Here is a 144179-nt window from a genome sequence, read left to right as displayed (position 1 = left end):
CATGGGGGACGCATGCGTTTTTTTTGTTGCGTTGTGCAACACATGCGTCTTTTTTGCCGCAAGCGTCGGACCAAGAAAACGCAACAAGTTGCATTTTTCTTGCGTCCGATTTTCGGCAAAAACCGACGCATGCGTCGCAAAACGCAGCGTTTTTGCATGCGTTTTGACGCGTTTTTGCGTGCGTTGTGCGTTGCGTCGCCGACGCAACGGCGCACAACGCTAGTGTGAACGTAGCCTAACTTTACGGCCAGCAGGGGGCACTGCTGTAGTGTAAACTAGTTTAGGAAATGTAAATAAGGGTCTGCAGCTCTTTTTAGAAAGGAGATGACACACAGGGTCGGCGCATTTAGTTTTCCAAAGAAAAGTTATTTTTTCACATATCCTCCAAGAGAACATTACCGCAGATTATATATAGTGTTAATTTGCAGTCTAAAAATAATTATTCATTCTAAATGGCTTTTGTACAGGCATTGTGAGCGAAAGAATCCCAGTGGAATGTATTCTCCCTTTACACTGCTGCATAGCAATTTTTATGGCATCTTTTCACAAGTGCATGTAATGGAGAACAATGCATCAGGGAAAACCTGTAGAAACAGCGACTACTGTATTTCTATGCTTCACTGAAATGCAATTTTCTGAACATTTCCTTGAACTGCTTAGTTAAGAATACAAAGTTCAGCCATGAGGCCAGGGTGTTTCACTCATATCTATTTTTTTTGTTACTTTTTTGTTGGCAGATTTTAACTTTAAATCAATAAGAAAATCTAAAATGCACTACAAGCGTATATTTTTTGTAGCGTTTTTCTTAACTTTTTAGTGTATTTTTAGATAATTATTTTTCAAAATGCCACTGTCACGGTTTGGCATTTTTACTATAGGTTTCTCTATAAAAATTAGAAAAACCTATAAATGCCTGGATAAAAGTTCTATAAAATGAGTGAAAATATTCCGTGAAATACCCATACAAATCTTGGCATGTTTTACTAGCAAAAAAAAATAAAATGGCACAAGAAATTGGCGGTTGTTTTCTGCTCTTGCGGTGGTCCTTCTGCCGCCGTTCTTCACACTATACAGTTAAGAAGAATGAGCAGGTCAGTTGTGTTAATCACTTCATGGTTTTTAAGTTTTCAACAATTTAAAGAAGTGACACAAGATGGAACATCTTTTGACATTGCTGTGCATTATGCTCATTTTATGGGGCGCTTTTGTAGCACTCTTTCAGGTAGAATCCGGGCGGAATCCATCTAAAAAAGATGGCGTGTGCATTTCTCCTTAGGCCTCATTCACATATCCGTGAAAACATGGTACTGGTGTGATCAGTGTTGTGCACCGGTGTATGGTCGGCGTGTCCTCGGTGTATGGTCAGCGTGTCCTCGGTGTATGGTCAGCGTGTCCTCGGTGTATGGTCAGCGTGTCCTCGGTGTATGGTCAGTGTGTCCTCGGTGTATGGTCAGTGTGTCCTCGGTGTATGGTCAGGGTGTCCTCGGTGTATGGTCAGCGTGTCCTCGGTGTATGGTCAGCGTGTCCTCGGTGTATGGTCAGCGTGTCCTCGGTGTATGGTCAGCGTGTCCTCGGTGTATGGTCAGCGTGTCCTCGGTGTATGGTCATCATGTCCTCGGTGTATGATCAGCGTGTCCTCGGTGTATGGTCGGCGTGTCCTCGGGGTATGGTCGGCGTGTCCTCGGTGTATGGTCGGCGTGTCCTCGGTGTATGGTCAGCGTGTCCTCGGTGTATGGTCGGCGTGTCCCCGGTGTATAGTCTGCGTGTCCTCGGTGTATGGTCAGCTTGTCCTCGGTGTATGGTCAGTGTGTCCTCGGTGTATGGTCAGTGTATGGTCAGCGTGTCCTTGGTGTATGGTCAGCGTGTCCTCGGTGTATGGTCTGCGTGTCCGGTGTGTCCTCCTTTTTTTGTAAGCATTTCTGGATTAAAAATAACACTTTTGATTAATTGGATTTGTGGGTGTGCGGAAAGGCGTGTTCATTCTAATGAATGAATCACCTAGCACTCCTTTCAGCCCCCTCATCAAGACTGGTGTGAAAAACGCTGGTCTTCATGAATCATGGACTTGGACTCTGATCTGCTCACCTATATGAGATGTGCTGCTACTAGATACAGCTGTGATTCAGCACTGGGACTGGATTAGTGCTGAAAACACTGTTTTAGGGCTTAAGGTACCTTCACACTAAACAACTTTCCAACGAGAACGACAACGATCCATGACGCTGCAGCGTCCTGGATAGCGATCTCGTTGAGTTTGACACGCAGCAGCGATCTGGATCCTGCTGTTATATCGCTGGTCGGAGCTAGAAGTCCAGAACTTTATTTGGTCGCTAGATCGGCGTGTATCATCATGTTTGACAGCAAAAGCAACGATGTCAGCAATGTTTTTACATGGAGCGTGAACGATAAGTGAGTCGCCGTTACGTCACTGGATCGCTCCTGCATCGTTCTGGAGCTGCTGTGTTTGACGTCTTTACAGCGACCTAACAGCGACGCTCGAGCGATCTAGTTTAGGTCGGATCGTTGTCTATATCGCTGGAGCGTCGCTTAGTGTAAAGGCCCCGTCTCACATAGCGAGATCGCTAGCGAGATCGCTGCTGAGTCACAAGTTTTGTGACGCAACAGCGACCTCAGTAGCGATCTCGCTATGTGTGACACGTACCAGCGATCAGGCCCCTGCTGCGAGATCGCTGGTCGTGTCAGAATGGCCTGGACCTTTTTTTGGTCGTTGAGGTCCCGCTGACATCGCTGAATCGGTGTGTGTGACACCGATCCAGCGATGTAATTGGAGCGCCCCCACACCGCCGCAGGGCCCAGGGGCACCCGGAGCCGGGCTTCTGGGTCTCAGTCCTGGGGTTGTCACGGTGGCTAGACCCGGTCCGTGGCCCTGTCTGTCAGTGGGGGGGGGATGTCCGGTGCAGTAAGTGGTGTAGATATGGGTGGTGCAGTTGTGGGGTGCAGGTCGCGGTAAATAACGAGGACACCAGGTTGCAGTCTCTTTACCTCTTTACTGGAGATCTCTGAGTCCTCAGTCCAGAATATGGTTCGCCAGGCTGCGCAAGTCCGGCCGGTCCAATGGCACCTCCAGAGTTCACTTCACAGGTGGAAATCGGTGCCTTCCTTCTTAGCGCTATGTGTTGTAGTCCTTCCCTGCTGTGCTTACGGAAAGTACCCCACAACTGTTGTGTCTGTTTCTTAAGTTCCCTCACAACTCGATTAAATGATGTTCTTCTAATCGTCCGTCCCTTCCTGATGTTACAGTTAGAACGGCACCCGTTTGTCGGGTAGGCCTGGAGTTCTTCCGGGACCCTAGAGACGCCCCTCTCCCGCAATTGCCTCCCAAGACTTCATAGGTGATATGTGTTAGACAGCCCGCCTTAAACTGACTGTCCTGCCGCTGTTTAGAGTATTGCTTGAAGCTGAATGTTATAATACTCCCTCGGCGTTCCGGCCACCGGTAGTGCGCCTCAGTAGGGTGTTGCTCCGGTCTTACAGCACGACCCCTACTGGAATTCTCCTATTGCTTGATCTCGTTTCTCACTCAGCACAATCTATCTCGCTTCTAGTCCTTTCTTGGGCCCCGCCGCTTCCCGGAGCTGGCGCGGACCCGTTACGTTCTTTCCAATGCCAAGCCTCTGTCAGGATCCCACCCCTGACAGAGACCCTACTGTCTCTTCCTCCACAACACCCTCTGCCACTAGGTGTTGCTTCGTCCAATCCAGTCAGCTTTCTGATCTAACTTCCTGCCTGACCCCCAGTTTACCCACTATGGTGGGGAGTGGCCTAATGAATAGAACCCTTAGCTCCCCCCGGAGGCCCTGCTGTGAAATGTATTGGTGTCTGTGATACCTGATCAGATGAACTCCTTCAGTGCCATCGGACGCACCGTAGCTCCCCATAGTGGCGGAGCCACAGTACTGCAACGACCAGGACTCTGGGGCGCTGCATCTTCACTGGTAACCAGGGTAAACATCGGGTTACTAAGCGCAAGGCCGCGCTTAGTAACCCGATGTTTACCCTGGTTACCAGCGTAAATGTAAAAAAAACCAAACACTACATACTCACCATCTGTTGCCCGTCAGGTCCCCCGGCGTCTGCTTCCTGCTCTGACTGAGCCGCCGTAAAGTGAGAGCACAGCAGTGACGTCACCGCTGCGCTCAGCTCTCACTGTACGGGTGCACTGTCAGAGCAGGAAGCGGACGGCAAGGGACCTGACGGGCAACAGATGGTGAGTATGTAGTGTTTGTTTTTTTTACATTTACGCTGGTAACCACGGTAAATATCGGGTTACTAAGCGCGGCCCTGCGCTTAGTAACCCGATGTTTACCCTGGTTACCCGGGTGCTGCAGGGGGACTTCGGCATCGTTGAAGACAGTTTCAACGATGCCGAAGTCGTTCCCCTGATCGTTGGTCGCTGGAGAGAGCTGTCTGTGTGACAGCTCCCCAGCGACCACACAGCGACCACACAGCGACGCTGCAGCGATCAGCATCGTTATCTGTATCGCTGCAGCGTCGCTGTGTGAGACGGGGCCTTAACGGTACCTTTATTCACACATTAGTATTTGGTCAGTATTTTCCATTAGTATTTGTGTGCCAAAATCAAGAGTGGACCTTACAGAGAAAAACTATACCTGAAATATTGACGCCTGTTCTGTGTTTTGGAGACTATCCTGTTTATGGCATATATACTGATGTGTGAATAAAGCCTTATGAAGCTATGAAATCATGTCCTGAATTCCTCCTATTTTCAGCAGTGTTCTGTTACTCTCGCTTTTTTTAAAATTTTTAATTACTCTTGATAAATCGGACCTATAATGTGATGTTTTTTTAATCTATTTTATAGATCTCAGTGATAATGAAACTGTACCAAAATTGCATCTGTTTATGTGAAATCTTACTGTTTTGGAACAGATTTTTTTTTTATAATTTTTTTTTTTATTCATCTATCCAACTATTGCGCAGGCCTTGTCTCATCAGTTCTAATTTACTATCATTTCTTGGAAAAGTCTACAAAAGACTACAGGGGGAAATTACACATATGTAGCCATGAAATGTGCTCCAAATCGCAGAATATTTTTAGGTTTTGTGTATTTAAGCTGTTTTTGTGCAGTTAAAAGCTAAAGAGACCATGATAATTTATTTGTGCGGAGTACAATTTATGAATATGACATCTTTACAACACTTGAATTTTAAAAATTTAAATTTTCTCTGCATTTGTTGAGAACATTTTAATTGTAACATTGGTCTGGGTGTGATCTGATGTTTTGTCGGATTGCACTTGGACCAATAATACGTCCGTCTGCATCTTCCCTTATGGGCAATTTATCCACCATATAAAAAGAGCCATAATACAATCAGAATCATCTAGGTGGTCTTACTTCTTACTATTGAGTGATTGGGAGAAGGTACTGTGGTCAGATGAGACAAAAATTGAGGTCTTTGCCCTTAACTCAACTCGCTGTGTTTGGAAGAAGAGAAATGCTGCCTATGACCCAAAGAACACCATCCCCACTGTCAAGCATAGAGGGGGAAACATGTTTTGGGGGTGATTCTCTGCTAAGGCACAGGACTACTTCACCGCATAAATGGGAGAATGGATGAGTGACAACCTCCTTCTTTCTGCCAGAACATTAAACATGGGTCGTGGCTGAGTCTTTCAGCAAGACAATGACCCAAAACATACAGCCAAGGCAAGAAAGGAGTGGCTCAAAAAGAAGCACATTACGATCATGGAGTGAAGCTCCGAGTTGCCAAGCGACAGCCTCAAAATCTTAATCATTTAGAGATGATTTGCAAAGAAGAGTGGACCAAAATTCCTCCTGACATGTTAGCAAACCTCATCATCAACTGCAAAAAAACATCTGCTGTGCTTGCCAACAAGGGTTTCACCACCAAGTATTAAGTCTTGTTTGCCAGAGGGATCAAATACTTATTTCTCACTGCAAAATGCAAATACATTTATATAAGTTATACAATGTGATTTTCTGGATTTTATTTTTGATATTCTACTGTATCTCTCAATGTTAAAATTAACCTACCCTTAAAATTATAGACTATTTGTATCTTTGTCAGTGGGAAAACTTACAAAATTAGCAAGGGATAAAATACTTATTTCCCCCACTGTATGTATATATATATGTGTATGTGTGCGTATGTATGTATATATATATATATATATATATATATATATATATATATATATATATATATATATATATATATTAAAATTGAACACAAGGCTAAATGTGTCTTTCTTACAATAGTAGTATCAAAAATAGAACATATCTCAAAACAAGCTATTTTTATCCAGCAATGTCCACAAAAAGAGAAAAACGTTTTGGCCATTTGCATGTGTTGAGTCCCTGAGAGATAAATGAACTTGAATTAATTGGTTTAGCCTAGTGCTCGGACAATAATGACTCTCTCTTATAGTCTACTAACACCACAGCCGGAGAGTCAATAAGTTGCTCAGGACTGCTCTCAATAATTACGGATATCCTAAATCCGCTTGTGCCATATTTGGTAAAAATCTGATCGGAGACTGAAAGGAAAGTTGGCCTTACAAAAAGTATGTTGAATGGGAAAAGATGATTTTGGAACAAGATCAATTTAGAGCAAAATATAGGAAAGCGTGGCTTCCTGCCAGCTTCCTCCTCTGTTTAAAATTCAGGGGAATTCCTGAAAACATTTCTTGCCTACAAATAGTTCCCAGTTTTCTTCTGAGTATAAACCAGGGAAACCAGAGTGATTAGCACTGATTCCAGCTGCTGGAAAAGTGTATAAGTAGTAATTGTGAAATATTAATTTGTACATGAACCAGTTTCCCATGGAGCGTAGAAATAGTCTATTAAAAAAAATATATAAAGTCTCTGGTATCCAAAAGTTTGTTGTATAGATAATTGTCATGGTAGGACTGTGGGATAGCAAGTGTTCTCCTAGTCTGACCCTAAGGCTAGGGGTCCCTAGCCATCCCTGTACCCAGGAGTACTCCTGATGGTGGACATGCCTGGGCCTTGTTTCCTACTATGCCCTGAAGCAACACTAGTCTGAAGTGTGTATGGGAAAATACAAAACAAGGGTCGAACTGAAATGCAGTCACACAGCACGCTCTCAGGGAAATACACAATGTGTAAAGCCCTAGAGGCAACAAAGTAATATAAAGACACCAAGGGAAGAGGAAAGGGTTAGCCAAACAACGCTCACAAACTTTGGTAATAATCAGTACACCAGAGTCTGTCCACCTCTCCTAGACCAGTATAGAGGAAATTATCCCTAGTTAATGCCATAAGCTAAACTATTTTCTAATATCAATATATAATATAATATATAATATGATAGTGCTAATAATATGTGATAATATGATATAATACCAGAGCTGTGAAAGACCACCTGCCTGGTGCCGGTTCCCAAGGCCACTTTTCCGACTTCTCTACACGACTATCGTCCAGTGGCATTAACATCGCATGCTATGCAGTTGTTAGAGAGAATAGTACTTACCTACTTGTGCCAGAGGGTGAGGGCCTACACTGACCCCATATAGATTGCGTACTAGCAGAGATTGGGGGTGGATGATGCTGTAGTGTCTCTGCTACATACAGTACATTCATTCTTGGACAATGATGGAACTGTGGTGCGTGCCCTGTTTTTTGACTTCTCAAGTGCTTTCAATACCTTACAGCCGCCCTTATTACGTAATAAGTTGACTGACATGGTGGTAGATAAGGGCATGCTGATCTGGATAAGCGACTACCTAACGGACAGGCCGCAGTTTGTAAGGATGGGGGAGGTGGTATCTGGCAGTGTACGGAGCAGTGTTGTAGTCCCCTCAGGGTACAGTGCTGTCGCCCTTCCTCTTCACATTTTATACAGCTGACTTTCAGTATAAATCAGATCTCTGTCACCTCCAAAAATTCTCAGCTGACTCAGTGATTGTAGGGGGCATTGTGGGGGGCCGGGGGGGAAGAGGAATATAGAAGGGTGGTTTCTGACTTTGTGGATTGTGGTGCCAGACTAACTGTCTAAACTAAATGTAAAGAAAACCAAGGAGCTGGTGGTGAGTTATAGAAGGAAAAATGAGGATTACTTACCGATCAATAGTGCTGGCAATGAGGTGGCGATGATTGAGAGCTACAAATATTTGGGGGTTCACCTTGACAGTAAACTCGATTGGAGGTGTCATACAGAGAAGGTTTACAAGAAGGGAATGAGCAGACTGTACTTTCTACGGAAGCTCAGGTCTTTCAATGTATGCAGTAAAATGCTGGAAATGTTTCACCAGTCCGTTGTGGCAAGCGCCATCTTTTTTGCTATCATTTGCTGGGGAAGTAGTGCGCGAGTAGCTGACTCTTTTGAGGAGGTATTGGAGGATAGAATTCAGAAGAAGTGTAGGGCTATAATGAACAATAATACACACCCACTATACGAGCTGTTCTTGAAGCAGAAGAGCACATTCAGCAGCCGCCTAATCCTACTAAGGCTTCTTTCACACTAGCGTCGGGCTCGGTCCGTCGCAGTGCGTCGGGCCGAGGTCCCCGACGCTAGCGTCTCCGCCGCACAACGGGGGCAGCGGATGCATTTTTCCAGCGCATCCGCTGCCCCATTGTGAGGTGCGGGGAAGTGCGTGGAGGTGGGGGCGGAGTTCCGGCCGCGCATGCGCGGTCGGAAAAAGCGGACCGTCGGGAGCAAAAAACGTTACATGTAACGTTTTTTGCTCCCGACGGTCCGCCACAACACGGCGCAACCGTCGTACGACGGTTGTGACGTGTGTCAATGCGTCGCAAATGCGTCGCTAATGTTAGTCAATGCAGAAAAACGCATCCTGCAAGCACTTTTGCAGGATGCCTTTTTTCGGCAAAACGACGCATTTGCGACGTATTGCAGTTAACGCTAGTGTGAAAGTAGCCTAAGGTGCAAGAAGGAGAAATTCAGGAAATCGTCTGTACCTACTGCTATGGGGATGTATAATAATTTCCTAAGGGTGAAAGACGACAATGACCTATGGCTGGTGCACTAATAGCAATGATCAGAGATTTAAGTATTGATCTGTGTCTAGGAGTTACTTTTATGTAATGCTGTTTGTAATGTTGCAATGTTTGGAATGCTGTTTGTAACACTGCTGTAATACCATAATTTCCCTCGGGATCAATAAAGTGTATCATATCGTATCGTATATACTTTAATTAAAAATTTTACCCTAAGTACACTGTTTTTCCCCCACTTCCTTTTTGATGATGCTTCGGTTGAGAATCCCAGTGGGATATGCAAACAAAGTGTCATCGGGAGGCAGAGGCTGAGGTCACTGCCATAGCCTCTGCCTCTTCCCTGAAACAGTGTCATCAGGGGGCAGAGGCTGAGGTCACTGCTACAGCCTCTGCCTCTTCCCTGAAACAAAGTGTCATCAGTGCCACTCATTTCAGGGGCTGGGCTAGTCCCTGCTGTGAGCAATGTGAGCAATGACAGCGCCTCCTCTCGCCGACTCAGATCAGCAGTAACAAGCCAGCAACAGAGTGCGTTGTAAGAATCCCCAGTGTGCCACAAAATGGCACCGGCGGCGCTTGTGCAGTAGCATCTATCAGCTATAGGTACTACTGTGCATGCGCTGCAAGCAGCGCCATATTGTTGGAGGAAAAAATAAATTTGTCTGCAGGAAAATGGTGCTGGCGGCACATGCACTGTAGCATCTATTGGCAAGTGATAGATGCTACTGCGCATGCGCCGCCTCCATTTTGCTGTTGTTATTTTTTTTTCATAGACCAGAATGTGATCTGCGCAAACGCAGTATTTAAAATAGGCAGGTGACTGAAGGGTCAGTGACCTGTCATAAGCTCATACAGCTGCATATGTAAGCAGAGCACCACATACAGTCCCGCCTACAGGCCACCTACAGCCCCACCCACAGGCCACCCACAGCCCCACCAACAAGCCTGAGAATCTCATTAACTGAAAACTGAAAATAAAGATTAAACAAGAACCACAAGACTGATTTCATCACCCAAGGTATCAGTAATCAGTATAACGGTGCCGACCTGACACTGACTGTAGGTTACTGAGCGCAATCCTGGTTCCCTTTAACCGTTCAATTTAATGAAAATAACCCATTAAAAATGGTACAGGAAAATTGCCAGTGATTTATAGGATAGTTTTCAAACGTCTGCAGTGTTATGTGAGATAGTAAGATATTGGCTTCTCTTTTGTCATAGTGGCGGTGTACATAGTTAGTTGTAGATTTTAGCCTTTTATCTGAATGTATAAAGGCAGAGAGTTTTCTTCCAACATTGCATCCGGTCAGACCTGGTACACAGCTCATCAGTTTTACAGATCTGTAATGTTGGAGACATTTATGCCATGTAATGTACAGAAACGCTACATTTTTTTTCTGCAGACAATAGCAATCTGCTTTAATTATTGCATTTTTGCTCCTTTTATTAAAGCATCGTTCTATTTTTAGTGTTTGGGTTTTTTTAAGTGCAGAAATGCTGGGATTTCCCTGACGAAGCTGCAGTTGCAGCGATACGCGTGGGGCTCTCGCCTCACCCCTTACCTTGTCTCTTGTCTCCTCTGGGCGCCTAGCCTGCCGCATTTCCCATTAGCTTGAGCTGCACCTCTCCATCTCCAGCATATGTATTCCTTTCTACCTCGCTCTTTTCTGTGGGTTTGTGTGCTCCTCATTTTTAGTTGGCTTATTATCCTTGTTCCTTATTGGACTAGGTCACTACAGGTATATTATATGCATATCCTTTTTTGGGGTTTATGTTTGTATCCATGGTTCACTGTGATATGAATATTGGGGCTCAGGTTCTCTAGGCATTGAGCATGCTGAGATAACACTACAATTCACCACATGGTTATGCTTATCATATGGGGTCACCATAAAGTCTATGCATGATTGCAGTGTAATGTGTGCTATCATACAGTCTCTCTTTTGTATCATTGTATTTGTTCAAGTTTATCACCATGATATTTGACTTATCAGGCCCATGAGCAAGAGATATTCTGTATTTGTATTCGCATAACCAATCGCATTTTCTATATTTATTTGTATTTGTATTTCATGCTTTGGTCATGCCTTACTATGTATGAGATTTATAGGGGTGATGGCCATTGGTCCTATATCTAGGCCTTTTTAAATGGTTTTATTCTATGTCTGTCTTTTCTGAGGAGTAATAAAAGTATTTTGATTTTTTTCATATTGTGTGTGCATACCATTATTAGTCTAGTCTTTTTTCTTTGTGTCATATCAAGTTTACTTTACTGACTAGGTCTTGCACCTTGTATCACCATTGACATAGGGGTGCACCCCTTCTATGCATATTTACGAAATGCTGGGATTTTGCACTTGAAAATGCAATAGTGTTTTTTTTTTTTTTTTACATACATTTTTCAAAGCTCCCCATAGAAGCCTATAGGAGAAAAAAACACACAAAAAAACACCGTTTTTAAACGTACAGTGGAAACGAGTTGTCATAAAATCACATTTACTTTGCTTGAACATATGTGGAAAAAAAAAAAAGCTTATTATACTATATTGGAAAATGCCTTATGAGCAGTCCAATTTCTTAAAACTTTCCCACTGACATTACTCAAATTAATGTCATTTTTTTTTAAATAACAAAACCTATCCACAGTGATATTAGGAAATTCACCCCAATAAACATGAGTAAATGTTATGGTGTAAAACATTAGTTTAGTTAGATGCCAAATAATAAACATAGCCATGTCGGACTAGCTCCTTTTACATGGTTACATGCCTCTATTGTCAGACATGTATATTTACATTTCCAAATGCTTTGTCCTAAGTACAGGCTAAAGAATTCGGACAGGAGGGAAGTGGGCAGGATGCTCAGCACAGGAAGTCAAGAAGGAAATTGGCACTTTAACAGTAGTCACAGCTAAGTATCTACTTGTGTAACCCACAGTAAATGTCAAATGCTCCAAAAACCCATTTTTATTTTTTTTTACTCGAATACAGTTTTAAAAGCAATGTCTGTCTCCCTCCGGCAGTCAACACAGCCATAAATATGGAACAGTATAAATAAGGTGAGAGATGACTCACATTGTTTCCAACTTCTATTCTGTCTCCGGTAGCCACTTCCTCCATACAGAAAAGTGGTTGCCAAGAACCAGGCTGAAATATTTGCAAACCCTAGCCGAAGGGATATAAGAGTATGAGGGGGGATCACAAAACTCCATTAACCCAGAGGGGGTGACCCCCTGCAAAGACAAAAGTTTAATTTACAAGGGCCGTCCGGTAGCACGGTAAGACCGCTGATGGGTAAACTTTTCTGAATGGATGGTCTTTTGAATGCCTGTTTAAACAGGCAGACCAAAGTAACTGATGTGCACTGACACTGAGCAATCTATACGAAATCACTCAGCGCACATAGGCCACTAGTTGTCGGTGAGTCCTGTTTACACAGGAAGATGGACCGCCAAGAACAACGATCTTTTATCAAGCACAAAAGATCATTTCCCCTGATGAACAAGCATTCTGAGTGTTCATCAGGTGATCAGCAGTCTGTTTACATTGCAGATAATCATGAAATGAGTATTTTTACACTCATTCATGATCATTTTGCAGTGTAAATGCCCCTAAACTTTCCTTATGTTCCCAGCTTGTCTTAAGGGCTATTCCAATCATTACACATACAAGGTGGGCCATGTATATGGATACACTTAAAATGGGAATGGTTGGTGATATCAACTTTCTGTTTGTGGCACATTAGTATATGGGAGGGGGAAAACTTTTCAAGATGGGTGGTGACCATGGCAGCCATTTTGGATCCACTTTATAAATGGCCCACCCTGTAGTAATATTAGCAAATACCTCCAATTAGAGATGTATAGTTCTTCTGATTTGCTATGTCATTTTTACCCCATGTGCAGGACATTACAGAAGCCAAGGTATCCATGGTTATGACCTCTGTCACTTTGTGAGTGTCCATAACCATATATATCTAAGCCATTGGTTTGCCCGACACATAGGGTAAATTACATAGCGAATCAGAAGAACTATGCTACATTTCTAATTGTAGGTATTTGCTAATATTATTATTTTATCTACTACATGTTGGGATAGGATGTGAGAGATAAGATTACCATTTTAACAATAAACAATTATGTAAAGTTCAATTTTGCAAAAACATGTGTTGTTGACGGACCTGTAAAAGATAGAATGGTTAGAAAAAGTCAATCTCCCAAATTAGGATCTCTTCCTTGATGCTTTACATAGAATATTCATTATTTCAAGACATTGTTACTATCTTTTTCTCCTTCGGTGGCATTGCAAGAGAAAGCAAAGATAACTGCAAAGCGTTTGCACCCAAACCAGCTGATCGCTAGTGGTGCCAGATTGTCAAAGGACCCGTTTCACAAGTAGCCATTGCCCCAGAGAACAGCTTTAATGCCTGTGATACTGTCTACATAATGGGTCCCTAAATAAAATTTTAAACCAGATGTGCCAATCGAGCAAACTCTAGAATAGGCTGGAAGTGCCGTGAGGACGAGCCAAAGTACTTGGAAAAATCCGTTACTGGAATAACAAAAGCATTGTTCCTTTCAAAATCCATGCGACCATTGGTAAAGTGGGCAGCCTCTATAACCTTCTGTTTTCCTTTATAATCATTTCACAAGGTGGTGTTTTTAACAAAAAAAAAGTGTAATGGAAAACGGAATTATTTTCTGGAAGAGACCCTCCTTCCCGGCATGAGGAACATGTAGGGTGAAGCAGCTGCAGGATGGGTCCATAATGTACACCTCGTTGCAATGTGATCTTAGACAAGTGATCCTTTGATCTAATTTTAATCACTTTTTAGTTTTCACATATGATTGTATACAATGTTTATTATAGCAAAACTTGTGGAATTCCGGACAATTAAACTTACATAACTCTTCAGGATGACGGAGTATGTTATGTATTAGTAAGAAAGCCGTGAGAAATGATGGAACCTGGAACGTAATAGGTTCTGATAACCTGAAAACCATTTCCTCTAGTAAACATTCTCCAGCGCTCATTCTCATCATCTCTCCGTACAGCAATTACACCAAGATGCATACAGCTGATGAAAGAGTCTCTTAAAGTAACTAAACATGTTGCTGATTGATGTCATAGTTATGTAGAAGGATCAGCCCTTTTGTTCAGTTTATAAAAACACAGAAAAAGCTAAATAAATGTGTACACAACACTAACATACCACCAAATGCCGGCCAGATGCATCGTGATTATTGACGAGATATGGGATAACTAGAGCAGCTCTGGACAGCGTTTATCCAATGAAATAATAGCCCTAAAATGTGTGTTGGGTTGAATTCACACACTGCAGTTTTGCATGCAGCATGTCTTAAGGTGAACGATATCGCTAGCGATCCGTGACGTTGCAGCGTCCTGGATAGCGATATCGTTTAGTTTGACACGCAGCAGCGATCAGGATCCTGCTGTGATATCGCTGGTCGTTGAACAAAGTTCAGAACTTTATTTGGTCGTCAGACCGGCGTGTATCGTCGTGTTTGACACCAAAAACAACGATACCAGCGATGTTTTACACTGGTAACCAGGGTAAACATCGGGTTACTAAGCGCAGGGCCGCGCTTAGTAACCCGATGTTTACCCGTGTAAAATGTAAAAAAAACAAACAGTACATACTCACCTTCACGTCCCCCGGCGTCCGCTTCCCACACTGACTGAGCGCCGTAAAGTGAAAGTACAGCACAGCGGTGACGTCACCGCTCTGCTGTTAGGGCCGGCGCTCAGTCAGTGCAGGAAGCGGACGCCGGGGACGCGAATGTAAGTATGTACTGTTTGGTTTTTTTACTTTTACAATGGTAACCAGGGTAAACATCGGGTTACTAAGCGCGGCCCTGCGCTTAGTAACCCGATGTTTACCCTGGTTACCCGGGGACCTCGGCATCGTTGGTCGCTGGAGAGCGGTTTGTGTGACAGCTCTCCAGCGATCAAACAGCGACGCTGCAGTGATCGGCATCGTTGTCGCTATCGCTGCAGCGTCGCTTAATGTGAAGGTACCTTTAGCCAAAGTGGCTGTTGCTTATCATACACTAGATTAGATACGTCTATTGCTCTCTATATCCTGCTGTGCATGTCGCCAGTTTTATTGACTGACTCATTTATTAACAAATGAGTTTTTTCTAGTAAATATGATAGTGTAGAAAAAATCTATCTTGTGTATGATTTATGCAGGGACTTTCTGTGGGTCTCCCAAGCCAAACTCAAAAGCCTTTTAAATGTTTATGAGGCTGAAGGGCTTGGGTCAGGAAACCCGCGGACAATCCATGCATTACGGTCTGTACTCGGAGCGAGTTTTATGGACAAATGCATGAGCCCTTTGGCTGCGTTAATGCACCGTGGCCGCAATATGTGAACATAGCCTTAGAGGGGTTGTCTGGGCTTTCTTTATAACTTGTGTGTGTACATAGGCTGCAGAATGCAGACAGTTCTCTTCTCCGCTTTCTGTTCTCCATGCTTAGTGTGGCACACAGACACACAATGCAAAGATTGAGTCAACTTCTCCCCTTTTTATCTGATTTCAGGCGTGATTTTCATATTGCCCACACCTGTTACTTGCCACATGTGAGTTTGAACGAGCATCACATGCTTGAAACAAAATTCTTTACCCACAATTTCGGAAAAGTGTCAACAATTTTGTCCGGACCATTTGTTTTTTGTGTGAAATGATGTCCAATTTACCTTTTATAACCTGTTCTCACATTCCCTAATAGCTCAGTATGTTATTTGGCTGATTCCCAAGTCAAAAGTCACTGACTCCAATTGAGGAGCAGCCATGAAGATGATTTTCCAAGAAAAGAGAAACTGGATCATCCAGCTCATTGATATCGGTCTCTTGGCCAAGAAAATTGCCAAACTGCATCATGTGAGTACCATGACAGTTGGAAGAATACGAAATGAAGTCCATCCATCTATTCAAAAGCCAAAAGGAGTCAACAAGTTGGCTCATCACAAGGTCTATCAGTTCTGGTGTGAAAAACATGGCAGTGGAGGTGGCTCGTATGCTTCATAATGGAGAGATCACAGACATCCATGGAAGCACCGTGTGACACATGTTACACAAGTCTGGAATGGCGGCCCAAAAAAAGGGGAAGAAGCGTCCGCTTCAATATCGTCCTAAGAAGAGTCATTTCGAGTTTGCAAAAAAGTACAAAAAAATGGACAATAGAAGATTGGAAATGGGTGATTTGGAGTGATGAGACTAAAGTCAGTAAACTAGGCTCTGATGTGTGCAAATGGGTCTGGAAGAAACAAGGGAAAAGGGGCTAATGGATCAAGAAATTGAAGGAACTGTCAAGTTCAGTGGGGGAAGCCTCATGATATGGGATGTTTCACAGTCAAAGGCGTTAGATACTTGACCAAGATTGATGGTGGTCTCAATGTTGATGTCATAATTCTGTTGTCGGGTGTCACGGGACAATGGGCTCCTTCCCTGTCCCTAATGTTAGGGGCGCCCTAGCTCGCTCTGTTCCCCGGATTATTTCTGATGGTGAAGATGCTGGGGCCACATACCTTGCCTTAACTCCTGAATCTGCCCTCAGTCTATACCCTTCCGCCACCGAGGGAAGAGGGGAGTAGTAGTGTACCGTAAGACACCAACCAGACTGACAAGGTAATACAAACAGCGATAAAGGAAATACCAATCATACAAATATGCTCACACAAATAACAGAGATAAACACCAGGGAGTGGAGGATGGGCTAAAATCAAAGTAGAAGGAAGGAAATTAGTACACAACCAAAACCTAGCAACAGTTTTAGATAAGTCCACCAAACGCCTTTTGAAACCGCAATAATAAACCACCATCTCCTAACCATGCAGCATGAAGCTAGCTCTGGCAGACTGCTTGCCAGGGCCCAGAATATATAGGAGAGGAGAGAGACCAACAGTGAACAGCTGAGAGCCTTAATGCAGGAAAGCTTCCAGGAGCGCTCAACTGAGCATATTAACCCCTGCACTGCTAAAAATAAACCTGCATTGTTTAACCCCTGGCCAAATTTTTTCAATCTGACCAATGCTTTGGAATGCTTCAACAAATCCCAGTGATTTGTGTTTATTTATTAAAAAACATCAGAAATTTGACAAAAATGTGCAATTTTCAAACTTTGAATGATTATCCCTTTAATCCAAATAGTCATACCACAGAAAAGCATTAATAAATAACATTTCCTACATGTCAGATTTACATCAGCATTCAGCACCATTTGTAAAATGTTATTTTATTTGGTTAGCCTTTTAGAAGGTTTAAAAATGTAGCAGTAATTTTTCATTTTTTTTCAAGGAAATTTACAATTTTTTTTTTTTTTAGGGACCTATCCAGGTTTGAAGTGACTTTCGGGGTCCTATATATTGGAAAACCTCCAAAGGTGATACATGTTAAAAACTGCACCCCCTTACATATTGTAAACTTCTGTCATGTTACTATAGCCATCAGACTCTAAAGCCGTTGGTTGTGAATTGCCATGGCAAACATCAGCACCACGCGATCATAATCTCAGGGTGCCGATGGGGATAAAGCGGAAGCCCCACACTCTTAACCATTTATATGATATAGTCACTATTGACAGCAGCATCTAAGGGGTTAAACAGATATGGACGGTGCCAACACTGATTGATCGTGGCTGATACAGCAACTTGTCAGCTATTGTGTACAGCCGACAGCTGCTGGATTGTCACCTGTATGTGGATGCTATTCACTTATATCTCAGGTCAATAAAAAGATGTATTGTGGTCATTAGGGGGTTAATATGAAGATGAAGTGCTTCGAAACAGTGCAGGAGTAGGAGAAGTCAGTTGAGCTGTGAGTATCCTAGAAGACGCGTTCCTTCGTACACTCGAATATTATAGGTATGAAAAGGACAACTGTTCCAGCAGGACAAAGACCAGAAGGAACTGTCGAGATTGGCGAAGAAATGGTTCAAAGACAATGAAGTAGAGGTGCTGGATTGGCCCCCGCAGTCTCCAGACCTCAAACTAATCAAACACTTGTGGGTAGAGTTGAAGAAAATGCTGTATACATACCCAAGTAAAATCGACCAATATGCACTAACTTTAGGAATGTGTAGAAGAGACCTGGGGTCAGATTCCAGTCAAGAAATGCTTGAATCTGATCGAGAGTATGCCCAACAGGATTCAGGCAGTGATGAAAGCCAAAGATGGATTTACAAAATACTAACAACATAATAAAAAATGTAAATTTAGATTTTTAGGAGCAAAACAGTGACAATGCAGTGACATGACAAGAATCTGCATAACTAATCATATACTCAGATAATTGTCTATAAAATGATGTCAGTCTCACGTCCTAAGCAGTAGTGGATGTGAGATATGAACCCTGAAAGTCAAAAGTTCAAAACATTGTTCCCCTTTTGCTCATCAGTGTATCATTACAGAAACCACTGATTTAAATATTCTATAAAGCCCGCCAAAGAAGTGTCAAAGTAATTAATATGAAACCATTACAAGCAATAAGAGTTTACAGCTTTCCCAAGTCGTAACACGTCTTTGGGAATATCCATACGTAGTCTTTTTTTTATCTTTTGTATAAATGTTTTACTTATTTATTCATACTTAACTGTTATTATCAGCAATTTTGTTGTGTTAATTATCCCACCATCTCATATTACAATGATGCTTCTTTGGTGGGTTTTTTAAACTATTGGTATATACACTCACTGGCCACTTTATTAGGTACACCATGCTAGTAACGGGTTGGACCCCTTTTGCCTTCAGAACTGCCTCAATTCTTCGTGGCATAGATTCAACAAGGTGCTGGAAGCATTCCTCAGAGATTTTGGTCCATATTGACATGATGGCATCACACAGTTGCCGCAGATTTGTCGGCTGCACATCCCTGATGCGAATCTCCCGTTCCACCACATCCCAAAGATTTCATGTTGTTTATGCCAAATTCTGACCCTACCATCCGAATGTCGCAGCAGAAATCGAGACTCATCAGACCAAGCAACGTTTTTCCAATCTTCTACTGTCCAATTTCGATGAGCTTGTGCAAATTGTAGCCTCAGTTTCCTGTTCTTAGCTGAAAGGAGTGGTACCCGGTGTGGTCTTCTGCTGCTGTAGCCCATCTGCCTCAAAGTTCGACGCACTGTGCGTTCAGAGATGCTCTTAGGCCTACCTTGGTTGTAACGGGTGGCGATTTGAGTCACTGTTGCCTTTCTATCAGCTCGAACCAGTCTGCCCATTCTCCTCTGACCTCTGGCATCAACAAGGCATTTCCGCCCACAGAACTGCCGCTCACTGGATTTTTTTTCTTTTTCGGACCATTCTCTGTAAACCCTAGAGATGGTTGTGCGTGAAAATCCCAGTAGATCAGCAGTTTCTGAAATACTCAGACCAGCCCTTCTGGCACCAACAACCATGCCACGTTCAAAGGCACTCAAATCACCTTTCTTCCCCATACTGATGCTCGGTTTGAACTGTAGGAGATTGTCTTGACCATGTCTACATGCCTAAATGCACTGAGTTGCCGCCATGTGATTGGCTGATTAGAAATTAAGTGTTAACAAGAAGTTGGACAGGTGTACCTAATAAAGTGGCCAGTGAGTGTAAATCAATAGTATCGTTAATGATCAGTCTCTGAGACCCCATGCACATTAGGTGGTCAGCAGGTCCTCATGAAACTCGCAGGTTTGGCCAACAATAATGATAGACCAATATCAGCATTAGGCCGGGGTCACACTTGCGAGTGCAATGCGAGAAATTCACGCATCAATACCCGGCACTGCCGCCGGCACTCGGGACTGGAGCGTTCAGCTGTATAGAAATACATGCAGCCGCACACTCTGGTCCCGACTGTCGGCGGCAGTGCCGGGTATTGATGCGAGAGACTCTCGCGTGTTTCTCGCATTGCATTCGCAAGTGTGACCCCGGCCTTAGAGCTACAGGGGTTCACCATGGTGAGTAGAGCATCACTAATTGCTTTACACCACTGACTGCCTGTCTAGAATTTTTATATAAAGGAAAGAAATCTGTCATAAGATTCATGCTGCCCAAACATGAATCTGACACCGGCTGCAGCCATGTGTGTTTTACTCCGAAATGCTCAAGGGTTTCAGGGAAAACTTGTGGTTTTCGTTGGTTTCTTTTTGCTCCAAATTCATCAGAACGGTGCATGCAATTCATGAATTTTGCGTAAAGTTGAAAATTGTCTTTTTTTGTGCCTTTATCTGTTTTTGCGATTTTTTTTTTTTTTTTTTAGTGCAAAAAAAATCACACATTTTGCAAAACACCTAAAATAAAAAATTACTTTTTAATTCATGTATGTAAAATCTTGTAGTAAAGTTGAACCAAATTTTGCTACTTTTTTTTTTTTTTTTTTTTAAAGTTGCATTTCATGAATCTAAAACATCTAGAAATAAACCACCTACACATAAAATTCAGAAAACTAAGAAACTAGACAACTGGGAAAAAAGGCTCAAATCGTTTGATGAATTTATTGCAAATCAAAAGGTTAGTAATTGAGAACTCTTCACACCAAAAAACTGGCTGAAATAGAATGATGAATCTGGCAGTATTTGTGTCAAGCCGGCTGGGAAAAATGCATCTAAAGGCAGGTTTCTCCTCACCCCACTCCCCTAGGCAGCATGGGTATCATGACAGCTTCCCTTTAACCTGGAAAACCCTTTTAGGACAATTCTCAATTTGCATTAATTTGATAATATATGAATAAGACTACTGAAGGGTTAATAAATAAATAAATAAATAAAAATGTAAGTAGAAACACCTTAGGGCCTACACTATTTTATGTAAAATACATGGAGTTTTTCTGAAAGAAACGATCTGTCCCCTTATTACACAATCTACAATGACAGCAGAGCAGCGTGCATTAATCATCATACCTTGCAGTCTGTGCACACTCCTTAAGGTATGTGCACACGTTGCGGATTTCTTGCAGAAATTTCCTGAAGAAAACCGGAAATTTTCTGCAAGAAATCCGCATTTTTTTTTTGCGTTTTTTTTCCGGTTTTTTCGCGTTTTTTTAGCATTCTGCAAGCGTAATTAGCTTGCAGAATGCTAAAGTTTTCCAAGCGATCTGTAGCATCGCTTGGAAAACTGACTGACAGGTTGGTCACACTTGTCAAACATAGTTGACAAGTGTGACCAACTTTTTACTATAGATGCAGCTTATGCAGCATCTATAGTAAAAGATAGAATGTTTAAAAATAATAAAAAAAATAAAAAAATGCTTATACTCACCCAGACATCTCACCGGCGTCCGTTCCGTATAGCTGGTGTGTGCGCACAGGACCTTCCGTGACGTCACGGTCACGTGAGCGGTCACGTGAGCGGTCACATGACCGCTCACGACCAATCACAGGACAGTGACGTCATCGGCAAGGTCCTCCACCGCACATCAGCTACAGGAACCGAAGCGACAGCGTGCAGTGGAGGCGGGAAGACATCGAGGGTGAGTATATGACTATTTTTTATTTTAATTCTTATTTTTTGACCACTTATATGGTGCCCAGTGCGTGGAGGAGAGTCTCCTCTCCTCCACCCTGGGTACCAACCGCACATAATCTGCTTACTTCCCGCATGGTGTGCACAGCCCCGTGCGGGAAGTAAGCAGATCAATGGACCCCTAGGTGTGCGGAATCCCCTGCAATTCCGCATTTTAATGAACATGTTGCTTTTTTTTCCGCGATGCGATTTTTTCGCGGAAAAAAAGGCTACATTTGCACAAAAAATGCGGAATACACTTAAAATAATAGGAGGCATATGTTAGCGTTTTTTTCGCGTTTTTATCACGTTTTTATAGCGAAAAAACGCGAAAAAAACGCAAAAAATACTTAACGTGTGCACATGGCCTATGTATTAAAGGGAACCTGTCACCCCCAAAATCGAAGATGAGGTAATCCCACCGGCATCAGGGGCTTATCTACAGCATTCTGGAATGCTGTAGATAAGCCCCCGATGTATCCTGAAAGATGAGAAAAAGAGGTTAGAGTATACTCACCTGGGGGGGCCGTCCTATCCAATGGGCGTCGCGGTCCAGTCCGAGGCCTCCCCTTCTTCATAGGATGACGTCCTCTTCTTGTCTTCACGCTGCGGCTTCGGTGCAGGCGTACTTTATCTGCCCTGTTGAGGGCAGAGCAAAGTACTGCAGTGCGCAGGTGCTCTATGACCCTTCCCTGTGCCTGCACCGGAGCCGCAGCGTGAAGACAAGACGAGGACATCATCGTAAGAAGATGGGAGGCCCCGGACCGGACCGCGACACCCATCGGATCGGACCGCAGCGGCAACGCCCCTGGGTGAGTATAATCTAACCTCTTTTTCTCATCTTTCAGGATACATCGGGGGCTTATCTACAGCATTACAGAATGCTGTAGATAAGCCCCTGATGCCGGTGGGCTTAGCTCACCTTCGATTTTGGGGGTGACAGGTTCCCTTTAAGACCTGGTTAAAGCTGCAGTGTTTGCACATATGGTTATCACTGACTCCATGATTGATTTAGGATAACCTATCATACACTGCTGTATAAAACACTAATAAAACAGAGAACTTACAATGCATAAAGCCTTCACTGCTTTTTTCTAATGTGTTTTAATATGTATTGAATAAAAATTATTTTTAATTGTATCTGGTTTGGATAGCTCTTTGTTTTCCCGTATGCACCTTATGTGTAGGTTTTTTTGTTGTCATATCTTGATTGAAGTGCCTTCTTTCGCTTGGGACTATTTTGATTTAATCATGTAAAGAACATGTCTACAACTGTGAACATTTATTTTTCCTAGCACCCATGACAGCACCAACGAGAGAGGGGATCCGCCCCACAAGGACAGGGAACCTTTAAGATAAAAAGGGCGGCTCCTCTCTCCGCATCAGTGGTTTCCTGTCCTTGTTGGGCGGAGTCTTTAACTGATGGCGGCAACGCTGAAGAGGAAGATGGAGTCCAGGCCCGGGCCGGTCGGCGGCAGCAGGGCACTGACTCTGCTTCTGCCGGTGTTTCTGGAGGTGCCACGGGGGGGCTCGGAGCGGGCAGGAGTCGGCGGCGCCAGCACTGCATGGTGGCCAGCAGCCCTGCATTCCGGCACGTGGTCAGAGCTCGGCCGGAAACAGGAAGTCGTGCTCTAATGACGCAGTCACGACCTTTGCACCTGGAGGACGCCGGGGGCGGTACCAGAAGCTGCAGGAGGTCCTGGCTGGTGGATCCCCTGTGAGTGTTTCCTCTTAAGGCAGAACCGCCGGCCAGGCAGGGGCACTGGTGCAAAATGGATGCACAGCAGCCCTCTCCACAGCGGCAGCAGCAGAGTCCGCAGCAGGAGCATGGAGGATCAACAAAGGAGCAGCTACGACATGCCCGGCGCCAGGATGGAAGTTCTGAAAGAACCAGTGGGGCAGGCAGAGCCAAGGATTCCAGGCGACACCGCTCCTCCAGGATGAAAGGTTCCAAGGTCCCTAAAAGAGACCCTTTGGACGATATCCGACCTCCTGTTCCAGTACCCTTTGACTGTTTGGTGGGGTGAGTGAGCTACGAGAATGCCATGTATTAATGCAGGCCCCTCTCTCTCGCTTTTTCTCTCTCCCCCTCCATTGCTTCCTCTTTTTTTCTGTATAGCTTTATGGTAGGCCCCTCCTAGAAAATGTACGGGGAATTCAAAGCATAGACAGTGTGCTTTATGTGGGCAGGATCTGGACAGTGCATGGCCCAAAAGATTATGCCAGCTGTGTATTAATGTCACGGTGTCTAATGAAGCCCCTGAATTTTCCGATACCCTGAGAACTCTCATTAGAGCTGAGGTAGAAAATTCACTAAACTCCAGATCCCGTTCAGGGGAGGCGTCAAGACAGGATAGAGTCGAGGTGTCTCCTTTACCATCGGTATCTTCAGACGGAGGTGGTCTACAGGATACTTCGGGTTCTTCCTTATCAGAAAGTGACTCAGGCTCAGGTTACTGCTTTCCCCTGGAAGAAGTAGACAAATTGGTCAAGGCGGTGAGATCCACGACGGGTCTAGTGGACCAGAGGCCTAAAAGAACCGTCCAGGATATTGTGTTTGGTACCCTGGATAAAAGGAAGGGTAAAAACTTTCCCATGAATGACCAGCTACAAGGTCTCATCACTAGGGAATGGGAAAAACCAGAGAGGAAAGTTTCCCTTCCATCTTCTTTTAAGGTATTTTTATATCCCTTTGTGGAAGAGGCATCTTTGTCCTGGGGAAAGGCTCCCAGATTGGATGTGGCCATATCTAAAGCTTCTAAGAATTCTTCTTTTCCCTTTGAGGACTCGGGGTTGTTAAAAGACCCTCTGAATAGGAAGGTGGATACCTTTCTCAAAGCTACATGGGAATCGTCAGCAGGTGCATTGAGACCGGCTGTCACAGCAACATGCACGGCAAGGTCTCTTATGTATGGCTGAGTACGTTGGAAGAACAGCTGGGTGAAAATTTGTCTGCCAACACCTCACTGTCCAAGATCAAGAGAGCAGCGGCTTTCCTGGCAGATGAGTCGGCGGACTCGGTTAGGCTGGCTGCAAGGTCAGTTGTGCTATCTAATGCAGGCCGTAGGGCGGTCTGGTTGAAGAGCTGCCCGACGATATTCAGGCAAAAGGGAGGTTATGCTCTCTTCCCTGTGAAGGACAATATTTGTTTGGCCCAGCTTTGGATGACCTTTTGGAAAAGGCGTCCGGCATGAAAAAGGGATTCCCTAAGCCTCCCTTCTCTTGCTTTAAACAGCCCTTTCAGAGGAAAAGGGTATGATAGAAGGAGAGGGTCCACGGATCAAAGGAGACGAGATGATGGTCATAAAAGATCGAAAGCGTTCCTGTTCGGTTCCTCCTCCCAAAGGGATTGGAAGCCCTTCCAAGGACTTTTTTTTTTCCCAGGTGGGAGGAAGGCTCTCTCACTTCTTCCAGCATGGGAAAAAATATTGTCCAGTCCCTGGATTCTCAACCTGGTGGGGACAGGGTTGAGGCTAGAATTCGCGAGATATCCCCCAAACAAGTTTACCATTATGGCCCCGCTGGCATCCATGTTAGAGCAAAAAGCTCTAAAGACGGAAGATCTATGCCTCTTAGGAAAGAATATCCTGCAGTTTGTACCAGAGGAGGAAGAAGGGGAAGGGTTCTATTCTCCGTTGTTACTAATAAAGAAACCGGACGGTTCTTACAGAACCATCTTCAACTTAAGAGGCCTTAACAAGTATTTAAAAATCCCAAAATTCAAAATGGAATCAATAAGGTCGGCGATTCATCTGCTCTTTCCGGATTGCTATATGGCCTTCCTGGACTTAAAGGAAGCGTATTATCACATGCCAACTCATGCAGCGTTCAGAAAATTCCTCAGGGTGGCGGTATTGGTGGAAGGCGTTGTAAAGAACCTCCAGTACAGGGCACTTCCATTTGACCTGGCAGTGGCTCCTCGAGTTTTTACTAAATTAATAGCGGAAGTTATGGCCCATCGGAGGGAGAGGAAAAGATTAGTCATTCCATACTTGGACAATTTCCTAATAGTAGGCCGTTCCTTTACTCACTGCCGCAGTCAAGTGGAGGATATAGTCGTCGTCATCTTGAGAAACTTAGGTTGGTGTTTTAAACCTGGAAAAATCAAGGTTGCGGCCACAGAGGATACAGGCCTTTTTAGGACTCTTGCTTGACTCCCACCAGCAGGAATGTCGGCTGGCGGAGCAGAAGAAAGAAAAGTTGTTCAATCTCATTTCCAGGGCAATAAAAAAATCCGGTAATGACTCTCAGGAGTGCGATGTCACTCCTGGGTTCCTTAACTTCATGTATCCCAGCAGTGAGGTGGGCCCAGATCCATTGAAGGGAATTACAGGGGTTCTCAAAAACCAGCGCGTGTTGCAGGGGCATCTAGACAGTATGCTAACTCAACCACAAAAAGTTGTGGATTCTCTACACTGATGGTTGTGGATGAAATCCCTTTGTGAGGGGGTCCCGTGGTTTCCCCACATCTCCAGGATAATCAGCACAGATGCCAGCCCCAGAGCGTGGGGGGCACATCTGGACAGCCACCTCGTTCAGGGAAAATGGTTACTGTTAGAGAAGGAAGCCTCCTTGAATATGTTAGAACTTCGGGCGGTCGAGAATTCATTACAGAGCCTTCTGCCGTTCCTGCAGGGCCGTCATGTAAGAATACTGTCGGACAACCAAGTCATGGTGGCATATTTAAATCATCAGGGGGGTACGTGGTCCCAGACTCTAATGCAGGTATCCAGACCTATCAATCTAGCAGAAAGCAACATCCTTTCACTATCGGCCCTCCATATCAAAGGGAGGGACAATGTAACAGCAGACTTTCTGAGCCGCAGGCCGCTTATACAAAGCGAATGGTCCCTCAAGACGGCAGTATTCAGACATCTGGTAGAGATGTGGGGAGAACCAGAGATCGATCTTTTCTCCACCAGACAAAACCCAAAGGTAGAGAAATTCTGCTCCTTGAATCCAAGAGAAAACCCCCATGCAGTTGATGCCTTCCGGATCAGATGGAAGTTTTCCCTGGCATATGCTTTTCCCCGGTCTGTCTCATACCATCGGTCCTCAGGAAGATCAGGCAAGACAGGGCGAGGGTAATGCTTGTAGCCCCCTTTTGGCCCAAGAGGCCCTGGTTCTTCTGGCAGAGGAGTATGTCAATCTCGGATCCCTGGATCCTTCCGGAGATCCCGGACTTTCTGGCTCAAGGGCCTGTACTTCATCCTCAGGTGACTGGGCTGCACTTAACAGCCTGGAACTTGAGAGGTCGGTGCTAGATGGTAAGGGATTCTTGGCTAGCCTGATTTCCACTTTGCTTGCTTGTAGGAAACCAGTCACTACAAGAATTTATGGTAGAACATGGAGAAGATTTTTGTCATCTACGGGGTGTTCTCCGGAAGGGAAAGTGCCTATGAAAGAGATTCTGGAATTCCTTCAGAAAGGGCGAGATCAGGGTCTGTCGCTAAGCATGCTAAAGGTTCAGGTATCAGTGTTGGGGGCACTTTATAATTACAATTTACCGGGCAATCGGTCGGTGGTTAGATTCATTAAGGCCTGCACTAGATCCAGACCAGCCCCGATAGCCAGGGTCCCTCCATGGGACTTGAACTTGGTCATAAATGCCTTGATTGAACCCCCATTTGAGCCTTTAGAAGATGCGTCCATAAAACTGATTACTTTTAAGACCATACTCCTAGTAGCCCCTTACATCAGCATGTAGAATTGGAGACATACAGGCCCTTTCAGCAGATCCTCCTGGTAATAAGTGATAGGCTGGATCAGGCTTCAGGACTACTCTATTTGCCCAAAATAGTATCGAGATTCCATAGATCACAAGAGATATCCTTACCTTCCTTTTGTCCTGACCCAAAAAATGACAGGGAAAAGAAATTTCATACCCTAGATGTCAGGAGGTGCTTCACTATTTGCAGGCAACAAAGTCTTGTAGGAACGATAGGGCTTTGTTTATCTCCTTCCAGGGTACTAGGAAGGGGATGAAAGTCTTGACGGGTTCCTTGTCCAGATGGACAAGGGAAGCGATCAAGTTGGCCTGTATATGTGTGGGAAGACCGGTCCCGGACGATCTGAGGGCCCACTCCACAAGGGCGATGGCAACTTCTTGGGCAGAAAGGGCCGATGTGTCTATCGAACAAATCTGTAAGGCGGCTACGTGGTCATCACCTTTCACTTTCTATAGTCACTATAGACAAGATCTTTCCGCTTCTTCTGATTTAACTATTGGGAAAAGGGTTCTACAAGCTGTGATCCCTCCCTGATAGAGTAATTCTCTGTAATTCTCTTTTTGGTGCTGTCATGGGTGCTAGGAAAACACGTATATTATGTGGTTTACGTTGACATTGTGGTATGTGAGGAGGTTGCTGGAAAGCAGTAAGTCTAAATTGTCTGGGTGTTACATTCTGCAAGGAGTGGTCGTGGTGGTCTGGGCCGAATGGAAAATAAAAGGGAAAGTGAATGATTACTACCCGCAAGAATGTCACTGGTGAGAACCTGCACAGTATACACATATAGGGTCTGCAGAGCACTAGTGTAGACCAGATATTAACGCTATAATGGTCACTGTATTGTGGTAATATATCAATTTTAGTACAGAGATTTTGCTTAGTGATCAGTATGGTGGTATTGGCACTACTATATATGCTGGTAGTATTTGGTTAAGGGTAGTATTAATTGGCTATTGTATTGCAGTATTGATGCTAACATTAGTCTTTGCACAAACATATTTGTTTGTCCAGCTGAGTATATAGTCAGCAAGCACTGCAGCTTGCCAAGTCCTAACTGTGTGTAATACGTAATGTGCACACTGTTAGGATTCAGCTCATCTTGTCGATTCCAGCGGTCGTCACATCACGCCATCTACCGTATATGATTTGCACTCTTGTGATCACGTGCCAACTATAGCTAAGCGGCTGAACCTCTAGTTGGCACATGAGCGCAAGTATGAAAATCAGATCAGGCACATTCTGGATTTTCTCTACATTGTTGTTTTGTAATGTTATTCAGAAAATAATGCATTACAACTTAGCTCCTACAAGTGAGGTAGAGCCAGATCAGTAATGTGGAACTATTTTCCCACACTGCTGCATTGATGCTTATTTTCCGCATACAAGAGATCCTGAATAATATTTTGAGATCTACGGTTCGGGATGATGGAAGCAAACTACTAAGACCTTGAAGTTCCTTGGAACATACAGTAATAAACCATCAGTGCCATTATCTCTTCATTGTGACATCACGGTGTCCATTATCTTTATGCAAGAATTATATTACCACTATGATGTCACTGTGGTCCTTTCCCTTTAGCCATGACATCACTAAGTTTATTATCCCTAATTTGTGAAATCACTGCTCTCAGTATCCCTTTCCTAATACTTCACATTATTTATTACCCTGTCCTATGACATCACTGTGCATATTATTCCTGTACGTATACATCACTTTGGTCATATACATGTGCTGTGACATCACAATTAGTTATCTCTGTTCTGTGACATCATAGTTTTTTTTACTTATGCAGTGAAATGAATGTGCTTATCATCCATGCACTGAGAGTTTATTATGTTTATTATCTTGTTATGCTTGTGCAGAGACATCACTGTTTGCATGTCCAGGACCATAGGTACTGTAGGTGCAGCGGTTGCAGTAGCACCCTGTCATTGGTGACTAAGTTGGGACATTTAGTACATAGGATATCAGTACTTTCAATGACAAATAGAGCTGATTTTACAATGGGACCTAGAAATTTGCACGTCTACTGTACAACAGAGTAGTGAGAAGATCTCTAGCGTTCCAAATAATCTGAAAAACGGCCCCAGATCATTTCTGGTTCACACCTGGTGTATTTGCAGCGCCCCAGAGTCCTGGTCGTTGCAGTAATGTCGCTCTTCCACCAGGGGTAGTGATATTACGTCTGATGGTACTAAAGGAGTTAATCTTTCCAGGTATCACAAGACACACACTACACTTCACACTCCAGTCCACCAGGGGGAGACTTGCTCCTATCTATTAGGGCACTCCTCACATTCGGGTAAAACTGGTGGGTTGGATAGAAAGTGAGTCAGAAGCTGACTGGGCTCGGCCTAACACCTGTTAGGCAGACAGGGGGAAAGGAGGAACATCTGAGCTGCAGACAGAGGGTCCCTGTCAGGGGTGGGATCCTGACAGAGGCCTAGCACGAGACAGAAAGCTACAGAGCTGCGCCTGCCCCACGTGTGGCAGTATCCTAAGAAAGGACACGAAGAGAAGTGTATTGTAGAGAGTGATAAACGAAGTCACAGCACAAGGAGATAATACCGGGAGGAGTTCTGCCCCAAGATCGGCAGCCTCCTTCTGAGGCGCGTAGCCGGTTGGCCGGAACACCGAGGTAGTAATAGACTCTACGCTTTACTTCAGAGACCGGCAGGACAGTCAATTTCAAGTTGGTTGCCCGACCTTAATACCTAAGAAGACAAGGTGGCAAATTGTGGGGGTCGGGGCGTCTCTAGGGTCCCTACAAACAAGCCCCAGGCTATCCCAGTCATACGGGTTGTCCTATCCATACTATCTGGGGGACAGAGAGGAAGAAATAACATCAAGACAAAGGTTGTGAGGACTATCCTGTGGTGCTCAGCAGGGAGGTACTACAACACACAGGCGCTAGTAGGAAGGCTACTGATTTCCACCTGGATAAGGGAACTCTGGATGTGCCTTCGGACCGGCCGGACTCAGCCTGCCCTGTGATCAGTGCTCTGGACTGTGGATGCTGAAGCCTTCAGTAAAGGTAAAGAGACTGCACCCTTTTTGTGTCCTCCTTATTCACTGTGCCTTACATCGTCCACCATCACCACTTACACATCTGGGAAGCCCTGGGGATATACTTCACCTGTGGGAAGGTATACCATCTAGCTGCCACTCCATCACCCCAGCGGACCCCTAACAGCGTCGGTCACCCTGACCGAATACCACAGATGGCGTCATGAACACTAGACAAACTACACCTTTAATTGGACGCCCCTCAAAAGGGCCACGGACCGGGTCAGGCCACCGTGACATCCCCTGAACCGAAGGACCCGGTACCAAGTACCCCATTGCCCTTAACGTGGGGGCGCTCCAAATCTTGGCGTCACGAACAGGATCTACTTAAGCCCGAGAATCGGGTCATGTGTGCCTAAGAACTGTGTCAGAACTGTATTGGAACTGTGATTTATTGCAAGGACTGTGTATTGCCATTTGCCGCTAAAACCGCCGCCATTACCGCGCCACGAGGAGCGCAGGAGAAGAAGGGCATGTCATGGGATGAGACTACCAAAGCGGCGCCAAAAGTGATGGCTGCCCCCTCCGACTACTGCTGCGAGAAGACGACGTGCCCCGAAGCGAAGGAGCTCCACCCCCAGAAAATGGAGGAGCAACGTGCATGTGCGGCCGCCGACCTCGAGGCAGTGAGGGCGACCAGCGAGTACCTGAACGACGACGAAGTGACCCAGGACTGTCTCAGTCAACCGGAGGTAAACCCAAACATGCCGCAGCTGGAGGATCCGACTCCTTGGATCCGCCGGTGGAGGAGCCGAGTTCCCCACTCCAGGACGTAGAGCCGATAGCAGCGAGGAAATGGAAGTTGGAACTATGCCGGAAGACCGCATTGGAAGAACCATCGTCCGAGCAGCAGCAGACTCCAGTGTCCTCATCAGCGGAGCGGATCGACATCGGTGGAACCACATCAGACGCAGGTACGGGAAACGCCGCTATCCCACCGACCGATCCTGCTCCGGTGATCGCTCCCCGCCCTGACTGTGACCAACCACCTGCTGCCGAACTAGTCGTGACAGCTCTCGGAATGATAGAAGGGATACTAACCCCGTTACCGACATCTATGGGCGAACCGTTAGACGTGAGCTCTGAGGGGGTGATCTTCAAATGGGATGCCCCAAAGACCAAACCGGACGGGTCAAAGCAGGAGGAGACCTACATTGCCGTGCTCACCTGGGAGCAGTATAAACAATGCTTAATTTCACACTGGAAACATCGAAAGGAGACAGAACAAAATGACCCACCTAAAGTACAGAAGCCTAAAACTAAACGCGGTAATAAGAACTTGGTGAAACAAGGAACCGTACTGGCCTTTCACCCGAAAAGGGGTTTGGGCTTTATACAGGAGCTGGGACTACCGACTGAAGTCTTTGTTACCAGCTATGACGTGGAGGTCCAATTCCGCGACGGTTATCGGAACCGAATCTTACGCAGAGGGGACCAGGTGACCTACACTCGCCATCGGAGTGAACAAGGTTGGTGCACTCGGAACGTTAAGCGATGTGAACCTACTGTAGCGCCACCTGCCGTCCTGACTAAGACTAACTCTCAACTGACAAATCCTAGCACTTCCACCACTGTGTGCATTATTGCCGCTACTGAACTTGCTACCAAAACTGACATTCGAACCAGACTCCTAGTGACTTGACCGCACCTGAGAGACGAACCAATGACATTGACACCGCATCAGACGAGAGCACGGAACCAAAGCTTCCCCGGTCAAGAAGTGTTCATTACCGACTGATGTCTTGCAACCTACTATGAGAATAAACCTCGGAAACCTGAAATTGTAAATAGTTAACTGTTCATTTCTTCTTTGCTGCTTTAAAACCCGTCTAGGGTTAACTCTTAAAGGGATCCCTTTGTTTACCCGGGATCCCTATTGTTTCCAGTTTTGCACAAAAGTTCATCACTGTTTTACCAAAGAAAATTGGAATCATGGACGGTGAATGATTCACAAACTGCTTCTGTACATAGTTTGCACCTTCTTAAAGGTGCTCTCTACTGGTTTTACATAGGAGGCTTTTACAGAGACTGCCTCTTAACCGAAACTGCTGTTAATTATGCTGTAAAATAACTGCTTTGCTTCATAGACCTGAAGAAAAACCCGTTGGTGCGGCAGAATTCCGGGTCAGGATTACACGTCTTTTTTGCCCACCCAAGACCAACTTTTTGGGGTTCGTAATAGGTCCCTCAGATCACGTCATGTTGCCTTTAAGTGAACTTGGAATTTTGTGATGTGACTATTTGCACTACCTCTGAAAAGACTTGAGTTTCCTCTTAAAGGGAATGTTTACCTATTGCGCTTGGATAATTTTGTTTTAAGAAGTTAGATAGTCATAATGTTCATACATAGTAATAGTATGTAGTTAGAAAACTAGTGATAAGAGATGTTTGAAAATGTTGAGAATAAAATGTTTAATGATGTACTTTGAATAAAATTGAGAACGGAAGGAAATTGGAAGAAAGATACGGTTTAGCCTGTAGTGGGGGTGAAGCCTGTTCTGCATTTCAATAAAGTGAACCCGTAGGGGTTAGTGAGTCCTCTAGAGAGCCATAGATAGATGGTTGATAGACTTTGCACTTAGAGAAGAATAACGGTTTTATGCCTGAGTAAAGAAATGTTAATTTATTGTTATAAGATAGCACTTATTAATTAATAGAGTACCTGTACGGGTAATTGTGTTTCATAGATAGATAATAACTGTTTCCCATTTGCCTTATGCACAATGTAAATATGTCTCTGTTTGCAACGTTCAAGTGTTCTCCCTCCCATAAAGGGAAGCATTGTTATATTTACTTGTTTACAGCATTCCAAAACCTTTGTATGTCTTTAATAACCTGTAATTGTTGTTTTCTTTTCCCAGTCCCTGAGTACTGGATTTAAGGGGTGGGGGGGATGTGCAGCACCCCAGAGTCCTGGTCGTTGCAGTAATGTCGCTCCTCCACCAGGGGGAGTGATATTACATCTGATGGTACTAAAGGAGTTCATCTTTCCAGGTATCACAAGACACACACTACACTTCACACTCCAGTCCACCAGGGGGAGCCTTGCTCCTATCTATTAGGGCACTCCTCACATTCGGGTAAAACTGGTGGGTTGGATAGAAAGTGAGTCAGAAGCTGACTGGGCTCGGCCCAGGCACCACCTGTCAGGCAGACAGGGGGAAAGGAGGAACATCTGAGCCGCAGACAGAGGGTCCCTGTCAGGGGTGGGATCCTGACAGAGGCCTAGCATGAGACAGAAAGCTACGGAGCTGCGCCTGCCCCACGTGCGGCAGTATCCTAAGAAAGGACACAAAGAGAAGTGTATTGTAGAGAGTGATAAACGAAGTCACAGCACAAGGAGATAATACCGGGAGGAGTTCTGCCCCAAGATCGGCAGCCTCCTTCTGAGGCGCGTAGCCGGTTGGCCGGAACACCGAGGGAGTAATAGACACTACGCTTTACTTCAGAGAGCGGCAGGACAGTCAATTCCAAGTTGGCTGCCCGACCTTAATACCTAAGAAGACACGGTGGCAAATTGTGGGGGTCGGGGCGTCTCTAGGGTCCCTACAAACAAGCCCCAGGCTATCCCAGTCATACGGGTCGTCCTATCCATACCATCTGGGGGACGGAGAGAAAGAACATCAGAAATATACACGACAGTTGTGAGGACTATCCCGTGGTGCTCAGCAGGGAGGTACTACAACACACAGGCGCTAGTAGGAAGGCTACTGATTTCCACCTGGATAAAGGAACTCTGGATGTGCCTTCGGACCGGCCGGACTCAGCCTGCCCTGTGATCAGTGAAGCCTTCAGTAAAGGTAAAGAGACTGCACCCTTTTTGTGTCCTCGTTATTCACTGCGCCTTACATCGTCCACCATCACCACTTACACATCTGGGAAGCCCTTGGGATATACTTCACCTGTGGGAAGGTATACCATCTAGCTGCCATAACATCACCCCAGCGGACCCCTAGCGGCATCGGTCACCCTGACCGAAAACCACAGGTGGCGTCACGAACACTAGACAAACTACACCTTTAATTGGACGCCCCTCAAAAGGGCCACGGACCGGGTCAGGCCACCGTGACATCCCCTGAACCGAAGGACCCGGTACCGAGTACCCCATTGCCCTTAACGTGAGGGCGCTCCATATTTATATTGGGGTTTGTACTGAAAATCTGCAACAAGCTAAAGTATAAGGCTAGGTTCCCATTGTGTTTGTGTGAGCGCTAACGGACAGCGTTGCACGGCGAAATTAACGCCGTGCAACGCGTCCGTTAGCGCTCCCATTGCCAGCAATGTTAAGGCGCATTGCTAGCGCGTGTCATTTTCGGCACGCGCTAGCGATGTGCCATTCTTTTGTAGCACGCCTCGGACACTGCTTGCAGTGTCCGCGGCGCGCCTGAGGTCCGTTCCCCGCTCTCGCAGATCGGGGATCTGCGCTAGAGGGGACGTTTAATGCGACCCCTAAAAAGACATTGCGTTAGCGCAATCCACTAGCGCTTAGCGCTAATCGGATTGCCCTAACGCAATCTGAACCTAGCATAAGGCATGCAACAATGTGTAGAAAAAATAAGCAGAAACGTGAGAGCACACTGACATTTTCCAGATTTTTGGTATTTTACCCATGGCAAAGCATGTGAGGCATTTAAAGTGTATTTCAGGACTATTGCAAGGCAGAAATTATACACCTACAAATGCAACTCTTCTTCTTATTTGGCCCGTTGTCCATGTAATAAAATTTATACTGGCCTGACTACTAGGGCATTAAAAATTCGAACAAGAGAACATGTTCGTGACATTGCTGCCGCCAAGGAGGAGAGGGATGTGGATCGGTTACGTACCTTGCCTAGACATTTTAAATTATTTCATCAATGTGATCCGACGGGCCTACAAGTAAGAGGTATAGACCGTATTGTGCTGGGTGCCAGGGGAGGGGAAGTTAGTCGGTCCCTAGCCCGTTTAGAGACTAAGTGGATCTGGACCCTGGGGTCTATGCATCCGAATGGACTTAATGAAGCCCTCAGCTTTGTCCCCTTCCTCTGATCAGTCCACATCATTTTTAATCATGCCTGTATGTTTTTATATTTATTTTATCGTATTTGTATTCTCTTTTCAGAGTCATGTGTTTACAATATAGATGCTCTCCTTGGGATGATTGCTGTGTCTTGGGACTTGCTATTGTTCCTGTTATATCCTACTTTGGAAGTGTTGTCTACCTCCCTGCCCCAACGGATGAAGATTCTAAAAGAATTTTTGAAGAATTTGTACTATTTCCTATTTATGTGATATTCATGTGTATGTTTATTATTATGCACTAGTACTATAGCTGTATATTTGTAATATGGCTTTAGTATTTGGTATATGCACGTATATATTTTATTGTTTATATTTGTGCCACCTGTTGTTATAAGTATAGTTATAGCATAATTTATTTTTGATATGTCTCACTTTTATATAATTCTAGTGAGTGCTATATGTTAGTATGTGCCAGCAGAGCCCCCTGGTTGCATATTTTGTAATTGGGCATCGTTCTTTTATTATGCAGATATGCGCACGCGCTGTCCTCATTGCGGTTCGAGTACACACGGGACGTATTTTTTATTTTCATCTTGCGCCCCGGTTTTGTGATTTTACTTATAATTTATGATTGATTATCACAATCCTATTTTCTTTTATTCCCTTTTGCAAAATAGCTCTATTGTTTGAATAATGATTGATGCACTTCTGCATTTTTTGCCTTATTAAGTATGCACTTATATTTATTTTTAATTATTGTGTCATTTTAATTTAGCACTTTTTTGTATTTGTTCACTGCATTATATACTTGTATATTCCTTATTATACTTCACTTTTTCTCATATTTAGCACCTAATATAAGCGCTATATTTCTAGCGCTATGTCCGCTTTGAGTGAATGATATCTATTTGTCAGCGTGCGCGCCAGTAGAGCCCTCCGGTACATACCTTGTGATTGGGCATTCTCTAGTATGCGGATGTGCGCACGCGCCGTCGCCGTTGTGGTTTGGGAGCGTTGCGGGGCGTGTCTTTCGACTCGGCGCTCCGGTCATGTGACCTGGCCTCCGCCCAATTCTGACGCTCTCCCAGACGTCTCCCTCCTCATCAGGCGAGGCGACGTGCGCCACTAATATCTGCAATATTAGCTTATGTATGTTTTTTTTGATTTTTTTACGGTTTGACCAGCACTACTTTTAGTATATGGGGCGTTATGTTTTGGATGATCCAGAGACACACCTCTTATTGTTTGATTGGCCACCAGTTATGTAGGACACAACCCATTCCTATGTTGTTGTATACTGATAGTCAAACTGAATGGGCGTATATCTAAACGTGATAGGCTATATGTGGCAATATAACTCTATGTTTGGTGTGTATGAAGATGGTATTTTTACATCCCCTAATGGATATAGTATCAAGTCCCGGCAGCATTCTGACCATAGGAAGAGAGCGTGTTAGGTTTTTTTTTTTTTGCTCATGTGTTATGTCTTTTGCGATTGGTTGTTTTAAAACTATATAGACTAGCTTGTACTGGTGTGATGCCACCCCCAGAAGAAGGCTGATTGCCGAAACGTGCGTAGGGGCAGGCGTTCAGCACCCACCAGAGGTAATTACTTGCACATTATTATCAGTAATCTGCTTTTAGAATTTTTTCTAGGTTTAGATATGTTTTGCAGCAATATTTATAGATTTACCATGTGCATCCCATTGGGCTATTCAGGCTTTTTGTAGTGCCTCTCTTTATAACATGGTGGGTTCTTGCGCCGTACTTTGGTTTCCCACTTTTTAATGCTTATCATGGTTTTTGTAATTTTGGTATTGTGTTTTTTGTGTTTTTTCTTTAATAATAACTGTTTTTTATATATATTTGGTTCTTGAGTACATTTTTTTATCGGATCCTTATGCAATTTTGTACTGAACTATTATTATGTCCATTAAATGGCTAAATAGGTTTAGGTACCACTTGGTTTAGTCAGATTGCCATTTGGCATGTGGATACCCCTATTTTCTTTGATTCAACTATTCTGTTAAATGCAACTCTTCTATATACACTCCTCATCATTAAAAATGCAACACCAAGAAGAAACAGTCACGGAGTTGTGGAAATCACAGGATGGAGTGACATGCTAATGATATGCAAATGATGAAAAAATGTTCAAAACATCTTGATTTACTATCAAGTATGAAATCCCCACACTTACACACCTTGGGTGCTAACGATGAGGTTATTAATGGTTGTCTGAGGAATGGTCTGTCATGGTAAAGTCACTTGGGCATGAGAATCATCAAGATCCGCTGTTGGCAGCTCCCTTTTGCAGACAAATGACATCCCAGATGTGGGCGTTAGGCTACTTTCACATTTTGGCATTTTGGGTTTTGGCGGCCAATCGTCTAAGAAAAACGTTCAAGGGAACATTTTTCCGTACGTCACATCCAGTGTTTCAGACTGTGCATGCCCCGCAGGAAATATCGCTCTAATGATCTTTCCTGCTGGGCAACGCAGACGGAAATGTGAAAGAAAACACTTCCGTCGGTATGTTGCTTCGTGACGGCCCCGTATCAACGGAAGTGTAAAAGAAGCCTAGTAGAGAAGTACGGAGATGCTGTAGGCCACGGTAGCCCATTTATGCAAGGCAAGCTGCTCACAGTAGTGCGAGCAACAGGTAGTCTGGTGTTGTGTCAAAAAATTGCTCCCCTTTGGAGAAATGGCTGTACCACTGGTTCCATAACCAAATCAAGGGAGCGCCGAACTGTTAATGTACCTGTAATGGAATCAACAATAGTCCTCCTATCCAGTATGCCACTCCACATCATAATCCCAGGAGTAGATCAGGTGTGACGTTCTCTCATGAAGGTCTCTTCTTGGTGTGCCAATTTCAATACTGAATCTATATCAATCTCCCCTCTCTATGTTTGGCTCCCTGTCAATCAGAACGGACAGCAGAAATATTGCTCCACCACATCAGTACCGATCCTGCTCTCCTCCATTCACTCCAGTGAAGACCCTGCCTGACAGCTAGAAGACCCATCTCCAGGCATGGCAGTGGTACTAATGGAAGACTAGAGGAGGGGAACGATAGAGTGAGACAATCACAACACTAAGAGAACAAATGAAAAAAGAAGGGCTGTGCACAAGTGAAACCAGTCAAAGTGGGTAAGACAGACAATGCATGCTTTGGCAAAATGGTGCTTAGCTGTTCTGACTTGGTCCTGTGAGGCTGTGCCCACGATCTGGAAGTAGCGGCACTTTGTACGTATCATATTTTCACTGCGTCCAAAATGCTGCTGCCTATTGAACGCAGGTAAAGCTTTTTGTCAGCACAGATGATCCATACAGCTGATGAACAAGTGAAAGCTCGCTTGTTGGGTGGTCTTTGGCATGCTTTACACGGGGATACTCGCAAAGGACAATTTTTACGTTCACTAATTATCCAGTCATCTTGCAGCTGAGGATAACATTGGGCTCCAACTAACATATCTGCATGCACAACCAGGGGCGTAACTACAACAGGTGCAGGGGTTGCAATCGCATCCGGGCCCTGGAGCCTAGGGGGCCCTAAAAGTCCCTTTGGCCTATAGAAAAAGACTATTGCTATTAAAGATTTAAAATATTTGGGGGCCCGTTGGAGCTTTCGCATCGGGGCCCATGAGATTCGAGCTACGCCATTGTGCACAACTCATCGTTCCTTCTGACAGATGGGCAATAACAGTAGATAATAAGGGAAAGAGAAAGGCAAGAATTTAGTGGGCAAAAGAACACAAGACTTGGATCACTGAGCAGTGGAGAAACATCGCCTGCTCCGGTGAATCTAGGTTTCTGCTGCATCATGCTGATGGGGGACAGGATTTGGAATAAGCTGTACGAATCAATGAACCTTACCTATCATTAGTTCAGGCTCGTGGAGATAGAGTAATAGCGTAGGGAACGTTTTCTTGGCACACGGTGTGATCTGATACCTGTGGACAGATGTTTGAATAGTGGGGGCTACCAAAGCAATGTGGCCGGCCAAGCCCCTACCTTCATGGAAGCCATTTACCTTATGGCAGGAGGAGACTTTCAGTAGGCCAATGACCTGTGCCACAAGGGGACATGTAGTCATGGGTTGGCTTCAGGAAACACCCTAAACATCTCGGGATGACATAGAACAGGCTGGTCAGAGCATGTCGGTGCATCCGACTAATGTGTGGCCACTATGAGAAGCTTTCCTCTGTGTATGGGACAATAGTCTTGCAGTACGATTTCAATACATATTGCAATCTGTGCCACAATGAGTTACTGGGGATCTGAAAGTCAATGGAAGTCCAATGTGCTAGAACATGGGGGTAATAGGAGGTATGAATAAATAGTACGAAAGTGGCCATCCATTGTATGTGTTGGAGGAAATTGTATAAGAACTGGTGCAGAAGAGAAGTGGTGCAGAGATGACGTGGTGCAGATGAGAAATGGTGGAGTGGAGAAGTGACGCAGAAGAAAAGTGACACAGAGGAGTAGTGGTGCAGAAAAGAAGTGGTGTAAGAAAACCTGCGCCAAAAAATGGTGTAGAAGAATAGTGATGCAGAAGAGAAGTGCTATAGAAAAGTGGAGCAAAAGAAAAGTGATACAAGGGAGAAGCAGAGCAGAAGAAAAGTGGTGCAGAAGAAAAAATGTGCAGAGAAGTGGGGCAGAAGAGAATGTTGCAGAAAACTGGTGCAAAATGAGAAGTGTCACAGAAGAAAAGTGATTCAAATGAGTGGTGCAGAAGCGAAGTGGTGCAGAGGGGAAGTAGTGGAAAATAAATGTGGTGTAGAGAAGAAAACTGGTGCAGAAGAGAAAGAGAAACGGTATAGAAGAAAACTGGTGCGGAATAGTACAGAGAAGAGTGGTGCAGAGGAGAAGTGGTGGAGAAGGGGAGGCAGAGGAGAAGTGATGGGGCTCGCCATAGTGAAATCCTTCTTTTTGTAAGGCAGACAGGAGAGCACAAAGCCTTGATAGGCTGCTCTGCGCTACCGCTGCGGTATTCCGCTGCCCTAGCTGTCCGCCAGACGTTACGCGCCCGTACACATTGAGGTGCCGTGTTCTTGCCGCGTCTGTTGCTGCATTTTCTTCAGCGCTGGAAGAGTTACTAAACCTTGCCCTGAATAAACCTTCGGAGCACAATAGACGCCTGTGTGTCCGTGACCGACAGCGCTGTCATCCAATGGAAGACCAGGTGTTGTGGTGTTCGTCCAATGGGAGCTTGGAGGCGGGACAGAAGTCTGAGCTGAGCGTTTCCCGGCCAGTGAGTCGTGTAGAGTGAGCTGGGGCTGCGCGGAGGGGACAGGAGCTGAGCAAGTCCGGACTGCGGCCGCGACCACGGGACCATATGGTCAGTAATAGACTGTGACCGGTAACAACTGTGACCCTACCCTCCGGGCCGCGCTCTGCTGTGCCTTTGTCAGTATGTTCTGTGGCTGCGGTACCGCTGTGTGACATGTGTACGACATAGGCAGCCGTGCATTGTGGCCGGCATCCTCCTGCCGGCAGTGCCGGTGCCGCCTCTACGTTGGGATGAGCTCGGTCCTGCTCTTCTGCCGCTGTACTCCGTTACTAAGGGCAGGTCCTGCCAATGTCCTGTTCACATGCTGCGCTCGGTGCCGGAGAGACTTTTTTTTTTTTTTTTACAAATGTTTATTGAATTTTTCATACTTTAAAGGAGTGAAGAAATCCAGCTGTACGAAACGCGTCTGCACTGTAATGAGACGGACGCGTTCGTTGTCGCTGCCTGAAACGTGTTGGAATTATTTACTATTGGATCTCAACTCCACACATATATGTGTGTGATATATATATTGTTCTTCAGTTGTCAATTGTTGTATGTCGCTCCTCACCTAGTGTCCCGCACGCCATTGTTCCCGTCCACGCATTTCCCCCATGTGTCCGTCGTGCCCTGCGTTTCCCCCATGTGTCCGTCGTGCCCACGCGTTTCCCCCATGTGTCCGTCGTGCCCACGCGTTTCCCCCATGTGTCAGTCATGCTCACGCGTTTCCCACATGTTTCCGTCATCGTGTCCACGCTTTTCCCCCATGTTTCTGTCATGCCCACGCTTTTCCATTGTGCCCACGCGTTTCCCCCGTGTTTCCGTCGTCGTGCCCACGCGTTTCCCCCGTGTTTCCGTCGTCGTGCCCACGCGTTTCCCCCGTGTTTCCGTCGTCGTGCCCACGCGTTTCCCCCGTGTTTCCGTCGTCGTGCCCACGCGTTTCCCCCGTGTTTCCGTCGTCGTGCCCACGCGTTTCCCCCGTGTTTCCGTCGTCGTGCCCACGCGTTTCCCCCGTGTTTCAGTCGTCGTGCCCACGCGTTTCCCCCGTGTTTCCGTCGTCGTGCCCACGCGTTTCCCACCCGTACACTTCGGGGTCCAGCATTGAGTTCTCTCCTGAGACGTATGTTCTTCTCGTTCAGAGCCGTCCTCATGTCCCCGTCCCCTACACTCTTCATCCTCCTGGTCGCCCGTTCTGTTCCCTCTTGGTCTCTGATGTGAATACTTTGGGGTGTCCGCCATGTCTTTGCTCTCCGGCATCACCGGTTGCACGGGGTGCTCACCCGGCAGGATGCTTTTTTCTGAGAACACCTGTCTCCCTGTGACATCCGCCACCTGTTCCTCTTGTGTCCCACCTCTCGCCTTCCTCCTCTTGTCAGCCACCTCTGGCCAGGGTTTCCAGGGCGGAGTGGAGTTTGGCAGGGAGGGCTCCTACGTGGCTGGAGACCTGGGGTGGGAGCATGAGATTCCTGTCTCCAGGAAACCGCAGTACCACATTCTCCCTCCACAAAATCCTCTCCTCCCCCGCCATACAAACGTCCGGGGAGCGATGCACGAGTCACTAAGCAATAATACGGACGCCGACAAACCGCGGAGTCTACATTTATTTCCTATACCCGGGAAACTTTCTTTCTATCGTTTGTTTATTTATTTATGTTTTGTACCAATATTCTCTTTCCAGGAGAGAGCTGATTATTGTCCTGTGCTGACTCTGTGGTTACATCTCTTTTGTGACTCTGTAGTCTGGTGAAAGACGCCGTATAATTCCGGTTTTCTACGTATGTGTCTCTCTCAGCAGTTTTTATCTGTGACATATTGATGTTAGACCGGGGGGCTGCGATGGTGTATTCTGGCAGGACCACAATAGCCGGCGTCCCTGTGCCATGCATGATTTGTCCTGGAGCAGCGCTGCATAGCGGACGACCATCTGCCCGCCACGTCCTTTATGTGTAGCGCTGGGTTTACACTTGACCCATTATTCACTGAGTTCATCGAGACCATTGCCTAAGCTGATCAGTCACACAGTTTTCCAGAAAAATCTTAATGGGGTCTTGAGTGACTTCTCCTATATCCTAAAACAAAAAAATAAATCTGATAGCCGGATGTCACATGACTCGCACAATTAATGCTGAGATGTCCGTCACGTTGACAAGAAAAATAGCATTTCATTCCTCTCCTTTTTTCCTCACAACCTGCAAAGACTGACGCAAATGTAATCGAGCCTTCAGATTTATTCATACTTCTACCTCAGTTAAGTTTAAAAAAAACAAAAAAACAAAACATGGTTTGTTGTTTAACACCTTCGCCGGGTCCAGTGATGTGACGGCTCTGGGCTGTTTGGTTGCAGCGGTGGCATCACATCGATAGCGCTGCAGTCAGTCACTAACCTCAGCAGCTGCTGATGTAGAGCTACTAAGTTAGGTGATGGGCTGCAGCTCTGACAACGTGCCATCATCACTGCGGCCAAACAAGAGCCTGGGGCAGTAGTAAAGACACATTGTTGGACCTGGGGAGGGTGAGTAAAACTTTTTTTTTTTTTAACACGTAATTGAGTCTTGGGCCGAAGTTTGGTGAACGGGGATAACTTCTTCAAATTGAAGTTTGTTATAGTTCAGAGTATAATATAGTGATAGAGCCAAGGGTTCTGTCTGGGAGGAATGTTTCCATGCTGTTAGTATCTGTTAGTATTGGACGTCATCTATAGCCTGATATTATGACCTCCCATGATTGTAAATGCAGCAAGTCTCCCGAATGGACAGAGCTCAGTGCATCTCCAGGTCATGTGGAGCTCTGATCCCCCTGCTCCATGTCCTCTAGTAAGGTGACAGCATGAATAGATGTATTTACCACTACACATGGCACGTTAGGAACAACTATTGGATTGTGGCAGTGCAGTAGCTGCTGCGCAGTGTTCTGCAGTTTCATCCTGTGAATGGTCCATTTGTGACAGAGATACGGAGGAATGTGAGGTTGCCGGGTCAGAGGATTAAAGTCTATCAAATGTGAAAGAATCTGTAGATTAAAGAGAATATTTGCCCCCCGCTGGCCAAGGCCTCTTTGAGAATTTTTTTTTTTACCTCCCGTTTTTGAACCGCAGAAGTGTGGAGGAGGCATCGTGGACATTGCTGAGATGAAGTTCCTATGGAAACACCTAATTTACCAGATTGATTCATTATTATCAAAACTGCGTTCCGTGCTGTTTGCTTTATCAAGTTGTGCTGTATGTCATTTCCAGTTTGCTACATGGGAGAAAGCTTGTAGTACAGATGGGGGCGATACTCATAGCTTAGCGTGTAGGTTGGGATGACATTGCACGCCCGTGTATTGATTTTCGCTAGCATGGATTACTCTTTGGGACAAGTTTATGCTCTGGAGAATCGGTGATTGTAATCGAACCCTTGTTTTCTATGCACAACGCATTTTACACTTGTTACTCAGCCTTTACTAAACTTACCTAAGCACTCATTCAGCCATCACTGATTTCTGGCAAGAAATAAGAAATGGCAAATCTTCTCCTACCCATTTACAATGTTAAAATATGCCCTGAGATAAACTTGTATGGGTACGTCGGATCGATTTAAAAAAAAAAAAAAAAAGTCATGTGTCCGTTATTTATTTATTTTTTTTAGACACCGATATGTGAACTGTTACATAGACCATATTGGGTACTTGTTATATTCGGGGAACAGGGTATGTGCAAGAAAAACTCCTGCAATGAGGTCTTAAAGGAAAAACAAAGAACATTTTTATCTTTTAGTTTCCTGATCAGTCAGTATCACATTTTGTAATCCTTCAGTAAGATTATATCTGAGATCTGCGTAGTCTGCAAATCTTTGATTATCAGAATGGCTAGTTTTATATGCGGGAGTGATAAGGTGTGGGAAATGTATAATATCTGGCATTGTCCAGCCGAATACAGGTTGTGTATCGTGGCTGTCGTAATACCTGAAAATACTGCGGAACTCAGTTGCTTTGCAATTCTTTGGTAAAATCTGTAGTGTATTTTTCACATGATTTTCCTTGCTGATTTGCATGCACTAGCTAAATCAATGAGATCTATATAAATTTAATCTACAAGTTGCATACTTCTGTGAACAGGTTGATCTGCGGTGCAGATTGCAGGATCTGCTGTCAATTTTGTGTGGAATGTAGCGTGGATTTTATATTAGCAATCCGAGGGAAGTCCTGAAGATTGGTCAGCTCACTTTTATAACCGCTTGGCGTCTTTGGAAACCTAAAGCGTTAAAAATGCTAAAAAGACTGAACAAATGCACGGGAAGTTGTTTTTACATAGAAATGCATATGCTCAACCTTTTGAGAGTTTAGCTCTCACTTTTTCAGGTGGGTTTCAGAACGAAAACTGCCTGAGAAGGGATAATCCCCAAACCATAGTGTGCTTTCAGTTTTCTGCACATATGGAATTACCCATACAGACCTTTTTCAGGCAGTTTTCAGAATGGAATGTGTCTGATAAAGACGTGTGTACATATGAATGCTATGTTCCACAATGAATATTTGGTGAGCTTTTGATGTTGCAAGATTTCTGCACCTATTATCTAATTTAGGTTATTTGCGTTTTTCATTGCTTTATTAAGTGCAATTTTTTAAATGCATTCTCATTAAATTTTTGATGCTGTGGTTTATGTCTCTTTTTGGTACGTATGTTTTTTTTTTTTTTTTAATTTTAAGCTTTGTTTTTTGATACTTCCTGGTATTTTGCTTTGGCAAAAGATTATTGATAGTCTTGTGCGGATTACATTTGCAGATTTTCCCACATCTAAAGCAATTCTATAGGGAACATCCGCACATAAAACTCAGCGTACCTGCAAGAGAAATTACCATGATGCAAGTATTAAAAAAAAATGCAACACAGGTCAATTTACGCAGTGTTAAAAAAAAAAAAAGGACAGTGGGCATGGGATTTCCTTAAATCCAATCCATTTTTCTGAAATTGTAAGATGCTGTGTTTTGTTTTTTGTTTTTTGCACAGAGAAAATATACCGAGTCACAAACGTATCAAAATCTCATTGTGGGAAGTTAGGGAAATCTATGGCAAATCTGCAACAATGCCCACAGCAAAATCCATATGTAACATGAATATGCTGCAGAGAAATCCGCCCCAAATAAACAATGTGTGAACTTCCTTTCTCTTCTTGTTTTACTTTTAGCTTGTAATATTTATTATTATTAATCTACGTATGTTAAATCTTATTCTTTGTATATTCTTCCTTTTCTTAGTGCTAATAAATGGTTTTTTTGTTGCCTGTCTGGCCAGGTACATGAGCTCAGTATAATATAGATTACTTGCATACTTAGCTCAGTTTCTCTCACATGTTTGTTTTTCTTAGTTTCTGCCCCATTTTTAGCAGTAGTTACAGGCTCTTCAGAGGCTAGCATCCAGGAGATGTTAATGTGTATGTGATTATAGGGAAAGCACACACAGATTCCTACATGCTGACGGATTTCCTGCAAAGTGGGATTTTTTTTGCTGATCTTTCCTTGTCTGTCCCTGGCCACTGAATATAGAGTTTCCGTTTCAGTGGCCTCGGCTGCAGAGGGCTCCCCGGCTTCCTGGTTACAGAAATAATAACCCTTTCATTGGTGTGTTATAAAAGAAATGACAAGTACTTTTGTGATCTGTCACAAAAATGCTGATGGAATATATTGCATTTATGGTTTACCAACCGACCATTCATTGCCTCTAGCACATAGAATTGCAGATCGCTCAGAATTGGTCAATTCACATTTCATCTGAGCCTTTATTTCAGCCAGGGCCGGACTGGCCATCTGGCAATTCTGGCAAATGCCAGAAGGGCCTGTCTGGTCATGGGCCACCTTGTCTGCTACATTGTTAACAGAATCGGTGTTCTCAAGATACCCATACTGTTAAGTGTTGTGATGGAGCACAAAGTTGCTGACTCCGACACTTACCCCAGCAGGCCACGGGTATCATTAGAAATATTGGCTTTGTAGAAAATATTCCTTTCCTCCATCCAGGGTAATATTAGTAATATATTCCATCTGGTTCATGGGGACGGGGACAGCATGGGCCTGTATGATTTCAAATGCCAGGACTGAATTTCAGCCCCAGTCCGAACCTGATTTCAGCTGTATGAATCTGGAAACTCTCCCACTCTATACTTTTGGCGGAGGCTGTGATATGTCCCATAAGTATCTTTCCCCCCCCCCATGGTTATTTGTATAGGAAAGTGGAACACTTACTGTTGGCTCAGTATTTTATGACTATTTTAGCCTTTTTGTAATACAAATCTATCCTCCCGGAACTGAACAGCTCTGGCCCCTTTAATGAGCCTGTGAATTTATACAGTAGCCAATCTGAGCAGCTAGAGCTGCAGGGGGGCGGGATAATGCAGCAACATGAACCAATGATGAGATGGGGGTGTGTCTCAGACTACCTGAAACTCCCTGTATGCACTGTAGCTCAGCTGTAGTAAGTGATCACAGCTCTGTCCAAATGGAAGGGAGCTAAACAGTAAGTACTAAAGAAAGTAAGTAGCAGGTAACTAGCTCCATAGGCACTGACTTACAGACCATTTTTGAGCTTCTGACTGGACACTGGCTTTTGTTTTAAATTTAAACCCAGTACCTCTTCCTATTTCCATTGATTTTGATTTTTTTTTCGTGTTCCAAAGTTATGTTCCCCAGTAATAAAGATTCAAATTTGCCCTTCAATCAACCGTGCATCTAGACCGGAACTTCTTTGTCTTTCTCCTCCATGATAGAAGCTCTGCAGTACAAGCCCAGTTGGTTCAAGGGAAAACTTGCATCTTTATTACCATGGGTATAACTTTGGAATGAAGAGGCACAGAAAAGGAGGACAAACTGTCCCAGGATCAGTGGAAGAGTGGCAACTGGAGGAAGTATTTATTTTACATAAAAAAAAAAGGAATCTCTCTTGGAAACCAAACCAAAATAGAGGAATTTTGCGCCGCTTCCATCCAGTGAATTTTTTTTTATTACAAATCTAAAAACAAGCGAACTAATCCATGTTTAGGTGAATTAAACACTGTCGTCCGTTTTGAATTCACCTCCACATGGATTTTCTCATTTTTATGAAGTTATAATAAAGTATTTTATTTTTTTTTATTGGGTGGAAGTGGCACAAAATTCTCCTATTTTTGTTTTGATTTGGCACCCATTGATGCAGGATTCCCACCTTCACATGGTTTGGACAAGCGTGGTGCGCTCTATACCTCGCTCTATCCTAGTAGAAATGCTTTCTATGGAAAATATAAGTTCATGATGCAACAAATAAAGAGCTTTTATATTTTATTATATGGACGTGAAGGGGTTAAAGAGAACATGTCACCAGGTCAAAAATGTGCAGTTTTTGCTTATTTTTCCTGCTTCTCCCCTGATTATTGCACTTTTTTTCATTTTTGAAATCTGCTATACAGTTCCAGAGATATGGGACTTAATATTTAGTGCTCATTTGTCTGGTCTTTACAGGAGGACATGGCTCACAGGATCCTCTGGGGCGGGTCTTTACACTACTCTGCATTGTTACCCTGCGAGCCACGCCCATAAAAGGCAATCAATCAAATTAGCAGTATATAAAAAGGCCCTTGTCTCTGGAACTATAAGGGTATGTGTCCACGTTCAGGATTGCGTCAGGATTTGGTCAGGATTTTTCATCAGTATTTGTAAGCCAAAACCAGGAGTGGGTGATAAATGCAGAAGTGGTCCATATGTTTCTATTATACTTTTCCTCTAATTGTTCCACTCCTGGTTTTGGCTTACAAATACTGATGAAAAATCCTGACCAAATCCTGATGCAATCCTGAACGTGGACACATACCCTAAGGGTGAGTGTCCACGGTAAGTAAACGCTGCGTGATTGACGCTGCAGCGTCAAACACGCAGCGTTCAGATGTTCCAGCATAGTGGAGGGGATTTTTTTAAATCCCGTGTCCACTATGCGTGGAAACCCGCACGCGGCGGGCCTGCGACTCCGGACATGCGCGTCTTTTCAGATCGCAGCATGTCCGTGCTACCTGCGGCGACGCTGCGTCGCCGCAGGTAATATCACAGGGCCCTATGGCGAGGGGTGCGATGATCCCGGATGTGTGCAGTACACATCCGGCATGATCGCGTCCCAGAAAGGGGGCGGGGCTTAGCGCCGAGCGGCGATACCGCCGGCCATCCTGAGCGTGGACACGCAGCCTATGGCGGATTTAAAAAAGAAAAAAAAAAAGTGGAATACTCCGGGGAACAGCGGGATTAAAATAAGAGCAGAAATTGGTCTCTTACGGTAATTTTGTGACTGATCCTTTTAAAGTGTTCTGTCATACAAGGTCGTTGCATGCAACAATTCTGTGTGATTGAGTCCTAAAGACTGAAACACTTTAGGTCTGTTTGCTTTCTGGTCACATTCACACATTCAGTATTTGGTCAGTATTTTACATCAGTATTTGTAAGGGTACTGTCACACAGTGCAATTTTGATCGCTACGACGGCACGATTCGTGACGTTCTAGCGATATCGTTACGATCTCGCAGTGTCTGACACGCAGCAGCGATCAGGGACCCTGCTGAGAATCGTACGTCGTAGCAGATCGTTTGAAACTTTCTTTCGTCGCTGGATCTCCCGCTGTCATCGCTGGATCGTTGTGTGTGACAGCGATCCAGCGATGCGTTCACTGGTAACCAGGGTAAACATCGGGTAACTAAGCTCAGGGCCGCGCTTAGTTACCCGATGTTTACCGTGGTTACCAGCGTAAAAGTTAAAAAAAACAAACCGTACATGCTCACCATCTGATGTCCGTCAGGTCCCTTGCCGTCCGCTTCCCGCTCTGACTGTCTGCCGGCCGGAAAGTGAGAGCAGATCACAGCGGTGATGTCACCGCTGCGCTCTGCTCTCACTGTACGGCCGGATCTCAGTCAGAGCAGGAAGCGGACGGCGAGGGACCTGACGGACATCAGATGGTGAGTATGTACGGTTTGTTTTTTTTTACTTTTACGCTGGTAACCACGGTAAACATCGGGTTACTAAGCGCGGCCCTGCGCTTAGTAACCCGATGTTTACCCTGGTTACCCGGGGACTTCGGCATCGCTCCAGCGCCGTGATTGCACAGTGTGACCGCAGTCTACGACGCTGGAGCAATAATCATACGATCGCTGCGACGTCACGAATCGTGCCGTCGTAGCGATCAAAATTGCACTGTGTGACAGTACCCTAAGCCAAAACCAGGAGTGGAACAAATAGAGGAAAAGTATAATAGAAACACGTCACCACTTCTGCATTTTTCACCCACTCCTGATTTTGGCTTCTAAATACTGAGGTTAAATACTGACCAAAGACTGATAGTGTGAACATGGCCTAATGACAGCTGATTAGGAGTTCTGTAGTCCAGTATTTCGTCTTCAGATATTTTCTTTGTTACAAGCACTTGCATCACTCTTCTCCCTCCTAATCTCCATGCTATTGATTGAACAGTCATGTTGTTGTAGTATAGCGAGAAAACAAATATTAGCACCTCTACCTGGAGGGACAGAAGGCAAACTTTACATCAACTCATTATACCGGTATTTCTAAGTTGCTGTGGAGAGAGACACAGAACAATCTGAAGCATGACATACATGAATGCACTTATCAGCCACTCAATAAATGGGAGGAGGGGGCATTGTTAGAAAATTCTTGCCGAATACAATGACATCAGACATGCGAGGAGCAGACAGAGGAAATGGAACCTCTCCCAATTCTCAGCTTACCAGCGCAGAGCACACAGCGTTTTATAGATGTCTTGGGAGGAGACTTTCCTGTATCTTTAAATGAAGGAGACATTATTATTACCGTAATTGTGCTCCTTTGCTGGCGCTGCACATTCTGCGGAGCAGCGAGGTGACACTTCTCCCTGTGGCTAATGACTTGCAGAGCGTTGGCTGCAGAGCTGCTCTGCATGGAGTTTTGTAGCCTCACATGATTCTCATCAGTGAGGAGGCCGCAGCTCCCAGGCTCTTACATCAGCATCCCTACTATTGTGTTGGGGGAGGCATCCCAGTGGGGGATGGAGCTGCAACATTTATTTTTTAAATTTTATTTATTGGGATGGAGCTGCAACATTTATTTTTTAAATTTATTTATTTGTGTGTTTTTAAACTAGTACAGTCAGAGATTCCTCTGCATTCACTTACCTTATCCTACTATTTTCCCAACACCCGTCTGCATTTCATCAGTATAAAATCTGTTTGGAAGTAATTACCGATTGACTCTGGTTACATAGTTATGGTTCATTGTGAAAATAACAACAAAATAAGACTTTGAATCTCTAAGCGCTTCTCATGCAGGACATGAGGCCCACTGTGGGGCCATAGAGAGTGTGTGCCGCTATATCGTACCTCTATAATGCCCTGTATTATGGAGATATGGCTCCACTGGGCGATACAACTGCTGTAGGAAAATGGAAACTGTATGTTGGGTGTGGAATGCTAGTCCTCACCATACAGCTACGGCATAATGTGCAAATGTGTGTTACAGCATACTTAGCACAAAAATCCAGGGGAAGAGAACAATTATGTGGGTAGAAAGGCAAAATGAGCAATTGTAAGTACACTGGGCTGTATAGTATGATGACTGCAATATATTAAGAGGACAAAAACTTTGATGGGAGAGGAGGAGTGCTGCTTTAACTCTCCCATACAGTGGAGTGCTCTCACAGCCCAGCGCTCCTGTGTGCGCTGTATGAGAAAGCCACCCACTGATATGTTGGCCGGTTGGCCAATCCAAAATTAGACTTGCGTGATTGACCTCTCCCCTGACCATCGGTTGGCTGGTGCCCCTATAAACATTAGACCATTGGCCGAACCTTTTGAAATTGGCAGGTTCAGCTGGCCTTTGTCTGTGTATGTGCATATGATGACTTTTAGACACTCATGAATCCATTGAAGAAAATGTCAGGGGTTTTTTTATTCCTGAGGTTTTTTTTTTTCATTTTATTCCGTGGCAGCTATTTTATTTATTTATTTATTTTTTCATACTTGCCTGTATAAAATAGTGAGCGGCTTACAAATGGAATCCACCTGCAGAAATGGGCAGGTCACTACTAGTGATGAGCAAACGTGTTGGGATAAGGTGTTATCTGAGTATGCTCAGGTGTTAAACGAGTGACTTCAGCATGCTCAAATAATATGTTGGAGTCCTCGCAGCTGCATGTCTCGTGGCTGTGTTGCGACTGTCAAACAGCCACGAGACATGCAGCTGCGGGACTCTAAGCACGCAGAAGACACTCGCTTAGCACTTGAGCATGCTCAGATACCATCTTATCCCAACACGTTCGCTCATCACTAGTCACGTCTTTTAACCGCTTGGGGTCTTTACAAACATGATGCCGGTAAAAGAAACTCAACAGTAAACATCGGAACAGCAAGTCGTTTTTACATTTCAATGCACTCACTGATTTTTTTTAATTTAGTGCTTTTTTTTTTATTTTTTAGGAAGGTTAAGGAGTATACCCACCTGAAAAATGTGTGTCCACATACCCTTATAGCGTATTTGGCATATTGGCGAACTTTTCAGAATAAGCGGTCGTGTGTGTGTGTGCCTGAGGAATAACTGTTTCCACCCACTATATGACTTGTATCCTAGAGGGCGCACACAAATTATAATAGCTGGCTCCTCACCAATGGTATAAAGTAGTGGACCACCATATGTGCGGCGTCTGATGACATCACACTAAATACATCCAGCACTAATATAAAGTAGAATGTCCGCCTTCTCACCCACCATCCACAGAACAAAATCCTTTTAGGGATCAGAAGCATCTCCTTCCAGGCAAGATTATGTGGTCCGTAAGATATTCAGGAAAAAAAAAGTAGAAATATGGAGGAAATTAGCTCTCAGGATAGGCAACTGATGGAATAGTTGAAAATTGTGGGAAAATAGACTTGCATATATCAGGAGGAACAACACACTTGACGACCGCTCGTAGTCTCTCAGTATATGCACCCAGGTCCAATCCACTTCAGATACAGTGTATTTATTGGATAATCCATATAATATAAAGCATACCAAGCTGTTGCTCCATATTTTCCCCCCTCCCTGATATATGTGAGTCTATTTTCTCACCATTTTCAATAAATATTGGTTTCTTAGATTTATTGGCTGTCTGTCCTGAGTGGTGTTTTCCCTCTATTATTTCCTGTATCTGCATTTATTTTACCATTTTTCCACTCTTTGCATCTTTAATATCTTCAAGTTGAGAGAGAGGCAGATTTTTCTGATTAAATTACAAAGTTTATTATATTTGCTTGTATAGTTGATCAAAGTTTGTTGAAACGATATTAGTGACCATTCAAGGAAAGCCCTTTTAGCTGTATTTGCAGTCGCCAGATGATTGTTAATGTGGATCTTTAGCACATTTAAGCAACATTTATAGGATCTGACCAGTTTTACTATCTTTGTCTGACTAAATTAGATTCAGAGCTGGTGTTTGATCTGGTGAAATGGGAGTATTTCTATCTTTCTAGACACCTTATAAAATTCTGTATCGCAGAACACCACACACTGCAGAAAAACACTAAACCCTTCCTTTTATTCTGGCTCAGCCTATTCTCCTCAGTAGTCACCATTTTTTTTAAATTTTATTTTATTCTTTACTTAAATGGGAATTGTACAGACAACAAATATGAATCAATAGTACATACAATGTAATAAACTTTGCAATATACCTTATCAGAGAAATATGCTTCCTTCCCCACTTATGAGCCCACCCTCTCCTCCCCTATCCCCCACCTCTTGCTCAACAAATATGGACTGCCAAAAAGGTGAGGTGTCCAATTACACCTTTAGTGAGAAAATGGCAGACAAAGGCAGATCAGGCTAAGCTTTTCAACAAGACTTTTACCTTACTCCAGAGCTTGATTCACATCTACACTGCTCAGTCCTGCAGTATAAAATCCTCCATACATCTTCTGTTTCTCTCGGTCTGCTACATAGGGAAATAAGAGCAGGATTCGATCTCTGTGCGCTTTGACACATCACAAAAGTTAGTCTCGACCCATTAACTCAGAGTCCATTGCAAAATAAGAGAGAGAGAGCTTGCAGAGGGGAAGCCTGGTGAAAATGCAAGAGCTAAGACGTATACCAGACAGTGTTATTCCTCATGTGAACACATAACATCTTATTCTGAAAAGTTGCTTGAAGGTAGACTTACCCTCTAACGAAGGTTTGGGGTGCTCAGTGTATAGGCTACGCTCCCGAAGAAAAAAACATGAGCTGCATTCCTTTCTTGCCACTTTTATAGATTTCCACATACCTTTTCTGGCAGCTGGTCCTTGGTGCTCAGCCTCTGGCAGCAGGTGGGTTAACTGACATCTCCTGGGGAGTACAAAGGTAGCCTACCTTTTTGTCTTTCTGCTGAATAACCACCTCTAGGAGGTTTGCTGCGGCCTTGAAAAATCTGAAGTATCAGTTGTCCTTTGATCAGTGTCCCCTTGTTAAGTGTATGCAGAGGATTGAAATGACTCAGATTTCCGCCCAGTTCTGGCCTTTGTTCTGCATTCCGCGGTTTTATATTCTTCTTTCCCTCTGGAATCTGCAGCAAACAGATTTCTATCCGCAGTGAAATACACTGATGTCGCCTCCCTGGTATATGTCTGTGGTATGCGTATGTATGTGGGGGCCTGACACAGAACGGCTCTGGCGTCTATGATAGTATAGTGTCAGGATGTAGGGCGGCTAAGATGCTTACAGAAAGGCCAGTGTGTATTAGTAAGGGCGCTTGCACATTTTGTTGTGGCACCCATTCATTGGTCCTGTTGGGGTTTACGCAAGAACACCCCAGAAAACAGGATTTGGCATATGTACCGGCAGAATGAACGTTTGCTCTGTCGTGCATCATCCTGGAGACGAACACTGCGTCTCCTTCCTCTTTATAAAAAGAGCGTTCACTCTTAGGCCAAATTATTATTTGGTGATTTTTGCATTCTGGCCTTTACAATATTCTATTGCAGTAACCACCCCACAAAAACAAACCGTTGTTTCCATATATTACAGCCTAAATGTATCATGGACCTGCAGCATTTATTCTAATATCAGCAGCATTGCCTTTAGCTGGTGATGGTGTGTCTGGTTTTCTGCTTTTCAGAATTGCTCCCACCAGTTCGTAAATTGGGGTCCTTGGTGCCCTCTAGATTGTCACGCTTTTGAGTACTGTAGCTTTTTGAAACCTGTGGATCTCACAATATCGATTTCTCTTAAAGGAGAACTGGCACATTAACCAGGCAATGTAATCCGACAGCAGCATTTTATGGAGCTGGAGAGGTTGAGCGGGTTTGTGGAACTAGATCAGAATACCTTGTATTAAAGTCATTTAAATGCTTTATTCTGTTGTTTGGAGGCAGACGGTTGGTTGTAATGATCGACTGACTGAAAGCCTTCATTGTGTATACAGAGATGGCTGTCAGTCACTAATTAGGGCAACCCTGTTGTCCCCTTAGCTCTGAAAGTTAATTACTGTAAATGCTGTACAAGTTATAGGAATTCTTTTCCCGCAAAGCTATGTATATATGAGTGCCGCTTCTGTGCTAGAGTGCTTACTATTTCCAAGCTCACAGGGTTCCTATACCTAGTTGTAATGTAGACACTCGTCCATGAACATGAAACCGAACGGGGTTTGTCTAGTTTACATATAAATAAACACATTTGTTTCTTCTATAAATATGTAGAACGTCCGAATATAGTTGTGGTTCCCTAACTTCACTAATGTTCTGGGTTCTCTATTGTTCTTTGGTCAAAGCAGCTCCACTGCTGGTCTGTGCTGGGTCTGTGCCGGCATGTCCTCAGTGGTGATCACAAAGGGGGCTGGCTGCCTGGCTAATTTCAGGAGGAAATGCAATCCTCATCCGCCATTCTATATATTTATATCTAAAAGACAAAACAGATTTTAGGATTGAACTTTTTAGGCCTGAGACCGTATGACATTGTAATTGGAGAATAGATATGGCTGGCGGTCAAATATGCGACTTGTCTCCAACAGGTAAAGATTGGATTTATTTTCTTTAAAAGAAAACATCAAGTGGCCATTAGGTTCGGTCTACACAGCAGCATTGACATTACCGTGTCTCATTGCAAATGACTTCTACAATGTTGCACTGCAAACTGCGACTTCCTGCTACACAAGATCGGAAATGTTTCCAAATGAGTTGGATTTTTTTGTTGCCAGACTCCTTTACCATAGACTTCAGTGCAAGTCCCATGTCACTTGCACCATGACTGTTTTGTTGCAGCAAAATCGGAGCTCAAAATTATCATGTGACAGCAAATCGTAGAGTTATATATATACAGTATATATATATATATTTCATTGCGCATATTTTGGAGAATTGCTGTCGTGCGACAAATGTCACTGTGTAGCCCCGGCCATAGAAAACTTCCTCATATAGCAGATTGGATAAGGTGTTATCTGAGCATGCTTGAATGCTAACTGGGTGTCTTTGGCACGCTCGAAAAATGTGTTTGAGTCCCCGTCTCACGGCTGTTCCACAGCAGCAACACATGTAGGGATTGTCTGTTTGTTGTGTTGCGGCTGTCAAACAGCCGAGAGAGATGCAACCGTGGGGACTCGAACATATTATTTGAGCACGCTGAAGTGACTCGATTAACACCCGAGCATGCTCAGATAACATCTTATCCCAGCATGTCCGCTCATCACTACTCAAGATCACTAAAATATATACCGCCACTTCAGAATTCACAGATCACAGCAGTTGACATTTGTTTATTTTTTATTGCAGTGAATCTATAAAATAAACAAAGCCCCCCCCCCAAAAAAAAAATATTTATATAAAAATTCATAGTAATTTAATTTGATGTTAAATAAAACTCCAGATTCAAACTATGTTTACGTCTAAAATAAATCTGCCTTGTGGGGTTTTACAGTACAAGTTATCACCTATCAGATCGGCACTGGATCCTGGAACCCCATCAGTTGCTAGAATATTGCCTTCCTCCTGGCCATAAAATAGAGGCGTGTAAAAACAAAATGGACAGGCAGGTAGTTTACGAGCCCTGCTTCTCCATGCTAGTGTATGACACGTATAAGGGTGGCCTATGTTCTTCACAATCTTTAGGTATCTACAAAGCCCTAGATGTGCAACCTGCTGCTGCTCCATTCAACCAGGGGACCACAGGGGGATACAAGTCCCCAATCTGGGGGTTGCAGCAGTGGGATAAACCTCTGTAGTTATCACCAACAATTACAGACTGATGGACAGAGTAACATGGAAGCTGGAATCTGATGGGTTGTAATGAGCAACTGCTTCTCATCTGCAGCAGTTTTGATATATATAGTATCTCCCATTTTCCAGCATTTACAATTCTCATTTCTAGCTCTGGGAAAATGTTTAATGATTACTTACGGTAATTTTCTTTTACCCTGTGTGTATGGGTTGTTCCTGATTCTACATGGTGACTCAGTCTGTGTGGTATGGATAGTCAGTGCTGGCGTGGATCCATACACCTGCTTCTCACCACACCCTACATTGCAGAAGAATGCGGACAGCGCTGGAATATGTTTACTGAACCACACGAGTTACTCTCGTTACCTGTTTAATTTGCATTTTGTACTACTTCACCATAGTGCTCATTCACAGCAGTCTAGCACATAAAGAAAAACAGCAAAATTGTAGTTTTGCATGGGGAATGTAACTCCATAATACTGCAGAGGCATATGCTATTTAGGTGCTGGTTGGGAATCTGTCGCAAGGATTTTGTCCACCTAATATGGGAGTAGCATGATGTAGGGACTGAGACCCTGATTCCAGCAATGTGTCTCTTACTAGGCTGCTGTATAATTCTGATAAAATCCCTGTTTTATCAGCAGGAGATTATCACTAGGGGACTAGTTAACCTGCTGGCATGTAATTCTCCATATTCATGATACAGGAAAGAAAAATATCTTGGTACCGTGTTTGCCAGTAGATAGAAAAATATTTAGAATTGAGTGTCCTCAGTGGTTGATACCTTTTAATGGCTAACTGAAAAGATGGTAACAAATTGCAAACTTTCGAGACTACACAGGTCTCTTCATCAGGCACGGACTAAGGGTACATTTCCACTGCCGAGAGACAAATCGGTCCGTAATCTGGACCGAAAAAAGGGATGTAGCGTATGCGATTGTCATGCGAGTGTCATGCGAGTGCAATGCGATTTTTAATCGCACCATCCGTTTTACATCCGTATGACATCCGTATTACTGTCCGATTTGTACGCACCGGTGTCCTTTGAAAAGCCGGCAAATCAGTGCTGTGTACAGTAAAATCACACTGACAGGTTAGAATAGAGTAGATATATACACATAGAATAGGTATATATACATATATATATGTCAGTGAGACACCTATATATGTATATTTATATTTAATGCAGCGCAAGATAGCATTAAAGCCGCTAATTCAATTACCGGCTTTTTCTTTCTCCTTCCCATACCCGACAGGATATGAGACATGGTTTACATACAGTAAACCATCTCATATCCCCCTTTTTTTTTGCATATTCCATACTACTAATTTTAGTAGTGTGTATGTGCAAAATTTCGGCGCTGTAGCTATTACATTTAAGGGTTAAATCGCGGAAAAAAATGGCGTGTGCTCCCACGCAATTTTCTCCGCCAGAGTAGTAAAGCCAGTGACTGAGGGCAGATATTAATAGCCAGGAGAGGGTCCATGGTTATTGGCCCCCCGTGGCTAAAAACATCTGCCCCCAGCCACCCCAGAAAAGGCACATCTGGAAGATGCGCCTATTCTGGCACTTGGCCTCTCTCTTCCCACTCCTGTGTAGCGGTGGGATATGGGGTAATGAAGGGTTAATGTCACCTTGCTATTGTAAGGTGACATTAAGCCAGATTAATAATGGAGAGGCGTCAATTATGACACCTATCCATTATTAATCCAATTGTATGAAATGGTTAAAAAAACACACACACATGATTAAAAAGTATTTTAATGAAATAAGCACACAGGTTGATTTAATATTTTATTGCTCTCTCAATCCATGTGATGACCCTCGCTTGGAAAAATAATAAACCAACAATATACATACCCTCTCTGATGAACTGTCACGTCCCACGATGTAAATCCATCTGAAGGGGTTAAAATATTTTACAAGCAGGAGCCCTGCTATAATGCAGCTGTGCTTGTAAGCCCCGGGGAATGAAGGAAATGTAGGTCAATGACCTATAGTTACCTTCAGTCGCGGTGATGCGCCCCCTGGTGGATGTCCTCATATGACCTGGAGCGTGGGAAAAAGTTCCCAGGCTGCAGTTCATGAGAACATCCAGCAGGGGCGCATCACCGCACTGAATGTAAATATAGATCACTCTGCTTTCCTTTCAGCACCCGGGGATTACAGACACGAGCGAGTGGTTTATCGCAGCTCCTGCTTGTAATATTAGTTAACCCCCTCAGATGGATTACCTCGTGGGACGTGACAGTTTATCGGAGGGTATGTATATTGTGTGTTTATTATTTTGCCAAGCAAGGGTGTTGCTGATGGATTGAGAGAGCAATAAATTATTAAAACAACCTGTTTGTTTCTTTCATTAAAATACTTTTTAATCATGTGTGGTTTTTTTAACCCTTTCATACAATTGGATTAATAATGGATAGGTGTCATAATTGATGCCTCTCCATTATTAATCTGGCTTAATGTCACCTTACAATAGCAAGGTGGCATTAACCCTTCATTACCCCATATCCCACCGCTACACGGGAGTGGGAAGAGAGTGGCCAAGTGCCAGAACAGGCGCATCTTCCAGATGTGCCTTTTCTGGGGTGGCTGGGGGCAGATGTTTTTAGCCACGGGGGGGCCAATAACCATGGACCCTCTCCTGGCTATTAATATCTGTCCTCAGTCACTGGCTTTACTACTCTGGCGGAGAAAATTGCGCGGGAGCCCACGCCAATTTTTTCCGCGATTTAACCCTTAAATTTAATAGCTACAGCGCCGAAATTTTGCACATACACACTACTAACATTAGTAGTGTGGAATATGCAAAAAAAAAAGGGGGATATGAGATGGTTTACTGTATGTAAACCATGTCTCATATCCTGTCGGGTATGGGAAGGAGAAAGAAAAAGCCGGTAATTGAATTAGCGGCTTTAATGCTATCTTGCGCTGCATTAAATATAAATATACATATATAGGTGTCTCACTGACATATATATATATATATGTATATATACCTATTCTATGTGTATATATCTACTCTATTCTAACCTGTCAGTGTGATTTTACTGTACACCGCGCTGAATTACCGGCTTTTCAAAGGACACCGGTGCGTAAAAATCGGACAGTACTCGCATGGTGCGAGTGCTGTGCGATTTTTTTCTCGCACCCATTGACTTGCATTGGCGAGTCTCGTCCGAGAATCGCAGCAATACGCAGCTTGCTGCGATTTTTTTCTCAGTCCGATTTCGGCTGAGAAAAAAATCGCAAATGAAAAGACACCTATTGAATAACATTGGTCCGAGTGCAATCCGATTTTTTTATCGGATTGCACTCGTCCGTTTTCCTCGCCAGTGGAAATGAGCCCTAAAGCAAATTCTGAAGAATCACATATTTATCCACAACACAGCACAGAACTGTCATTATGGGAGAGTGATAAACAGTTGTGTCCATAAATATTGGAAAGTTCCTAAATTAGGAGTGAATGTTTTGTTATCCTCTGATTGGGGTCTGATTCTGTTATGATGACCCCACATAGTCTGAAGTGCAAACTCCTTAATTGATGTAAAAAGACATAAATCCATGCGACACATTCATTCCTGCACTAAGTATGTCCTCTCCTGTCCTCTCCAACAGCTGCAGGAACCTTTCCTTGCAACCAGAAAAAAATGTAAAACCTGTCCATTTATAATGACCACGGACAAGATAAAGATCCCCAATTCACATCAGGACTACAAGGTCCCAGGTACCTTCAGCTGCATCACATCTAATTTGGTGTACTTAATTATTTATACTAAATGTCCAACTGGGGGTCTGTATGTTGGGGAGACAGGGCAAAAACTGAGAACAAGGATAAATTCTCACCGCCATACAATAAAAGAAAAAAGAATGGATCTACTTGTGGGCAAACATTTTTGTATGCCTGATCATAACACCATGGACTTGAAATTACTTGTATTGAAAGGTAGCTTTAAATCTCAGAGAGACTGGAGAATCTGGGAGTATAAACTTATGACGACCTTTGACACACTTAGTGCAGGAATGAATGTGTCGCATGGATTTATGTCTTTTTACATCAATTAAGTAATTTGCACTTCAGACCATGTGGGGTCATCATAACAGAACCAGACCCCAACCAGAGGATAACAAAACATTCACTCCTAATCTAGGAACTTTCCAATATTTATGGACACAACTGTTTATCACTTATCACTCTCCCATAATGACAGTTCTGTGCTGCGTTGTGTATAAATATGTGATTCTTCAGAATTTGCTTTAGTCCGTGCCTGATGAAGAGACCTGTGTAGTCTCGAAAGCTTGCAATTTGTTACCATCTTTTCAGTTAGCCATTAAAACGTATCAACCGCTGAGGACTCTCAGTTCTAAATATTTTTCCATATTCATGAGCTCTGTATAACTACTCATCACTGATTGGCAGCTTTCTGCCTATGCACAGTGTACACAGAAAGCTGCCAGTCAGTGGTGTGGGTGGGGTTATAAAGAGCTCAGCATTCAGAGAACTGCTAGATCTGCAGCGGAGAAAATGGATATTTTATCAAAACTGAAGCAAGCTTCAAAGTGAGTGATAAATCACTGGGATCAGGGTTCGTATTCGGTCACGTGGTAGTAAGTGAAAGCTGTGCTCCTGCTTGTACAATCACAGGAGCTGAATGACAGAGAGTCCGACACTGCAATGAAGAAAAGCACTCCTTTCTTTTCAAACATCCGTAAACTGCGCAAGTTTGATAATCAAACTCACCGCTATACAGAGATCTTACGTCTACATCAAGCTACAACGAGGAACGATGGAGCCAGTCCTCTAGCTGGCACCTTTCATATCTCACTCAGGTTCCTATTCTCATCTTTATGTGGCCAGAATGGATCATCGCTTCTTATTTTTCCAGCAGTTACTAAAGATGATCAAATCCGTCAAGACTCAAATTCCTCAGATTTTTTTTTTTCAGGGAAATTCAACTTTCAGCGAAATTGTCTGTGAATTGAATGTTCTGTATTCTGTTCTGTGGTCTCTCCAAACCCCAGAGAATTCTAAATCTAAGTTGTTAAAGGGGGAAGGGGAGAAAAGACGTGCTGAACCAGATGGTGAGGTGAGTATTATAATAATAATTAATAATTTTTTTCAATTTTTTTTACTTTTCTTAAAAAAAAATAAAATATATATATATATATATATATATATATATATATATATATATATATATATATATATATATATATATATATATATATATATATATATTATACAGTCATGGCCAAATGTATTCACACCCGTGCAATTCTGTAAGATAATACTCAGTTTCTTCCTGCAAACACAAATTCTTTGGTATTATTATCTTCATTTAATTTGTCTTAAATGAAAAAACACAAAAAGAATTGTTCTAAAGACAAATTGGATATAATTCCACACCAAACATAAAAAGAGGGGGTGGACAAAAGTGTTGCCACTATTTGAAAAATCATGTGATACTTCCCTAATTTGTGTAATTAACAGCACCTGTAACTTACCTGTGGCACCTAACAGGTGTTGGCAATAACTAAATCACACTTGCAGCCAGTTGACATGGATTAAAGTTGACTTAACCTCTGCCCTGTGTCCTTGTGTGTATCACATTGAGCATGGAGAAAAGAAAGAAGACCAAAGAACTGTCTGAGGACTTGAGAAACCAAATTGTGAGGAAGCATGAGCAATCTCAAGGCTACAAGTCCATCTCCAAAGACCTGAATGTTCCTGTGTCTACCGTGTGCAGTGTCATCAAGAAGTTTAAAGCCCATGGCACCGTGGCTAACCTCCCTAGATGTGGACAGAAAAGAAAAATTGACAAGAGATTTCAACGCAAGATTGTGCGGATGTTGGCTAAAGAACCTCGACTAACATCCAAACAAGTTCAAGCTGCCCTGCAGTCCAAGGGTACAACAGTGTCAACCCGTACTATCCGTCGGCATCTGCATGAAAAGAGACTGTATGGTAGGAGACCCAGGAAGACCACACTTCTTACCCCGAGACATAAAAAAGCCAGGCTGGAGTTTGACAAAACTTACCTGAAAAAGCCTAAAACGTTTTGGAAGAATGTTCTCTGGTCAGATGAGACAAAAGTAGAGCTTTTTGGGCAAAGGCATCAACATAGAGTTTACAGGAGAAAAAAGAGGCATTCAAAGAAAAGAACACGGTCCCTACAGTCAAACATGGCGGAGGTTCCCTGATGTTTTGGGGTTGCTTTGCTGCCTCTGGCACTGGACTGCTTGACCGTGTGCATGGCATTATGAAGTCTGAAGACTACCAACAAATTTTGCAGCATAATGTTGGGCCCAGTGTGAGAAAGCTGGGTCTCCCTCAGAGGTCATGGGTCTTCCAGCTGGACAATGACCCAAAACACACTTCAAAAAGCACTAGAAAATGGTTTGAGAGAAAGCACTGGAGACTTCTAAGGTGGCCAGCAATGAGTCCAGACCTGAATCCCATAGAACACCTGTGGAGAGATCTACAAATGGCAGTTTGGAGAAGGCACCCTTCAAATATCAGGGACCTGGAGCAGTTTGCCAAAGAAGAATGGTCTAAAATTCGAGCAGAGCATTGTAAGAAACTCATTGATGGTTACCGGAAGCGGTTGGTCGCAGTTATTTTGGCTCAAGGTTGTGCAACCAAGTATTAGGCTGAGGGTGCCAATACTTTTGTCTGGCCCATTTTTGGAGTTTTGTGTGAAATGATCAATGTTTTGCTTTTTGCTTCATTCTCTTTTGTGTTTTTTCATTTAAGACAAATTAAATGAAGATAATACCAAAGAATTTGTGTTTGCAATCATTTTCAGGAAGAAACTGAGTATTATCTGACAGAACTGCAGGGGTGTCAATACTTTTGGCCATGACTGTATATATGAGAAACAGCGAATTTCAAGCAAATCCATATTCTGGAGTTTGCAGATTTTTGTAAAATCAAAGAGAATTCAATTGAATAAATTCACTCTGCTGGTTACACATCACCCAGTGTTACACGGCGCACAAGTGTTTCGCGATGACTATGCCAGTGGTAACTGTAACATGGAGGACCAAAAAGAAAGTTCCCCATACTTATAGACAAGACTGCATATTTAGGTATATGGCAGAAAACATTAATACTTTATTTTTGCACAAAACCTACCAAATGGCTCCAAAATAATTGAACACATGTTAAATAAAGTGTCTTAAAAACAAGACTGGGGAAAAAGGAATCTTAATTGGGTAATATTCATGGAAACGTAATAATTTGTGTAATCAGAAGGTTTATAGCCTGTCCCACATTACTCATCCTGTAGCAGCCATATGGAAGCAGAACCCAAATCATTTGTCTGGATAATAATTAAATATTGGTATTTTCTTATACATACCGTAAATAAGACAGCACATCAAGTTATATGTATGTGACATAATTTATTTATTTTTTTATATATAACTTTGCATTCATCATAGGCTGAGGGGAAAAAAAACTGGAAAAACCCTTTAATCCACAAAGCTGAATGTACTGAACTAAAAATAATATTTTATGGATCCAAGACACTAAAGATACATGGTGCTGGCTGCCTGCAGCACCGTGGTTGTTGGCGCAGGAGAGCCGTGGATGTTGGTGTGGAGCGCCGTGGTGGTCTGCGCTGGCCGCCTGGAGCACCGTGGTGGTCTGCGCTGGCCGCCTGGAGCACCGTGGTGGTCTGCGCTGGCCGCCTGGAGCACCGTGGTGGTCTGCGCTGGCCGCCTGGAGCACCGTGGTAGTCTGCGCTGGCCGCCTGGAGTGCCGTGGTGGTCTGCGCTGGCCGCGTGGAGCGTCGTGGTGGTCTGCGCTGGCCGCCTGGAGCACCGTGGTGGTCAGCTCTGGCCGCCTGTATAACTATCAATATGTAAAATCTTGATATCTAAAAAGTGCTAGCAAAATATTGAAAAATAATGTCCTATTTACTCAAGTCAGTCTTACAGGTATGATAGATTAAAGCCTAGTCCTGTAATTCCATGCTAATAGCTGCCATTAGTCCTTCACAGTCTCTGACAAAGGGAAGGAAGTTCACAAACCAGTTTGATTTCCTGCAGTTTTTAATCTATCGTTTTACTACTGAGAATCTTTTGCATTCAGGCAAATGTTACTAAGGACATTCTGCAATCTTTCAGAAATGTCTGACGCTTATTTTTGACTTTATCTGTCTTATTTGGGTGTTCTATAGATGGGGTACACTTGGTCCTGGGTCATATTAACCTGTTAGCTCCCTAGGTGCAGTATCGGCACAATGGTCATTGGGATGAGTCTCTGTATCCAGACTGGTTATTGATGCAGATTGCCTCACAATAACCTTTGTGATGAGGAAACGCTGCTCTCTGCCGTGGTGAGCGGAGGTATGTTACTACACCCTGTGATTTTAGATTAGACAGGGTGCCTTACTTACACGTGCCAAAGCTGCATGTATCCAGTAAACAGTGCAGGCTTGGACCTGTACGAGAAAATGATATCATTGATAGACCTGGAGGAAACGATTGATCATTGCATGTATTTGTGTTGTAAGTCCAGATCAGCATCGTAGAGAACTTTCCTTTCTTCGACCTCTTTCTGAAGAACATATGACTATACTGACACCTTTTTATGGTTCTAGATTTACTAATCATTGGTGGAAATAGACGACAGATGAGAATACCCATTGGTTATTGTGGTGTAATATTACAATTAATGAACGACTTCAGGAAGCCGCCGAGTCTCGGCAGAATGGACTATTCATTGTGTCCTGCATTGCTGCGGTCTCGGGGGCTGAGCCGTATGTGCCCATTGTTTGGGATATGCTGGTAGAGTATAACATATCACCTCAGGGCAGCGCTCGCCCTCCATGTATCTGTGCCTGAACCTGTCATTTTGGGAGTATCTAATTTATTAGGTTTATGTTACAATGTAAGGAAAGGTCGGGTGATATTAAACAACGCACCTCGTCTTGTGAACCTGGGGGTGAGAGGTTAATCCTGATGGGGTTTTTGCTATTTTCTGGTGAAATTTGAGTAAAGGAAATGGCAAAGTGTTGCTTTGAAATGATCCAGTCTGTGTCCTCTGATTGGAGTTTAGTGTCAGGAGATCTGTCAATGAGGAACAAAAACTTATCCAAACTGAAAGGTGTGGAAGACGTCTAAGGCAATCCTTACCAGATACGACGTGCATTATATTCTTGATAGTCTAATAGAAAAAAAAATGACTAATTTAATGTGCATTTTGTTTTATAAATGTTATAATACTTTGTCAAACTGGACAATAGATGTCCGTCCATTGTTTAGCTAGGCTTATGCATGAGAAGTGACGAGCCTTCAATGTTATTTTTGCTTGGCTTGGTCTACAGGCCACTTGCCAGATTTGTTTGCAGCAAATCTAATACAGATCAGGAAACGATTCTACAGATCTACGTTTGGTTCTGACACATATATTTTATTATGGAATTTCCAAAAGAATTGTCCTGCTGCATATTTTATATACCGTATCACGAGTCTATTTTTTTTTTCATGCCGGAAATATCCACAACGTGTAGATGAGACTTGTTGATTCTGCTCTACTTTGCTGTTACTGTATTGGGATGTCCACTTGCCTCTGGATAGTCCACCCTGGAGATAATACCCAACGAATGCACATAGAACCCGATTCATCCAAGCTTTTACTCCTGTATTCTGGTGCAAAAAAATTAGAAATTTTGCATAATATTGGCGCAACTCAAGGCTGTGCTAAAATTTTGCGAAATTTGGTGTTCTTCCGCCATTTTCGCCCACCTCCAATAAAGTGGGCAAGACTGGGGCATGGCAACCACTTGTCTCCTGCTAAGTATAAATGCCACACGACTGTTTTGCAGCCGTGATCAAGTCTCACAAAACCATTTGCGTTTAGTTGCCCTTATGGAGCTGTGCATTGCTATACAATGTGACATTGCGTGACAGCACTTACTGTCCATTAATGGACGCCACCTCTAACATTAAATCCTGCCGGGACACTTACTCCGTCTGTTTTCTAATTGGAGTTTTCTTTGTTGGGTATCCCGACACAGTATCTGACCGTAGGGATGGCTAGAGATTGGAGAACTGGACCTGTGATGACTCTGCTTTTTTGTGTTCTTTGGTTAGGCTTTGCTCAGCAGGGCATGTGGAATAGCATGTATGGGCCATTTTACCTTCTTGAAGGCCTTGCTGCCATTTTCCTCACCCGTCTGTCACTTCCTTACAGCTTTCTAGCTTGTCATCTACAAAGAATGTGGACTGGGTGTTTGCTGTTGTGTTTTACGATCCACCCTCCACCTTTCATAGGTTATACTACCTAAGGTGTCTGATTATGCCTTACTTTATAGAAATGCTGCAATGGTTTGATTGATATGATTTCGTTCTCCAAACGAATGTGAGTAAAAAATGTATTTATTTATTTTACCAACGTACAAATCAAGGAAAGGCGATATTGTAATATTAGCTGCAGTCTGAGGTGGAAATGTATTATATCATCTTCCAGCACTACATGCAAACATTTTTTTGATTATTACCATTGCAGTTGATGAACATGTTAAAAAAATGGGTTAAATGGCAATTTCACTTGTAATATTACACTGCATGAGTGATCTGATAATAACTCGTAGCTACATTTCATATGTCTTATATGACAGGCCATATATGCTCTGCAGAGCCCCATCTTTAGTGGAGCGCCGCTGCGCATGCTCATATGTCTTATATGATCCACCATATATGCTCTGCAGAGCCCCGTCTTTAGTGGAGCGCCGCTGCGCATGCTCATATGTCTTATATGATCCACCATATATGCTCTGTAGAGCCCCATCTTTAGTGGAGCGCCGCTGCGCATGCTCATATGTCTTATATGACAGGCCATATATGCTCTGCAGAGCCCCGTCTTTAGTGGAGCGCCTCTGCACATGCTCATATGTCTTATATGATCCGCCGTATATGCTCTGCAGAGCCCTGTCTTTAGTGGAGCGCCGCTGCGCATGCTCATATGTCTTATATGACCCGCCATATATGCTCTGCAGAGCCCCGTCTTTAGTGGAGCGCCGCTGCGCATGCTCATATGTCTTATATGAACCGCCGTATATGCTCTGCAGAGCCCCGTCTTTAGTGGAGCGCCGCTGCGCATGCTCATATGTCTTATATGACCGCCGTATATGCTCTGCAGAGCCCCGTCTTTAGTGGAGCGCCGCTGCGCATGCTCATATGTCTTATATGACCCGCCATATATGCTCTGCAGAGCCCCGTCTTTAGTGGAGCGCCGCTGTGCATGCTCATATGTCTTATATGAACCACCATATATGCTCTGCTGAGCCCCACCTTTAGTGGAGCGCCGCTGCGCATGCTCAATCTCCGCTCCATTCATTGTTTTTGGGACTGCTATGCAAAGCTGTGCACTGTAGTCAGCCATTTCCGGCAGTCCCATTGACAATTAATGGATCAGAGGACTAGCATGCACAACTGTACTTTATTCAAGAGGGCCCTCTTCAGATTCTTTTTCTAAGACCCCGATCTTGAGCTTACTGGTGGTCCCAGTAGTCGGAACCCCAGTGATTAGCAACTTATCCCCTATTCCAAGGATAGTGGATAGCTAACATGTGATTTTGGGAATAACATGTTATGTCTGTTTCTAAATTCTATTTCTTAATTACTGTCTTCTTTCATCTAGACACATAATGTCTAATATTGCTTTTCATTGTGATTTCAGACTGAAGAAAGCAGCAGAGCGACGATTCCTCACAGGTTGGCAGACCTCCTCATGACCAGAAAAACATCACAGTGTTGGTGGGCTGCAACTCTCACCAGACAGAAATAGGTAAAAATGGACTTTCTTGTAGACTGGGGTTTATAGGTTGAGGTTCAAATTGGGGAAATCTTGGGGTAATTTTGCACTGGTTAGGGGTGTTCGGCTGTGTACCAGAATTTTCTATTTGCTTAGGGTCGGTGTGGATGGCGTCTAATTTTCATCTATGACTGTGCTTGTCATTTAATGCACAATTGCTGATGTTGCAGGTCCCTTGGATTCCGGGTTGAGGTGACGCTGTTGGAGATGAGGACTTCAGAAGAGCAAGCAGCCACCACAGTGTTGCAAAGACTGCTGCAGGAGCAGCTACGTTACGGGAATCCTAATGACAACCGTAACTTGCTGGCCTTGCATCATCAAGCTACAGGGAACGTGCCCCCCTATGGTGGCGGGCAGAGCGAAGGACTGAATCATCAAGACCCCCAGTTAATTCCACATGCTGCCCGCCAGGAGCCACAAGGGCAGGAGATCCAAGTGGAGAATATGATGGAGAAACAGATACCATTGAGAGGTCAGAACAGTGAAGAGCTTCCGACTTACGAAGAGGCTAAGGTTCAGTCTCAGTACTTCCGTGGACAACCTCATGCTAGTGTTGGAGCTGCTTTCTATGTCACTGGTGTGACCAATCAAAAAATGAGGACTGAGGGGCGCCCCACAGTTCAAAGAGTTAACACGGGGAAAGTTCATCAGGATGATGGCCTAAAGGACCTAAAGCAGGGCCATGTACGGTCCCTTAGTGAACGACTCATGCAGCTTTCACTGGCTACGAGCGGTGTAAAAGCCCATGCCCCTGTAACCAGTGCTCCTCTTTCCCCACAACCGGGAGATTTCTATAAAACCTCTGGATCAAATGAAGTATACAAGAATTTATCACTGGGTGGTGGACAAAAGATGGAACAAAGGGGGCCTCCTCCTGATTACCCCTTCAAAACTATTTCCACTCTACCAACTTTAGGAAAAGCTAAGGACATGGGGTATCACTATGGGGATCCTAGAGGCAGCCTACAGAACCGTTCAGATGGGCCGATGGTCCGCTACCAGCCTCCTCCAGAGTATGGCTCATCCAGGTAGGCTTCTTTTTCCTGTTACTTAGCTTGATGTAACTCATTTTATGTATATAACACCTATAACCATAATCCAAATACCAAGGCACGTCGCCAACAACGCATCGCCATGATAGGCACCAACCATATTAAACATAGATGCTAGGCAACATTAAAAAATCAAATACTTTTATTAAATTCATAAATAGTGTAAAAGTTAAATAAATCGTTAAGAAAGACACCCTGGAATCACGACAGATTAAGGCATAAATATACAGAGCAAGTAGTGGTAGTGGATGATCAAGAGATGAAAAAATACACAATAGTGATGAGAATGGCACAGAGCAGATACTCATTAAAAAGAGTAATAGAAAAAATAATACACACACGCCACCCACTAGTCTAAAAAATGCACAATAATATTGAAACAGAATATTACCAAATATAAGAAAACGCAAATAGTAAAGTAGTAGTCACACAGGTAACCAGAGACCCGAGACCTATGTTTCTTGGTACTCGTGCACACAGTCAGGGATTGGTTAGGAATATAGTCAGGTGTATGAGTTACCAATTATACCAAACGGGTGCAACGGGTAGCGCAGTAGTTAGTTGGAAAAGTTGGAAAAAAATAGTATTGTGACGGTGGAGTCTCCATAGTTAAATGGAGGCTGTCATTAGCAAAACTCCATTTTAATCAATCTGTATCATGCAAATTAGACCTGCTGGTGCACAATTGGGGTGGCCAAGGATGCATAGGCTCTCTGCCATTTGTGTATATCAATCATAGGTGGAGGAGCAGCGTTACAAGACAGTGAGAGGCACCAAGCGTGGTCCAGAGACGCCCATCAGACCTCTGTTGGCTCACGTTAGAATGCAGTGCTGGACAACTTCAAAACTTTTTTTTTTTCATTTTTAAAGGTGCGGTGTTGGGGATATAGCGGGCTTGTTAGAATTCCTAGATAGAGAACATTGTGGAAATGACATTTATACATAAAACAATGACAGGTTGCCTTCTTGGATAATTTATGATGTGATCACATTTGAGTGATTTTCAAACACATGATATTGACACCTTATGTAACATGGCCGCTCCGCAGGATAGAATAACGTTTTTGTCTCTTTTTGTATGTACAGTATATATACACTAGATGGTGGCCCGATTCTAACGCATCGGGTATTCTAGAATATGTATAGTAGTATATAGCACAGCCCACGTAGTTAATAACACAGCCCACGTAGTATATAACATAGCCCACGTAGTATATAGCACAGCCATGTAGTATATAGCACAGCCACGTAGTATATTGCACGGCCCACGCAGTATGTAGCACGGCCCACACAGTATATGACACGGCCCACATAGTATATAGCACGGCCCACGTTGTATATAGCACGGCCCACGTAGTATATAGCACGGCCCACGTAGTATATAGCACGGCCCACGTAGTCATGTATGTCATCTCCGGTCATTGCCGCAATGCATTCTTGGGACCGGAGCATCGCGAGGAGCGGGAAAGGTGCCGGAAGGTGAGAATATAATGATTTTTTATTTCCTTTTATTATTTTTAACATTAGATCTTTTTACTATTGATGCTGCATAGGCAGCATCAGTAGTAAAAAGTTGGTCACACAAAGTTAATAGCAGCGTTAACTGGCTGCGTTACACCGCGTTATGCCGCGGTGTAACGCAGTCCATTTAACGGACTGCTAAAATGCTATGTGGCCGCTGACTGTGACTAGAGGGGAGTAGGGAGGGGGCACTGACTGGAGGGGAGTAGGGAAGGGCGAATTCGCGGCCGGACTGTGCCGTCGCTGATTGGTCGCGGCCGGCCGCGTCCAATCTGCGACGCGGGATTTCAGTGACAGACAGACAGACGGAAGTGACCCTTAGACGATTTTGTAGATAGATATTATGGTGAGGTTGTAGAAAATACAGTACATAAGAATATTTGAACATTTTGGGTAGTGCCGTTCCTCCGTTATACCTTCTAGAAATGTACAAAAATGTGTTACCAGTTGTGGGCATCAATGTAAAAAGTAGTGGACAACTTCTTTTAAGGTAAAAATGTACACGTATAGCTTTTCCTTGGCGAGTTCAATCTGTGGACAATCTCGGGTGATGCTTCCAACAAAAGTCATCCATCATATGTACATCCCATCTACCCTGATACCGTCCCTCTATAACCTTCAGATCTTGGTGGAATCATTCACCTTGCTCATCACTGCATCAAAGTTTTAAGGAAGTTGGCAAGATGTTATGAAGAAAAAGCTCCTCGATGCCGATGTTGCAACTAAGTACTTTATAGCTCTCCCAGAGTTTCTGGGCAATTTTGGTGGAATTATTTGCTCATGTTTTTCCAAGAAAGTCCTTGACAAGGTCTTTGAATGATAACCAGGCATTCTTTTGGAGTTCTGACATCCTCCTGATGAAATGTTCATCTCTGATGAGCTGCGGAATCTTTGGCCCATCAAGATAAGCTGTAGAGGAAAAAACTGGTGTGATGGATAAAAAAAAAATAACCACAGTTTTGAAATCCGCATGCCAATTTTAGTCTAAATCAGCAGAAAATTCGAACTCAATAAAAATTATGTTCAAAATTGTTCCCCAGGGAGTTAAACATTTTGTATTGTGCTGTTCCACTGTTAAAACTTCTCGAAATAGATGTTACCAGTTGGGGTGCAGGGTCCGCACAGCAACACTGTCCAATCGGTGCCAACATTAGAGTTGAGCGAATTTGTTCGGATTTGGGGAATACGATCGGCAGCGAATATTGTTTTTGCATTATTCGTTGAACACAGCCGAAGAGTCAATGGGAGTAGAAATTACCGAATATGTTTGTAACCGACCATCAAACATAAATTCTGTACTAATAGGGTACCAATATGGCACGAATATGGCAAATTCAGATTCGGCGAGTCTAGTTAACACTGATAGGAACACACTCTTGACAAGAGGAATGATAACACTTAGTTGTCAGTTTTTTTTTCCATAAATTTTAAGAAGGAATAACAAAAAAGGAGCACAACACAGAATTCTAAGAGAAGATGCTTCAGAGTTGTTAATTCATGGGTAATGCAAGAATTTATTAGAACAGACTTGTCAGAAGAGATGACAGGTCCTTTTTAAGATGTAAGCATAGTTTGCATTTTAATGCTTGGTTTTGCAGAGGAAATTGTAGAACAATAAGGGGTGGAATTGTGTGGATTTTACCTGTGGGTTTGCGCAGGTGAAGTCAATGGCACATTATAGTAGTGGGTAAGTGGATGAGATCTTCGAAATCTACCCATATGCTGTGGAATTTTTCTTAATGAAAATCGATCTTTACATCCGCAGCTTATCGATATCTGTGAATCAACCTAAAAATCTGCATGTAACATACGGTCTTTGCTACAGAATATAGGTGATGCTCCTATTTAATTGACTCCAAATGTGAATCTTCAGTGATTCTTTATATGAATTTCAGGGGTAACGTCTCTCCTTGTGACATGACAATGTAAGGAGCCTTGTAAACAATGCAGTCCTCCTCTTGGGAAAATAAATATGAAAATTGCGTATTGGAAGGAGCAATCCTAAAACTCAATATTCACCCTTTAACGAGCCTTTCCACATGACTCGGTATAAAAGCTAAACCAGAATCTCGATTTGCAGACATTTACTGTATATGGACGTGATGTCAACAAAATAATTTTAGAAGAATATACACTATCGGCAATAACCTCAAGTGAATAACCTTGATTACCTTATTACAAAAGCACTGTTAAAGGAATGGGATATACAGTATTAGGCACCAAACCGTTCTTAAAGGCTCTTTTAGTTCTTGTTCCTGGCACTGCTGCAATAATCGTTTTTGAAATTTGTCCCTCATACCTCGAAATCGCCATGGGGGCAGGTCTTTCCCCCCTAATCCAGACGCCTCACAGCCATCACTCATGACCTCTGGGCGCCGCCTCCTTTTCCATCATTATCGTCCCCGGCGCCTGTGCTGTAAGTTCAAAGGGCAGCGCAACTGCGCATGCCCGAAAACAAAAAAACCCCAAAAAAAAACAGCGCAGGCGCCCGGGACGCTAATGAAGGAAGAGGAGGCGGCCCATGTGACCGGAGTATCCTGCAACTCACTGTTTATTCCTCTCCTGATGCACCCGTCAGGAGCTGCATCAGACCTTTCTCAATCAACATCTCCCCTGACCGCCAGCCTGGCGCTCCGTTAGCCTGTCTTCTCTGTATCTATTTACTTTGTCAGAATGCAGCATTAATGCAGCACAATGTGCTCTTTTTTAGTTACAAACGCCTGGGGGGGGGGGGGTGACAGGTTCCCTTTAAAGTCAATGGTTCGGAAAGGAAAGTGCATCTAGTGGGCTCGTCCACAGAAGGAGAGCCATTGATCTAACGTCAGGGTCGTGGGATCCCAATGCTACTGAATGTGTGAGGGTAGCGATGACTTATCCTCTGGTCTGGTCCCACCGAAGAGCTAGTTTAGTACAAAATGCTGAAAAGATAATGTTAGAAAGCTGTCGGATTACACAGTACATTGGATGACAGTGTAGCATCTGCTGCAGACAGGTCGGGGGTGCCTTTTCTGATCTCAGTCCTCTGCCAATATCAATATTGGGCATATGAACATCCGATCTGGATCATGGACGGATGGGGGAAGGTGGCCTGATCTGATCAATCACGTTTTCTTTGACATTGTGGATGGCCGTATGCATGTTCCCTACCAGTGAAAGAGGTGGCACCAGAATGCCCGGTATAAAAGAGCAGCCAATGGAGGCAATGTTCTGCTGGGAACCTCGGGTCCTGGCATCCATGTGGATGGTACATGGTTGGTGTATGGAAAAATGTTTGCATTTAAGTTCCCCCTTACGTTGTGTCCAGGTTCATTGCAGAGATGCTAGTCGGACGTGACACCGTATTGCCGTAGCCTATAATATAGTTTGTACAAGAGCTTAATCTCTTAATAAGTATGTGTCTGGGATCGTGTGGAAGAAGGAGGTAGTGAAATGAGGTAGGGAAACCAGTCCTGTGCATTCTTGATGGCTGATAAATTACACCTCTGAATAGAGAGTTATGAGGGATGTGACCTACATTCCTATTAGTGACACATGTATAGATCCACCTTCTGGATGTGGGCAGAAGCGATGTTACTGACTGGTCCTAACAGCTGCCGTCACCCAGAACATCACAGGCTTCCTGCCTTCAAGAGTTTATAATTTACTAGTCCTGCGAAGAACACAAGCGTCTCCATAAAGGTTTTTATTAAAAAGCTGGTGTGCCTCCTGTCAGAATCCTTGCCTCATCGCTCTCTGGCCGACTCCTCTGCATAGAAGATGGAATAGACCAAGGGATTTGATGCTGACAAATGAGTTGGTTCTTCTAGAGGATGAAGAAGGGCGAGACCACCAAATAAACTGGAGAAAGCTGTAAGATCTCTGTATACTTAAACGTCATTCCTGCTTGTCAGTTACTTTTTTCTATTGTAGTAGTTGGTTTGGGCTTTTATAGCATTGTTTTTGAGTCTATTCCTATGTTGTTGCTTTTTTTGTTTTTTGATTGTTGGCTTTCTATGAACACTATATTGGCTATGCCAGCGAAGTGAAATTAGACTGTGCCTTGATCTGTTTGTCTATTATATTTGCAATGTTATTTTATGCATTTTTTTATTTTATTGGTTTTAGTTTTTCTTCTTTCTTCTGCTATATCATCTTTGCCTTTTGCTCCCAATTGGACTTGGTTGACAAAAAGAGGCATGAAGGCCATAGAAAAGCTTACACTTTTATGTGATTTACGGTTTGCCCTAAAGAGTTGTGCATTGAAATATTGAGTGCACTTTGTCTACTGGGATACATTTAGATGCATAAACATCATTTTTGAATGGATGATATATAATACTTCAGGTATAAGGTATGAATAGGCTTTGATCAGCAATTTGAGTTTAATCTGAAAAAGGAGTTGTTTTGACAATGCCTTTTAACACACATATAAATTCTGCATAGCTGTGAATTGGAGAAAATATTGATTGCCACTACATATGCCATGCTCAGTAATTTTAGTTATAATTCTCGACCTATATGTCATGTCAGTTTTTGTTCCTCAGTGTGTGTATGTATGTATGTGTGTGTATGTATGTATGTATGTGTGTGTGTGTGTGTGTATATATATATATATATATATATATATATATATATATATATATATTAGTGCAGACCAAAAGTTTGGACACACTTTCTCATTTAAAGATTTTTCTGTATTTTCATGACTGAGAATTGTACATTCACACTGAAGGCATCAAAACTATGAATTAACATGTGGAATTATATACTTAACAAAAAAGTGTGAAACAACTGAAAATATGTCTTATATTCTAGGTTCTTCAAAGTAGCCACCTTTTGCTTTGATGACTGCTTTGCACACTCTTGGCATTCTCTTGATGAGCTTCAAGAGGTAGTCACCGGAAATGGTTTTCACTTCACAGGTGTGCCCTGTCAGGTTTAATAAGTGGGATTTCTTGCCTTATAAATGGGATTGGGACCATCAGTTGTGTTGTGCAGAAGTCTGGTGGATACACAGCTTATAGTCTTACTGAATAGACTGTTAGCTGCTTTTTTCTTGCCATAATACAAATTCTAAGTAAAGAAAAACGAGTGGCCATCATTACTTTAAGAAATGAAGGTCAGTCAGTCCGAAAAATTGGGAAAACTTTGAAAGTGTCCACAAGTGCAGTTGCAAAAACCATCAAGCGCTACAAAGAAACTGGCTCACATGAGGACCGCCCCAGGAAAGGAAGACCAAGAGTCACCTCTGCTTCTGAGGATAAGTTTATCCGAGTCACCAGCCTCAGAAATCGCAGGTTAACAGCAGCTCAGATTAGAGACCAGGTCAATGCCCCACAGAGTTCTAGCAGCAGACACATCTCTACAACAACTGTTAAAGGGAATCTGTCACCACGTTTTTGGAAGATGGGATAAAAATAGCGTTAAATAGGGGCAGAGGTGGGCGTTACATTAGTGTGTTTGTTATGCGTTTATTACCCACCTAAGTTGCCGAAATACCTTTGCAAAGTCTCCGTTTTCGCCTGTCAATCAGGCTGGTCTGGTCAAAAGGGCGTGTTGTCTTCCCCCAGATTTTGCGTAGTTTTCCGTTGGTGGTGTAGTGGTGTGCGCATGCCCAAGGTCCCGAATCCTCTGCCAGGGGATTTAAAAGAGCGCGCTGTTCGTTATTTCATTGGTGATCGGTGGGCGCGCCCATCTTCCTTTGGCCGCGCGTGCGCAGAAGCGGCGCTCTGCTGGCCGCGGCTTCAGGAAAATGGCTGCCGCGATATCAATCTGCGCACGCGCGGCATCCCGCGGCCATTTTCCTGAAGCCGCAGCCAGCAGAGCGCCGCTTCTGCGCACGCGCGGCCAAAGGAAGATGGCCGCGCCCACCGATCACCAATGAAATAACGAACAGCGCGCTCTTTTAAATCCCCTGGCAGAGGATTCGGGACCTTGGGCATGCGCACACCACTACGCCACCAACGGAAAACTACGCAAAATCTGGGGGAAGACAAGACGCCCTTTTGACCAGACCAGCCTGATTGACAGGCGAAAACGGAGACTTTGCAAAGGTATTTCGGCAACTTAGGTGGGTAATAAACGCATAACAAACACACTAATGTAACGCCCACCTCTGCCCCTATTTAACGCCATTTTTATCCCATCTTCCAAAAACGTGGTGACAGGTTCCCTTTAAGAGGAGACTTTGTGCAGCAAGCCTTCATGGTAAAATAGCTGCTAGGAAACCACTGCTAAGGACAGGTAGCAAGCAGAGAGACTTGTTTGGGCTAAAGAACACAAGGAATGGACATTAGACCAGTGGAAATCTGTGCTTTGGTCTGATGAGTCCAAATTTGAGATCTTTGGTTCCAACCACCGTGTCTTTGTGCGAAGCAGAAAAGGTGAATGGATGGACTCTACATGCCTTGTTCCCACCGTGAAGCATGGAGGAGGAGGTGTGATGGTGTGGGGGTGCTTTGCTGGTGACACTGTTGGGGATGTATTCAAAATTGAAGGCATACTGAACCAGCATGGCTACCACAGCATCTTGCAGCGGCATGCTATTCCATCCGATCTGCGTTTAGTTGGACCGTCATTTATTTTTCAACAGGACAATGACCCCAAACACACCTCCAGGCTGTGTAAGGGCTATTTGACCAAGAGGCAGAGTGATGGGGTGCTACGCCAGATGACCTGGCCTCCACAGTCACCAGACCTGAACCCAATCGAGATGGTTTGGGGTGAGCAGGACCGCAGAGTGAAGGCGAATGGGCCAACAAGTTCTAAGCATCTCTGGGAACTCCTTCAAGATTGTTGGAAGACCATTCCAGGTGACTACCTCTTGAAGCTCATCAAGAGAATGCCAAGAGTGTGCAAAGCAGTCATCAAAGCAAAAGGTGGCTACTTTGAAGAACCTAGAATATAAGACATATTTTCAGATGTTTCACACTTTTTTGTTAAGTATATAATTCCACATGTGTTAATTCATAGTTTTGATGCCTTCAGTGTGAATGTACAATTTTCATAGTCATGAAAATACAGAAAAATCTTTAAATGAGAAGGTGTGTCCAAACTCTTGGTCTGTACTGTGTGTGTGTATGTATGTATGTGTGTGTGTGTGTGTGTGTGTGTATATATAATGTATGTGTATACATAATATATATATTATCATTTTGAATTTTTTCTCATTCCTCAGGCAAAATCAGGATGTGCAGCAACATCTTCAGCAGAGGTCCCCACACTACCACAGTCCCACCTCTTCTCTTACATCCCTGGGATCTATGAGCCTCATACACTCCCCTCTACCATCCGGCATGTCACCATCTCAACAACAACTTCCCTCCCCGAGCCATGGGGAATTCTTCTCTGGGACACCACGGCCTCATCAAATATCCAGTCAATTTCACCATGGAGATATTTACCGCATGTCTCAGACATACCTTGGTCAGCAGCATCAGCAGCTTTCACAAATGGACCCTGCAAGACCTCCTCCGATATCCTCTCCTTATTCCCAGCTGCAGGGTGACCCGTTTGCCATTGTTTCCCGGGCACAGCAGATGGTTGCTGTTCTGTCTGAAGAGAACAGGTCTCTGCGCCAGGAGCTAGAAGGATGCTACGACAAAGTGGCAAGATTTCAAAAAGTAATTACATGGCATTGTATTTTTAGTTTTGTTGTTGTGATAACATCACAATATAAGGTCTGTTGTTTTCAGGGCTGTGGAGTCGGTAAGCCAAACCTCCGACTCCTCAATTTCCATGACACCGACTCCAACTCCACCAAAATGGGCTCTGATTCCACAGCTCTGCCAGGGCTGTGGAGTTGGTAAGCCAAAACTCCAACTTCAACTCCTCAATTTCCATGACACCGACTCCACCAAAATGGTCTAAGACTCCGACTCTGACTCCACAGCCCTGGTTGTTTTACCATCTTTTATTAACTTTTTTTTTTTCCTGTAAAAGAAAAAAAATTGCACTGCATTTTGTCGAGCATATGCTTTTCTATCGTTCTGAGTTTGAGGTCTCTTTTGGGAAGGGAGGAAACAGGTGCAGTGTGTCATTACGAAGGGAGTGTATAGTTGGCCATGCTCCTCATGACGTTGTCTTGGCACATTGTAGATGGAGATGGAAATCCAGCGAGTCTCTGAAGCGTATGAAAATCTTGTAAAATCTTCATCCAAGAGAGAGACTTTGGAGAAAGCTATGAGAACAAAACTAGAGGGCGAGATCCGAAGGATTCATGACTTTAACAGGGACCTCAGAGGTACATTATAACAGTGAGAAAATGTATTACTGCTCTGTCAGAGATGACTTTTCCTTATGCACAACACAATAATGCCTATGTTAAGGCACCAACATAATTGTTTGCTTTTTGGAATTTAGACCTAAGTTTTCCAGCAGATTTTCTATTATTTTCTATTGCTGTAAATTACCTTCGGTAAATCTCTTATTAGGATTGGACTTAATTCTAATGATTAATTCTTTATTCACGCTGTTTTGGTGTGTTTTCTGCTACATCCAAACATAAAAATAATAATTCTCAGCATTATACTTCTTTTTTTAAGGCTTGTTCACATGCTGGGTTTTTGACACATTTTTCCCCGCATGTTATTCAAGGGTAAAAAGAGCTGCACTTTTCAATACCAGCAAAGTGAATAATTGCCGATTTATTTCTTTATGGATTTACAACCATCAAAGGATTTACATGATTGGGAAAAAATGCAATTAAAAATGTTAAAGTGTGTATTTGATGCAATGTTTTTCCTGCCAACACGTCTGCTGCTGCTGGTTTCCAGGGATGTCTTTATCGTTGCACTGTATGCACAGCTGAGTATGCCGTACGTTGCGGTGAAGACCCCGAGTGGTTGACCTCTAGTCCCCCACACTGCCCACCGCCCCTGTATTCTGCTCTTGAACCACTCTGCCATTCGCAGGTCGGGTCTTATTACAGCTGACCAGTCGGCTCGGTTTTGACCTCTTTTGCCTCTCTGCCAGGCAGAATCAAGATGGTTTACACCCTGTGAATGTTTTCTTTAAAGGGAACCTGTCATGTTGAAAATGGTATCTGATTTTCAGAAAGGATGTTGTAAAATGGGCAGCGCTGATCAGAATGATATCTAGTTTGTTGCAAAAGTTTCAGTAAAATTAGGATTTTCTTTTTTTATATCACTGTTTGCATTCATGAGTCCAGTGGGTGGTCCTATTTAGTCATTACCTATCTTCCCTGTATACGTGCTTGCAGATATAGCTATCAATCTTAGGACCACCCACTGGACTCATCCAAACAAACACCAGGGATTACAATGAATAAAAGTCAAGTAATACTGAATCCTAACCAACACACTTCTGTATCATCCTGCTCAGCTTCTCCTTCTCTATGCCCTGCTGTCTACAGATCAGGCTGCATGTATGTGTCAGGTTTTCTTTAAGCCACAGTGCCTATATCTAGTTTCTATCAAGAATTCCAATTTAAGGCATCTAGAATTATTTTCGGAGGATACCGAACAAAATTTAGCAATTCCCATTTAATATCTTGCCACCCACCATGGTAGTTACAGAGAGCCCTTATAACCTAAAAAATAAAAAATGACTCGGTCTAAAATTGACCCATTTTGTGCTTTGTTTATCGTTCATTATATAAATTGACACAATCACATATATATAACCAAGCAAACACCGTATTCCATAATAAGTCTGATATATGATTTATAGAAAGCTTGTACTACTGTTTTACCTCTCACGCAGGATGATCTAGAGATCATGTGTACCCATGTAGGCAAAAATAGCCTTTTGATCCTATGCATTTCAAGCCATATCAAATGGCTCAAAATGTGTAGTATCATAGTTATTTTAACCTTACATGTTGTTTTTTTATCATCATATTGGATTTTAATCTTATGAAGTAAAGAATTCCGATTGTTTTATCTTTGAAGACCAGATCTGAAACTTCCTTTTCTTGCAGTCATCTGTACCCATACTTGTGCCGTGGGAATGCTGATATCTGAATGATTTGCTTTTCGGAAGTGAGGTTATTAGGAGGATTTGTTCACATGACTATTTAGTTTAGGCATTCTCTCTCTTCAAATTGTTTGGGTGTTTCTTGTATTAAAGGCCCTGACAGTCGTCATTATACTGTGACTCCTGCAAAAATAAGGAGTCATTTCCTTTTAATCTGCACATCCTATTCATCGAGTCTTATAAAGCACAATGGCCGTCCAAAGCATGCAGCATAATAAGCTGCAGATAATGGATGTGAAAGGTCCATTCTCTACAAATCATTTACGAGACGAGCCACTATTCATAAAGGTGCGTGGTGCTGGATGCCCCAATAAAGTCTTACCCGTGTATGGCACATTGTCTACTTATTCATGTGTATATGCCCTGTCAGGGGTGAGTTCATGATTTTCCTATCTGCTTTGGTTCTTTAGTAGTAGCATATAAATATATGATTTTTTTTTTTTACTCTTTCCTTTTTTAAGAACGAATGGAAACTGCAAATAAGCAACTGGCAGCAAAGGAGATTGAAGGATCGGAGGACAACAGAAAGACCATAGCGCAACTACTAGGACAAAGTAAGTTCTCTGCTGTGATCACTTGGTCTCAATACTTTAATTTGTGTAAGTAAAACAAACTGAATTATGGTGGTTTTCCACTACTAGGACAACTCCTTCTTAAACTAAATTTTGGGCCCCGATAAAATAATAAAGCCTATACTCACCTCCCGTGCCTGCATCGTTCCCGCAATGGTGGCACTCGCTCTCCCGGCGCTGTGATGCGGTGTTGTGACACGTGACACCAGTGTCCAATTGGTGCTGGCGTCACTGTCTTCCTTCTACACACTGAACATAAAGAGGAAGTCCAGGATCAGCTGCAGCTGCCCCCTCATTTCTCGGATGCTGCAGAGAAAAGCTGTCTCTGCTTGCAGCATCGGAGACCCCTTAGTTCAGTGTATTCGGGAGCACACCGCACTTGGCAAGCAGGAAGCTGGGAGGCGTTCTTTAAGATTGATCTTGGGGAAAAAAAAACATTTTAGAAGAATCTCTTTAAAGGGAACCCGTCACCCCCAAAATCAAAGGTGAGCTAAGCCCACCAGCATCAGGGGCTTATCTACAGCATTCTGTAATGCTGTAGATAAGCCCCCCAATGTATCCTAAGAGATGAGAAGAAGAGGTTAGATTATACTCACCCAGGGGCGGTGCCGGTCCGGTCCGATGGGTGTCGCTGTCCAGTCTGGCGCCTCCTATCTTCATCAGATGACGTCCTCTTCTTGTCTTCACGCTCCAGCGCAGGCGTACTTGTCTGCCCTGTTGAGTGCAGAGCAAAGTACTGCAGTGCGCAGGCTCAGGGCCTCTCTGACCTTTCCTGGCGCCTGCACACTGCAGTACTTTGCTCTGCCCTCAACAGGGCAGACAAAGTACGCCTGCGCCGGAGCCGCAGCGTGAAGACAAGATAAGGATGTCATCGTAAGAAGATGGGAGGCCCTGGACCGGACCGCGACACCCATCGTACCGGGACCGCCCCTGGGTGAGCATAATCTAACCTCTTTTTCTCATCTTTTAGGATACTTTGGGGGCTTATCTACAGCATTACAGAATGCTGTAGATAAGCCCCTGATGCTGGTGGGCTTGGCTCACCTTTGATTTTGGGGGTGACAGGTTCCCTTTAATTAGAGACATGATCAAAAAGTGAATGGCTACTTTTTCAGTGCAATGTTGCATACATTGCAGCCCTTGGCCTGCAGGGCTGTGTATGTAATACATGAATGATCCTAATCAGCCAGAGAGAGATTCTCCACTAGTTAATTACTCTGGGGATACGTGCTCTTTGGTAGTCATCAGATCTACACAGGCACCAAGTAGTTGCTTGGTACAAACAGGTAGATTTATTATAGTCCATAAATCTCCAACACAAAAGGAAAACAAACAGCCTTTTCTCCAACAATAAGGTAAGCCAAAAATTAAACAAGCAGTCCAGTGTTAGTCAGCCTCTGGCAGAGAATGACCAGCATACAAAAAGGATTTTCCACCTCCACACACAGACAACACAGAGTTATTAAATAGTCCCACCAAAACCAGGAGTGGGGAGTGGAATTATGGAAGCAGCCAGTCCCACCCAGCTCTTCTGGTCGCTCCTAAAACCCAGAACCAAAAATCTGGTCCCTTTTTTTTTTTTTTTTTAAGAAAAAACTAAAACAAAACTTTGCAGCAAAATATTGCTGCTGGAGCCTTGTTTTCTAATGATTTACATTACCAAGGCTAGGCATCTCGCTGACTCATACCTTCCATCCAGGACTTTTCTTGCTGCTTTCCTACATAACTCATTGCTCTGTTTTATAAAGGGGTACCTATTTTCATGACATCTGAATACGCTTAATAGGGAGTGAGAACATGCAACCAGTAGTGAAGTGTAACTCCCAGTTCTGTCTATCTCTCATTACCTATATACTTGAAGTTGGCGAGTAATTATTAAGGCCACAGTCAAATAAAGACCGCATTTTAGTGGGCATATTATGGCTACAACACCCAGACTTCCTCTAATTTAACTCAGGCAAAGGGAATTTATATAGGGTCATATGGGTATCTATGGCCTGTTTTAGGCTCAGGATGTGAAAATGCAGTAGTTGTTGGTGTCCAGATGAGGGAAAAAAAAAAAAAAAAAACTACAGTTTTTGAATGAGTTTTAGGAATTTACTATATATGGGAAAAATGTCTGCATGTGTATGCTTTTTCACTATGGGACATCATTGATCAAGGCCGAGTCAGTATGATTGATTTTAAAGAGCTCCTTACATTTTATGTCATGGAAAAGACATTTTGGGAAAAGCCCTATGGCAGATCCTCCACCAACCACACTCGCACACGTGCTTTTATGATCTTGTGTCCCCAAGTGATGTGAAGAAGGAAGTAAAAAGAAAGCTGCTATAGTGTTGAGCAATTGATACTGAAAATTGATTCCTTCCTTTTTAAACAATACAAATGAAATGAAAAGTGTAGCTAATTATTAGTAGCTGGGCGTGGGGAGGCAACTCCATCCCAGTAAATGAAATGAGTGAAGATTTGGGTTATATGTCATTGTCTTCAATAATTTGTGGAAACAAAGGCTTTTAAAACTCCTTGTATTGATGTCTGAATCTGCGGTTTGATTTTGTATTTTTCTACTTTGCTTCATCTGGATCCTCTGGTGTTTTGATCTTTGAGGCTTTCATCTCCATTTTCCCACCCTTTTGAAGGAGGGGTGATATTATGTGGTTCCTTGTATGTAGCCAAGCTTTAGAAAAATTACAAGAATTTTGAGCTACAGTAAAGCAGACAATCTTGTTCAGTAGCACTACTAATTGTTTGTGCAAATTAAAGGTGTTTACATATTTTCTGTGGGAGTTAACCAGCCAGACCATACTTTCTGTGGGAGTTGTCTCATTTTTCTTTTACAATGAAATTTCTGTGTCACCTTTTTTTTTTTTAATACCTAGTATATTTGGTCGCCTTTTGAGTACTGGGTAATGGAGAGATGTTTATTGTAGATTAGTTTTCTAGCATTGCTGGACAGATAGCCTATGGGTATCATCAACTCGCGCTTCAAAGACCTGAACCGTGTATGAAAAAAAGGACATCCGGCCACTGACCATTTAGAAGAAAACTTTCAGAATGCTTTAAATTAACTCAATAAGTGAAACTCAAAAGTTCTGATCTTCTGCCTTTCTTTTTTGGCACTTTTCAAGTTCACTACTGGTCTATGTACTTCATTTTCCATCCAGACAGACATGTGCTTGCTGCAGCCAATCACTGGCTGTAACACTGATGCGTTGATCACAACTGTAGGCAGTGATTGGCTACAGTAGTCACGTGTTCAAACTCATCAGAAACTGATTGGTAAACCCAGGAAGTGTCAGAATGGGAGCAATTGGAGATCCTTAAGTTGTTACTTATTTTGTAGCATACTAAGACATTTAGTTTTTTTTTCAGTGGCCCAACAACCCCTTTTAATATATTTTGAACAGTACAACATTAATGTACAGTATATTAAAGTATATTACCATTGTGTTCTTTGAGCTAAAAATCACCTAATCAATGTAGACAAGAATACATGTTAAGTTTACACATTTTGTTGGCCTTCCATGACGATTTGGTGTAAATTATGTAAAAATAAAGTACCTGGGCCCTAGTCTGCTTGTATGAAATGGCTCATAGTCAGGGATGGACCGGTACGTAGCCCCGAGTCACAGCACATGTGGAGAATGATGACTTATCAACCAGGCAACAACATTTTAATTTGACCTGCCTAAACAGTCTTGTTACTCTTCTTTCTAACCCTTCCGCTCTTCACTAGATCAGTAGTAGTTGGCCAATTGTAGAAATAGAAGAACATCATACAGAGACATGTTGCAAGAACAAAATCTGGACCTAGACATTAGATGGCTATTGGCCGAACTATCAATTTGGCTGAGTCGTCCTGCGTTCTCTATAAGAGAGCCACTAACCAGAAAAATCTGGCAGCGTCTTCTCTCCCCATCAAATAAAATGATTTGGCGATTGAATTCCAGCTGCCCAATTCTTATGTCTACCCACATAATCTGTCGGGAGGACACCATTAAGAGATTAGCTATCTATAGTTTTCATATGCACATGGCTGCAAAAAATAGTTTTTACATTTTTTTGGGTTGGTTGTCTCATGAAGACGATCTCCTTTATTATATCCCGTATTAGATCCCATGAACATCAGAGAGGGGTCCCCATTTTTTGGGGACCTGGCCTATCCATACATTATACGGTGTATAAACAGGCATTCGTTGGAACAAACCGCCATATAATGCTACATTTTCCCTTCAATGTGGTATACAGAGGAATAGTTCGAGAAGCTGGACTCGTGAAGATCAGTCGGCTATCCTTTATTACATTATTGCATAAATGTAATTTTTAATTTAGCATGGTCCTTTACATTTATATTGGTAGGCAGAGAATAGTCTATCCTAGGTTTCTTAGGCCTGTTCTCGTAAGCCGGTAAAGACAGCAATTAGTTGTGTCAGTGTTACACTTTCAGTAGATGCAGAAAGATGAAAGCGTCTTCAAGAGCTCATTACAAGTGGCAGGCTTTGCTTTAGTCTTGTTCACGTGTAAACCTTTGCCCTGATTCACCTTCCTCCCACGGCCTTGGTTTAGGAATGCAGCTTTACAGGTCGGCCGGTGACTGGGTGGTAATGGCTGCAGGGACTGTCATTAGTTACTGTTACTAGTCTCATGCAGTGTAGCAATGTCTATAATTTCACCATTCCTGTTCTGTCATAGTGGAAAATATACCACCATTTAATTCCTTCCTCTATGACTTTCTCTCGTCTGATCATCTACATTCTTGCACTTATTTGTTGGAATTGATATTTGTTCCTTTTCCATTAAACTGGGACTTTCCAAATTATTACTTTCCCTTGTAAATTCCTCTAGATCACTTACATGACTTCATTTTTTTGACTTCATCATTTGTCCTTTTGTAACGCATAAATCATTCTCTAAATTTGGCATCTGCGGTGAAATAACTACCAAAAGTTCTAAAAGAAATGTCACAAAAATAATTTTTGTCATTTGATTGTACATTGATAATTATGACGTTATTCCATCTATGTAAGATTTCATATAGATTTGATCTACTTATTTGATGTGGTCTCCTTTTTAAGGACGGAAACTTGGCTCAGCAGAGAAAGCACTGACATTTGTCGCTGGCCAGCAAAAAAATTTTACTTTTATATCAAAATAAAACTTGCCCAAAATGCTCATAGTTAATAATCAGATAATTCTAGATTTCAATATCACACCATTGCTGCTGGTAACTGGGGGGACATATCATACTTGTGCATTTTGCAACTTTCTTGCTTCATGACACTTTTCAAAATCTAAATGGAAGATAAAGCTTCTTCTGCTTGTAGCGGGTTTATGACTTTGCCGATGAACGCTTCACTTAAAGGGGTTGTACCACCTATCCCGCCTCACGGCTTTCTGCTTACAAAGGAAAGGGGCAGACACTTTTGATTGACAGTTTGGACAAGTTGCTTTAACTGTGTGTGCTATTTAGGAGCTCAGAAGCCAATCTGACCGGCTTCAGAGCAGCACTTACAAGCTCTATTTGGAATAGCTAGTTTGTGCAGCATTCATTGCCTAGGAGTCCGGCCACTGCGGATTGCAGAGATGGCTGGTAACTTGGTCAGCAGGCAATACACTAAAGCATCACATATTCCTCTGTTTTTGTGAACGGGGAGGATTTCTAGCAAGAAGTAATTTGCAAAGTTGCTTATTTTTATAAGCACTTTGTAATTTTAAACATTTTATAATGATGAGACCACCACTTTAAAATAAAAATTCTCCAGAATAGGGTACATCAGGTACAATAAAAAATGAAACATGTAGTAACAATATATTAAAGATAAAATAAAGTGACATATCCGCATCCCAGTGGATACTTGTGCATACTTATGCATCATTATAGGGCATAGAACGAGACCTTTTCTTCCTCCTAAATTAGCTTTTATGCTTTTATCTAACGATGGTGTAAACAAAAAAAAGGCAATATAATCATGTTTGCTTCACAAGCTCAATAAATGATTTGTCAAAAAAATGTAAAATAATTTTTCGTTTCTGTTCGAATCATATTCTTGCTAGTAGAAGAGTCCTTTCTCAGTATCGCCCAAATTTTTCCTTGGATGATTCGTGCATCATGATGGCATTTTCTTGGTGAAACTACACCCACTTTTTGCCCGGTTAACAACTTTTGTTTCTGTCATTGATTTATGCCCTAGAGAGTTGTGCTGAAATACACCCATCACTCCAGCAACGCCCAGATGTTTGTTGTGCGTGGCTGGGAATAGAGGGATGTGGGTGATGTTGTTTATAATTACGTTTTAACTGAATGAGTCAAAGGATTGGCACCAGCAACGAGGGAGCGACTGCGGGAACAATGACGGCCATTTAAAGATTGCCATGCTCTCGCAGAATAAAATGAGTATTATGTATTCGAGGTCGGAGATCTGTCACTGGGGATATTGAACAACTTCTTCTTTCTGACGGGAAAGAGGAGCATTATGTTCAGATAACATGAGAAGAGGCTGTCGTCTGATATATTATTCAATAATGAGCAAAAATATGATAAATTTCGCAACTCTGATTCTTCTACCTGGTTACTCCATAAAGTGTCACGTAAGTGCAAGACAAAATCACTTTCCGAAATTTAACAATTTTGTTCATAGTGTTTTAGCAAATTTTCATAAATATATGACAAATGTTACTTTTATCGCAATGCTTAAAACTGAAACATGCGTTCCTCAGTCTGCAGATATCATTTACTTTTGTATCTATTGTACAATTTGGAGAAGACTCTTACCATTATTTTCTTTTTTTTATTGCAGATAAAGACCTGCAAAGAGAAAAAGAGAAGCTGGAAATGGAGTTATCCTCCTTGCGGTCCATGACTGAGGACCAAAGGAGGCATATTGAGATCCGAGACCAAGCCCTAAACAATGCCCAAGCCAAGGTGGTGAAGCTGGAGGAAGAAGTAAGTTTTAAAATGCTATGGTGTTCAATCAAAAATATCCAAGATTATATTCTTATGATAACTTAGTCTTTCCAGTGCAGTGCCTCATACATCAGGTGCAGGTGTTTGGTGCGGGCTCAGGAGCCGAGCCTGCTTCACACATGGCAAGTGCTAGCTGTGTTATACAGTTTGCACCTGCGTATAACTGCAGCGATCAAAGCTCAGTATGTTTGCTGCCGTTTTAACCATTTAGATGCCCATAGCTCGCTCTTGCCCACCCACACACAATGCAGTCATAGCGGCCTACACACAAGTACATTGATTAATATTCATCGCACAATTAACACTTTTTAAAAAAAAAACACCAAACAACGATGATGGAATTGCTGAATAAAAAAATTCTATTTATCAGTACAATGGATAGTGAATTGAATAATGTTGTTTAAAACAACAACTCTTCCTGCAAAAAAACAGGCCCTAGTATGCCTAACTTGACTTAAAAATATAGTTTTTGGAAGAAGGGTAGAAAGAAATAAAATGGAAAGAAAAAAAATATCTTGGGTGTGAAGGGTAACAAAGTGTGTGCCAACCTTAAAATAAATAATTTTCACCCTCCATGATCCATTTCAGGTCTCTGCTTCCTGGTCCCATCTGCAGCATACAGGAAACTGCTGCAAATTCCTGCTTAGCTAACCAGTATTTTAGGTAGTTCCCATTTCGACCAGTGATTTGCTGATCTGGCATTTCTGACCATTTCCTGTGTGTTGAGAATGGAATCAAGAAGCGGAGACTGTTGGATATAGACGAGTCCCAGACCGTGGTCTGCAGGGGATAAAGTGAAGTGAGTTTTATTTGGCCAATCAATCATATGAAGCTGATCAGCAGGCATCTTTAATTTATAACACACGCGATCCGTTAAATCTTAGTCTGAGGTGCAACCATTGCAGTCTAGTTTTCCAAACAAGTCCGTGTTAAGGGAAACTTGTTAGTGTTTTTTTGAGCAAAAATATGATGTGACCTTTACATAAGCAATTGATAATATACTACTTAATTTGTTAAGTGAGACCACACTATTTTCTCAAACGATGAGAAAAGTTGTCAAAGCTGAGAAACGGGGTTTTGGCCACCTTTTAATCACCTTCATAAAGATTTTAAATGTTGGTTACTGATTAATAAAAACCCTGCTTCTCTTCACTCCACACATTCCACCAGAGTTTTACCACTCGTGCTTCCGTAAGTGGCTCAATATTCCCCAGACTGTCAGCTCCCGGCTCATAATGATGCACAGATTGCCAGCTTTGACTTTTACTGCTGCATTTACCCACTTCATTAAAAAGCTAGACTAGAAATGCCTTCTACTCTGCTGGGAGTCTGGGAAGTGTCTTGAGAAAGGAATTTTTAGTAAATGAAGATGTATTTTTTTCAGAAAAAATTCTTGTTTTACGGTCTGGAACTCATCAGACTCTTTGTAACATTCCAAAAGGAGAGGAACGTTGTTGATCAGGCTGCAAGACCGGTGGGACAACACACACTGCTGCCTGCCATCAGCATCTACATGAAGCAAATGCCTAATAATTTTTCAATAGAATTAAAATTGAAAAATCGAATAAAAAGTATAAATTCAGACTATGTGACAGTAATACTTTAGTCCATATTGGTAACCCATATGGGCTACATAATAAGTAAGGAACAGTTTCGCATCATGTCGTAATTTTGAGCGATTTAGGATATTGCACACAGTAATAAATATCGTAGCTGTAAATTAATAATCAATTGGACAAATTAGGCCAGCGTTTTTGTTGATGATACAAAGCAATGTAAGCAACCCTGAATAGCTTTAGTGCAGAGCCTGGCATTTCTAGTGTGTATATGGCACCCCCGCTAGTGGAATTATGCAGAAGGTGAGTGGGTTTTAGTATCAAAGATCCTACAAAGGAGTCACGATACAGATCATGCACATCAATATATCATTAAGTGTTAGGGCGAAAAGTCGTAGTTCAGTGGCATGTTCTTGGCCATCTCCTGTGTTTTTCTCAAGTGTGATGACAATTATGACTGTGTGATGGACCGGCATCTCCAGCCAACCTTATACCATAAGAGGTATCCTAAGCCACAAGTATAAACAGAGGGGATTCCTCTCATAGTTCTGTCAAGTGCATACTAAAAGAGACTTTGCTTGGCAAGGGTTTGGGATATACTGGATGCTTTACATACTAGAACTGGACCATAAAAGGCAGGAGAACATAATGTGGGCACATCGCTGCCTATGTCCTTCATGACTCTGTACATTCTCCTCTTTCCTTGGCTCAGGAGTCCGGACTTATATGTATACTGTATTCCATGGCAAAGCCCAACACTGATTATCACAGAGCAAAGCAGAATATAACTTACATGCTCTTTGCTGTGTAAATGCTGATTCTCAACCTAGTAAAATTAGAAGGGGTCTTGTGAAGGAGTTTAAGCCCAGTATGTGAGGTGGGATTCATGGAAATGAACTGGGAATAGTTCTTTATCCTTCAAATTACATGCTTCTCTCTTTGTAAGAGTGATTAAACTCTGAAAAGTGTCTATTAGGATTTTTGTTACGTCATGGGCATAAAGTGGTTAAGGAAAATTCTCATCTCTTTGCAATGTGACCAAACTGGTATAGTGCTGCTCAGACTCCCATACGAGCAGGTAAGGACAGGTCTCCTAAGTGGTATTCTCACTCGCCTGTTTTGCCAGTTATAGGATGTGGAATATCAAGTCATCCAAAGACCTTTCCAACAAGCGGGATTAGACTCCACTTCCTTTAGAAGACAGATATATGCTGACAACATAGATTGTGGCTAGATACAGTTTACTGTCTTCAATTTATACATTAAATTAAGATTGGGTGAACTTGCTGATATCATTGGGATCAGCTGACTGTGTATGCGTTTCAGGGCTTCCAAAAGCCCCCGATACACAAGAGAAAGCTGAATATTGGTTAAGCCGATTGCTTTGTTTTATTTATTATTGCTTACATAGTGCTGTCATACCCCACAGCGCTTTACAGACATTATCATCACTGTCCTAATTGGGCCTCACAATCTAAACTCACTATCATTATGTCTTTGGAGTGTGGGAGGAGACCGGAGAGCAAATGTTGTCACTGAGCCACCATACCTAACCAACAAGTATCATTCCTGACTCCTACATACACAGGAGCAATGTAGGCAGGTTCGGACGATGATGGTTTAATGTGCTTGTGGCCTTTACTCTTTCCTAACAGATGATATTGAAATTACAATAATGTTTAAATTAAAACAAGAACTTTTGCCTCTCTTCTCATTGAAAACCCACAAAAACTTGCCCAGTCAGCGTTTGTGTAATAGGAAGACAGACGTGAGAGCTTTTGACCCAACAAATGTTTGCCTGACCACTTAGGACACCTTTACTCATAGCGTTATGTCCAGATTTGGAGACAAGTAACTTTGTCTACATTTTGAGTCTCCTGTTTTTTGTTCCAATCCTGTCCTTCATTATGGGTGCTCCGACAACTATCACTGGGTCAGAACTTACCCAACACTAGAGAATAATCTGTTTATTTCCTTTGGAAAAAGTAACTTTTTAAATTTATGAATTGATATAAAAGGGCAAAGACCTTTTTACGTAAGTGTTAACTGGAAAATAATGGGGTATATAGAAATTGTACCTTCAGGTAGTTAAGGGTGAAGAAATCACTGGCTGACGGCCATTTATGTAGACACCTGAACTTCACAAAGGGACTTTTGTTAAAGCCACACTTCTCATCTCATTTCTAGTTGAAGAAGAAGCAGGTTTATGTTGACAAAGTAGAAAAGATGCAGCAGGCCTTGGCTCAGCTCCAGGCTGCCTGTGAGAAGCGAGAACAACTGGAACATCGACTGCGCACCAGGCTGGAAAGAGAACTGGAGTCTCTACGAATGCAGCAGGTACCACTATTGGCGTTGTCATTCTTTAGAAGGACGTAGATCTGGGTATTTATTCTGACGGACTATAGGCTGAACTGGATGGACAAATGTCTTTTTTTCGGCCTTGCTAACTACGTTACCATGTTATTTTTCTTAAGTTTTCTTATCCAGGTCTTTTTTTTTTTTTTTAAAAACCGTACATAAATTAAAATGGAAATGGTTCAGTTAATACAAATTGTTGTCATTGCAGACATTTACCAGTGGGGTTGTGGTATTTCGTGTCCTGCTTTTCCCTGGTTCAACAGGAACAATTTTGCATTTGATTACTGCTCTACATCTTTTCATTATGCTGCTTCTTATTATTTCTATATTTCTATTGTGAACACCACTTATTTACAGGTTATAGTTCACTTTTAACCTATTCACTTGCCTTTTTTTTTTCTAAATGCACCTCAAAAATTAAATAAATTATATAACTCTATATACATAAAGCTGAGTGTATGTATGTGTGTGTGTGTGTGTGTGTGTGTGTGTGTATATGTATCAAGCCACGCCCACTCCACATGGCCACACTCATAGTCCCCGCCTCCTCTGCTGGTGAGGAGACAGTAGCAATATGAGAGGTATCTCCTCCCGGACCCTGGTGAACTGGCAAAGCCCTTTGCGGCTTCCCAGACACTGGGGTCACAAAAATCACCAGTGTCATTTGTTATATTGCGGCGTTGACATACTCCTTTCTCCCTGCATCTTCTCTCATTGTTCCCCCAGTGGGGGGTTCATCTCAATAAAGCTCCTCCTTCCTCCCAGTTCTCTTTGGTTTGGGGGAACCCCAGTGGGCTTCCCCAGTCTCAGTATAGCAGGGCCATCTGACCGCTCACCTCCTCAGCCGACATTCACGGTGTGGTCCTCCGGCATTCTTTTTCCTCCCTGGCGGCAGGCGCAGGCTCAGCATTGATATCAGTTATACTCGATCCCGGGTCCTGGCAGTCAGAAGGAGTCCTGGAGCCTCTCTGCCGCCGGAGAGTGAGACACCACTGGAACAGACAGTTGTGCAGTGTGAGGGGGAAAATGAGAGGCGTGAGGGGGAAAATGAGAGGCGTGAGGGGGAAAATGAGAGGCGTGAGGGGGAAAATGAGAGGCGTGAGGGGGAAAATGAGAGGCGTGAGGGGGAAAATGAGAGGCGTGAGGGGGAAAATGAGAGGCGTGAGGGGGGAAATCAGAGGCATGAGATGGAAAATGAGAGGCAAGAAAGGCGTGATGGGAAATGGCCCCGCAGTCAGGAGGAGTCCTGGAGCCTCACCACCACCACAGAGAGAGACACAGCGGGAACAGTAGAGCGGGGCTGTGAAGGGAGAGAGCGGGGCTGCGGAGCGAAAGTAGGGCTGCTGAGGGAGAGAGCGGGACGGTCAGTGGAGACAGGGGCTGCGGAGGGAGAGAGTGGGACAGTGGATGGAGAGCGGGGCTGCTGAGGGAGAGAGCGGGACGGTCAGTGGAGACAGGGGCATGCGGAGGGAGAGAGTGGGACAGTGGATGGAGAGCGGGGCTGCTGAGGGAGAATGCGGGACAGCAGGTGGAGAGCCGGGTTTCGGAGGGAGAGAGCGGGACGGCGAGTGGAGAGCGGGGCTGCGGAGGGCGAAAGCGGGATGGCAGTTAGTTACTATGCCTGGGCAACGTGTGTGTGTGAGTGTGTGTGTATAATATAAATATATATAATACAGCTCTGGCAAAAATTAAGAGACCACTGCTAAATTTTCAGTTTTGTCTGATTTTTCCTCTTTATAGGTACAGTACAGACCAAAAGTTTGAACACACCTTCTCATTTAAAGATTTTTCTGTATTTTCATGACTATGAAAATTGTACATTCACACTGAAGGCATCAAAACTATGAATTAACACATGTGGAATTATATACTTAACAAAAAAGTGTGAAACATCTGAAAATATGTCTTATATTCTAGGTTCTTCAAAGTAGCCACCTTTTGCTTTGATGACTGCTTTACACACTCTTGGCATTCTCTTAATGAGCTTCAAGAGGTAGCCACCGGGAATGGTCTTCCAACAATCTTGAAGGAGTTCCCAGAGATGCTTAGCACTTGTTGACCCTTTTGCCTTCACTCTGTGGTCCAGCTCACCCCAAACCATCTCGATTGGGTTCAGGTCTGGTGACTGTGGAGGCTAGGTCATCTGGCGTAGCACCCCATCACTCTCCTTCTTGGTCAAATAGCCCTTACACATCCTGGAGGTGTGTTTGGGGTCATTGTCTTGTTGAAAAATAAATGATGGTCCAACTAAACGCAAACCAGATGGAATAGCATGCCGCTGCAAGATGCTGTGGTAGCCATGCTGGTTCAGTATGCCTTCAATTTTGAAAAAATCCCCAACAGTGTCACCAGCAAAGCACCCCCACACCATCACACCTCCTCCTCCATGCTTCACAGTGGGAACCAGGCATGTTGAGTCAATCCGTTCACGTTTTCTGTGTCGCACAAATACATGGTGGTTGGAGCCAAAGATCTCAAATTTGGGCTCATCAGACCAAAGCACAGATTTCCACTGGTCTAATGTCCATTCCTTGTGTTCTTTAGCCCAAACAAGTCTCTTCTGCTGGTTGCCTGTCCTTAGCAGTGGTTTCCTAGCAGCTATTTTACCATGAAGGCCTGCTGCACAAAGTCTCCTCTTAACAGTTGTTGTAGAGATGTATCTGCTGCTAGAACTCTGTGGGGCATTGACCTGGTCTCTAATCTGAGCTGCTGTTAACCTGCGATTTCTGAGGCTGGTGACTCGGATAAACTTATCCTCAGAAGCAGAGGTGACTCTTGGTCTTCCTTTCCTGGGGCGGTTCTCATGTGAGCTAGTTTCTTTGTAGCGCTTGATGGTTTTTCCACTGCACTTGGGGACACTTTCAAAGTTTTCTCAATTTTTTTGGACTGACTGACCTTCATTTCTTAAAGTAATAATTGCCACTCGTTTTTCTTTACTTAGCTGCTTTTTTCTTGCCATAATACAAATTCTAACAGTCTATTCAGTAGAACTATCAGCTGTGTATCCACCAGACTTCTGCACATCACAACTGATGGTCCCAACACCATTTATAAGGCATGAAATCCCACTTATTAAACCTGACAGGGCACACCTGTGAATTGAAAACCATTCCCGGTGAATGGCTGTGTAAGGGCTATTTGACCAAGAGGCAGAGTGATGGGGTGCTACGCCAGATGACCTGGCCTCCACAGTCACCAGACCTGAACCCAATCGAGATGGTTTGGGGTGAGCAGGACCGCAGAGTGAAGGCGAATGGGCCAACAAGTTCTAAGCATCTCTGGGAACTCCTTCAAGATTGTTGGAAGACCATTCCAGGTGACTACCTCTTGAAGTTCATCAAGAGAATGCCAAGAGTGTGCAAAGCAGTCATCAAAGCAAAAGGTGGCTACTTTGAAGAACTTAGAATATAAGACATATTCAGTTGTTTCACACTTTTTTAAGTATATAATTCCACATGTGTTAATTCATAGTTTTGATGCCTTCAGTGTGAATGTACAATTTTTATAGTCATGAAAATACAGAAACATTTTTTAAATGAGGTGTGTCCAAACTTTTGGTCTGTACTGTATATTTTTCAGTAAAGTGTAAATTGTTCTTTTTTTCTATAAACTACTGACAACATGTCTCCGAAGTTCCAAGCAATAAATTTTGTATTTATTTTCTGAAAATGAAAAATGGTCAAAAGACCTCACATAATGCAGAAAACGTTTAGAAACAACAATACTAATATTTTAATTCGGGAAGAGTTCAGAATTCAATATTTTGTGGAATAGCCATGATTTTTAATCACAGCTTTCATGCGTCTTGGCATGCTTTCCACCAGTCTTTGACACTGCTTTTGGGTGACCTTATGCCAGTCCTGGTACAAAAATTTAAGCAGTTCTTCTTTGTTTGATGGCTTGTAACTAGCCATCTTTCTCTTGATTACATTCCAGAGGTTTTCAATGGGGTTCAGGTCTGGAGATTGGGCTGGCCATGTCAGAATTTGATGTGGTGGTCCTTCATCCACATCTTGATTGATCTAGCTGTGTGGCATGGCACATTGTCCTGCTGGAAAAAACAGTCCTCAGAGTTGGGGAACTTTTCCTGAGCAGAAGGAATCAACTGTTTTTCCAGGTTAACCTTGTATGCGCCTTGATTCATAGGTCCATCGCAAAGATTAAGCTGCCCAATTCCAGCCTTGTCCACATTGCCAAAAGTACCAATACCTGGTTTAAAAACACCAGTATCACTGTGCTTGATTGGCCAGCAAACTCGCCTGACCTTAACCCCATAGAATCTATGGGGTATTGTCAAGAGGAAGATGAGACAACAGACGCAACAATGCAGATTAGCTGAAGGCTGCTATTAATGCAACCTGGGCTTCCATAACACCTCAGTAGTGCCACAGGCTGATTGCCTCCATGCCACATCGTATTGATGCAGTAACTGATGCAAAAGGTGCCCCGACCAAGCATTGAGTGCATTTACTGAACATAAATTTCAGTAGGCCAACATTTCGGATTTTAACCCTTTTCCTATATATCGGGCGTACATTTACGCCGATGTCGGACTCCCATCCTTTGATGTGGGCTCAGGCAGTGAGCCTACATCTTTCCAGGGACATGTTAGCTGTTTTGAACAGCTGACATGTGCCCACAATAGCCGCCGGTGGAGTCACGTTCCTGTGAGGCCTGCAGACAATCGGCGGTCTCTAATGGGCTGCATCGCTCAGACATCCCTCAGGATCAAACTCTGATGTCCAATGGAAGTGTGAGAACTGCAGCACGTTAGCGGCCTCTGATTGTCTGCAGCCTTCACATAACAATGTCAAGCGAGTATCTGGAAACCCGGCAATGACATTGCTGGAGTGGCACCGGTGCAGCAGGGGAGTATCTCACTGGCGTTATTTTTTTAAATTTTACATTGGGGAGAATTGCCTATAAGAAAGGGTGTCTGAGTAGTGGATAATTGCTCTGGTTTAAAGTCACATGTAAAAGGCTGATGATAATGAGATAACGGTCTAGCTTTCAGAGTTTTTGACGCCATAATACCAAAACTATTATACCAAAACTAAAAAAAAAAAGGCTATTCGTATCCGTTACCCAACCACACTTCCCAAGTACTGTACAAGTATGGTGCATTGAAAAGAACCGTAAATATCCTTATTTTTTGATGGGCTTGAAGTAACTCAGTGGTGCAGGGTGTCTGGATTATGTTTGGTACAAGTTTAGTAAAACTATGTGATGATAGCGGTGTTACCCGTTTTCTGAATGCTGCTGTTTAGCTTTTAAATTGTTTGTGTTTTTTCAGCTTTTCTGAATGTTCCCCTTTGTATTTGTTATTATCATAATCCACGCGCACATTAAATATACATTGGCCTTCATATAGCAGACCGACAGACGCCCCAGAAATAGCCGGTATAAATTTAGTTCTTTCTTTGGCTGGAGCAAAGTGCTGCGTGTGCACATTACTACTAAATTATTTGCACAGTCAGGTCATTGCAAACCCCCAGCCTTCCAAGAGTCCTGCAAAAACTAGCAAGGGTGAACTATGGTCAGCAGCTCCTGCAGAGAGCCAGCACAACAATCGTCTTGTGTATTGTGTCCAGATGGAAAACCTAATCCTGCTCCTCTCACGCTGCTCCTTCAAGGACTGGACTTGTCCGCGGAGTTCCCAGTGTCTTGTATGCTAACATGTGGAGAGTCTCTTCTCTCTATCAATGCTTCATTGTTCTGGTGTCCCGAACATTATACCATTATGTCCACTCAATGCTGCTTTATATTTTAGTGTGTGCATCCTATGTAACATCAAAAAGTTACTTTAGCCAAACTGGGAGCCCACCTTGTGGTCATTTAAACGAGTTGACCATTTTGCAAAGTTGGCCTAAACTTGTGTGTACTGGCATGGTAGACCCTTACCTACTCCCAGATTTCTTACTGCAGCACCCATTCCATGCCTTCCATTGCATCAGCGGGCAAGGAAAAGACACTCTTGGATCCATGTGATTTATTCAATCTTTTCATCTTTTTCTGTGCTGGAACTAAATGTTCAGCTCGTGTGCAGATAAAGGCAGCATAATGGTGCTTTATCTGTACGTGTGCCGAACGTTTTCAGCGCAGACATAAAAAAGGATGCAGCTGGGGTAGTGGTTCACGTGGGTGAATTGTGGAAGTCATGAGTATCTACTGTTACACATCGGCGTTATGGGTAAAACGGTGGCTACAAGAAAGGCTGCAACTCTAAGAAATGAGAAGAAATTGGGTCTGACATGAAGATTTTCATCCCCCTTTAAGGTATTCCATTATTTTTAGAATACAAAGGGTAAAATCTGGAATTGGCAAGAAGTTTAATTTGTTCAGTCAGGTCAGAAATTCTAAGGGTGTTATGTCTAGGGATGTGCTAGTCCCTCCGGGTGTGCTCTCTCAAACTGTGTCAGGCTGCTGTTGAATAGTGCATTTATGACATATTTTTAACCTAACTGAATAAAGTTGTGGATTAATTGAACCTCTTCTTCGGTGCTGAATTTTATTTATTTTTACTTTTACTCACTTATATAGCGCCATTACTTCCGCAGCGCTTTACAGACATTATCATCGCTGTCACCATTGGGACTCACAATCTACATTCCCTATCAATATGTCTTTAGCGTGTTGGAGGAAACCACACAGTAAACATTTTAATATGAGATATTTGGCTTTGGTTGAAGCATAATTTTTGTAACTTTATGTAATACTAGATGGTGGCCCGATTCTAACGCATCGGGTATTCTAGAATATGTATGTATATAGCAGCCACATAGTATATAGCACAGGCCACGTAGTATATAGGAGGCATGTAGTATATAGCAGACAAATAGTACGTGGCCTGTGCTATATACTATGTGGCTGCTATATACATACATACATACATACATACATATTCTAGAATACCCGATGCGTTAATACAGGCCACGCAGTACATAACACAGCCCATGTACTATATAGCACAGCCCACGCAGTATATAGTAGCCACGCAGTATATAACACAGGCGACGTAGTATATAACACAGGCCACGTAGTATATAGCACAGCCCATGCAGTATATAGCACAGCCCCCGCAGTATATCACACAGCCCACGCAGTATATCACATTGCCCATGTAGTATATCGCACAGCCCCCTGCCCATGTAGTATATCACACAGCCCCGCAGTATATCACACAGCCCCGCAGTATATCACACAGCCCCGCAGTATATCACACAGCCCCGCAGTATATCACACAGCCCCGCAGTATATCACACAGCCCCGCAGTATATCACACAGCCCCGCAGTATATCACACAGCCCACGCAGTATATCACACTGCCCATGTAGTATATAACACTGCCCATGTATTATATAGCACAGCCCTCGCAGTATATCACACTGCCCATGTAGTATATAGCAGAGCCCCCGCAGTATATCACACAGCCCACGCAGTATATCACACTGCCCATGTAGTATATCGCACAGCCCCCGCAGTATATCACACAGCCCCCGCAGTATATCACACAGCCCCCGCAGTATATCACACAGCCCATGTAGTATATAACACAGCCCACATAGTATATAACACTGCCCCCGCAGTATATCACACAGCCCACGCAGTATATCACACTGCCCATGTAATATATAGCACAGCCCCCGCAGTATATCACACAGCCCACGCAGTATTTAGCAGTGTGGGCACCATATCCCTGTTAAAAAAAATAAAATAATAATAATTAAAATAAAAAATAGTTCTATACTCCACTGATCCACTGAAGCGCCGCCGAGCCACGCGCGGCTGCCGCCATCTTCCGTTCCCAGGATGCATTGCGAAATTACCCAGAAGACTTAGAGGTCTCGCGAGACCGCTGTCTTCTGGGTAATTTTGCAATGCATCTCTGGGAACGGAAGATGGTGGCAGCCGCGTGCGGCTCGGCGGACTACGGAGGGTGAGAATAGCAGGTTTTTTTTTTAATTATTATTTTTAACATTACATTTTTTACTATTGATGCCGCATAGGCAGCATCAATAGTAAAAAATTGGGGACACACACACACACACACACACACACACGCACACGCACGCACACGCACGCACACACACGCACGCACGCACACACACACACACACACACACACACACACACACACACACACGGAGTGCGTTACCCGCGGCATAACGCGGTCTGTTACCGCTGCCATTAACCCTGTCTGACTGGAGGGGACTCGGGAGTATGGAGCGGGCGCCGGGCACTGACTGCGGGGAGTAAGGAGCGGCCATTTTGCCACCGGACTGTGCCCGTCGCTGGTTGGTCGTGGCTGTTGTTGTTCCATGACAGACTGACGGAAGTGACCCTTAGACAATTATATAGTAGATTGATGCCTCTATGGCTGAAGATGCTGCACAACTATGGAAGCTATAGTGTCCTGTTATCTATATTAAGTCAAACTTACACAAGTTAATATTTGTTACAGCGCCAAGGAAATACTCAGTCTACCAGTGTTTCTGAGTATAATGCTGCCACCCTAATGGAGCTTCTCCGAGAGAAAGAAGAGAGGGTGCTGGCTCTGGAAGCAGACATGACCAAGTGGGAGCAGAAGTACTTGGAGGAGAGCGTAATGAGACAATTCGCACTGGATGCTGCTGCTACTGTGGCTGCTCAGAGGTGACTGATATTTTGTGGACATATTGTTAATTATTATTCCCCCCCGCTTTTTTAAATGGAACCTGACATGTCAGTAAATTCTATTTACTTGCAAGTATAGGGGTAATATGCAGGCAAATAGCGTTCAAATCTTGCCTGCCTGCCTTACTTGGGAGTTCAGCTACAGAGAAAAAATGAACCTAGCACCTGGGGGTTCAAAGTGCTCACTATGCATCTAGATAAGCTCCTCGGGGGTCTAGTATCCAAAATGGGGTCACTTGTGGGGGAGCTCCAATGTTTAGGCACACAGGGGCTCTCCAAATGCGACATGGTGTCCGCTAAAGATTGGAGCCAGTTTTTCATTGAATAAGTCAAATGGCGCTCCTTCCCCTCCAAGCCCTGTTGTGCGCTCAAACAGTGGTTCCCCCCCCCCCCCCACATATGGGGTATTGGCGTACTCAGGACAAATTATACAATAACTCCTGGGTCCAGTTTCTCTTTTTACCCTTGGGAGAATAAAAAAAATTGTTGCTAAAAGATCATTTTTGTGACTAAAAAGTTAAATGTTCATTTTTTCATTCCATGTTGCTTCTGCTGCTGTAAAGCACCTGAAGGGTTAATAAACTTCTTGAATGTGGTTTTGAGCACCTTGAGGGGTGCAGTTTTTAGAATGGTGTCACTTTTGGGTATTTTCAGCCATATAGACCCCTCAAACTGACTTAAAATGTGAGGTGGTGCCTAAAAAAAATGGTTTTGTAAATTTCGTTGTTAAAATGAGAAATCACTGGTCAAATTTTAACCCTTATAACTTCCTAGCAAAAAAAATTTTGTTTCCAAAATTGTGCTGATGTAAAGTAGACATGTGGGTAATGTTATTAACTATTTTGTGTCACATAACTCTCTCGTTTAACAGAATAAAAATTCAAAATTTGAAAATTGTGAAATTTTCAAAATTTTAGCCAAATTTCCATTATTTTCACAAATAAACGCAAAAATTATTGACCTAAATTTACCACTAACATGAAGCCCAATATGTCACAAAAAAATCTCAGAACCGCTAGGATCCGTTGAAGCATTCCCGAGTTATTACCTCATAAAGGGACACTGGTCAGAATTGCAAAAAACGGTCAGGTCATTAAGGTCAAAATAGGCTGGGTCATGAAGGGGTTAATGTTTTTATCCAGGACTATTTAGTTTTTTACTACAGACCTAAGAACTTAGAAGCAGGTGGTTGCTTACTACCTGCCTTTCTTGCCTGGTGCCGAACTCTGCTAGCATGGAGCAGTCACATACTGCTCATACCAGCGATTAAGCGGCTTTCACTGATGTCACATCTCAGGAGTAGCGGCTTATCTTCGGTTCTGCTCTGTTGATGGGATGTGACTACTGAGATAATGCTTGATTGACAGCTAGCACTCTGCTGCCTAACTGTGGGAAGTGGACTGTCAATCAGCATGACGTCTACAGTCACGCCCTGTCGACATAGCAGCTTGGAAAAGGAAGAGCTACTGTGTTGACATGGAGCAGCTGAATCGCTGTCAGGAGCGGATGGTGACTACTCTGAGCTAGGGCCGGGTAGAACAGACAGGTAGATGCTTCTGATAGCAGTTATCGGTCTGTCAGTTTTTAGACCCATTGTAAAAAAAATAAAAATAAAATAGACTTGGGCAACCCCTTTAAGTTAATCATCTCACTTCCTTAATAGTGATAAGTGAATATACTCGGATCACATCTGAGTATTTTGGGCGTGCTCAGATAATATATTTGGGTCCTTGTGGATGCATGTTTTGCGGCGGTAGACAGTCGCACCACATGCGGGATTGCCAAACAAACAGACAATCCCCTCCTGTTGCCGGCTTTCTACTGCCGCAAAACATGCAGCCGCAGGGACTCTAATACATTATCTGAGCACGCCCCAATATACTCGGATAACACATGAGCATGCTCCAATAACACGTTATCCGAGCGTGCTCGCTCATCACTATTCCTTAACCTTTTTGTGTAACCTTAGCCATACTTTTTTCTGCTGGTGTACATTCAGATGTAATGAAGAACTCAATGTGGAAGCTGAAAACTTTTAATATACGGTAGTTGAATTGGAAACGTTAGATTGGTTATATCTTCATAAATTGAGTATTAACTAGAGATGGGCACAACTGAACACATTGCGCAATGCTGCATTTTCCTTCTTTGGGTAACATTTTACCCTGCACTTTTCACTATAAAGAAGCTTGTTATTGTCATGGTGTAGGTTACTTAATGGTCAGCCTGCAGATCCAAGTATGCGCTGATGTAGTGAAAAATTGCTTAGACCCTATAGATGGCTCTTTGGTGTGCTGTGCATTCTGCCCTTATCTTATCTGCTGGTGTGCTCTTCTCAGGACTCAGTGTTGGAATTCACTAGTTATTTCAGGGACATGGCTGTTTGAAGAGCTGAAAGTTGTAAAACTGCATATCTGGGTTCTGAGCCAGCTAGTGTAAGCAAATGACTTAACTGTATGCGCTCCTGCCGAACTTTCTGCAAGATATTTGCACAATGTTCATGAATACTAGTCAATTCTATATAGTGACTGTCACTAGTTGTCGCCCATCCCAACCTTTTTGTAGGGGGAAAACTTTGAAACTTCTTCACACCTTACAAAACTGCCTCATTGAGTTCACTCTCTGCAATAAATATCCAACTTCTGTAAGTGTCATCGAGCAGGGGTGAGGGTCACCAGAATTTTACTTTCACGGCATAAGCTGTATGAAGACAGGAATTATGTTGGGAATCACTAGGTTACATAAGAAGCATTCTGTGTTTTTTGGCAAGCTATATTGTATTCTGTTCATACAGTTTTTACGCAAAGATTTTGTAGTGGAAACTTGGAGGTGACTCATTGCTTTACATACAGTCACGGTTTTTACAATTCTCAAATTATTTTTTTTTCCCAAAACCCTTCCGTAATTGGCATGTCTCTTAATGGGGTGAATTCTCCCCAAACTGTTCTTGAAACCAGTCGTAATTTAAACTGCAAATCCGCAGGAAAAAAAAAACAGGCATGACCGGATGTTTTGAGCAAATAAGTCAGATTTTTTTTATTGATATTTATTTTGTGTGAAAATCTCATTACCGTTCTGCTGTAAAACCTACAGCTTTAAGGGCTAGACCTGCTCTCATCTCTTCCTCATTGACAAGTGAGTTTTGCAGGTGACGTCACACCTATTGATACCTGCCGAAACCCAAGTTCCTTGATATCATCTGCCCTTGTACTTCTCAATGCAGAAGTGAGCAGGCAGGACTAGTCCTTTTAACCCTTGCCTAGCTTCCATGGAAAGTCAGAGTAACTGTAAATTCTATGTCATAATTGATAAATATGGCCTCAGAATGTGGGTTTGTGACCACAAAATGGTGGTTTAGAAGTTAAGAAAAAAAATCTGACACACAACATTCCCAACACTGTCATTGAACAAGAGCAATGTTAAAATCAGAATATTGGAAAACTAACTTAAAGTCAATTGGACAGTAAAATGCAGCGCTGTATTTTCTGGGTGATGGCTAGAAATCCTGCTCAACCTTGGTCCACATTACCACACTTTTTTGAGTTATGTTCTCCATAGCTTTTCCCTTCTAGTGCTCTACAATGAATATTCATGCTGATTTATTGTGTCTTGGAAGCAAAAGAAATTACAATTATTCCGATTTTCTTTTTGTTAAATATGTGATAACCTTGTGATCTTAAACAACTTATCTTCTTAAGTATAGGAGTATGACTTCTTAAAAAAAAAATAGTCTTTCATTAGAGTGCTTTTTGGTTCCTTTCACCCCCCCATAGCCTGATGGATTATTTTATCCATGTACGATGTTGGGTAAGGCATTTCTACACTTACACTTAGGGCTTGCTCATGCCGCGAGAATAGGATCGATTATGATCATGACACTCTGATCAGAGTTTGATCAAAGTGTTGGTTTACTATGATAAGATTCTCTCGCATGAGAAAATCGTATGACGGGTGCAGAGAACATGGGGAACTTAATTTCTCCATTTTTTTCCATTTCATGACATCTGCGTGCAGTCCAATGTTTTACATGCACCCAGAGTCTTGTATGGGTACGTGTGATCAGATTTGTGGAGCCACACACATCATGCTGCCATTGTTTTTTTCTCATGCTGAATTGGAAAAAGTTGGAGAATTTCACTGCCCCATAGTATGATTGGTCCGAGTGTGATCCAACAAATCATTAGATAGCACTCGTTCGAGTTATTCACTCGTGCGAGAGCCCTTTAAAGTATAACTGCATTTTCACATTTCAGAAGTTTTGGTTACTGAGCTTTCCACTGCTAAAACTAAGGAGCAGCATCAATCCACCGAGCACTGTTCTGACTAAGGACATTTTCTTGAGCCTCTCTTCAGTGTCTGCGGAGAACATTGCTCGACTTTTCCCGCAATTTTTTTTAGCGATCCTCCGTTTGCAGCTCAGCAGCTAAACCTCCACCGTTCACAGCTTCTGACATGTCTCTGATATGTTAAAAGTTTTGTGGAAGTGTAGTTACACATTAAGTGTCATAAGTGCTACGAAATGCCTTTGTATTGACCATGACTTACTTTGCTTGTGTCCTAACTTCTATGCCATTTACATATCTTATTCCAGGGACACCAGTTCAATAAGCCATTCTCCCAGTGCAAGCTTTGATATCACCCTGGAGGCCCGTATCCAGAAGGAAGAAGAAGAGATACTTTTAGCCAATAGAAGATGTGTAGATATGGAAGGAAGGTGAGATCTAAGGTGTCATGAATACCTTTTTGGTTTCATAATGCTCATGAAACATTGGATTTTTTGAGACCACTAGATGACTGGTGTAGCTGATGTTTTCTTAACATTCCAATTTTCTTCCAAAAATAAATCTATGATGAACCTGCCTATTCCGAGCAAATGGGTCACATACTGTCAATGTAGACTAGTGCATAACATCTCCTTTCTTCTGATTATTGGGAGATTTCTAAAATAAGACGAGTTTTGCCATGAGGCTTAGTAACCGGCAAACAGAAGCAGGTACACCAGTGGAACATCTCATTGTCAGTTTCCCTAGAGAATTCACAATTTTATCTTTGTTTGGCGGACAGTGGACTGACAAGACTGCAGAAGTTATGATGTTGCGGTGAATCCGCCATGCAACATTTCTAAGTAGCAGGTGTCATACCTACTAGAATTAAGATATTCACAGTTCAGTTGAGATTTAACAAGATTTAATTGATCTAAGTTTCAATGTAAAGATGTCTCTCTTTTATCTGTGCCAGGATAAAGACTCTGCATGCTCAGATAATTGAGAAGGACGCTATGATTAAGGTGCTTCAACAACGTTCTCGAAAAGATCCCAACAAGACAGATCAACCATCTTCCATGCGCCCATCAAAGTCCCTAATGTCTATCTCCAATGCAAGCTCTGGACTACTCTCTCACTCTTCTACACTCAGCAGCACGCCCATCCTGGAGGAAAAGCGAGAGGACAAAAGCTGGAAAGGCAGTTTGGGTATGATCCAATACTATATACATTATCAATAAATGTAAATCCATATGTACAGCTGAACTTTCTCCACGTTGTGCCAATGCTTTGTGTATTTCATGCTGTTATCCATCTCACTCTAATCTATGAATGGCATAGTTAGTAATCCTGCCCACACATTTATTCCGGTGATTTTTGAGTATTTTTTTAAAGAAAGATATTTAGTGGTTCGTCTCTATAAAAATAAATATTGACTTAATTTTTTTAGGTCTAGAATTTATTTATTTTTTTTAGGTATAGGCAAAACTATTATTCATAATAGAAAAAGCAAAGGGTGTATAATATATAATGTTGAGTTACTTCTTAAATATATGGTATTTATTCTTTTGTAGGTGTTCTGCTAGGGACAGAATATCGAGCGGAGTCCATCTCATCCACTCCTTCTCCTGTACTTCCATCCACACCACAACTTTCTGGACATTCAAAGACTGGTAGCAGAGATTGCTTCACGCAGACAGATCGAAATAATGAGCAAAGCAAAGCCCCTTCAGCGAGTGCATCTCCAGGCCCGGGGAGGCTGGCCACTCCTAGCCCAATGTACAACTCTGAGAAAACAGGTTGGTTGTCAATCCAGCAATGACCGATGTCTACAGACTATGCAATTTGTCTTTTTTAAATTGTCACGTCTTCGGCTTCTTTCATCCAGTAATCTAAATTCCTCCATACCTCAGATAGTTTCAGTACCATGTTAATAGCAGACCAGTTTTGAATTATTTGGCCTTCATAACGTAGAACTTTTTAACCCCTTTCTGCCATCGGACGGGATAGTACGTCCAATGTCAGATCCCCTGCTTTGATGCGGGCTCCGACGATGAGCCTGCATCAAAGCCGTGATATGTCAGCTGTTTTGTACAGCTGACATGTGCCCGCAATAGCGGCGGGTGGAATTGTGATCCACCCGCCACTATTAACTAGTTAAATGCCACTGTCAAACGACGACAGCAGCATTTAATAAGTGCTTTCGGCTGGAAATGCATGTAACGGTGGCCTCTGTCACGTGATCGGGGGTCATCGATGCATTGGCATAACAACCAGAGGTCTGGGGTCCCTGTGGTCGGCGCTCATAGGAATGCTGTAATTCAGCTACATAGGAGCGATCTGAGCGTCGCTCCTATGTAGCAGAGCCAATCGAGTTGTGCCAGCTTCTAGTCTTCCATGGAGGCCATTGAAGCATGGCAAAAGTTAAAAAAAAAAAGTTTTAAAAAATATGAAAAAAAAAAAATATGAAAGTTCAAATCACCCCCCTTTCGCCCCATTCAAAATGAATCAATAAAAAAACAAGCTTACACATATTTGGTATCGCCACATTCAGAATCACCTGATCTATCAAAAATAGAAAAATAATTAACCTGATCGCTAAATGCCATAGCGAGAAAAAAAATTCCAAACTCCAGAATTGTTTTTTTTGGTCTCCGCGACATTGCATTAAGGCTACTTTCACACTAGCGTCGGACGACGCACGACGAATTGCGACGTACCGACGCTAGCAGTGAATGCGCCGCACAACGGGGGCAGCGGATGCTGTTTTTCAACGCATCCTCTGCCCCATTGTGAGGTGCGGGGAGGCGGGGGCAGAGTTCCGGACGCGCATGCGCGGTCGGAAAAGACGGGAACGACGCACCAAAAAACGTTACAAGCAACGTTTTTTGGTGGCGAAGGTACGACGCAACCGTCGCACGACAGTTGCGACGTGTGGCAATGAGTCGCACTGCGTCGCTAATCAATTCGCGCGCTGAGCGCCGGCCCTAAAGTGAAAGTGAAAGCACAGCGGTGACGTCACCGCTGTGCTGTTAGGGCCGGAGCTCAGTCAGTGTCAGGAAGCGGACGCCGGGGGACGCGCAGGTGAGTATGTACTGTTTGTTTTTTTTTACTTTTACGCTGGTAACCAGGGTAAACATCGGGTTACTAAGCGCGGCCCTGCGCTTAGTAACCCGATGTTTACCCTGGTTACCCGGGGACCTCGGCATCGTTGGTCGCTGGAGAGCGGTCTGTGTGACAGCTCTCCAGCGATCAAACAGCGACGCTGCAGCGATCGGCATCGTTGTCGCTATCGCTGCAGCGTCGCTTCGTGTGAAGGTACCTTTAGACTTGTTTGGTGTCTATGAACTTTTAATGACCTGGAGAATCTTAAAGGCAGCTCAGTTTTAGCATTTACTGAATCTAGCAAAAAAGCCAAACTAAAAACAAGTGTGGGATTGCACTTTTTTTTTGCAATTTCACTGCACATGGAATTTTTTTCCCGTTTTCTAGTACAAGACTTGGTAAAAACAAATCGTGTGGTTCAAAAGTACAACTCGTCCCGCAAAAAATAAGCCCTCACATGGCCACATTGATGGAAAAATAAAAAAGTTATGGCTCTGGGAAGGAGGGGAGTGAAAAACTAAAACGCAAAACCGAAAAAAGCTCCTGTGGTTAAGGGGTTAATTCTACTATCAACATTAATTGTGTTTTTCTTCCCTACAGATTCAGTTTTTCAGTCCAACACCTTGGATCGAAAAAATCCTATTCCGTCCCTGAGCCAAGATCTTACAGATGGGGAATTGGTGGAATATCTGATCTAATGAGAAATTTCTATCTTTTTTTTTTTACTTGAACTATTATGGTATTTATAGGAAGATCTACTTCAAAGATATTTATACCCAATTTTTTTTTTCTTTTTTCCAGTCAAGCTGACTTTTTATATTTGTAAATTACATTAATGCCTTTTGTACAGAACTAAACTAAAGAGACCGAAGTGTTGAAAGTAATCTATAATTCTTGGCATGGAAAGCCTATGACCAATTTCTCTTTGTAGCTTAAAGCAAATGGCCTATCTGCTGGCAGAAGACTTGGCACCTGGTCTTTTTGGATGGCATTGGGGGATACTTAGACGATCATTTGAATGGGGAAAGAATTGAACGTTCTTCTGGCAGCTGTATACCTTTATGTTGCCGACCCAGTTTTCAGAGCATGGAAACGTACTAGTTCTTACATTATGTAACTGATGGTGAAAAAAACAAAAACCAACCTAAGATATAATATATATATATATATATATATATATATATATATATATATATATATATATATATATATTATATTTCTCAGAGGTCTAGTTTGTTAAAATATAAAAGAATTGCTTTTATACTAATGAGCATGATGGTGAGAAAGTGACGACCCCAGCTGAGCACCCCCATGTGAGCATGATGGCGAGCACCCCCATGTGAGCATGATGGCGAACCCTCCCCGTAAGCACGATGGTGAACACCCACATGGGAGCATGATGGCAAACCCTCCATGGGAGCATGACCATTTCTAACCCTGAATTGTGAACTGCATCAAACATTCCATTGTTCTAATTACACTGTGTAATTCATGCATAATTATTTACAGATTTTTATAATCTACAATGCCTGAACATATATGCACAGAAAATGAGTCAAATAAATGCCTAGCAGTTTATTGAAGAATATGTATGTTAAGGATGCATGTAGAAAGATATTGCATGTTCTCAAAAGCAAATAGGACTCAAGTAGTAGGGACACGAGGGAATACACTTTGTTTCCAATAGCAATGGCTTCTCTTGCAAGCTTTTACTTGCCCTGACTGATTTGCCATAGACTGGATCATTGTTGTTTTGCCCTCTGACCCTGTGAAGGTGATTGCATAGCACATTGCTTTATATTGGAATGCTATTTGCTGACATGTGAGTTAAACATATAGGAAGGTCACGTTGATTTGAGTCTAGAAGTTGGGATTACCCCATTGTTTGCACAAATGAATCCCAGCATTTCTCATTGGCAAACTTTAAAATTATCTCACTGGTTTATATAACATGGCCCCAGGTGCCAGCACCCATTTGTCAAGTGTTAGACATCCCAGCTCCTAGACCCCAACCTAGACATGGAATTTAGAATTTAGGATACCGTTACACTAAACGATTTACCAACGATCACGACCAGCGATACGACCTGGCCGTGATCGTTGGTAAGTCGCTGTGTGGTCGCTGGGGAGCTGTGACACAGACAGCTCTCCAGCGACCAACGATGCCAAAGTCCCCGGGTAAGCAGGGTAAACATCGGGTTACTAAGCGCAGGGCCGCGCTTAGTAACCCGATGTTTACCCTGGTTACCATCGTAAATGTAAAAAAAAAAAAACACTACATACTCACATTCCGGTGTCCGTCAGGTCCCTAGCCGTCTGCTTCCCGCACTGACTGAGTGCCGGCCGTAAAGTAAAAGCAGGGCACAGCGGTGACGTCACTGCTGTGCCCTGCTTTCCGGCCGGCACTCACAGTCAGTGCGGGAAGCAGACGGCCAGGGACCTGACGGACACCGGAATGTAAGTATGTAGTGTTTTTTTTTTTTTTTTACATTTACGATGGTAACCATCGATGTTTACCCTGGTTACAAGCGAACGCATCGCTGGATCGGTGTCACACACACCGATCCAGCGATGACAGCGGGAGATCCAGCGCCGAAATAAAGTTCCAAACGATCTGCTACGACGTACGATTCTCAGCGGGGTCCCTGATTGCTGCTGCGTGTCAGACACAGCGATATCGTATGGATATCGCTGGAATGTCATGGATCGTGCCGTCGTAGCGACAAAAGTGCCACTGTGAGACGGTACCCTCAGTCTATGTGTCTGAACATTTCTTGGACCTGCTTTAAAAGTCCTGCACAGTTACAGTGCTTAAAAAATCCAGAAGTGGGACATTACAAAATGCAATCATGACGGGGACAATTTTCAATAACCTCTTGATAAGTTTTGTTAGTAGCTATCTATTTCCTGATCCATGGATTCATTATGATCCTAGCGTTGTCACCACATGCAGCAATCCATGTTGGTCACCTTTAGGTCACCAGAAATTAACATAGAAATTGAATTATGGCATCACTGCGAAAAATAGGTGTTCGTACTGAATTACAAAGGAGTATCCACAAACTGCTAGACCACAGATCATTTTCATAGGGCCTAAATGATAGGTTAGTGAAGGGTGTATGGCAAAATTTTGCATACTCTAGAGCTACACTAATAATGGGTGCTACTTTACGTTTCCCTGTATGGTTTCACACACATGAATAACCACAGTTCTCAAAGGTGCAAATATTTGTTTTTTTAATGAAAGCTTATAATGTTCTCCATGGTTGCCCTCTTCTGTATCCACCTCCTCTTTGTGGCACTTTTTCTTTGTGGCACTTTTTTTGTGGCACTTTTTCTTTGTGGCACCTCCTCTTTGCGGCATCTCTTCTCCGTGGCACTTTTCCTTTGTGACAACCTTCTTTGCGTTGTCATTTATTGACCCTGGTTTAGGCTACAAAATATACTGTTACGTTTGTTTAGGTTACAAATAACTGTCAAGACTTTCTTTTTACCATTCATTGTGGAAATGCAAACTTTTTTTTGTTAAATTACCAATATTTTTTTTGTTAACCATATCTTAGGCTACGTTCACATTTGCGGTCAGCGCCGCAGCGTCGGGCGCCGCAGCGGCGCCGCATGCGTCATGCGCCCCTATACTTAACATGGGGGCGCATGGACATGCGTTGTGCTGCGTTTTGCGCCGCATGGCCGCAAGCGTTGGACGCAAGAAACGCTTCAAGTTGCATTTTTTTTGCGTCCAACTTGCGGGCAAAAACGACGCATGCGGCGCAAAACGCAGCGTTTTAGCGTGCGTTTTGCCGCGTTTTTGTTTGCGTTGTGCGCTGCGGCGCCGACGCTGCGGCGCACAACGCAAATGTGAACGTAGCCTTATTCAGTCAGATTCACAAATCACCTTTTTAAAATATTTTTCTCCCATGTAGTTGGAATTTCAGCTGATCAGCGACATGCTTTCTATACATATTTTAAATATGTAGACTGAGATTTCTTCTCATAAATGAAGGCGATTATTAGAGAATTATAAAATTAATTAAATTCAGACAGTATTCAGAAGTAGAAGCCTGAAGCATCGTTGCTTAGCAGATACGGTTAGGTAACTGAGGATTTTCATTTAGTTACTTTTGCTGCAGGCAAATATCAGTTTAACGGGATGGAAAACAATGTACATATGCTGAAGATGTAAATACTTTTTGACCTGCTGAATGTTTTGTGGGTTATTATGCTTAGTATGAAAACTTTTTATTTTTTCCTGAGCACGTTGTTCCGTTAATGACTTTGTACTGCCAGATAGGAGCATTTAATCTGATTTGTATTTTTTTGTTATTTTATTTCTTAGTTTTCTTTTTTTCTAGGTATAGTTTCATTAAATTCAACTTTTGTATTTCCTACCTTTGACTGTTGGAGGTATCCAGTGAGTATTGCAGAGCAATATGTTGCTGGGCATTGTGGTAGCTGAAAGGTTATTTAATGACTTTTATATTAAATACATAATTTTCTTTTTTTTTTCTTTACCAAGTAGAACTTGGGTATTAATATTTAAGAAACATTTACTCAGTTTTATTATTTTTTTAATATATGTTTAGTCACTTTTATTCAGTCTGAATTTTATGCTTCTTTATTTGAACGCCTCTACAGTCAATGGGTATGCTATACCGAATGCCCGTCAATACGATCTCCTACTTGTTTTTAGCACTCCTCAGTAGGACATATTTCAGTTTGAGAGGTTTTTTTTTAAATTCCCTTTTTACTTTTTCTTTTTTTTTTTTTTTTTTAAAGACCCGAGCATCTTTCCTGTCTTTTCACCATCTTATTGTTTGCGTCTTCCGCTGTTATTGTGAGGCAGAGTAATGTGAAAACGAGAGAAGTATAGCTGCTGCTCTTGCCAAGACTGGCTTAAGCAGGAAAATGTAGTAGCGGTGCCAATACATTTTTATCCTGTTGTTCTGGCTGCTAGTCCCCCTCCTGTCCTCGCTGCCAGCACCGTGTGTTAAAATGAGAACAGAAAGGGGTTGGAAGCAGGAACTGCCGGCTTCCTGGATACTAATACCATAAGACCTAATTGTATGCGTCTGTGGCAGGATTACGGGCCCATACATTTGGTCTGAAATATACAAATATTCCTCAGTTCCTCCCTACAAGATTTAATTTGCACCCAGTATGTTTAAGCATGAAGTATTCTTGTGGCTCAGAATTAACATTTTAGTTTTCTATTGGTTAAATAACCCATTTGATATTTTATGAATGATTTGCATCAGGGGCGGTCACAAAAAACGGGCTCTGTGCCAGAACAATATATGGGTCCAATAGTTCATCCTGATGCAGAATCCCACCCGCTTCAGAGGTGTATGTAACCCCCTTACATCTCGAGCCCCTGTGCGGCTGCACAGGTTGCACCAGTTCTATGTCCGCATCTTATTTGCATGTGAAGAGAAATCCTCCCAAGGGAGGCCATTGTTTCTGGTGGTAAACACTTCATATGTGTTTGAGTTTGGCTGGCAGCTGTTTCCCCTCCTTCCTTCTATATACAGCAGACCATGCATGTTTTCAATGGATAGAGAGAAGTCTCTAGTCTAGCAGTCAGTTCTGTTGGCAGCAACCTCCTGTGAGGATAGGGCGTAGAAAGTCAATATGTCCGATTCAACACCCCCTCCCCCCGCCGCATTCATCTGTCAAGGTAGAATTGGAAGGTCATCAATATACACCTAAGATAGACCTGCTAAAATAAGTGGTTTCGGCTGAGTTTGATCCTATGTTTAGACCTGAAGTGTCTTTCCTCATTAAAGGGGTTACACAGGACTAAACTATTGATGACTAGTGATGAGCGAACGTGCTACGATAAGGTGTTATCCAAGAATGCTCGCGTTTTAACTGACTGACTTCAGCGTGCTCTAATAATATGTCTGAGGCCCTGCAGCAGCATGTCTCGCGGCTATTCGCTAGTCGCAACATATGCAGGGATTGTCTAACAAACAGGCAATCCCTGCATGTGTTGCAGCTGTCGACATATTTTTCGAGCACACCGAAGACACTAGGTTAGCACCCGAGCGTGCTCAGAAAACACTATACCCGAGCACGTTCACACATCACTATTGATGACTTATCTGTAGGTGAATGGGAGACCAGAGTATTCGGCAGTGGCGGGCGTTCAGGTGGGAGATAAACTGCAGTACCCAACTGCACCCTTCACTAAACAATGTACTGGGCTGTTGTGTTCCCACCCTGCACATTGCTTACATCCGATCACTGCTAAAACAGATTTCAGCTGATCGAGGTGGAGCTGGATGTCGGACCCCCATTGATCTCATTGATCACCAATTGTTTAATCCCAGATTATGTGGTTCTCCAGTTAGGATGTACATACCATAGCGGCAGCTCATATTGATTCTATGGGGCCTTTTGAGTGAGGTCCTAATAAGGACCTGTGCAGGACTTCCCTTTCCAAAAGAAGCGCTATTAGCAAACCTGGGCATAGGAAATGGCTTTTGTCTTTACTATGGAATTTCTTATGTGTTCACAACTGTTCTCCACCTAAATTTATTTAAAACATATCTGCTTAATATTGCAGATTGTAATGTGAAAACGCGTGCCTTTACTGCTGCCAAGCAGGTTTTTTTTTTTCCACTTCTGTTACATTAGTGCCAAGACAAAATTGGCTGTGGTCACCCTTTGCAGATTTACTTAGTCATTACTAGGATCAGCTCCAAAGAAAACCAAATAAGTGTCCACAGAGAATCCATAAAGATATGGCCCGATCTTAGGATGGGAAATCTACGTGAGGACTTGGGAATACTTCAACCATCATTTAGAATTAGGCTATCCAGGACAGATTTTCTCTTGGGTTATATTCACACACAACATATTTGTTGTAGAAATTTCTGGGGGTAAAAATTTTCCCTTGGGAGATTTGAATTAACCCTTACAGGCATATTACACAAATGGCACTAGAACCGCAGGTTGGAGGGGAGATACAACTTTTGTGTATGATTGCACTGGAAATAATGCCGTATAGATCACACTTTCAGGATTTTATACAACATACCCACGTTTGAAATAAAAACTATATAGCATAGCAGGTATATGACAAATTAGGAAGTATTCTACAAGTTGGAAATAGTATGGCGGCTTTCACCTGGCCATAATATGGGCACGTTTTAGTATTCACGTTATGGTGACAATACCTGTAGCTGCCATGGTTCTGTGTGGTTGTGAAAAAATGGCCAAAGTAGGTGCAAAATGCACATAAAACGATGTTTCATCAGTAAATATTAGTAGTTGGTTGTCCATGAAGAATGATTCCAGAGCAGATACTAAGCTGGACTAGCGGTCCTATGAGAGAAAACACCAAAACTCTTCTTTCTTTTGAATAGGGGTTCAAAATATGAGATAGAAAATATATCTCCATAAAGCACTTGCATTAGTCACTTGGATTTAGTGCATTTTCCTTGGAATCACAGTACTTAGTTGTGGTGTATTCTTGGTCATGTTCTTGTTGGATGCACGTCTTCACGTCCTAAATAAGGCTCTAATGTTTTACATTTTCTTTAAAAATTTAAAATGTATTGTTATCTTAATGCTGAGAGATTTTACACGGATGTCAAACAATTGTGTGTCTGTGATTCTGTACTTGATTACCAATCTGACGATCAACCGGGAATAAAACAAATCTGTAATAATGTGCGTGAGGAAGCGAGGGTAGGGCAAAGCAATGTACTCTTGTCATTTGTGAATGACCATTGTTGAGGGATTTGCTGGGCAAAAGTTTTTTTTTTTTTTTCTTTTCTTTGTACAGTTTTTACAATGTTTTGTAACAAAAGAATTATTTTTGCACTACTCTGTTGCTATGCTCTTAAACTGGAAAATAAACAAAATCCATCAGATGCCTAAATATTCTTATTTGTATGGTTTGCCACCTGTTTATTTCATTGTAGCTGGGAGCCATCTAGAACGCTGTTGTCTGGAGATGTTTGATGCTTGTCAGTCGAAGCTGGGCTCCCTCAGTTATTCAATTTATGTGCCTCTAAAATACACACATTCTGTACCCCCACAGAATGTTTTACATCTGTTAGCCAGCATAAGCACATGTGGGGGTTGCCTAGTGGCTAGGGAATCCCCACATGTACTTATGCTGACTAACAGATGTAAAACATTCTGCTGCGGCAAGAAAAACTAAATATCCGAGCACTAAAAAATACTCGGAGGTCACCCGAGCATGCTCAAGAAATCTCGAGTAACGAGTATATATTCGCTCATCACTAGTGGTAACGTGTAACTCACTTATCCTTAGGAGTCCCAATGCTGGTGCCCACATTGATCTAAAGAACATTGTTCTGGACTGTCTCATGGTAACACAAGACCCACTTAAATAAAAAAAACACAACAACTTTAGTTATGGAATATAATGGCCGTGACATTTTATTTTGGGTTACCTTTCATAAATTAATCAATTCATATAATAATAAATAATAAAACCATCAACTGAATTGAAATATGACCAAGACATCCAATTCACCCGAAAAACCGGGTGATTTTCCCACAAATTAAACTACACGACATAAGAAAATAAGGAGGGAGGGCGGGATCTTCTTTCTTCCTGACAGGAATGAGTCTGACCCTTAGAAACAGCTGTTATTTTATATACAAATTCTTTCCCACATTTTTTCATCTCTGCCAATCAGAATCAAGGGAAAAAAGGCGGCAAGCCATCTAGAAAAAAAACAGTTTGAACCTGCTCATGCATAGCACAGCTTACTCAGGACCTCAATTAACCCTTTCAGAAAAACTTTGTAAAATCACTGCACCCACATAGACTAAATTGGCTTTATGTTAAACCATAGGGGTCTGTGTTCTCATGAGACCCCCCTTATATTTTGCAAGGTGAGGTCTTCCATTCGAAGATAGCAAACATCCTGTATGTACCTCGCCACTTTTATCTATGGGACTGCCAGAAATAGTCAAATTTACTAATTACTATTTGATGAGTTGAGGCTTGTTCAGATGAACACATTAAACGTCCGCAGACTGTCTGTATGCAAAACTGATAACGAACGGACAGCAGAATGAATGATCAATGCAAGTCAATGTGGTAGTTCACTTGAAAGTTTTTGCACACAGACCAATGGTTTGCATGTAAGTTTAGCAGCATGCACTACTTAGACCTGTATTAAGGATCAGACTTGCCAGTTATACAGTTGAAACCAGAAGTTTACATGCACTATATAAAAAGACACATCTGAATGACTTTTTCAATGTGTGAAATGAAATCAGAATAAACCTTTCACATTTTAGGTCAATTAGGATTACCTTAATTACTAATATTTGCCAAATGCCAGAATAATGAGAGAATGTTTAAACCATTTTTATTAATTATTGTAAAGTCAAAAGTTTACATACATTTCATCAGTATTTGGTACCATTGTTCTTAAACTGAATTAATTGGGTCAAAATTTGCGATATCCTTCCACAAGCTTCTCACAATAGATGGTTGGAATTTGGGCCCATTCCTCCTGACAAAACTGGTGTAACTGATCCAGATTTGTAGGTCGCCTTGCTCGCACTGGCCTTTTCAGCTTTGCCCATAAATTTTTAATAGGATTGAGATCAGGGCTTTGTGATGGCCACTCAAACATTAACTTTGTTGTCCTTAAGCCACTTTGTTACCATTTTGGCAGTATGCTTCGGGTCATTGTCAATTTGGAAAACCGATTTCAGCCAAAACTTTAACTTCCTGGCTGATGTCTTGAGATGTTGCTTTATTATTGTCACAAAATCTTCTTTTCTCATGATGCCATCTATTTTGTGAAGTTCAACAGTGCCTCCTGCAGCAAAACGATCCCACAACATGATGCTGCCACCCCCTTGTTTCACAGCTGGGATGGTGTTCTCAGGCTTCCAAGCTTCTCCCTTTTTCCTCCAAACGTAACAATGGTCATTATACCCAAAAAGTTCAATTTTAGTTTCATCAGAGCACAAAACTCTAAAAATTAAAGTCTTTGTACCTGTGTGTATTTTCCAACATTAATCTTTTTTTAAGTTTCTTTTGGAGTAATGACTTCTTCCTGGCAGAGTGGCCATTCAGCCCATGTTGATACAGTACTCGTTTCACTGAGGATATTGACACAATCTTTCCAGTTTTCGCCATCATCTTCACAAGGTCTTTTGCGTTTGTCCTTGGGTTGATATGCACATGTCGGACCAAAGCACATTCATCTCTGGGACACAGAACCCGTCTCCTTCCTGAGCGGTAGGATGGCTGGACATTTCCATCTTGTTTGTACTTGCATATAATTGTTTGTACAAATGAATGAGGCACATTCAGTTATGTTGAAATTGTACCTAAGGATGAATCAGACTTGTTCAAGTCCACAATTCTCTTCCTGATATCTTGGCTGATTTCTTTAGACTTTCCCATGATGCTACACAAAGAAGCAGTGTGTTTCAGGTGTGCATTAAAATACATCCATCAGTGTGTCTCTAACTCGGATGTTGCCAAAAAACAGAAGCTTCCAAACACATGACATCATCATATGGGCAGTCCAGAATTGTTTAAAGGCAAAGTAATCTTAGTGAAGTAAGCTTCTGGTTTCAACTGTTTGTCAGTGAGTGTTTAGAAGACATATCACACATGGATTACCAGCCGTATGTTGTGTGTTTATCATGCTTACAATTGTAAAGATAGGAAACTGTATTTGTTGTTTATTAAATTGTTCCTTTTTTAAAAAAAAGTGATGCCGTATGGATGTATAAAATGGACATATGGATTTTATACAGTCGTAAAAAAAAAAAAAAATCGATAGAAGATGTTGGCATTAATACTGGTAATGATTGCAGAGTAGGTGAGTTTCTTAAAGAAAAACTAACAGTGAGAGCCAGAATTCTTGCTGGTTGGTTGGTGATCAAATACTGCTAATTAATTATGTAAAAATCATACAATGTTATTTTCTGGATTTTTTTTAAGATTCTATCTCTCACAGTTGAAGTGTACCTATGGTAAAAAATTACAGACCTCTCCATTCTTTGTAGATGGGAAAACTTGCAAAATCTGCAGTGAATCAAATAGTTATTTCCCCACTGTAGGTATCCAGCAGCACCTTTAAAGTATTTTATTTTTCTGTATACTACAGTGCTATTACTGCAGAGGAAGAACAGGTGAGAGATTTAGCATATGCAGTACAGGAAAGTGAGATCTCCAGGCTCTAGCTGTTCTGTGTACTGCAGCTCACCGCTAACAGAATCAACGTCCTGCCTCACCTCTTTTCAGCAGTCACTGCTTCTCTGTTACTAGTGACTGACTGAACTTTACAAAAGGCATCGGAGAGCAAATGACCAAGGAGGAAGATCATAAGTAGCTGGCACTTTGTCATTTTCACAGGAGTTAGGCCGGGTTCACATTTGCGTCTGCGTGCGCAGCTTACGATCCTCATGCGTACATATCTTTAACATTATGTATGCAGTGACATGTGTTCGCTTGCGGATGCGGATGCATGTGTCGTTTCGCGGTGTGGTCCAGCGAATGCAACATGTTGCATTTTTTGATGCGTCAAATTTTTCGCAATTATCCGCACACGGATTGTGTAAAAAACCACATTGCTATCTATGGGAACGCATTGGTACGCAAGGACATGCGTTCGATACGCATGCGCACTTTAGACTGCTCATGTCCAGCAAATGATGTCCCCGCCCCCACCATGCGCATAAAAAAAGCAAATGCATGCCAAAACGCATTTAAACGCATGCACATGGTTTGCGTCATGCGCGAGATGCTTTTGCATGCATTTTGGCATGCGTTTGCTCATGCAGACGCTTTAGTGGATTCTAAATGTAACAGATTTTTATGATTAGTGATTACCATGACTGGATGAACTGCCCCTTCCAGAAAATGACGTTACTCTTCAAAAGCCCACTTAATTGCCAAGAGTTCCCTGTTACCGATGTCAGTTTTTCTCAGCAGATGATAGTTTCTTAGTAAAGTATGCACACGAATGCCATTTACTAGGAGATTTTCCCTGCGATAATACAGCCCCGACCCCTCCTTCGGACGCATCCACTTCTACAATAAGTGGCTGAGTGATGTCAGACTGTGTAAGAATTGGCGCAGTTGAAAACCATCTTTTCAAGGTATCAAAAGCCTTCCAGACTGGACCATTTAGATAAATGGTCATACCTGACAGAGGTTTGGCCTCTACCAAAACAAAAATTTGTTGATGAATTTTTGGTAGTAATTCATGAAACCCAAAAACTTTTGTAAGGTTTTTAGGTCCTCAGGATGATCCCATGCCAGTACCGCCTGGACTTTTGCTGGATCCATGCGAAAACTGGTGAATGATAAAAAAAATAACCCAGAAAAGGGATCTCCTGAACCAAGAACATACATTTCTCTATTTTGGTAAACATATAACCCCAGCCCATTCTCCTACACATAGGGTGGGCAACACTCCGTCACATATGTAAACATACTGACAATTTGTCCATTAAACCAAATTAAATCAAGAAGTGTCATTAATTTTTTTCATTAAAAAATCAACCTTTATTTGCACATTTTAAAAGTACACACAACAATAAAAACTAAAATAGTACCTCCAACCAATAACTACTACTTAAAGGTCAGCTGAGCCGTATGCATAAATGTCAAACAAAAAGGAATTGGGACCAAATAATGTTTTACTGCCCCTACAGTCATTTCATGATACTTGTTGACAATATTGGTGATATTCACGTAATATAAATATTGTTCATGAATTATTAAAAAAATGATCCATATTCCTAAAAATTGCTACTTGAAATAAGCTGTTTATCGTAAGGAGCAGACAAAAAACATTGGGAATGCAATGTATGCAGAGCAAATGTATACCGATTATAACAAAATCATGCTACTATGTGGCAACTCCAATGCACTACTTCCAAAGACCTTTGATGTACCGCAATCACGCCGATCACAGACTGTGTTGAACGGCTTGCTAGGGAAAAATAACCCCAATCAATCCACTACTACATTTCACTGTGCACTGAATCCTCACTGGTCATGGAAATGCTAAAAAGGCTTGCCAAGATAAAAAAATCCCAATCAATACATATTACCTTGATACATGCACGGCTTCCCAAGTAAAGTGCCAAGTGACACCCTGAACCTCCTACTGTCCAAGTAGGAGGTTCAGCATATCACTTGGCACTTTACACTTGGGAAGCCATGCATATATCAAGGTAATGAGGATGCAGTGCACCGGGAAATGACCTTTAAGAAGTAATAGTCATTGGTTGGAGGTACTATTTTAGTTTTTATTGTTGTGTGTACTTTTAAAATGTGCAAATAAAGGTTGATTTTTTAATGAAAAAAATTGACACTTCTTGATTTAATTTGGTTTAATGGCCAAATGGTTAGTATGTTTACATTTCTCTATTTTGACAAATAATTTATGGTCTCTGAGTATCTGAAGGACCTGCCTGACATGTACCTGATCTGACTCAAGGTCAGGTGAATAAGGCTACTTTCATACTAGCGTTAACTGCAATCCGTCACAATGCGTCGTTTTGCAGAAAAAACGCATCCTGCAAAAGTGCTTGCAGGATGCGTTTTTTCTCCATTGACTAACATTAGCGACGCATTGCGACGGATTGCCACACGTCGCAACCGTCGTGAGACGGTTGCGCCGTGTTGTGGCGGTCCGCCGGGAGCAAAAAACGTTACATGTAACGTTTTTTGCTCCCGACGGTCCGCTTTTTCCGACCGCGCATGCGCGGCTGGAACTCCGCCCCCACCTCCCCGCACTTCCCCGCACCTCACAATGGGGCAGCGGATGCGCTGGAAAAATGGATCCGCTGCCCCCGTTGTGCGGCGGAGACAACGCTAGCGTCGGTGACCTCGGCCCGACGCACTGCGACGGGCCGAGCCCGACGCTAGTGTGAAAGTAGCCTTAGTTTCTAAGTCATAAAGGTAGATCACTGACTAAAAATGTCATTAACAAAGTGTTGAAAGTCAGCGGGAGCTTTAGTCAACCCAAATTGCATCACAGGGTTTTCCTAGTGTGTCTCAGGTGTATTGAAGGCTGTCTTATAAGCCCCCCCTGAGATTATTAAAGCACCCCTGAGATCCAGTTCAGAAATTCATTTGGCTCCCACAATCTGATTAAAGAGGTTCAGGATGAGAGGCAGAGGATATGGATTCCGGACCGTGATCCCATTGAGTTCAGGAAAGTCTAGGTAAGGATGTAAGCACTCATCTTTGTTGAGTGGCCAATACTGCACAGCTGAGCTCATCCAGGCAGGGAGGCTTCAGAGACTCCAACTACTTTCCACTCTCTTGCTAGGCTGGGGGAAACACTTTCCCACCATCCTGACAGGCTGTGGGTAACCCTTTTAACTCTCCCTGACCGGCGGTAGGACACACATTTCCACCATCCTTACAGGCTGTGGATAAAACTTCCACATCTCTTCATACCTTAGGAGTAGTGATGAGTGAGTGTGCTCGTTACTCAAGTTTTCCGAGCATGCTCGGGTGTTTGAGTATCATGGGTGTGTTCGTAGATTATGTTTGAGTCCCCGCAGCTGCATGATTTGCGGCTGCTAGACAGCCTGAATACATGTGGGGATTCAATCAGGCAATCCCTGCATGTGTTCAGGTTGTCTAACAGCAGCAAATCATGCAGCTGTGGGGACACAAACATAATCTACGAGCACGCCCAAGATACTCTGAGAGCATGCTCGGAAAACTCGAGTAACGAGCACATTCACTCATCTCTACTCAGGAGCAGTGCTAATCATGCGGCAGCTACCACCGGCTATGTCACAGTCCATCGTGAGACTGAACAGCTACATGTGATGACCTGCTTCATGATCCCTGTGCCTGTTCCCATTGCCCTTTGCACTGATGCTTGCTTCTTTTAGGGGATCCTCAGCAACATTACCCCTCAGTGTGACATGGCTGAGTTCTCCTGTACCACAAATTACATTATCATTATGCATGACATTGATATCCAAGCTATTGACAGCTGAATCATGAAATACCAGATCTGGGAGGGTTGTCAGGGATGTATTGAGTGACCAACCTTCCCAGATCAGTTCCCAATAAAACATTTGTGAAGAGGTTTTCTGACATCCACGCTTCCCTTAACCCACTCCCAGCACCTGAATCCAGTTAATCCCTGGCCATCGGTAAGGGTCAGCGGACAACCCCAAACCCAGTGAGACAGTCAGGGTCTTCCCAGGGATGAGTTCTTCAGGGAACACAAACTCAGGGTGGATGAGAGTTTGTTGTGCACCATTGTCCTTGAGCCCCACAGTGACTGTGTTTCCCACAGTAACCGGTTAAAAGTTTTCAGGTGCCCTTCCTTCCTCCCCACCCACAAAAAGAACAGCTGGCCAATGGGCCTCGGGTGTAGGGTTCCTCTTCTGCCTCTCCGCGCAAGGGGAACCGATGTAGCCAGTTTGGCTGCAGGCATAGCACTGGCGGGAGGTGCTGGAAAATAGTGTGAGACCCCCTGAGGACTGGCTGGCAGGGGCAGTGGATGCCAGCTTTACCCCTTTTCCAGCTGGCGACAGATAATTTCTGCTCCTCGGGTATATGGTTGGCCTCATAGGTATCGGCAATCTGTGCAGCCATGGCAGCCTCCATTGACTCCCGATTCATCCTTGCACCTCTATAGGGCAAAGATGAAGAAACTGGTCCTTCAACATCAGGTTCTTCAGTTTCTCGAAGGTGGTGACTGATAGTCAATGAACACATTGGTCAACATTGGTTCTGAGCCCATCCACCACATCACTGTAGCTGTCATGAGATCCACATTGGAGAGCCTGGAACTTTTACTGTTACACCTCAGGAATCGGCTGGTATTTTCTTATCTGGGCCTGGTTTAAGGCCTTAATCTCTGTCTTGATCTTGAGGGAGAAAGGCGAACACCTCCAGAGCCTGCATAGCCCTGCGGTTAAATATTGGAATCACGGGTCAGCATGGCCAAGTTACTGTCCTTGTGAACAGGTAAGTAAGTTGAAGATGAAACGATCTCTAAAAGGCCTAAAGTTAAACATGACACATTTCCTATGTATTGTAGGAAAGGAAAAAATATTTTCATCTTTTACATTTTAAAAATTGCAGAAAGGAAAATTAGCCAATGCAAAAGTTTGGGCACCCCTTGGAGATGTGTGTGCTCAGATACCTTTGACCAAGGTTTCAGACCTTAATTAGCCTGTTAGAGTTAAGGCTTGTTCACCATCATTGGAAAGACAATGTGATGCAAATTTACCAGCTTTATAAAAACCAGCCTACTCCGAACTTGTCCCAAAAAACAGCAGCCATGGGTTCTTCTAAGCCGCTGCCTAGCATTCTGAAAATAAGAATGGTGGAGGCCCACAAAGCAGGAGAAGGTTATAAGAAGATAGCCAAGCATTTTCAAGTTGTCTTTTCTTCAGTTCACTGCTTGTAGGATGGTTAGACAGGCAAATTATAACCCCCCGCTTGATGGCAAAAGACCTTCAGAAAGATTTAGCAGACTCTGGATTTGTGGTACATTGTTCTACTGTTCAGAGACACCTGCTCAAATATGACCTTCGTGGAAGAGTCATCAGAAGAAACACTCTCCTGCGTCTTCACCATAAATTCAGCGTCTGAAGTATGCAAAAGACCATCTAAACAATACCTGATGCATTTTGGAATCAAGTCCTGTGGACCAATGAGGATAAAATATAACTCTTTGGCCACAATCTTCAAAGTTATCTGTGGAGAACAAAAGGGCACAGTATTTCAGGAAGAGAACATCTCATCAACTGTTAAGAATGGCGGTGGATTAATCACGGTTTGGGGTTGTGTTGCAGCCAATAGCATGGGTAACATTTCATGGGTAGAGGGAGGAATGAATTCAATGAAATTTCAACAAATTCTTGATGCAAACATAACACCATCTGTAAAAAGGCTGAAGTTGAAAAGAGGATGGCTTCTACAATTTGATAATGATCCTGAACACCCTTCAAAATCCACAATAGACTACCTCAAAAGGTGCAAGATAAAGGTTTTACAATGGTCCTCACAGTCCCCTGATTTGAAAATCATTCAAAATCTGTGGCTAGATTTCAAAATAGCAGTGTATGCAAGATGACCCAGGAATCTCATAGAACTGGAAGAATTTTCCAAGGAAGAATGGCTGAAAATTCCTCAAACAAGAATTGAAAGACTCTTGGCTGGCTACAAAAGCGTTTACAAGCTGTGATACTTTGAAAAGGGGGTGCTACTATTTACTAACCTTGTGGGGAGCCCAAACTTTTGAAATCAGTCCATTTTCATTTTTATAATTTTTAAAATGTAAAAGATGAAAATATATTTTTTTCCTAAAATGCAAAGCTAATGTGTCACCTTTAACTTTAGCCATTTTAGAGATCATTTTATCTTCAACTTGCTTAACGGTTCACAATAACAGTAATTTTGACCAGGGCTGTCCAAACTTTTACATGCTGATGTAGCTGTATACCCTCTTTATGCATGTGTAGCTGTATACTGGCTGTATATGTAGTTGTATACTTGCCCTATGCATAATTTTAATATTACAGTTTGCATCTCTGCGAGAAAAATGTTGTAATAACAATAGGACAAGTATGATATTTCACACTTATTTAAAAGCCATTTCTATAGCTGTTCCTTCCAAATCAATTGGACAGTCTGCCATTTTCTTGTTTGATTGTAAGATAAAGAGTTAAAAATTGTTTCTGAGTATAGATATTTCCAGCTGTTATGCTTCAAGAAAGTGTAGTTTAGTTTGGAGCACGTGATCTCTAAACTCCTCCACATTTGCTTTAAATAAACCCAGGGCTAGAAAACAAGACAAACTGCTCCTCATTAACTCCTTCCTGTGGTATCAAAGACACGAAACAATCATTTTAATTTTTAGTGAGTTACATGTAAGAATCTGGAATCTGGGAAAGATCAGCACTTCAGCCTGAAGGGCCACATTATGGAAGATATAGTGCATGGAAAAAAGAAGGCTAAGAGGAGACTTAGTAGCTGTCTACAAATATCTGAAGGGATGTCAGTGTAGAGGGATCATCCTTATTCTCATTTGCACATGGAAACACGAGAAGCAATGGAATGAAAGGGAGGAGACACAGATTAGATGTTAGAAAAAAACTTTTTGACCGTGAGGGTGATCAATGAGTGGAACAGGTGGTGAGTAGTGATGAGCAAACGTGCTCAGATAAGTCATACCTGTTTGTTAGTCAATCCCTGCATGAATAGCGACTGTTGAACAGCCGCAAAACATGAGGGGACTCAAACATATTTTACGAGCACACTGAAGACATTCGGTTAGCACACGGCATGCTTGGATAACACCTTATCCAAGCATGTTCGCTGATCACTAGTGGTGAGTTCTCCTTCAGTGGAAGTCTTCAATCTGTCCAAGATGATTTGGTGAATGATGATGACCCTGGAGGTCCCTTCCAACGCTAACATTCTATGATTCTATGTCCACTGACATCTTTTTGGGTCCCCATACACATTAATTTAATCTGCTGAATTTGTCAATTTTAACAGGGTTGGCCATCCGTCTGATATTTATGGAGGCTTCCCAACTCTTCCCTGACTTAGGATGGAGTGGAGACTGGGATTGTACAGTTGAAATTAACGTGTCCAATCTTTATATCCTCAGCCATAAGCCACTACTAGTCCTGTCTGATAGTAGCTTACCCCTTTCTACCCCATTGAACACACATTATGTTCAGCCAAGCCAAGAGCTCTTGCGTATAACAGCGTTGGAATAGATAGTCGTTAGGGCTCATGCAGACATCTGTGGATCTCGGTCCGATCTCGGACTGCAATGCGTGGACTGTCCGCGGATCTCCCGATCCAAGTGTGAAGGCTTCTTGTATTTCTATGAGGCTGTCACACATGGGTCGGGACAGCTGCGGACAGTCTCTGCATTAGCAGTACATGCAGGAACCTATTTCCACGGATGTCTGCATGAACCCGTAGCCTAAGATATACATTTTGTTTCCTAGCGATTGGAGCCTACTCTAGTGAGGTGTAAGTGTATAGTCTTTGCCTCCAACAGTTGGCTTTAGTTAATCAGTAAAAACACCTGTGCCAACCTAGGAGCCAATAACCATCCGACTATACAAGTGATAAATACTTTATAACCCAAGAGGTATCAAAGTAGTCATTTTTGTGATCTGTTCTAAGTGAAAACGCAGAATTTCAAATCCGGCTACAGATCTGCAGATAATTCAACATCTTTCTGCATAATAAATCATGCCATATGCTCTGCTGTCTACTGAAATAAAAATACCTCCTGAACATCATTTATTTTAGAATTCCGTTTTTGTTTTTTTTTCACCAAAGCCGTTCTGTTTAATATGTCGCCTGAACAAATAGGATTTGTTCTTTAGATAAGCTGCTCATAAATGTCATTCCCTTAAAAAGACACCATCACAAATATAACATCAACATTTTTATTAGTAGAATTTAGTGTCCTCATACCTAAAAAGTGGGGTTTACATAGCTGTAGCATACGGTGAGACGTTTGTGATGAATATTATGTTCTCTAGATTCTAAACTGCAGAAGAGAACTAGTCCATGGAAGTTTAGTGCAGGTCTACTGAAAACTAAGCGCATCGTAGCAGTCCTTTCTTTGACATTAACTTGTGAGGAAAACAGGAGTGTAGGGCTTGTTCACACACTGCGTTTATCTTGCATGTTTTAGCTGCAAAAAATGCAGCATTTTATTGTGCCAGCAAAGTGAATGAGATTTCTGAAAACTTTCACTGCAGATATGAAGTGTCAACTCTTTCAGCAATTTACAGTTTTTCATCAATTCAAATGAATGGTATAAAATGTGGCAAAAACAAACGTACTTTATGCAGCATTTCTCCTGCCAAGAGACTCATTTTTGGTGGAGAAATTTCTGGTGAAAATACTTAATGTGTGCACATTCCCTAAAGGGTAGAATGGAAGCAAGATAGAAAACTTTAGAGTTTATACTGTTACATCACTGCCATTTATCATCCATCTATGTTATGACATCATGGGACTTTTCTTGTGCAGTAACAACACATTACAATTCCATTAACCAGGGATATACAGGTCACGTTCACACGTGAAAACCCAATTACTGTACATTGTACTGCACTGTTTCACCTGATGTGTGATGTAACCCAACGGTGTCCATACCCTGGAGTTACTGAGTGTTCCCTCAGCCTCGAGCGATATCCCACAACCGTTAGGCCTCGTTCAGACATCAGTGATTTTTTTTAATGTAAAAAAAGATCTAATTTCAAAGTTATCATTAGTGTTTTGGATCCGAGTTTCATCAGTGTCTGGTCAATGTGTCAGTATTTACCATCAGTGCAGGGTCTCGTGGAAAATAAAACCAATATGTAATCACCTCTCGCAGTGGCGTCTGTGCAGTCCTTGATGGTGCTCCTGTTCTGGGTGGGTGACGTAGCATTGTTGCATCATGGGACCGCTCTGCCACCAATGATTGTCTGCAGCTCATCAATATTTCATCAGGGCACATCTGCTCTGATGAAGTAGGAAAGGCTTCCATTGTTCAGCGGAGCCGATTGACAACAATGTTGTGTCACCTGGCAGGAACAGCAGCCCCTGGAATGGTGCAGCTGAGGGCGGTGAGTATACTTATTTTCTTTTTGTAAATCTCACTGGCCATGAGGTTATTAAGCAGGGGTTGTCCAGTAGTGGGCAACCATTTTAATCACTACACAATGGCATGTTGAGCAAATTTCTAAACCTATGTTTAGATGTCCAGTACTTATTTCCCTTTTTTGATCCATTTGGGGATAACAGAAACAGAAATTAAATGATCCACTATATTCAGTTTAAATGTGGATGGAAAGGTCTTAAGTTAACCCCTTAGTGACGGAGCCAAATTTTTAAAATCTGACCACTGTCACTTTATGTGGTAATAACTCTGGAACACGTATACATATCCCAGTGATTTTCAGACTGTTTTTTTGCGTGACACATTGTACTTTATGGTAATGGTAAATTTATGTCGATATTTTTTGCATTTATTTAATTGCTATGTCTGTTATTTCAATGGAAAAAAAACAATACAGACATGTTATATAGTCTAAGAGGACAGGAGAGAGGTTTGTGCGGCTGATGTATCTAGCAGGCCTAAGTTAGGACTGTTTGTTAGTTCCAAGATGTAAATAATAATTGACAGCAAGCAGCAATATGATAAGGACATAAACATCACATCAGAAAAGATTTTCAATATGCAGCGACTGAGCTCTATTTACATTAAAGTTAGAAAATCCTCTAAAAGCTGCTCCAACCTGGAAACTTCACTGCGAAAAGTTTCATCATAACTCAGCGAGATTTATTTTCACAGTATTTTATGCTAAGAAACCGATGTGGAACAATCGTGCCAGTAAACATCATTTACTTTCCCATCCAAGAGTAATAATATTAACGCCGCCTTACATCGGCCTACAGCACCCTATAATAAAGCTCAGTTAGAAGGGGCCAGAGTGCACCCCGCAGCCACAGTATATTTGCAGTCACCATTCTGGGAATTGTCTCTGTTGCCATAGAAATGTGGGGCGAGGACATAGGATTTCTGGCTTTTATTCTCTACTGAGAGGAATTCATTATAATCTGTAAAAAAAAAAAAAAAAAAAAAAAAAGGACGTCCAACTGTTTACAATGAATTCACTTCCTTTCGGAGGCCCAGATCTAGTCTGCTTTCAGCATTGACGGAGTGTTCTGCAGAATCTCTTCTCCGTTCTGCACGATTGTGTTGCCAAGAAAGATTTCATTAGATTCCAAAATGTGCGAGGAGCACACATTCATCTCCCGCCATCTTGGCTCAGTAATGGTTCTATTTTATATTTTCCTTTGTTCTGAAAATATGAACGTGTTGAGTGGTATCTGTAAACGTGGGCTGAACGCTATTAGATGCCGAAATCTTGCGGTACTCACCCATAAATTTCATGCAATTGATGTCTTATTCGCACATCTGTATGTCTTGGTCCAAGGACGGTCAAGTAAATAAGGCAGCACACTGCAGCAGTGAAACATGCAAACATGAAAACTGAACTACATTACTGCACTAGAAATATGAAAAATGAGAGCATTTAGCGCATAAAAATGGCCAATTTTATGTGTACCTGGTAGCCACTTTAGGGCATCTCTCGTATACCAGGTCCTACGCTTTCCTTTCCTCGCTGAGAATAAACGTCTCCATCTGAATGGGTACCTATGAAAACCTCTTCTTAGACTAACATTCTCTCTCTCTGTGGAGGGGTAATGGACCTGCTGCGATTAAAACACCTGTGGCTAAGAGGCGGAGTGCTCAGTCAGAAGGCTAAAGAATACATTTCAAAAAACTGACCTTCACATCCAAAGGACGGGTCACAATTTGTGGACCGACCATGGCACCTATCCACAACTTGACAGTCTTAAAGTTTGGGTCAGGAGACTCTAGGTCAGTCCATGCATTTGAGTGACTCAAACTGATGGCATATGGTGTGGAGCGCAAGTGCTCGCTGCTCGAGTTTGCATCGGGTGCTCGGGTATGGAGAGAGTAGCGCAGATGCTCGAGTGACATGCTCTAGTCCATGTCCCACATGTTTCGCAGCTGTTAGACTGCCCCCAAAAAAACCATGTGGGGATTGCCTACCATACACGGTCAATTCCCGCATGATTTTTGGCTGTCTAACAGCTGGGAAGTAAATGAGGCAGGGACTTAAACATGCCACTCGAGCATCCGCCCTACTCTCCATACCAGAGCAACATAGGCAAACTCGAGTGGCGAGCATGTGCGCTCATCACTAATGGCAAAGCATGTGGCCGATTTACTTTGAATGGATAAATGCAGCACGGTCCATGCTCAGAATATGATACATGGATACGTGAATACCTGAACATGGCCTCTACACAGAGTACGGAGCCATCATGTCCCATATCTGTACACTTCTACATCTGTCAGCCATTGAAGCTACAAACAGCTGATCGTGGGAATGCAGAGTATTGGATCCTGTCTGATTTCATATTGATGACTGATCCTAAGGCTAGGGTCACACCAACGTATATTCTCTCCTTCAAGAGGATCAGGCAGATTATGCTAAAAATGTGGTTATCAAAATCTGATTAGTGTTTAATCAGAGTGATCCGATTTTCTTGGATGAGGAGAAGATGGATAAACAAGTCACCATCACCATCTTCTCCATTCTATCAAAATCTGATTAGTGTTTAATCAGAGTGATCCGATTTTCTTGGATGAGGAGAAGATGGATAAACAAGTCACCATCACCATCTTCTCCATTCTGTCAGTCCGTGGAAATGGGACTGCACTCAGATGTCATTAAAGTGCAGGATGATGTTTTTCATGGATACAAATCAAGCATGCTGTGGACATGTGGATGGCCCTGTGCAACAACATTAGGCTGAGTGTGATCCAATATTTTGTCAGATTGCACTTGGACCGAAAATATGGTCATGTGCACGAGCCCCAAGGATAGTCCACCAATATTAAAGAGCCCTAAGGATAGTACGCCAATATTAACCCCTTCGCGACCTCCGCCGTATTAGTACGGTGGAGGTCGCATCTCTTCCTTTGATGTGGGCTCCGGCGGTGAGCCCACATCAAAGCCGGGACATTTCAGCTGTTTTGTACAGCTGGCAAGTGCCCACAATAGTGGTGGGTGGAATCGCATTTAACAAGCGCTCCCGCTGCGCGGCCGGAACTGCGTGCACCGCTGACCCCCGTCACTTGATCGGGGTCATCAGTGCGTTGGCATAACAACTTGAGGTCTCCTGAAGACCTCTATGGTTGTTGATGCCGGATTGCTGTGAGCGCCACCCTGTGGTCGGCACTCATAGCAATGCTGCAATTCTACTACATGGGAGCGATCTGAGCAGAGCTTCTATGTAGCAGAGCCGATCAGGCTATGCCAGCTTCTAGCCTCCCATGCAGGCTATTGAAGCATGGCAAAAGTAAAAAAGAAAATGTTTTAAAAAATATGAAAAAAATATAAAAGTTTAAATGACCCCCTTTCACCCCATTCAAAATAAAACAATAAAAATAAAATCAAACCTACACATATTTGGTATCACCGCGTTCAGAATCGCCCGATCTATCAATTAAAAAAGGATTAACCTGATCGCCACGACATTGCATTACAATGCAATAAAAGGAGATCAAAGGAACATATCTGCACCAAAATGGAATAATTAAAAACGTCAGCTCGGCATGCAAACAATAAGCCCTCACCCAACCCAAGATCACAAAAAATGGAGACGCTACGAGTATCGGAAAATTGCGCATTTTTTTTTTTTTACCACTTAGATACAAAAGAACCTAGACATGTTTGGTGTCTATGAACTCATAATGACCTGGAGAATCATAATGGCAGGTCAGTTTTAGCATTTCGTGAACCTAGCAAAAAGGCCAAACAAAAAACAGTTGTGGGATTGCACTTTTTTTTGCAATTTCACCACACTTGGAATTTTTGTTTCCTATTTTCTAGTACAAGACATGGTAAAACTAATGGTGTCTTTCAAAAGCACAACTCCTGCAAAAAAATAAGCCCTCACATGGCCATATTGAAAAATAAAAAAGTTATGGCTCTGGGAAGAAGGGGAGTGAAAAACGAAAATGCAAAAAAGAAAAAGGCAGGATCTCTAAGGGGTTAAAGAACCCTAAGGATAGTCCACCAATATTAAAGAGACTTAGGTACCTAGGGATAGTCCGTCAATATTAAAGAGCCCTAAGGATAGTCCACCAATATTAAAGAGCCCTAAGGATAGTCCGCCAATATTAAAGTTTTGGAAAACCCCTTTAAGCGGTTTCCTGATATATTATTTAAAAGCGCTTATACATTATATAAAAGGTTGAGTTTCCCTTTTTGCTTTCTAGCTTTTTTTTTTTTTTAAACAGATTGGAGATAATTATTTGGCCTCACTCATTTGTGACTGTTCTGCCTGCGGAATCTTATTTTATTTGAGCAATATAATATTTTAGCTAAAACATATGTTTGGCTTGTTGGTCAGAGTACAAGAGAGAAACAATTTGGTTACATACGAAAAGGGGAGTCAGAAGAAGGGAATCAGAGGAAGAAAGACATGTAACCAAGAAAGTAGAAAACAAAGCAGATGCATAATAATTTACATTCCAGGTTCACTATTTAGTGAGCAGTGATTAATGTTATGATTAACCCATTAATGACATCCGATATTCATTTTTTTCCTTTCCTTCTTTCAAGACACACATCGTACCATTATTTATTTTGCTATCATTTCCATCACTATAGCAGTACAAGGGATTGTTTTATGCAAGACAATTTGTAGTTTTGAATCATACCTTTTATTTTACCATGTAATGTAATGAAAAGCAGGGAAAAACTGTACCTTTCCCATTGTCTTTGGGGTTTAATTTTTAAAGCATTCATTGTGTGGAAAAAATAAGTGGCATTGGCAACATGATTTGTCAGGTCAGTACGATTACGGCGATACCAAACTAAAGGTGATTTTTATTTCTTTCTTAATTTTCTAATGTTTTGGATCAATATCTAGGTGTTTTTAATAAAAAAAAAATTACTTTTTTTTTTTTTAAATGATTTTTTACTATACTTTTAGTCAACACCTAGGGGGCTTGAACCTGCAATTGTTTAATCACCTTCACTATATACTTCACTATACAAATAAGATCTCTTCTGAAGCCCAGCCTGTGACTCGGCTTCTCATGAGTACCAAAATGGCAGCGACAAGTGCATTCAGCAGGCCTCTATACTGCCAGGCAATCTATCATCTCCCTGTGATCATATTGCCGGGAAGAGAAATGGTGCTGGAACAGAAACCCCACCAAGGTTGTGCCAGTTAAATGCCACTGTTAGAGATTAACAATGGCATTTAAAGGGAATCTGTCACCTGAATTTGTTTTAAAGGGAATCTGTCACCTGAATTTGTCGGGCTATGTAAATGCCCTGTTTTCAGTCCAATGGGCGGTGTTTCTTCTTTTTTCCTCCACCCCATCCCTCCCCGCTGTCCGCAATATTTTCTGGAATTGGAGTGGGTATCCTCCATAGTTCGCTCGTGCGTAATGCAATCTTGTCTCGCGCATGCGCAGTATGCTTTGCCCATCTGCGGGCAAAGCCGAAAAGCATTCCTGCGCATGCGCAGGTGCACTATGTTCTGGAAGTATTTCTCGGTGTTCCGGGACATTACTGATAATACCACTTATACACGGAGCGCTACATAATAATTGAATTATACCACCTAACTGTTACTAAGACCCTCCCCACTATATAAAAAAAAACAATATTACCACCATACAGTGACCTCTATGTAGTTGTAGATACCTTGTAGATACCAGTGGTGCAATCAGTCTAAGTGATTATCCAGGTTCTGCCGGACTTTTTTTTTTTTTTTTTTTAAACAAGAACTTGACCCCGAACGCCATATCAGTCAATAGGGACCCCGACTTCAGTGCTGAAAAAATCGCTGTAAAAAGGATGGAGCAAAATGTGGATAAGAGCAGGAAAATTCCTCTGCAAACAAACGGGGATATGGAAATGGCTTAAAAGGGATTTTTCACCATAGCAATCATAGTAAGATAGGAAGTAAATGAATAACAAACATTTTAAAGTGAACCAGTCAGCAGGATTTTGCTAAGTAAACTACAGAGATTGTCATGTTGTCGCTGTTACACTGATTAAAATGATGGAATGAAGAAATCCATCTTGTGGTTCTTGTGTAATCAGTGTTAGTTTTCAGTTAATGATATGCCCATGCTCCGGGGCAGGACTGTAGGCAGAGTCTGATCTTCCTGCTTTAAGCCAGAGAAACCAAGGAAAGACCTGTCCACAGACCGCCCCGAAGCACAAACAGTCTGTTACTATGATGAGGAACATGTTTGTGTGTCTTTCGGTACAGTACTCCCACAGATATGGGTTCCAGAGCACACACAGTGGCTTTTGGCACTGTACTATCACAGATATGGTTGCAGAAAAGAAGAAAAATTTGATTAGATGCATAGCACTCCTACTGACTAACTTTTGGGTACGCACAGTACTATCACAGGCATGGGTTCAGAGTGCATAGAGTGTTTTTGGAAAACTGCGCACACACAAAACCTAATACTGTCCCTCACTACTGCTGTGTCCTGTCCCTACACTAAGCATAGCAGAAATAAAACATTATAATCTTGAACCAGGAGGTGTAGGTCCAAGTGGAGGAAGTGGACATGGTGGTATAGGTGGAATAGGCGAGGGAGGAGTAATCCAATAAAAAAAATTTGTGTGTATTTTTTTTTCAAAAATATTCCCTCAATCCACACTCCAGTGATGCCCGAGAGCTGCTCTGAACGCCACCCTGTTGTGAACACAGTTGTTCTTCCTCCTCATCCTCACCCTCCAAAACTTTCTCCTGGCTGGACTGTTGGGTAACTGGCTGGTGTTGGGACAGTATCCCACCCTCCGAGCCATGTGTGGACGACAGATTTGATAACAGCCCTTCTCCTCCTGCTCCTCTTCCTCCTGTGCCACCACCTCATCCATCCTCACTTGAATTGTTTTTTTTCTAGCAGGCATATAAGTGGTATAGTTACACTGATTATGACATCAACAACGCTGGTCATATTGGTTGAATATTCAAAGCAAGCCAAAACGGCACACAAGTAGGCATGGAGGTCCACTTATTGGTGGTGGAGTAGTGTTGCTCTGCAGTGCGACTCTCCCGTGTGTACTGCAGCTGAAGCTCCACTATTGCCTGCTGCTGCTCCCACAGTCTCCCAAGCATATGCAAGGCGGAGTTCCACCTTGTTGGTACATCGCACCTCAGCCAGTGAGTGGGAAGGCAGAAGTGACACTGCAGAAAGGCGAGCAGCAGGGTGAGAACAGCGATGAACTTTCAACAGCAGCTCTGACATATGGGGGTAATTTTCAGGAAGCTCTGCACCACCATGTTCAGCACATGCGCCAGTCAAGAGATATGTCAAACAAGCTAGGCCCAGAGCTGCTACAATATTTCCTCCATTATAACACACCAGGCCGTGCTTGAAGTTCATCGTCACCAATCACTCATCTGCTGTTTGATCCCCGTCCACAGCTCCTACATGGTGTGGGTTTAAGAACAGCCTGCTGTGGTTTCCCCCTTGCAGTGCTGAAGTTGGTGGTGCAGGTGTTACTGTGACCAGATGATGAGGCGGTGGAGGGAGCAGAGTAGGAGAGGGAGGCAACCTGAATGGAGGAATGTCCAGCAATCCTCGGTGGTGGTAGGACATAGGCTAGAACACCTTCTGCCTTTGTCCCAGATGCCACTACATTTACCTAGTGGGCAGTTAGGGAGATGTAACGTCCCTGGCTGTGCTGACTAGTCCACATATCAGTGGTTATGTGGACCTTGCCACTCATGGCATTACGCAGTGCACATCTTATTTTGTCTGCAACATGTATCTGCAGGGCAGGGATGGCACACCAGGAAATGTAGTAACGGATGGGAAGCACGTACTGCGGGACAGCCACCACCATCAGTCTTTTTAAACTATCAGTCTCCACCAGCCGGAATGGCAGCATTTTAAAGGACAGTAATTTGGAAATGGTGTCATTCAGGATCATGGCTCTTGGGTGGTTAGAGGAGTATCTCCTCTTTCTCTAGAGGGTTTGGGGGATGCAAAGCTGAAAACCTCAATGGGATGGAGTGGAGATGGTGGCACTGGAGGTGGTGGTGGTGCTGTCACATCCTCTCTTTGCGGGGAAGCAGGTGGCCTTGTTGATAGTAAGCGGGAGGAAGAGGCCGAGACTGCAGCAGAAGAGGGAGCAGGAGGGGGCTTAGATCTGTCAAGCTTTTTAAGGAGTGTACTCCACTGTACCTCGTGATTTCAATTCAGATGCCTCATGTAGGTGGTGCTCAGATTAAAAACATTTATACCTCGCTTCAGGCTCTGGCGACACAGCAAGCAAACCACCCGCCGCTTGTTGTCAGGACATCCTCTGAAGAAATGCCACACGAGGGAGCTCTTTTGAGCTGGCTTTGGTGTGCTGATTTTAGCGGTGCGGTGGGAAGTAGCAGCCGACGTGCTGGCTATGGGCCGCCCGCTGTGCCTTTGCACCCTGCTCCTCTTTTGCTGTGCTGCTGGGGCAGCATGTCCACCTCCTCTTCCTCCAAAGCACATATGTCATTAGGATGGCTCCATGTGGGATCTAGGACCTCATCCCCCGCGTCATCTTGCATCCACTCCTCACCCCTGCCCTCCTTGCCAGTCTGCAAAGGGCAGAAAGATGCTGCAGTTGACAACTGTGTTTCATCATCCTCTGAGAAGTGCTGCACTGGTCCACTGACCATGTGCACTAGCCCTCCCACATACTCATCCTTCAACCTAACAAGTGGTTGGGCATCAGTGCACTTAGTCTCTTCCACTTCTGGGCCAGGTGGATGGGGCACAGGACCCCAGCCAGCAGTCGTCAAAAAGCAGAAAAGACTGCTGCATGACCTGGTTCTCAGACTGCTTGGCTGATTTGCAAGGGGGCAAGGTGGAAGCCGGATTATCATGGTCTTCAGGTGCCAACTCTGCACTTTCTGCGGAGTGGAAGATAATGCGAAGGAACTGGAGCCACTCTCAGCCTTCCAATCTAACACCTTTTCAACATATTATAGCCTCACCACTCGTGCAGTGGTATTTAGATCTAGAAAAGAATACATAATTTCCTGTCACCTGTGTGCACCAGAGGAAGGTGTTGTATTTGGGCATGTAGCAGGCACAGAATGACCACGTCTTCTGCCTGCAGAAGCCACAACACCATTAGCAGCTACACTAGCATCACAACGGCCATGTCCTCGTCCCGTTTGATGCTCTCTGCATTTTTGGAAGTGTTTTTTGTACACACTACTCACAAAGAGATGGCAGAAGAGTAGATTTATTTATTTCCCGCACAACTAGAAAACACAACGTTGGCCAGAAAAAATTTTTGTTTGCCCTACAAATGACAGCGAGATTTATTTATGTACCACACTACTAGAAAACACACGGTGGCCCAGAAAAATTATTTGTTTGCCCTGCAAATGGCAACAAGATGGTTGCTGAGATTTATTTACCACAGTACTAGAAAACACACAACAGTCCAGATAAAATTATTTGTTTGCCTAGAAATTGCAATGAGAAGGATGCAGAGTAGAATTATTTTTTATGTACACTGCTCATAAAGACATGGCTGCAGAGTAAACACAGAGGCTTTTTCCACAGGCGGGGTTGCAAAATACATGCAGTGGCTTTTGGAACAGTACTCTCACAGATATTGGTTGCAGAGTACAAACAATGGCTTCTTGAACAGTACTCCCACAGGCGGGGTTGCAGAGTACACACAGCGTCTTTTGGCTCAGTACTCCCACAGATATGGTTTGCAGAGTACACACAGCAGCTTTTGGAGCAGTGCTCCCACAGGCAGGGTTGCAGAGTACACGCAGTGACTTTTGGCACAGCATTTCTACAGATATGTGTTGCAGATTACACACAGCAGCTTTTGGCACACTACTCCCACAGGCGGGGTTGCAGAGTACATACAGCAGCTTTTGGCACAGTACTCCCACAGATGGGGTTGCAGAGTACATATAGCAGCTTTTGGCACAGTACTCCCACCGAGTCACGTGCAGAGTTCACAGAGCGGACTTGTGGCAGAATGTGCTACCTAACACTGTCCATCACTCCACCTGCATCCTATCCCTACTAGTGATGAGCGAGTGTGCACGTTACTCGAGTTTTCCGAGCATGCTCGGGTGTTCTCCGAGTATCTTGGACAAGCTCGTAGATTATGGTTTTGTCCCTGCAGCTGCTTGATTTGTGGCTTCTAGACAGCCTGAATACATGTGGGGATTCCCTAACAAACAGGCAATCCCTGCATGTGTTCAGGTTGTCTAACAGCTGCAAATCATGCAGCTGCGGGGCACAACCTTAATCTACGAGCACACCCAAGATACTCGGAGAACACCTGAGCATGCTCGGAAAACTCGAGTAACGAGCACACTCACTCATCACTAATCCTTACACTAAGCAGAGTAGAATGTCAGCGGCACCCATGACACGACATTTATACAGTCCATGTCAGATGGTGCACCAGCCAATCACAACCATACCAATAGTTGGCATGGCTGTAAAGCCTCCAGAAGTGGACACAGCTTAAAAGTTTGTTGATTGGCTGTGCTGTGCTATGCTGAACAGTAAGCTGGACATCATGAGAAAAGTCTGTGTTTGGGGCTCGGTACACTAGTTGGCCGGTACGGACCCCAAACTTTACAGTTCGTATTCTCTCATGCCTTCTTTGCCATCTGGCCCAGACCACAGTGGCAATTTCTTGATTACTTTTTTATGCAGAGTTTTTAACACAGACACGACATTTCTCAGAATTCCAGCCTTATCCCCAGCCTTCATAAACTCCCCATCCTGCTAATACCCATAATTTTATAGCTATTGTCATGCCATTTTCCCACTTACTGTGTGGTACAGTGATCCCAATACTTGAAAAATAGTCATTAATTTAATTATTCCCATCTTCCCTTGAAAAAAAAATGCAGATAGTTTTCCTGAAAACAATAGTACAGATAGTCACCTAAGGGTTAATATTTCTCCTTGTGCAAAAGACATGCCTGACATGTCAATATAAGTAGGCTTATGCATCACCCAAAGCTCCTCTGGGAAATTAAATATGCAAATTGCCTCTCCAGGGAGGAAGAGAACATGAATTTTACTGGCACCTATTTGAAGTAGCAATCCTAAAAGTCAAAATCGTTCTTCAACAAGTCTTGCCATATGAATTAGGATAAAAGCCAAACCAAAATCTCAATTTGTAGACTCAGGGATCTGGGGTGTTGCCCCTCATCAATGCAAAGTATGAGATCTGATTTGGCTGTTCGAGAGGCTTCTGTAATGTTTCACCTTGTGGAGAGTGAGATGCTTGACATGCCAGTCTAAGGATGCTTATATGCCATGCACTGCTTCTCTGGGAAATTAAATATGCAAAATGTCTCCTCAGAGAGAAAGAGGACTTGAATTCTAGTACCACCTATTGAAAGCAGCAATCCTAAAAGTCAAAATGGACCCTTTAACAAGCCTTGTCATATGACTTGGGATAAAAGCCACATCCCTTTCACCCTTAAATCCCATTCAGAAGCTTCTCATGCAGCCAAATCAGATCTCATACTTTGCACTGATGAGGGGCATTACCCCGAAACATGGTGCCTGCAAACTGAGATTCTAACTTGGCTTTTGTCCTAAGTTATGTGGCAAGGCTCGTTGAAGGTTCGATAATGACTTTTAGAATTGCTACTTCCAATAGGTGGCACAAGAGTCCTCTTTGAAGAGTCAATTTTTATATTTAATTTCCCAGAGGAGCATGCACGGCATATAAGCCTTCTTACACTGGCATGCCAAGCATGTGACTCCCCACAAGAAAAACATTTCCCCTTAGATCCTAGACAGAAGCCTCTAACACAGCCAACTCAGATCTCATACCGTGCACTGACTGGGGGCAACCCCCACCTGCCCAAAACACCATGTCTACAAATTCAGACTTTGATTTGACTTTTATTCTAGGTCCTGTGGTGTTGTGAACTCTGCTCTTGGGCTCCCTCCGGTGCTTGTAAGTGGTAGCGCTGCTGTCTCTGAATCGCAGCATTTATCAGGTGTGTTCACTTTTAGCAATTTTGACTGGGCTATTTAGTCTTGCTTCACCCTTTAGTCAGTGCCAGTTGTCCATTGTTCCTGGAGGATTCACATCCCTGCCTGGTCTCTTCTGCTCTTTTCAACAAAGTTAAGTTCTGGCCTTGATTTTGCTGTCCACATGCTGTGGTCTTATTGTTCAGTTCTTTTCTATGTTTTGTCTTGTCCAGCTTGGTCTGTATAAGGATTTTTTTAGCCAAGCTGGTATCTCTGGAGATGCAGATATACCCTCCATATCTTTAGTTAGCTGTGGAGATTTTGTATTTTCTGTGGTGGATATTTTCTAGTGTTTTAATACTGACCGCATAGTACTCTGTCCTATCCTTTCTATTTAGCTAGAAGTGGCCTCCTTTGCTAAATTCTCATTTCAGTCTGTGTATGTTTTTTCCCTCTCCTCTCACAGTCAATATTTGTGGGGGGCTGCCTATCCTTTGGGGATTTTCTCTGAGGCAAGATAGTTTTCCCTTTTCTATCTCTAGGGGTAATTACTCCTCCGGCTGTGTCGAGATGTCTAGGGAGCGCTAGGTACATTCCACGGCTACTTCTAGTTGCGGTGTTAGGTTCAGGGTCTGCGGTCAGTACAGGTACCACCTTCTCCAGAGTACGTCTCATGCTGCTCTTAGGCCACCAGATCATAACACTGTGGCAAGACTTGTTACAGAGTTGATTTTGACTTTTATGATTACTACTTCCAATAGGTGGCATTAGAGTTCAAGTCCTCTTCCTCTCTGAAGAGGCAATTTGTGCCAACCAAACTATAATAGTGCACCACACAAAAATTTTGCCCTCTAGACATTAAAATGGTCTTCCTATGAAAGTAATAATGAACACTTAAAAGTAAAAATACCATAAAATACCCCAGTAAGTAAAATGCATCCCATTAAGTAACAATGCCTCCTGAATATCTCAAGCTAAAAATGCCTTCTCATTGTTCCTTGTCAGTAACAATAATCCGTCTTTCAGTGACACCTTTGTCCTTCCTTCCCCTAAAAAAAATAAAAGCTTATACACTCCTTACTTGATCCTCCAAAGATCAGTCACTGATTCTTCTTCTGCCCTGCGTATAAGAGTGGGCCTTTGCAGGTGGAGCAATGCGTTGAAGTCAACACCCTGAGACCTTCAAGATGGAGTATGATAGAGCAGCTTGTTGGTACCTGCTCTACCACACGATCGAACTATATCAATGTCATGTTCAGCAGCCACCAGATAATTTGGCAGTAGGAGGATTGAAATTCTGTAACCCATCATTATTTGACACCTGGGACAACCACACTTGTGCTCCTGTCGCTATGTCACTGTGGCTGATTTCGTTTTTGAGCATTACATTGAGCCATCAGTTGGCAAAAAAATATTGTTTGTTAATCAATTTCACATTTTTTGTTTGTGGCATTATATCTACAGGTAAATATTCCATCAAAATGATTGTGAAATCTTTAGCTAAAGCAATTTACCCATGTGTACTAGAAATGAGTTGACATAGTGTAGAATCATTACGTCTCACATTTTCAAAATTTATGACCTAGATCTTCTGACAAGAGCAATTGCTCATCTGAGATAGTTGATCTTTTGAGCAACCTCTGAAATTCACACCTAGCAATCCCTTGTTTGAAATTATATCGCTTTGCTTTGGAACAAGTGCCTTAGTGATAGCCAAAGGCTACCTGAATCAGTTCTGATGGATACTTGACCCTTTTAAATAATACTAGTCTTCTAGATGTCACAGGTGTGAATGGAAAACTATAGACTTACTTTCACATCCATGGCTCCATGCTCTGACAAAAAAAATACATGATTGCAAAATCCAGCAGGATGTACTCTCATTTGGAACTGACTTTGGAGCCACTTGTTATTAGGGATTATTAGGTTTGTGATGATTAACAAGTATCCTATTAAACGTTGAAAATAAGTCCTTAAAAAGATTTACTTACCAAGGATTCTGTACAGATGAAGGTGATACCAAAGAATCATTACCTCTTGTAGAATCAAGAAACCTCACTCTGCTACTATTCACAGCGCCAAAATGAATATACTTGTATTAAATCTACCTATCCCCGCCATCCATGTCGTTCACTGTCGGAGGTCACTGTTACGTTTCTGGCATGGCACTAATAGCAGTGATGCTTTCATGCTGGAAGGCATGTGAGCCACCAGCCAGTATAATGAACAGGGCTTTCTTGAGGGTGAGTAGACTCCAACCAACATGATGGCTTGGGCTCACAATGTCCTGCTGGCTTGCTGATTACAACAACCAGTCAACAGAACGATAAGCAGGTGGGCTCGAAGGATGATGGCCACTCTATTTACATCTCCATTTAGCAATTATTTCAATTGTGATACTGCTGTGATACAATTTATTATGGATTTAACTCTAATATTGAGGTGCAATGGGGGCCCCTTTTAGCTCCATCCTCAGATGAATGTGTGTCCTCGGATTTGTCCAATAAGGTGACGTCTGTGTGCCCATGGTGGATGGCGAATAATGTGACTGCCATGAAAAGCTTTATGGGATGGCTATGGAGGAAGAAGAGGATGCCACTCGCTGTGAGAGTAAGGCTATGTTCACACTTTGCATTTTTGTTGCGTTTTTTTAATGCAAATTTTACTGCGTTTTCAGCATCAGCAAAAGCTATGAGATTTCAGATATCTCATGCAGACACATTGTTTTTTTTCCTGACTGAATTGGAAAACTACTGCCTTTTAGCAAATTACAGCATGTCACTTCTTTCAGGGTTTTTCCATTGTTTTTGCAGTGTATTTTCACCCATAGAAAGCAATGAGACAATGCAACAATGCAGCAAAGAACGCAGGTATCCCTCTGATCTCGAGATTTTTTTTCTGTGACATATTGTACCTCATAATAGTGGTAAAGTTTCTTTGATATGACTTGCGTTTATTTGTGACAAAAAAAGGAAATTTGGCAAAAAAATAGCAA

The 144179-nt window shown here is 42.9% G+C and overlaps 1 protein-coding gene across 1 annotated transcript; it reads left to right on the top strand.

The window, feature by feature from the left end:
• The first annotated feature begins 40417 nt into the window (after positions 1-40417).
• On the top strand, positions 40418-109482 carry AMOT (angiomotin). Its single transcript, XM_077285168.1, has 13 exons — positions 40418-40616; positions 68434-68541; positions 68739-69596; positions 78298-78742; positions 79218-79362; positions 81578-81670; positions 88486-88631; positions 92396-92545; positions 101027-101217; positions 105830-105952; positions 106477-106709; positions 107075-107299; positions 109206-109482. The coding sequence occupies exons 3-13, from the start codon at positions 68776-68778 to the stop codon at positions 109301-109303; spliced, it is 2670 nt and encodes an 889-aa protein (XP_077141283.1). The 5' UTR covers positions 40418-40616; positions 68434-68541; positions 68739-68775; the 3' UTR covers positions 109304-109482.
• The last annotated feature ends 34697 nt before the right edge of the window (positions 109483-144179 follow it).

The sequence above is a fragment of the Ranitomeya variabilis genome, chromosome 2 (assembly GCF_051348905.1).
Source record: "Ranitomeya variabilis isolate aRanVar5 chromosome 2, aRanVar5.hap1, whole genome shotgun sequence".
In the NCBI taxonomy this organism is placed as follows: Eukaryota; Metazoa; Chordata; class Amphibia; order Anura; family Dendrobatidae; genus Ranitomeya; species Ranitomeya variabilis.
Note: the sequence above shows the minus strand (reverse complement) of the source record. Positions and strands in the feature narration are given on the sequence as shown.

What these genes read in the sequence shown, in the direction of transcription:
- AMOT (XM_077285168.1), top strand. Translation starts at nt 68,776, where the DNA reads ATGAGGACTTCAGAAGAGCAAGCAGCCACCACAGTGTTGCAAAGACTG. An exon ending in TGGTGAAGCTGGAGGAAGAA is followed by an intron (nt 88,632 to 92,395) that starts GTAAGTTTTAAA and finishes TCTCATTTCTAG; the next exon opens with TTGAAGAAGAAGCAGGTTTA. An exon ending in AGTCTCTACGAATGCAGCAG is followed by an intron (nt 92,546 to 101,026) that starts GTACCACTATTG and finishes TATTTGTTACAG; the next exon opens with CGCCAAGGAAATACTCAGTC.